This window comes from Castanea sativa, chromosome 7, assembly GCF_040712315.1.
Source record: "Castanea sativa cultivar Marrone di Chiusa Pesio chromosome 7, ASM4071231v1".
Classification (NCBI taxonomy): Eukaryota; Viridiplantae; Streptophyta; class Magnoliopsida; order Fagales; family Fagaceae; genus Castanea; species Castanea sativa.
In genome coordinates this window covers 31,813,491-31,957,669 of record NC_134019.1, presented here as the reverse complement: position 1 = coordinate 31,957,669, position 144,179 = coordinate 31,813,491, and the positions used below count along the sequence as shown (strand labels likewise).

At 36.7% G+C, this 144,179-nt stretch overlaps 8 protein-coding genes, 1 long non-coding RNA gene and 2 pseudogenes across 10 annotated transcripts in view; 10 read left to right on the top strand and 1 right to left on the bottom strand.

The window, feature by feature from the left end:
- Positions 1-5,412: 5,412 nt before the first annotated feature.
- On the bottom strand, positions 5,413-11,421 carry LOC142642060 (uncharacterized). Its single transcript, XM_075816413.1, has 6 exons — positions 10,927-11,421; positions 10,005-10,240; positions 9,667-9,925; positions 6,337-6,516; positions 6,069-6,224; positions 5,413-5,860 (listed from the first exon to the last, which is right to left on the bottom strand). Exons 1-6 carry the CDS (start codon positions 10,954-10,956, stop codon positions 5,687-5,689), a joined length of 1,035 nt encoding a protein of 344 aa, XP_075672528.1. The 5' UTR covers positions 10,957-11,421; the 3' UTR covers positions 5,413-5,686.
- An 18,526-nt stretch (positions 11,422-29,947) lies between these two features.
- LOC142642236 (2-hydroxyisoflavanone dehydratase-like) lies at positions 29,948-31,103 on the top strand. The gene has a single exon (XM_075816573.1). It carries the CDS (start codon positions 30,086-30,088, stop codon positions 31,001-31,003), a length of 918 nt encoding a protein of 305 aa, XP_075672688.1. The 5' UTR covers positions 29,948-30,085; the 3' UTR covers positions 31,004-31,103.
- Positions 31,104-34,913: 3,810 nt separating this feature from the next.
- Positions 34,914-36,181, top strand: LOC142642245 (2-hydroxyisoflavanone dehydratase-like). The gene has a single exon (XM_075816580.1). The coding sequence runs from the start codon at positions 35,104-35,106 to the stop codon at positions 36,022-36,024; it is 921 nt and encodes a 306-aa protein (XP_075672695.1). The 5' UTR covers positions 34,914-35,103; the 3' UTR covers positions 36,025-36,181.
- An 18,637-nt stretch (positions 36,182-54,818) lies between these two features.
- Positions 54,819-56,098, top strand: LOC142642098 (putative carboxylesterase 4, mitochondrial). The gene has a single exon (XM_075816450.1). The coding sequence runs from the start codon at positions 55,020-55,022 to the stop codon at positions 55,953-55,955; it is 936 nt and encodes a 311-aa protein (XP_075672565.1). The 5' UTR covers positions 54,819-55,019; the 3' UTR covers positions 55,956-56,098.
- Positions 56,099-60,692: 4,594 nt separating this feature from the next.
- On the top strand, positions 60,693-61,846 carry LOC142642521 (2-hydroxyisoflavanone dehydratase-like). Its single transcript, XM_075816896.1, has one exon. The coding sequence runs from the start codon at positions 60,802-60,804 to the stop codon at positions 61,753-61,755; it is 954 nt and encodes a 317-aa protein (XP_075673011.1). The 5' UTR covers positions 60,693-60,801; the 3' UTR covers positions 61,756-61,846.
- A 17,841-nt stretch (positions 61,847-79,687) lies between these two features.
- LOC142644764 (uncharacterized) lies at positions 79,688-82,095 on the top strand. Of its 2 annotated transcripts, XR_012845990.1 has the most exons (5): positions 79,688-80,136; positions 80,317-80,398; positions 80,518-80,678; positions 80,825-80,935; positions 81,799-82,095. It is a non-coding gene; the product is annotated as an uncharacterized LOC142644764 (long non-coding RNA). The 2 variants fall into 2 exon arrangements; XR_012845991.1 differs by lacking the exon at positions 80,825-80,935 and having other exon boundaries at positions 79,698-80,136.
- Positions 82,096-101,717: 19,622 nt separating this feature from the next.
- On the top strand, positions 101,718-102,125 carry LOC142644325 (uncharacterized). Its single transcript, XM_075818963.1, has one exon. The coding sequence runs from the start codon at positions 101,718-101,720 to the stop codon at positions 102,123-102,125; it is 408 nt and encodes a 135-aa protein (XP_075675078.1).
- A 5,915-nt stretch (positions 102,126-108,040) lies between these two features.
- Positions 108,041-109,192, top strand: LOC142642097 (putative carboxylesterase 3; annotated as a pseudogene).
- A 14,748-nt stretch (positions 109,193-123,940) lies between these two features.
- Positions 123,941-124,959, top strand: LOC142642741 (putative carboxylesterase 5). The gene has a single exon (XM_075817157.1). It carries the CDS (start codon positions 124,004-124,006, stop codon positions 124,916-124,918), a length of 915 nt encoding a protein of 304 aa, XP_075673272.1. The 5' UTR covers positions 123,941-124,003; the 3' UTR covers positions 124,919-124,959.
- Positions 124,960-128,644: 3,685 nt separating this feature from the next.
- LOC142644324 (2-hydroxyisoflavanone dehydratase-like) lies at positions 128,645-138,464 on the top strand (annotated as a pseudogene).
- Positions 138,465-143,741: 5,277 nt separating this feature from the next.
- LOC142605368 (putative carboxylesterase 4, mitochondrial) overlaps positions 143,742-144,179 on the top strand; it is a 1,311-nt gene continuing 873 nt past the window's right edge. Inside the window, exon 1 of the mRNA XM_075776834.1 lies at positions 143,742-144,179. This exon is cut by the window's right edge and continues 873 nt beyond it. Within this exon, the coding sequence (XP_075632949.1) occupies positions 143,897-144,179 (283 nt within the window). The 5' untranslated portion in view covers positions 143,742-143,896.

The window sequence follows — 144,179 nt, the reverse complement described above, 5'->3', positions numbered from 1 at the left end:
TAATTTATTAAGAAAGTAATTATAATTAAAAAAAAAGTCTTGAATTTAACCAAAGAGAGAGAAATATTAGAAAGTGAATTTATCTCTTATTTTTCTAATGTCAAAATAGTGATTTAATTTTTTTTTTCTTTTAAGAAAATCATTACGAATAGGTTGAGAAGAATTGAGAGTGCTTTTTTTTTTTTTGTGAGAGATAATTAATTTCATTAATAGAGTGAGAATCAAAATCACAAGTAACAATATTCCACGAGCATTCTCCAAAAAAATACAATCATGTAAGTTTTCATTTTCCTAATTCACTATTCGGTTATAATTCATATAAGGTACAGAAAAGTTTAACAAAATATAAAATTTATATTTTCTTCTTTCATTCTTTTTTTCTAAATATAAAATTTGATAATTAAAGTGTTATTAGTCTTTTTTTTCTTTTAAATATGAAATTCAATAATTACCGTAGTTAGTAATGGGTAATTATGGCATTGTTAATTTTTTTTTATTGTGGAGAAATAATTTAATGGAGGGATTAAATATAAAGAATAATTTAATTTCAATTCATCTCTAACCACAAGATTTTTTTTTTTTTAAATAAAGTTTCTACCTATAGCGTCTGCTCCCGATGATAACTCTTTATCATTAAACCAAAATACCAATCAGTTTTTGGTGTAGGCGGAGATTGAACCCCATATCTCTTATACAACCATCAAAGACTTTACCAATTGAGCTAACTAGAACCCACTAACAAAAAGAGGTTAAGTAGATGAGTTTCAAACTTTAATTTTGATTAATAGTTGACTTAGTTTTAGTTTTATCATTTCTCCCACCTTTAGATTGTAAATTAATTAGTTACCCTTACAATGTATGGGAAAGTAACATAATATGATTTTTAAAAAATATAAATTATAATAATTATGATAGTTATTACTTATTAGAATTTTTTTTTTTTTTGGGTAAACAGGATAATATTAATAACTAAAGAAAACCAACAACTGAGCACTTGCTCATACATAGTTCCATCAGCATCTAAGCTGAGCAAAAGGGAAACATCACTAGGGGGGGAATGGAAAATTACAAAATCATGGGGGAGAATATGTGTATTTATTATGTGTATTAGAATATATGTATTTATTATGATTGTATTTATATGTGTATTTATTATGATTGTATTTAAATGTGTACTCTCTCATCTTACATAACTGTGGGCCCACTAATTAAATTTATAGTGGGATCCACAATCTATGTAATAGGAAGGAGTACACATTTATAGTACTCTTAAAGTATTCAATAATTTTCCTTGTATATATTATACTATCGAAAGAAAATATGATACATCAAGATTTTAGTGAAGAGTTTATATATATATATATATATATATTGAGAATCAATGATGAGTTTAAATATAGAATATGATTTAAATTTAATTAAAAATATATATTAAAATAATGACATATAAGATTATGAAACTTCAAATGCTTATATGGTACAATATTATGAAGTCATTCAAAATTTAAACATCTTATGTTATTAAATTGCGAGGTTTCAAAAGCTTATACAACAAAATATTATGAAGTCAATTAAATGTTTATTGTCTTTGAATTTATATAGATCATAAATAAGAGTCTTATTTAAGTATTTTAGAAAACCAAACTGAAGTGTAGTCAGAGCTCAAATCAAAACTTAAGGATCAAAAGGATCAATTCAAGGCATCTGAATTTAAATTAGAGAGATCTTCCGGCTTGCATCGGAATCATGAGAGTGGACATATTTAGTGACTTATTATTCTTCTTTTGGTAGAAGTTCCAATTGTCCAAAATCCAAACTTCCTCAAACATGATCACATATTGATTACGGTTTGACCAAAATATTAAAAAAGTGAGTAAGCCATCTATCAGAATCCAAAGCCATCGTTTTCTTTTTGTTTGTGCTTAATTAAGCAAAAGTTATCGTGTGCCGACAAGAGGGAGGAGGTTCTAAATTATAATTGCTTTTTTTTTTTTTTCAGTTCGCTAATTTTTCTTTTGAATTTTTTTGAATATTCTAAATTCAATATTCTTTTTTTTTCTTTTATAAAGTATAGAAATATCTTTCTATTCCTCAAAAAAAAAAAACTTTTTTAACTTTTTTAAATAAATAAAAAATTTATAGAAATATCACTTTTCCAAGATGAATAAAAAAAATAAATAAAGACACAATTAAAAAAAATAGTAAATTAAAGGCACTTATTAAGTTATAATGTTTTTCTCAAAGTGTAATAAAAAATTTATAAATGTTTTCTGAACATCCAGTTATAACTTCCACTATACTTTGTCTGAGGACTTTAAGAATTTTAAATTGATCATGCAACAAAACTCGATTTGCAACCATCAAGTTTGGGTTTAGACTCAAAATTGACTATTGTACAGTGAAAGTAGATATGAATAGGTGTCATTTGATTGGGTCTCCTTACAAACCCACGAAAGGGCAGGCCACAGGCACAGCAGACACCGCCTACCAGCTAGCTCATTTGACCCAGTTGAGAACATGTCCCAATTGTCTTTTAATTTTCAATTAAAGCTCGAGATTATGTAATCGATACTCAATTTTCACGTGGGTTAGTTGTAGTGACTATTCCTAGGCGATTACTCGTATATGATATGGTATACCTCGTTGACAAAGAGACCAAAAATACAAACCGATCATTGTCGAAGGTGTTGCTCACAGCTCTCATTTAGCTTCTCTCTTAGACCGACATGAGTTCTATGGATTAAGAAGGTGAGTCAGAATCATGGACTATTCGTTGGAAATATCACTTATGGCCTGTTTGGAAGTTTAGAGAGGGAGGAGAGTAGATGAGAGGAGAGTAGTGGGGAGGAGAGTAGAGTGAAATGATTACCCTCCATCTTGTTTGGATGTTTTTAAAATTAGTAAGGGGGGAGGGAGTAATTAGCCCTTCCCCTTATTTGGATGTTTTTAAAATTGGGATGGAAAGGAGAGGAAATGATTAAATAGACAAATTTACCCATATTTGAAAATAAATTGCAACATTGGTCTATGATTAATTGGTTTGTAATTTTGTTAATTTAAAAAGGGTAAATTGGAGAATTCATTTGGTCAATAATTTATCTACTCTACTCTCCCTCCAAATCTCTCCAATTTGGGGGAATTAAAAATGAGGGGTTAAAGGTAGTTGAAACCCCCCCCAAACCCCTCCAAATCCCTCCCCCTCCCTCCTTAAAAAACTTCCAAACAAGGGATTTAAATTACTCTCCCTCCCTCTACTCTACTCTCCCTCTTTTTTTAAACATCCAAACAGGCCATTAAATTTAATATTAAAAAAATTGAATCTTAATATTGAAAAAAAAAAATGCAAATTAACGAAGTTTTACTATTTTCTTTAATTTTATGAGTTTTTATATTTTGAAATTATTAAATGATATAGTAGTTTATTATCAGTTGTCATTATTTATTTTCAATGTGGGTAGATGTAACTATTGTATTTTATTAAGTTTGTATAATTTTTTTTTTTAATGCGATTGTCATTATCTATTTGTTATTATTTATATAAAAATATTTTAAACTAAATGACAAAACTTAAATATTGACTCAGGCAACCATGCTCATTTATACATAAATAAACACTACTTAACCAATCAAATCTTTGAACATCACTAACTTTACTATTTTATTTTTCTTGAATGACTATCTTTATAACGATAAGTTATTACATCACAATAATAATACTCATGCATGTAATAACCTTATGTATTTCCTAATTGTTAAGTTATATAAAACTATATTATATTGATACTATACACACACATCACAATTCACACAAATAATATTATAACCAAAAAAATAATAATAATAATGATAATAATGTACACAATCAATACCAAACACACACCCACACACATAATATAAATTTATAAGAAAGAGAGACACCCACAACTCACAAACACTCAATTTTTACTCTTAGAGTCAGAGATACAAGAGAAATTCATATAGAGATGAGAGATGGGATTGGATTCATGAGAGAGAGGGAAAGTGATATGGACAAAATTACCCTTAATTAGTCTTTTGTTTTTGTTTTTTGTTTTTTGTTTTTGTTTTTTTGTATTGTGTGTCTATTGTTGATAGGACAAAATTACTTTGTTTAAATTTTTAAAGGGTTGAGTTGTTTGTTTTGGAAAAAATTGGTTTTTTTTTAAAATTTTTGTTATTATGCTTATATATTTTGTTTGAAATTTGAAGTCTATAAATTTTTTTATGGCGTTTTGAAAGGAGAAAAATGCTAGAGTTACAATTTTAATTTTATTTTATAAATTGTTGATTCGATGAGTGGTTATTAGTAAGTGAAAAAGTGATGTAAGTATTGGGCTTAGATGCAAACCCATAAGAATTTGTTATCTCAATAGTTTGTAAAAACATTATAAAATAGTTTGTAGTTAAGCATTACTCTTAAAATAATCAAATATATTATTCAAGGGTCCAAAGTGTAATTTTATTGAACGAAGTTGCTAAAATCAGTAACTATATATAATTATATGCTAGTATTTAAAAAAAAAAAAAAAATTAAGGACAATGTTCGTGAATATATTAGCCCATGTCAAGGGTTCAAATCATAGAGTATATGCTATAAGTTGAAATATTATTTTATTTATTAAAAAAACATATAATATGATGTTATCTGACATTTTTTTTATTTAAGATAGAGATATGTTGAATATAGAAAGGATGATAATATATACATAATTAGATATAAAATAAAAATGAATCTTAAAACAAATATTGTTCATGAGAGTTAAGATTGAGTGGGGCTGCCACGCACATTTGTTCTTTCCTGAACTGGAAGCGTGTGATTGTTATCATTCCATCTTCATAGGAAAAGAAGAAGAAAGAGGTCCTGATTCATGAACATGGTCCAGTCAACTTATGCCCATTTGGAAATGGACCCCCCAATTGTCGTGTTTTACTAGTCAATGTCCCCTCTCTTCTGGACCTTTGAAAACTTCATTACGCGGATTCTGAATCTTTAATTTCCTCTCTCTAAGTATTGGTTGGATGGCATTATTTACAAACCTTAATACGTCCAAATTTGTTTAAAAAATCATGTAATTAACTTATGTCATAGACAACCTTTCATGTACGTAACTACCTTCTGATGTGTAATCAGTTTATAACCAAATATTGCAGCAAACCTTTGGCTTGGTAGATCTTATGAAATGACACTATATTGCTTTTCCATCAAAGATGGTCCATGTGATTTTTTATTTTTTTTAATAAACTCCAGCAGATAACATATAGGACTTGCTGTCAGCAAGGGAGAAAAAAACAATTATGAGCTGCAACCAAATTACATTAGCTTTCTTCAATAACTTCTTAAACGAAACACACACACACACACACATTATAGAAGTGTATATGGAGACAAGTTACTCAGTGAAACTGCATTTTTCTTTCTTGATCAGCTGAAATACAACAAATTTCATCCAAAAAGGGAGGATAGAAAAGAATCAATAGAATATTAGCAGGAAGGGTAAAAATCAAAGAAGCCAAAGGCACAACACAAGTGCCACAGCCAAAATTTCAACAGGACAATTTCCTGTTGGCTCCTGTGGCAAAAATCTAAAGAAAAAAGAAAAGAGAGAGAGAAGTCAGTGAGTGAGTGAAGAAAGAGAGAATGGAGCATGTTATATACATAATTCTTGCTTTACTTCCGATAATCCGCTTGGAGGAAACTTTCATAATGAGTTCCCTTGATCACCTTTTCAAGATCATCCCAATTCTCAACCTGTTGAGATAGAGAACCTTTGTGTATCTTCACCTGCCGGCTCTTTAATTCCCTATGTGGAACCTTCAAGAAATCTTGAACGTCTATTAACTTCTGCAAACATGTAAAAATATCAAACTTTAGAGGGTTTCTTCTACTCTTTTTTTCTTTTTCTTTTTTGGTGGGGGAAGAGAGGGGGGGATGGGGGTGTTGAGTTCAAACGTTAAACCTGATTTTAGAGTCATACATAGATTTTCATAATGCATACTCAGTCAGAAACAGTACAGGAAAAGCAGCTCTGTGTTCAATCAGTTGGACTTACAGTGCGATTTTTTACTACATCTTCATAGTATAGGATGATGTGCCGAGTGCTATTGAAGTACTCCAAAGCTTTAGCAGTAGTCTCTTCTACTTGCTTCAGATTGGGTATCAGCAATGTTGCATTGATTGTGGGCTTGTACTTTGCAAGTATGTCTGCCTGAAACCATTTCTCTCTTATAAGTAGAAGATTTTACATACGGACATACAATTAAACTTCTATTTTTAGTAAAAGGAAAAAATTGATGTTGAAAGCCTTGAGAGAGAGAGACCTCATGAGGGGAATGCACATGAGACTTGTGGGTCCCATTTAATAGCTTAGCATCTCGATCATACAAATTTGCCAGAACTGAAATCATCCTACGCAGAAGATTTCTTCGGAAGAGAAATATAACTGAAACCCCCCGAGTGTTGAAGTACTCTACTATTTCTGTATGATGCTGCATGAGACCCTGAAACAATATAGTAATATACATTAACTCTACACTAAACAGAATAGAATAACATTGCACAGTCTTGTGAACTTATGCTAAGAGATGCCTACCCAGGCCAAATGTTAGTCAGCAGAATGAAACTCAGCCAGGACAGCACACAAAAACACACATACATACATTTCAAAAGAAAAACAATTACATTGGAACCTTACTCCGAAGCAATAGTTCTGAAAAAATACTGAGACTAACTGATTTCTTAGATTCTCTTTCACTAACACCAGTGAGAAGCTACTTTATTGGGGTATAACTAAGATCTTGAATGTAGGCACAAAATTGAGCTTTTTTATATATATATATTTTTAAAAATTATACTATAGCAAATGCCTTACACAACCAAATTTATTACATTATTGGAAAAAAAGAATTACCTTCTGGGACAAAGGATAGTAGAATGCTAGTAAGTTACTATGTTAACCAAATTGAGTCTAACTTCCAAGTTATAACAGGTGCTTTAATTCCACATGTTGGATAAGGAATAATGGGTAGTGCTGTCCTATCCTCCCAATCCCCTTTCTCTTGTGTTAAGGATATTTCAGCTTTTACTCTGTTAGCTAGTCACTATATGCCTGAAAGATCCACTTCTGAATTCTGACTAAAAAAAAAAAAAGCTTCATCAAGAGAAATAATACATTAAAGCACTTGCAATCCCACTTCTAGCTCTATTCATTGCTGACAATTGTTTCTTCGCAGAATAGTAACACAATAAGATTAGAAGAATCTAAGTCTGCATCATTATTGACCAATTTAAATCCTTAATCCTTTATTGCAGATGCTCCAGTTGTTTGAATCTACTGTAGTGTTCCTTAGTAAAAGTGGACCTCATGAGCTCTAAACCCACAAGACTGAAACCCAGCCAGGCAAAGATATATTAAAACATTAGCTCTATTTTCCTTCTTTACTACACTATTCAGAAGCAACACCACTTGTCCCGCTTCATTTAGGCTCCATCTTTTCCAAAAATGAACTATATTTCAATCATTGAGCAATGATTTGATTGCTCCAAAAAGAACCTCAAAGAGGGGGGGGAAACTATTTATAGCCAGAATACAAAATATTCTAACAAGAAATATTAGAATATTTCTTGTTACAAGTGGACCCTCTTCAAGAGCATGCTTCTAAAGTATTCAGCTCAAAATCTAACAGCTCAAAATTAGAATATTCCACACAATGACTCAAAAAAAAGGAGAAACTCCAGCTCAAAATCTTGCATCACAGCTGAAATGCACTTAGGGATCAAGGTGTGTGTGTTGGGGGGGGGGGGTTGAATGGCCAGAAGAAGAATATTTCTATCAAGATAACATGAAAATCAGTTAATTTAACACATCAGAAGGGTCTCTTTTTTAAATAACAGTCAAGGCAGGCCAATCCTCTTCAAGAATATCCTTACAGAGTTTTCAACATATGATTAATGGGATAACTATAGAAGGCAGCTCAACTGGTCAAGACCTCACACACAGGTGAAAATGCATCTTAAGGACAGAGATATTATGAAGAGGTAGGGCGATCCTCTTCCTGCAGAAAGATCAACTAAGCAAAGGAGCAGGCAGCTAGTGAAAAAAATTTTGTTTAAGGAACAATGACTCAAGGTTTGAAGGAACAGGACGTTCATAGGTTAAAGTGGGTTTTACTTGGACTTTAGAGATTTGAGTTGCTAGTCACCCTTATGAAATTTGAAGACAATTTTTTTAAATTTTTTTTTAATGAATGAACTTATTGTCTCTCTCTCTCTCTCTCTCTCTCTCTCTGTAGGTAACTAGTTTATTATAAAAAAAAAATGTTACCCAATACACTAGCTGTATACAGCGGACACACTAGGACAAGGAAGAAAAAAAAAATAGGCAAGAAAAGAGAAATAAAATCTAGGAAACATTAAAGGAGGCCAAATAATAAAGGAACCCCTCAACCAAAATTTGCAACAAAGTCCACTCATACAAGGACTTCAGGAATACATATTTCAGCTTAACCATGCTAAGCTCTTTACCCTCAAAGCACCAAGTGTTACATTTGCGTGAAAAAATTATTCTCTTTCTTTTATAACTTAGGTGGAGATCATATCACTTTCCATGACCACAATTAACTTTAGTGCAAACCAATTGTGAAAATTTACAATAAAACTATCTTCTCTAAATGACTAATGACATTACAATGCATACAGAAACCTTCATAGCTGTTACAATATATTAAAGCACAATAGGGGATGAACAGTGGCGGCTCTAGGAATTTTATCTAGAGCGTTCATTAAGATATATAAGTTGAAACAAAATTTAATTAAAATAAAACTTGACCATATCAAGCTACCAATAAAAAAAACACACAAATGCATAAAGTTTTACAATTTCTTTCTACGAGTTTTCATATTTTGAATCATTACATACAATCTGTATTTCCTAAAAATTAAATTACATAAAGTTATATCATGCTTGTACTATATATGCACATATTCGCACACATCACAATTCACACAAAAAAATTTATTAAAAAAATGTTCATAATCAGTATTAAATACATTAACACATATAATATAAATTTATAATAAAATAGACACTCGCAACTCACAAGCATTCACTCTTTATTCTTAGAGCTGAAGATACCAAGATAGTCAGATAATTAACTGAGATGAGATGAGAATCATGAGTGAGAAATCTATATGATTTGTGTTGTTTGGTTTTAGAATGAGCTGATTTGTATTGTTTTAGTTTTGGACTGGATTGACCTGTGTTATTGTTTAGTTTTGGGTTGAACTTATCTGTGATTAGGGTGTGCAAAATTTAAGCAAGGTGTTCAAAAATATTTTTTAAAGTAAAATAAGCTAATAAAAAAAATATTTTTTTATATATAATATTTTTATTTTCAAGTCAGGGGGTTCATTTGATCCCCCTGAACAACACTTAACTCCCCCCTGGGGATGGACCTATATTGTTGTGCTAATGAGCTAAAAGTTAAGCTAAGCCAATAACTTCCTACATCATGAGGGAGAAGAAAATTAGCATCTAATAATGCGTCTGCTAGGAAGAGATGTATGCATGCTATGGCTATCACCCAAAACATTAGTGCACTTCTAAATTGCAGAAAATATACATAAATAAGTATTCATGAGATGACACTCACCTGATTAAGCATCCACTTTAAGCCAACCGCAGCTGTGCATTCGTTCTTTGAAGCGCTACTGAGCCAATCTAGATTATAGATTTTATCTAAAGTCTCAACGATTGTTGAAATATTACTCCTCCTAACTTTAACAGAGAAAATCTCCCCATTAGAGCTTACATTTGTATGATTGTTTAACAATGTCTCAAACCATCCACTTCCGGATCTCTGCATTGACAAAATGGCGAAATATCTCACAGGATTACATGCACATTCAGCCCTAAATATGCACACACAAAAAATTCTATCAGTGAATTGCAATTAAAACCTTAATTCAATTTAAAGAAATAAATAATTACCTGCTATAAGTTTTAGGTTTAGGGTAGTGCACATAAGGAATCTCCCATGGTTCAATATTAGGTTCTGGACACACCTTTTGGATCACTGGGATATTCAGAAATCCAGCCTTGCTGTGTGTGCTAATTTGCTTTACACAAATTGAGCATATATACACACCACATACCATTGCAAAGACCAAGACAATCATCCTCAACACCAATGGAGATTTTTTTGGTGCCTTTGTGATAAATACATCCTGTAATGTATGAACTAATTAATGTTAAAAAGCACATACTCACACACACGCGCACACACAATATTATGAGAATCTACTAAATTGGCTCCAAAAAAAGCCTGAAATTCATAACCCCACCTGATTGAGCTACCCAGATGTTCAAAATAGGTTCATAACAAGAATACATGATATGGGTCTAAATGAATAATGCCTAGGATTGATAATTCAACATGATTGAGCTAGAAGAAGACCCATTGAGTCCGTACAAAGAAGAAAATTAATGCCATACTAAAAGCACAATTCGTTAAAGCAGACAAAAATTTATACAATAATATGACCCCATTTCCACTTTTTTTTTTTTTTAATATCAATCTGAATATACTTTCAAAAAGGAAATCTGGGTTTGCTTCAGCTGCAACATATTGGGGAAAAAAAAACCCAAAAACATAGGAAAGAAAGCAAAATAAAAATGCACTATTCAACACATGGATCAGAAAATTCATTAAAAAAATTATCAGGAAAAAAAAAAGAATCTTATACCAAGAATCCTCTAATCACAAGTTAACTAAAAACCAAACCCACTTGCAATTTGCCACAAAAAAAAAAAATATATATATATATATATAAAGAGAGAGAGAAAGAGAGAGAGAGAGAGAGAGAGAAAGAGACAAAAAGAATGTTAAAAAGAAGAAAGAAATTTCACAGACCTTGGTGAAGGAACAGAGATCGTCAGCCATTGTTTTTGAAGATCAAAAAGGAAGCGGAAGAAAAGGCATTTGGGGCACTTCTTTCTTTAGTTTCTTTCTTTCCCTTTTATTTTCTTGTTTTTCTTTTAGCTTTTTTTATCTCTCATAATTCTAAGCCATAAAAAAAGAAAAAGGAAGAAGAGAGAGAAAGAGGAAGAAAAGGCCGTTTTGATGGGTATGAGCTTTTTCTCGTGAAGAACAAAATGATTAGATGCTTCGACCGTTGCACACGCTCACCAGCTCTGTTCTGTTTTCTTTAACTTTGTGGTTTTGTTTTGCTTTGTGTTTTGTGTTTTGTGTTTTGTGTCTGTTTGTGTTTTTGTTTCCTAAATTTTTGGTTTTTTTTAGTTCAGGGATTTTCACAAACAGATTTTGCGCAACTATAAAGTTGTATTTGGTGTACGGCTACCACTCAAACTCAAAACCACATGCGGTGGAATTTGGAAACTAATGAATGACTGAATGAATGAATTGGATTTTGATCATATATTCACAACGATGCCGTTCTGAATTGGTTTAGCCCTGACTGGACTGCATGACTACCCACCCCACCCCCACAAAAATCGGCATGGGCGTTGACAAATTATTTTGAAAAAGTTTTTTTCTTTTTGTTAAGATTTATTGTTAAAATTATAGGCAATACTGATAAGTTTGTTATTACCAGGTAAAAAAAGTAATATCAGATCTCAGCGATTGATTCAGTTTTAAAAAACTGAATAACAATCTAATTTTTAAAGATAAAATGGGTTCCTATTGAAAGCTTCAATTAAGGGAGATCAATAAAAGGGCATCTTCTTTTGTTTTTTTTCGGGGGGTCAATAAAAGGGTTGTTAAGAAAAAATTTGATTAGTTAACAAACTTAACAAATTAAACGTTAATGTGTTATGACTGTTGTTGTCTGCTGGACTTGTGCTTTTTACTTTTTCTTATCTTTGCTTCACAAACAATTATCCATTATTTGATTCGTTAAAAGTCAATTTTTGAATGCTGTGTATAATTTTTTTTTTTTTTTTTGGAAGGAGGGAGGGAGCGAGAAAGCGATGATTTCGTCCAGAATATAATATTATATTAAAATAAAATAAAAGATTGTGATTTTTTTGGGTAGAAAAAGAAGGGGGATAGCGGAATTGCATCCTTGATATGGGCATAAATATATATATAAATAGTCAAGCCCAATTATGTATCCTAAAGTTTCTTTGTTTACTTAAAAGCATTCGCATCAAAAATATGAAAAATACTAAATCTTAATTTTAGCTCTCGTTCTATTAAAATATCTTCCACATCAAGCATATTATTTTTAAAATTTTTACATCTTTGCTATCGCGGGGTGTCATCTTTGTCATCAAAGATGACACTCCATGGTAGCAAGTTGCTAGTTTTTTTTTTTTTTTCTCACTCTCACTCTCTCTTGTGTCGTGCTTCTCTCTCTTTTATTGGATAAAAAAATGAATTATAAATAATATTTTAATGAAGTGATAAAAAAATTAAAATTTTTGATGTTGAGTGTATTATAAAGTAGAGTATTAAAATAGATAAAATAGTGTTTTGAGATTTAAATGCTATATTTTTTGACATATTTGATGAGAATACCCAAGAGTGTTTTTATTTTCAAATAATAATAAAATTAAATAATAATAAAAAGCACAACTTGCTTTTGGGGCTCATTACTTTATTTAAAATTTTGAATGGTATATCCGGATATTTCGCTTGGTTCTGGGGCCTAGGCCAAGGCCCAACTTTTCGACCTTACCGTAAATCCTTTTGTCGTTTTGGGAATACTAGTTGCAATTATTACTCTCTTTTTTTTTATTGTAAATTTTATTATGAAACAGCTGCCAAGTCGACTTGAATTAGAGCATAAAACTAAAAATGAGGTGAAACATTTTTCATTAACACAAGCGAGTTTGTAGCATGTATTGCATGCCTAGCAAGATTATGAACTGCAAAATTGTCTTCATGGCTTATATGAAAAAAACCAATCTACAAAAACTTAACAGGTGCCCAAAAGAACTGTTCAAAAAAAAAAAAAGGTGTACAAAAGAAGCCAGTGAGGGAGCTTGATCTCTAATAAGTGAGTATACAACAAAGCTTGAGTCATCTCCAAGAATGGCTGAATTGAAAGTATATTTAGTAACATATAGGATAAATAATTTAGGAAAATGTTAAAATTATAAACTTTTTATAAAATATTTTACAAATTGTTAAAGTGGTGAAAGTTATATAATATGTAAGTGTTTTCACTCCGTTTAAGATATTAAAAAATATTTAAACAACCCATAAAAGGCAGAAATGAAATTAAAAAAAAATTAGATACACATAGAATATTACAAATTAAAATGAAATTCTTACTACCCATTTTGCACATGTTATGAGTAAGCTCCTAAGCCATTTTTTGGGGCAAATTTTAATTCATGGTAAACTCTTACTACCCAAATTTCCAGTTAACTTAACAGGTAAAGTTTCTGATGGTTGAATAAAAAATTTGGGGTTCAATTTCCCTCATAGGTTGAAACTCTCTAAAAAAATAAACTTTCAAGTTTTCAACTCATTCCTTTTCTCCATCATTGATCATATTTTCCAACATCCAATGCTTTGTTCGTTAATTTGTTCAATATATCCTAATTCTAAATTAATTTGATTTATACAAATGCACAACATTTACAAATTAATTGTACAATACATATTTTCAAAATATTTTTATTTTTATGTGATAAGTGAGATTGTTTATATATTTAAAATGTAGGTAAATCTAACATACGTTATGGTACATACTATATACATATATTTTACGATGTATGTCAATTGGTGGGTATTTCTCCCATAAATAAAATTTTCCTGAATAAAATTAAACGTTGTATATACCAAATTTTGATAATAGTTTTTGTGGATCAAGTGCAAAAGAATGCATTTTCTCTACTCATCTGAACTCTAAACAATGGTTCCAAATACTGTAATTATTAAATTAAAATTGTTCCAATTGCATTAGTTTGTTATAGAATTTCATAGGATATATAAAAATATTTTATTTTATTATTAAAACTAGAGTGTAACTATGTGCATATACACAGTTACATTTAAAAACAATCACAATTATATTTATATATATATATATGATTTGAAATTTAATTGAATCTAAACTCTTCAGTTTTTGCACCCAATAATTCACTTGCCATAAAAATTAAAAAATTAGATGGGGCACATGGAGCAAAATTGAAATTCAATTTAGACTCTTTAATTTTTCCACTTAATAATTCACTTGAAACAAAAATTAAAAAATTAGATGAGACACATGGCGCAAAATTAGACATGATTTAGAATCTAATTGAATCTAGACTCTTTGGTTTTTGCACCTAATAATTCACTAACCACAAAAATTAAAAAAATTAGATGGGGCACATAGCATAAAATTGAATTTCAATTAAAATTCAATTTATAATCTAATTAAATTTAGACTCTTTGATTTTTGCACCTAATAATTTACTTGACATATAAATTTAAAATTAGATAAGACACGTAGCACAAAATTAGACTTCAATTTAGAATTTAATTGTATTTTCTTTTCTCTCAGCTTCACTTATTATTAATTTATTATAAATATAGATTTTCACATTATGTCACATTTACATTTCACATTTCAAAAAAAAAATTATTAATATGTCACAATATTTGAAATGTAACATAATTTGATTAAAAGACTAAAAAATCTCAGCTAGTAATGGTTGTGTTTTTATTTGTATTTTTGTGAGAAGAAGCTAGTTGTTGGATGTTAAGAGACAAATTAAGACTAGATTCTCCACCAAAAAAAAAAGAAAGAAAGAGAGATTTAAAACTACGAATTTTTTCATCTCAAACTACTTTTCAAATTAATGAAATCAAATCCACTTGTTTTAGACAATTTATTAGAAACTGCTCTTCATTTCTATGATTGCGTTTCATATGTCATTGCTGGTTTAAATTCCATTGCAGTCCAACTTCAGATTAATCATCAATTACATCGTACAGAACTTGTTGACAAATCACATCGATCGAGAGACGAAGATGTTGAAGAAATTCTGATAATAATTCACATGTTTCAGTATGTTGCGTACGATGCAACCGGAGAAAACAAAGCAAGGTGGTAGCATTAGTGAGCACAAAACAAATTTTTTGTAATTATTTTCCTGCTCCACACTATGCTCCATCAATAACTTGATACATATTCACCTAATTAATTAAATACTATCATTAATGACTTATTAGTACTACCATTATTAATTAATTATAATATTTAATTAATTAGGTGAATAAATACTATTATTAATGACTTATTAGTACTGCCATTATTAATTAATTGTCGTATTTAATTAATTAGGTAAATATGTGACAGTTTTTGTTGGTAAAGCATAAAGTGGAACAGAAAAAAGTGAGACGTCAGATTTGAACTCCAAAAAAGTTATAAAAAAAAAAACACTAAAGTACATGACTCGTCCAAATTTTATGTCCCACTTTTCTTTCTCTATTCTATAGAATCTATACTCCACCAAAAAAAACTTGCCACATGTTCACCTAATTAATTAAATGCTACCATTAATAACTTATTAATACTACCATCTCAAAAAAAACTTATTAATACTGCTATTATTAATTAATGGTAGTATTTAATTAATTAGATGAACATGTATCAAGTTTTTTATTGGTGAAACATAAAGTAGAGTAAGAAAAGTATGACAGAAAATAAGTATTAAAAAAAACACTAAAGTACCTGTTCAATGGTGATTACAAAGTGATCAATGCAGTCCTAGTTTACAATTTTGTTTTTTGGATAAGAAGTAATAAGTAGCACAAGAAAGATATGCATTGTTATGAGTAATACTTAGGTATTCGTAAAATACGGAGAATGAGACTATCTCTTTTCACGTTTATAGTGGAGTCCACGTATTAAATATATGATAAGATTTACAATAAATGTGAGAAAAAATTGCACCATTTATTCATATATCGAGAATACCTAAGAATTTTCGCACCATTACTTGTAAGGTTATGACAAGTTTGAAAACATCACTGCCCTGTACTTCACAAAAATCAAGATTACCATGCATGCCTTCTTTTCCAACCAACGCAATAATGCGACCCCAAATGCTCAAATTTGATAAGAACATTATACCAAACACGACCATGGTACCTCAGGAGTACTTCTCATAAATATTGAAAGAAACTATAGCTAGCATCTCCATCAGAGCCTTAATTAACGACCAATTTATCACACGTGGTAGTCATGAACATGTAAAAGTAAAACACATGCATGGTCCTTATTACTCTTTCCTTTAATTTCAAAAACATCCACCCACCCACGTTGTCTTAATCAATAAGTCATGACTCATATATATATGACTCAAAGTAAGCAATCCTTACCTTGCATCTCTTGTACCACCCGACTTTTCAAATTCGGATCCATTGCCAGATTTATTCTTGGGCCATTTTCAATGCCACTTCTATACGGGCACATAAACTTATACATTACACTAGCTAATAATATCATGTTTGTGCATGACTACAATTAAGAATAACTACACAATATAAACACGTTTCTAACTAATAAGTAAAAGACAATATATATTTATAGCTTATAGTATTGCATTTCCATAGAAGTAGAAGTACAGCAAAAATTTAATTTAATCTTTTTTAAATTTATATGTTTAAATCACTGTTTTAGAAATCAGATCGAATCTTACCCACTAGCTCAACTGGTTCAATCAAGAACCAGGCCCTAAATCGGTCTGGTAATAATACGAAAACTAGCAAAAACCAAGTCAATAATCGGTTCCTTTTTCAGTTCTTTGATCGTTCTAGCTTTTAAAATCATGATTTAGGTGCATGCATTCACATATAAAAGCACTTGATACAAAATTATAGTGATATTCGAATGGCGTTTGGTACAAAATTGAAGTGCATTTAAAAGTTAAATTCACTTGGCATCAAATTAGAGCAATTAAGACACTTACTACAAAATTGAAGTACAACTTGAATATGTTTTAAATCTTGATTGAGCTTCCACTTTAATATATAATATATAAATTAAATTCTTGCCTATGAAGTAGTGGTTTATTAAAATTAAGGTAAATAACAAAATACTACCTCTATTTAAGGCAATTATCAATGAAACCCAAAATTTTCAAATGTTAGGCTTTATCTCTCTATATTTTTTACTAAATTGCAATGCTAAGTTGTCTATTCAAATTGACAGAAAACGCAACAAAATTATTATATATATATATATAAACCAATTAACTCAATCATAAAGAGGGTGAAAAAGTAGAACTATTCGTATATAATATATTAAAGTGGAAGCTCAATCAAGAATCTAAATCAAATTTTAATTGAACTGTCATCCAAATTGCCTTATAATTTGATACCAAGTGTTTTAATATTTTAATTTACATGCAAATTCCTGCATATATTCTTCAAAAATATAAAGACTCGACTTAAATTTATTCTGGTGACAAAGAGCCGAGCTTTGATGCTGGGTTGGGTTGAAATGCAACCCCATTCATGGTATCAAGGCCCAACATTGCATATTCATCGACACATTCATTGCTGACCTCTTTAAGCTTGTTATTTTCGAAGAGGGGATGATACCCACGTGCGACTCGTGCGAGTGTATGACTTCACTAGTGCTTGAACAGTTGAACTCCATTGCAAAATTTCAAGGTTGGAAGTAATAAATGTCCTGGCGAGTGAGAACGAGGGAATGCTATGCCTTGGCCCAACCCTTAAAACATGTAGCTGTTCATTTTTCCCCCCTGGCCCAACCCATAAACTGGAGTAGGCCTAGCTTCAGAATGCAACCTTTCAAAAAGTCTATTAATTAATACTAGTTATTTTCATGAAATTTTGCATATTTATTTTAGCAATTGTAGAAATTTGTGCAATAGTAATGGTTTAATCCAATTTATGCAAAGCGTATGATGTGACTTAGTGTTACCTAAAACCTCATTTTCTTTCCTTTATGTGTGTGTTTGTATCTAAAAAAACAGAAAAATAAAGATATGCATAATACAATATTTTATACATAGTATTTCTATTTTTTTTAAAATTTATTACAAATGTTCAAATTTTTTATTTAAAAATTATATTGCAAAGTGTAGATTAATTTATATATTATTAATGGCATATACTATTTTTAAGTATCTCGTGCATTTATGCAAAGTTTTTTATTTTGCTAAACTTGTTATGCAAAAAAAAAAAAAAAAAAAAAAAAATCCTAAACTAAACTAGTCATGTAAGTGCACAATTGCACCTGGACCCAAAGACAATTACGGGCTCAGGCCCAATGAGCCTTAAACAATGAAATTTGTAGAGTGTGGGTTTGAAACCTAAGTTTGAAGTACTGAGAATTTGATAACAGACTAAAAGTTACAAACACTTGTAAACAAAAGATAATTGTAAATAGGCCTCCTCGGACGTAAGCCGAGGACTACTTCTGTATTATTTCTATTTCTTACTTAAAAGTTACAATTCTTAGTTTCTTTCTTTATTGCGGATCCCCCCCTTTCTCTTTGGCCTTCACCCCCCTTAAATACTTTATTTCCTGATGCTTCTTTAGATAGTGACTAGAAGTTTCAGCCCTACTGTTCAGGGGTCACTTCTCCATTAATGCGGCCAGGGAGGTAGGTGCAGAGTCTTTAATGCGGAGGTGGCAGCCTTTGCTCTTGATATTTTCTTTAACACTGGTGCATCTAGAAGGTTCAGGGTCTCCCCCTTTAACCATTAGTCTTTCTAGAGTTGTGCTTTGATCTTCATAATGAAGCTTTAAGTTCTCTTGATCCGTTCGAGGAAGCTCGCTCTGGGATCCTCGATCTCCTGGAGCACGGGCCAACTCGTAGAGTTTAATTCTGGAGTAGGTCGGCCCTCCATGCTATAATCCAAAGGCCCATATGCCCACTTGGGTCCATTTACTCCCCACAATAGCCCCTCAAAACTCTATTTTTCATCACCCGAGTAGAAAAAATAGGGTTTTGATTCAACGAGGACCTACCCCACACGTTTTGTAAATAATTGCATGTGTGGAAACCGTTTCGTGTTCCAGAGGATGCCACTTGGCGGTTTTATTTTCAAAAACGCGCGCATTTATTACCGTAAGTTACACCTTGTCCCCCACGTTCAACGGTGAGATGAGCATCCAACGGCCCTTATTACTCCATGAAAATTTGGGCGGGACAAATGCAATTTCGAGGCCGCTTCCCGCACGTCGTGACGCTTCGGGAACCTGCGCCCTCATTTATTTCCTCAGAGGATAATCCCATCAAAACATTAGTAATCACCTTTTGTCTGTAGAAATCCGTGGAAATTCGTACAACTTGAAATTTGTAAGTTCTTATTCCTTTTTTTTCTTAACCCTTTCTCCTCGGACCCTGTCCTCGGCTCCCCTTATAACCATTCTCCCTCTTAGAACTTAACTTTTCGTTCCTTTCCGATGGGAAAGTTTAAGTGTCTAGTTGATACCGCCGTTGGGATGGAAGGTTTTAGAGCCAAGTATCATGTTCCCAGCGACGTAGGTCTAAAATACTGCCCGGCGGAAGCCGTGGCCGGTTCTAGGAAAACCGAAGAGGTCATCATCCCCATGGTCGCCTTCGTAGAAGGTGGGATGACCCTCCCAATGAAACCCGTAACTAGGGAGTACCTCCGCAACCACCGGTTGTGCCCCGATCAGTGCGCCCCTAACGTTTTTAGGGTCTTAGGAAGCGTTGATGCTTTAAACGAGCAAATGGGTCTGAACTTCACGTGGCATGATGTCGTCTTTATGTACGAATGCCACAAACTCACTAGAGTAGGTTATTACATCAAATCCCGCTCCAGCGTAGTTAGGTTGATCTCCTGTTTGCCCAAGTCCAATAAAGGCATGAAGGATGACTACCTCATCGTCTCTGGCAACTGGCACGACGGCCCCCACTGCCCAGTTGAGTAGGGAGATCCAGGTGCGACACCTTTAGGATTTAACTTCCCCCTCCATAACTCCCCAAATCATCTAGGCATATGTATTCACATTTACTTGAGCGTCTAACTTTAATTTATTATATGTTCTACGAATCTGACCATGTTTGTTTATTTGGATGTTTTTCTTTGCAGATAAGCAAAACGTGCGCCCACACTTAAGCCACTGCAACGTTGCAGATTTGAATAGAGTGCTACGCTCCGAGGTGTTCGTCAGCAGAGACTTACAACTTAGGGCGGCCCACTTGATTCTAGGGTACGATCCCATCTCCTCGGACTTCCAGGAGATCGAGAACGCAATAATCGAAGGTGACCGTAGGCGTAGGAGAATTAACGTAGCCAGACCCCACTTTTTGGCCGACCACAACATCCCTGATGCCCCAAACACAATGTTGTACACATAGCCCATAGCGGCAGTTCCCCTCGCTGTGCACCCTCAGGCAATTGCTGTCCCAGAGGAGCGATTGTCTTCTTCGAACACATTGGACGAGGAGATAGAACAATTTCAGTTCGAGGACTCCCCACAACCTCGCGGAAACCCGTTCGTTGTTCTTTCCGACGAGGAAGAAGAAGCAGCCGAAGCCTCTAGGATAGAAGGTCTAGTGATAGCGCGTCCAGACGACAGCTCCATTGAAGAAGAGATGGACGAACTAAAGGACCTTATGACCTCAAGAGGCGCACGAGTGGCGAAGAAGGGGACGAGGAGGTCCTAGGTTCCCCCGGCTTTACCACCACCTCCTCCTCCTCTAGCCGACCCCAAGCCTCCAGCCGAAGATCCCAAGAAGAAAAGGAAAGCGGAGGCCGAGGGGGCTGGAGGTGAAAAGCAAAAGAAGATGAAACAGCCCGCGCCGGCCCAGCAACAGAAATTGGACAAGGGCAAAGGGCGCGCCCGTTCAGTTGAAAGCGGGGAGATTAGAGACATGGCCGAGGTGCGCCGAGCACCAGCTACCTGGTCTCCTGACTAGAGACTGGACGGCGCGCCCATTCCCTGTCACTCTAGCATTAGGGCAGTCCAACAAGGCCACACCCATCATTTGGCCGAGGTGTTGGAGCGTCCTCTTCTGCTGCCCAAGGACATGGAAACCTTGGAGAAGATGGGCCAGCCGCAGTTGTTCCTCTCATTAAAAAGGGGTTTAGCTCTGGTAAGTTCCACCTCGCACTCGTACTTTATATTTATTTGCAAACATTTTACCGTATTTAACCTCCTAGCGTTTTTGCAGTCCATCCAAGAAGTTTTCGCGGCCGAGAAGTTAGTGGAGGATTCTCGGAAGCGCGCTGGGATGGAGCAAGAGCTAAGGCAAGAGGCAGAAAGGTCCCTAGGCCAGGCCCTAGCAGAGAACGGGAAGATCACGTCACAGCTGGCCGACTTGAAAAGAGAAAGAGATGGTGACAAGGCCAGCTTGAAGACAATGGAGGGCCAAGTTGAGGGGTAGCGTAAGCTTCTCCGCCAAAAGGATGACGAGCTTGCCCAAGTCCAACAGGCACGTTCTGACTTGGAAAAGGAGCTTACGCGGGCGAAGGAGGAGGCTCGCGCCCACAAGCACGCACTAGAGGCCGCGAAGAAGGCCAACCCATCAGGAGTGGGTAACTGACGCAAGAACTCGACAGAGGCTTTTGCGGCCTTGTGCCGAGAGTACTGTCAGGAGTGTCGGGAGAGGCCATGAATGCAGCAGGGTTCCTCAAGCTTCCGAGCTGAGGGAAGCCCGAGAACATTTGGCTTCCCCTAGACATACAGAAATTGAAGACCCTCATGTCGCCGCCTCTCTTCCTCCTCTAGTGCAAGAACTTGTTCCGATCCTACAGAACTCGAAAGGTTCCTATAAGAGAAGGACAAGTGTGATGGCGCCGAGAAGGAGCAAGTTCAAGACATGGAGCCCCTCGTCCTCTTCAGGACAAAGGGAAGCAAGTTTTGTCCACCTTTGAACTGGAGTTGAAGAGTACCGAGGCTGGCAGCAGCTCCCTCCAAGACCCCCCTGCACAAGCTTAAGGCCTAGGATAGAACCTTTTGTACTCCTCCCTCCTTTTTTGTACATATAATTAATGAAGAACGTTTTTATTCAACTTTCGTTCATGTTGTCTTTGTTTTACCTTATTCTTTTTTTGCTTGCCATGAAAGTTTTCAATAACAAATAGTTAAAGGGAAAACAGAATAAATAAATCTAACTCCACCATGCAAACAACTATGACTTCAAAACAACCACATAACTTAATTTAGATATTAAATAATGTCACAATTAGACAACTCACATGATGATTAAACCTTTGTAATCTGACGTATTGCTTTCAGTAGGATGTAAGGTCCGAAGACCATTCCTTACAAAAATTTGTTTAATACTTAAAAATGTGGAACTTGAGATCCAAATTAATGAATGGTGAGACACTGATTTCCATAAAATGTGTGATAAGAATAAGAACAACGACAAGATATTAAGAACAGTGACAAGGTTTGTGGTCCGAGGACTATATTTAACCAAGTTTCTGTTTGATTCTTAAGAACAGTAACTTCAAATGTTAATTTCCCCAAAGTAGAAGGTCCGAGGACCCGACATAACTAAGGTTCTGTTTAACAAATGATAAGATATCAATTTTCACAAGGTTTGTGGTCCGAGGACTACACTTAACCAAGTTTCTGTTTGATTCTTAAGAACAGTGACTTCAAATGTTAATTTCCCCAAAGTAGGAGGTCTGAGGACCCGGCATAACTAAGGTTCTGTTTAACAAATGATAAGATATCAATTTTCACAAGGTTTGTGGTCCGAGGACTACACTTAACCAAGTTTCTGTTTGATTCTTAAGAACAGTAACTTCAAATGTTAATTTCCCCAAAGTAGGAGGTCCGAGGACCCGACATAACTAAGGTTCTGTTTAACAAATGATAAGAAATCAATTTCCACAAGGTTTGTGGTCCGAGGACTACACTTAACCAAGTTTCTGTTTGATTCTTAAGAACAGTAATTTCAAATGTTAATTTCCCCAAAGTAGGAGGTCCGAGGACCCGGCATAACTAAGGTTCTGTTTAACAAATTATAAGATATCAATTTCCACAAGGTTTGTGGTCCGGGGACTACACTTAACCAAGTTTCTGTTTGATTCTTAAGAACAGTAACTTCAAATGTTAATTTCCCTAAAGTAGGAGGTCCGAGGACCCGGCATAACTAAGGTTCTGTTTAACAAATGATAAGACAGCAATTTTCACAAGGTTTATGGTCCGAGGACTACACTTAACCAAGTTTTTGTTTGACTCTTAAGAACAGTAATTTCAAATGTTAATTTTTCCAAAGTAGGAGGTCCGAGGACCCGGCATAACTAAGGTTCTGTTTAACAAATGATAAGATATCAATTTCCACAAGGTTTGTGGTCCGAGGACTACACTTAACCAAATTTCTGTTTGACTCTTAAGAATAGTAACTTCAAACCCCAGAGGTACTTATAACTTCGAAATGTTAACTAACAAAAGCACATTTTATTAATAATAATACCTTCTAAGGTTATTTACATTCCATGGGCGTGGTACAATTCTTTCATCTAGGTCAGCTAGCCGATATGACCCTATGCCAGCTACTGAAACAATGTGATAGGGGCCTTCCCAGTTTGGTCCTAACTTACCCCAAGCTGGGTTCTTCGAAGTGCCCACAACTTTTCTTAGTACAAGATCACTAGGTGCGAGCGGCCTTAGCTTTACGTGGGCATCATATCCCCGTTTTAGCTTCTGTTGATAATAATTCATTTGGACCATAGCTGCCTCGCGTCGTTCCTCTAGTAAATCAAGACCTTTCTCTAGGAGTCCATCGTTATTCTCCGGGCTAAAAGAACTCGTCTTCAGGGTGGGAAAACCTGATTCCAGAGGTATAACCGCCTCGGCTCCATAAGTCATAGAGAATGATGTTTCTCCCGTGGACCTGCGCGGCGTAGTCCGATACGTCCACAGAACATTGGGGAGTTCTTCTACCCATCTGCCTTTCGCATCGTCCAACCTTTTCTTGAGCCCACTAACTATGACCTTGTTAAATGCCTCGGCCTGCCCATTTCCCGAGGATAAGCTTGGGTCGAGTATCTATTTATGATGCCTATGTCACCACGTAATTTCCTAAAAGCCTTATCGTCGAATTGACGCCATTGTCTCGAGATAAGTATATGTGAATACCGAATCTAGTGACGATGTTTTTCCGACGAATTTCTTGGAATCAACGTCCCTGATATTTGCTAAGGGCTCGGCCTCAACCCATTTAGTGAAATAGTCTGTCCACGAGAAGCCATCTTTCATTCTTGCGCCTCGAAACGGCCCCACTATGTCCAATCCCCACTGTGCAAAAGGCCAAGGACTGGAGAGAGGGTTTAGAGCCCCTCCAAGTTGATGAATATTAGGGGCAAACCTCTGGCATTGATCACATTTTCGAGCATAATCCTGAGCCTCCCTCTGCATATTGGGCCACCAATAACCCTGAGTCAGGGCTCTATGGGCTAAGGACCTTCCCCAGTGTGGCTTCCACAAATCCCTTCATGCAATTCTTCCAAAAGCGTTTCTGTCGATTCCGGGTGTACACACAACAAGTACAGTCCCGAGAAGGATCGTTTGTAAAGTTTCTGGTCCTCGGACAACCAGAAACGTGGCGCCTTTCGACGTATCTTATCTGCTTCAGATTTGTCCTCAGGAAGGATGTCGTTCTTAAGAAAAGATACGACCGGGTCCATCCAACTAGGTCCAAGCTTTATCAGATGGATGCAAGCCGCATTGACAGCTGTAAGAGTTGGCTCTAGCAAATCTTCCACAAGGATAATCCTGGGCAAACCCTGAGCCGAGGACGTTGCTAACGTAGCCAAAGAATCGGCATGGGTGTTTCCACTCCTAGCAATGTGAGCTAAGACGAAAGAGTCAAATTCAGCTTGCTGACGCTTGACTTGGGCCAAATATTCCTGCATTCTTGGATCCCTAGCCTCCATGGTCCCCATGACCTGGCCAACCACTAACTGAGATTCCGAGAACGCATGGACTTCATTTCCACCCATCTTATGTAACATGTTCATGCCTACCAAAACTACTTCGTACTCGGCTTCATTATTAGTAGCCGAGAATGACAGCCTTAGAGATTTTTCGAAGATAATTCCCTCAAGGGATATCAAGACAAGTCCGACACCAGACCCTCTCTGATTAGCTGCCCCATCCACATACATTTTCCAAGTCGAAGGCACTGTGGCTGTGATCACACCAACTGATTTTCCATCCATGTGTGCTTCTTTTAGAGTTTCTTCTAGCAATAGTTCAGTAAACTCTGCCACCAAGTCAGCGAGGACTTGGCCCTTCACCGAGGTGCGGGGCTTGTATTTAACGTCAAAGGCTCCCAGGATGGTTCCCCACTTTGCCACCCTGCCAGAATAATCGGCGCTGCGTAACACCGCCTTGAGAGGCAATTGGGTCAGGACCACCACTGTGTGGGACTGGAAATAATGAGGGAGCTTCCGCGTGGCATGAACTATGGCCAGAAGTGCTTTCTCCAAGAGTAGGTAGCGTACCTCGGCCTCATTCAAAGACTTACTAACATAGTAGACCGGTCTTTGCACCCCGTTTTCATTCCTTATGAGGACCAGGCTGACCGCATGGGCGGCCACTGCCAGATAAGCAAACGGAACCTCGTCCGCCTCGGGGCGAGATAGAATGGGTGGCCGAGAAAGATATTGCTTAAACTGTTGGAAAGCTAACACGCAATCCTCGGTCCATTGAAACCCTTTCCACTTGTTCAACAATTGGAAGAAATGACGACACCGGTCAGCTGACCGAGATATGAACCTGTTCAATGCGGCAATCATCCCCGTCAATTTCTGGATTTCTTTTGGGTTCCGAGGCGGTTGCAAATCCTGGATAGCCTTAACCTGCGCTGGGTTTACCTCTATGCCTCTATGAGTAATCATATATCCCAAGAACTTTCCAGACCTCACTCCAAAAGAGCACTTTGAGGCGTTAAGGCGCAGCTTATACTTTCTTAGCATCTGGAAGGTATCGGCCAGATCTTTCACATGTGAAGGTATTGTTTTATTCTTCACCACCATATCGTCCACATATACTTCAATAGTCTTCCCCAGTTGCTGTTCGAACATCCTGGTCATCATTCTTTGGTAAGTAGCCCCAGCATTTTTCAACCCAAATGGCATGACCTTATAGTGGTAGTTCCTCGTTGGAGTAATGAAAGCAGTCTTCTCTTGATCCTCCAACGCCAAGGGAATCTGATGGTAACCCTGGAAGGCATCTAAAAAACTCATCCGAGGATGTCCGATAGTGGCATCCACCAGTTGATCAATATGCGGCATTGGGAACGAATCCTTGGGGCAGGCCTTGTTCAAATCTGTGAAGTCCACACATACTCTCCATGTTCCATTCTTCTTTTTAACCACAACCGTATGCGCCAACCATTCGAGGTAGAAAACTTCTTTAATAGCCCCAGCCCTCTTGAGTTTGAGCACCTCTTCCTTCACAGCCTCGGAATGTTCTTTGGAAGAACGCCGAGGTGGCTGCCTTCTCGGAACAATAGCAGGGTTGACGTTTAAACGATGACAAATGAAGCTTGGATCCACGCCTGGAGCCTCATAAGGGTCCCACGCAAAAACATCAATATTGTCCTTTATAAATTCCAACAACTCTATCTTCTCCTGGTGTGGCAAACGTATGCCAACTTGGAAGAACCTCTCTGGGTCATCTGCTATCAAAAACTTCTCTAACTCCTCACAAACAGCCTCTTCTCCTGTTACCGCTCCAGGTGCATCCGGAGCTGTTAATTGCTATGACTCTTGGATGGGCAAAGCTGATGACTCGGCTTCTGTTTGATGAAGCACTGCGGCCGATATGCATTGCCTGGCCACCGATTGGCTGCCGAGGATTTCCTCAACATATTCCCTAGAGGGGAACTTAAACTTAACATGCAAGGTAGAGGAGACGGCCCCTAGAGCGTGCAGCCATGGCCTGGCGAGGATGGCTGTATATGGGGAGTAGGCGTCGACCACAATGAAATCCACCTCAACCGTTTCTGAGCCGGATTGAACGGGCAAACGGATCTGCCCCTTCGGCACAACGGCTCTCCCTTCGAAGCTTATGAGTGGTGAATCATAAGGAGTGAGATCCTCCAGCTTCAACCTTAGCCCCTTAAATAAATCAGGGTACATGACCGCCGCCCGATCTATCATCACCCTCCTCACATCATAATTCCCTATCCTAAGAGTAATTACAAGAGCATCGTTATGGGGTTGGATAGTCCCCACCTTATCCTCCTTGGAAAATCCCAAGACGGGAAAATTCAGCTTCACCCTCTTCGGCTTGCAGCCTGACTCCTCGGCCTGAAGATGTGAAACTGCCATCACCCTGGTGGGACCCGAGCCGGTCCTGCCAGGCGCAGCAAAAATAACATTGATTGTTCCTAACGCCGGCCGAGATGAACCGTTTCTCTGATTGTTTGAGCCTGATTGACTGCCTTGTCCACCAGGTTGACACAAGTGCTGCTTTAGTTTTCCTTTACTAACCAGCTGCTCCAAGTGGTTCCAAAGGGTCCGACAGTTCTCGGTAGTATGGCCCACATCCTGATGGTATTGACAAAAGAGGTTATGATTCCTCTTCGCAGGGTCTCCTGCCATTTTACCAGGCCATCTGAAGAAAGGCTCCTTACGAACTTTCTCCAGCAACTGATGTACTGGTTCTCGGAACACAGTGTTCACGGCCTGAGGCGCTGCCGAGCCGAACTGCACGTAATCTCTCCTCGGCTTGTTGTTGTGATACCTGTCCGACTTGAAATCCCTTCTCTCCTGCGGGATAACCTTCTCCTTACCCTTTCCTTGCTGCTGGTCTTCCTCCACTCTCTTGTACTCGTCAATACGGTCCATGAGGCGACGTACGCTGCGGACGGGCTTTTTGGTCAAAGACTTTCTCAAGTCGTGATCAGTAGGAAGACCTACCTTAAAGGTATTGAGTGCCACCTCGTCAAAGTCACCATCTATTTCATTAAGCATTTCCCAGTACCGGTTGAAATACGCTTTCAACGTCTCCCCTTCCCTCATGGTCATGGATAGCAGCGAGTCCAATGGCCGAGGTACTCTGCTACACGTAATGAACCGCGAAGCGAATGCTTTAGTGAGCTCCCCAAACGAACCTATAGACCCCGATTTAAGGCCGTTGAACCACCTCATAGCAACAGGTCCCAAGCTAGAGAGGAAAACTTTACACATCAGAGCCTCGTTATGAGAGTGCACCGCCATCCTCTGGTTAAAGTGACTCACGTGCTCCATCGGATCAGTCTGGCCATTGTAGATAGTGAAGGTAGGCTGGGTGAATCTCCTGGGAAGCTTCCCTTTCTCAATCCTCCGTGAAAATGGAGATTTGGAGAGTTGGTGCAATGCCCGACTCATAGCATCGTTCCCTAAGCCTCTAGAAGGAAGCTTCTTGCGTCTGCGAGCTAGCTGGTCGTCCTCCTCACAAGAGGACGTTGCGCTGGGGGGTGAGCATGACCTTGAGCTATAACTACCTCCTCGGGCTTCCTCTGAAGAAGGATCAGATGAGGATGGTGAAGGCTTACGTCTGGCGCGGCGCAGCTTTCTTTTCAAACGACCAATCTCCTTCTGCATGGCTTTAGCACCATCCTCGTGGGTGGTGCTACCCCCGCCCTGAGTATGGCTAGCCCTGGGGTATTTTGTATGGACACTTTCCTCACGATCCCTTTGACGCTCAAGACACTCGAAATGATCCTCCGGTTGTGATCCCTGTGATTCTGCATGGTGAGAACCTAGGCCTGCCATCGTATCCCAGCTCTTTTTATGACTAGATCCCCACAGACGACGCCAATTGTAAGTGCACAATTGCACCTGGACCCAAAGACAATTACGGCTCAGGCCCAATGAGCCTTAAACAATGAAATTTGTAGAGTGTGGGTTTGAAACCTAAGTTTGAAGTATGATGTTCAAGATAGCAAGTGAAAAGTTACAAACACTTGTAAACAAAGATAATTGTAAATGTTCGACGTAGAGCGAGGACTACTTTTGTATTATTTCTATTTCTTACTTAAAAGTTACAATTAGTTCTTTCTTTATTTGCGGATCCCCCTTTCTCTTTCGGCCTTCACCCCCCTTAAATACTTCCTTTCCTGATGCTTTTTGGATAGGATTAAAGTTTCAGCCCTGCTCAGTGTTATTTCCCCCATTAATGCGTGTGAGGTAGGTGCAGAGTCTTTAATGCGGAGGCGGCCTTTGCTCTTGATATTTTCTTTAACACTGGCGCATCTAGAAGGTTTAAGGTCTCCCCTTTAACCATTAGTCTTTCCAGAGTTGTCTTTGATCTTCACACGAAGCTTTAAGTTCTCTTGGATCTGCCCAGGAGAAGCTCGCCCCTCACTGTATCCTCGAATCCCTCCTTGCCACCCTGCCAATTTGGGGTTACTTAAGGTCGGCCCTCCATGCCATAATCCAAGCGCCATACGCCCATCTCCTTGCCCTTTTACTCCCCACAAGTCATATATTGAGTGGCACATTCTCCAAACTCTAATAACTTATTTGGTAATATTGTTTAAACAACAGTTTTCGTTATTTAAACAATACAACACAGTTTTTGTTATTTAAACAATACAATACGTCTTTTTACAACACTTTTTCATTTATATATATTCACAATATTTAAACATCATTATTAGAATAACATTACCAAACAGGATCTTACTGTAACATCTTTCCAGGAAAAAAAAAAACTTAATGTAACATCTCATATTACAAGACGAAAAGAAGAAAATAAATATCCAACGGAATAAGAAAAATGAACAAAAATTTTCTTAGGAGCTCAGTTTCGATGGTTTTCCATAGTTTTCAGAAGTTTTATTTAATCTTAAAACAAATAGATGCAGCTGAGGATATTACCCTAAAAAGGGGATATTACCCTAAATTAAAATGTACTCATTCTTTTCTTTTTTTGAAAGGAAATGTACTCATTCTTATCCTACAAGTCAACAACAGTTCTTATATTCACAATTCATCTACACCCACATGAAGATTCAAGATCTACCGCATCTCATCTCACCTGCCTTTCCACCCGTGACTTCTAGCTCCACACACTCTTTATTTATTTCAAAGCCTTATCCTTCCCCCATAAAAATAAATCAGAACCCAACTCTCTCACTCTCTCATTGCAATGGCTTCAAGCACCAACAGCAATGAGATAATCCATGATTTCCCACCATTCTTCAAAGCATTCAAAGATGGCCACATAGAAAGGTACATGACCCATGACCATTTCCCAGCTGGGCTCGACCCAAACACCGGTATCCAATCCAAAGACGTGGTCATCTCGCCCGAAACCGGTTTATCAGCCCGAATCTACATCCCCAAAATCAACGGCCCAGATCAAAAGTTACCACTTCTCGTCCACTACCATGGTGGAGGCTTCTGTGCTGGATCACCGTACGAAACTGTTCTTCACAAATTCATCATATCTTTGATTTCCCAAGCCAAAGTTGTTGTTATCACCGTTGATTATAGGCTAGCGCCAGAGCACCCACTACCGATTGCATATGATGATTCGTGGGCCGCGTTGCAGTGGATTGCTACTCACTCTAATAACCAAGGACCCGAACCGTGGTTAAACGAGTATGTGGATCTCGGGCGGGTTTTCTTGGCGGGTGAGAGTGCTGGAGCTAATATAACACACTACGTGGCAGTCCGAGCTGGCGCTACTGGATTGGCTGGGTTGAAGATTGTTGGGTTAATTATAATTCACCCTTTCTTTGGGGGCAAAGAGCGTGATGAGATGTACAAGTTTTTGTGTCCCACAAGTTCCGGGTGTGATGATGACCCGAAATTGAACCCGGCGGTGGATCCGGATTTGTCTAGCTTGGGGTGTACTAAGGTTCTTGTGTGCGTGGCAGAGAAGGATTGGTTGAAAGATAGAGGGGTGACTTACTGTGAGACTTTGGGCAAGAGTGGGTGGGGTGGTAGCGTGGAATTGTTGGAGAGTAAAGGAGAGGACCACTGCTTTCATTTGTTCAATGCTGATGGTGAAAACTTTAGGCCCCTGATGAAAAAAATTGTTGACTTTATTTTAAGGGACTAAAGTGTTTATGTTATGATAAATTGCGGTCGTAGTTCCTCTTTGTTTTTTTATTTATTATTAATTTGATAATTACAAATGAAGAGGAAAAACTTAAATCTTATACGTTTTCATGGAAAACACAAAGATGTGTTTATTAAATTACAAGGCTTGGTAACATAGGTAATTATAAAAGTAGAAAAAACACAGATGTTTTAATGTTGAAAGCTCGCTAGTTTAATAACTAGAGCTATTTAAAACCCCCAAAACAAGTTACGTCTTGATAAATTTTAAGCTTAACACAATAAAAGCAAAATATACTTAATTAGTGAAAAATCAACCGAAAATTTTAAGCTTAACACAATAAAAGTAGAATATAGTTAATTAGTGAAAAATCATCCGAAAACACACAATGTTGTTTGTACTCCCCACTGAATGTGAGTTTGGTAATAAGATTTTGTGCAATATATTTCCCCAAATGATCGAAGTTTAATTAATCAAGTATATGTTCCTAAGGACTGTTTGCCTTTTTTTTTTTTCTTTTTTTTTTTTCATGTTCTAATAATAAGTAATGAATTTTAGCTTAGTTCTATGTGATATTTTAGATCATCAATTAAGTACGCTTTCATGTAAGGATGGCCATGGATTGGGTAGACCCAAAACCAATCATATAATTTTACTCATGGATATCCAATTTCCTTATCCAATTAGTATCCATACTCAATTGTTATTTGGATCTCTTACCCATGGATACTCACGGAAAAGGGAGGGACGGTGAAGGAGAGCTCTGCAGGGAGAGAGATGGTGAAGTTGCAGAAGGATGAAGGCTGAAAGTCTGAAATGTTTGATTTAGGGTTTTTTTTAAGTACTAGTTGAATTCAGGTAATATCCAAACTCGACCCGAGAATTTTAGGTAATATACAATCCCAACCCGATTATCATTTACCCATGATGAACTGGGGTCTAGGTATTACCTAGAACTTTCAGATCAAGTATCTATTACCTAATGGGCTTGGTCATTCCTACTTTGATGTTTTGCAATACTATATTCACGCACTATTAACAACACCATGACTTCCCATCGATCCCACCCGTTACCTATTGCATATGGGTCAAAATTTTCAACCATATGATTAGCATTCAACAACCTTAAATTCCAAGGCTCTATTAATGCAACACCGGTATAAAGTAATTATTTTGTGATTATTCTCTCTCTAAATATATTGGTCCTCAAACCATGGACATTTTAGTTTCCATTTGGATATCTTGTAGTTTTCGACAACTTATGAGCATAGTGTTTATAAAAAATAAATTCCAACAAATGTGTGATATGAAAAATTCACCTTACTTATGGATATAATTATGGAGTAGTAAAGCTAAAATTTGATGTTGTCACTAATAAACTTACAACATTGATTGTAGTGGCTTGAGATGAAGATGTGAGGTCTTAAATACATGAGCTAAGCAGTATATGCTTTTGTGATCCATTGCATAAATAAATAAAAAAAATCAAAATCAAAAAACAAACAAACAGGGTTTGTGGGCATCAAAACCAAATAGCCTAAGGATACCGAATGGATCCATGGGGTGTAGTTTAATTGATTGACACAACTTATTTATAAAAGAGAAACAAAGGAAAAACACTCCACAATGGGAAACTCAAGCAGTTGATTTCACAAACACCATATATTACAGATGAAGCTTATGTATTATAAGAGAAAAAAATCCTATATCCTATGGTGTAACACTACATCGGTTGGGTATCTCTCTCTCTCTTCTTCTCTTTCTAATATTTGTTTTCCAACCTCCTTCTATTTGCCTATCTCCCCCCTTATATAGGTACATCTTTTGTTCTTATCCCTATAGTTGTCCTATCACCAATCGAGTTTTCAGGGATATTTTCCTCTCTTTTATCGGTTTTCTCGCTTCCCTTATCCTGAAATTTTAACTTTTAGGGTTGTTTGTACTATTCAAATTGTCTTATATGCATTCAATGCAGCAGAGGTTAGGTGGAAGTCCCCTCATTAATGTAAAGGTGAAGATCTTCATCCCTTTTACATATTCTAGAAGATTCCCCGAGATTCATGATACCAGCTAGAAGTAAAATGTGGATTATTCGTGCACATCTCCTCGGGTAAGACTTGGCTCCACTTAGCTTGCTACTTGCCTCACATGAGCGATTTGCAAGGATTCCTATCTCCTCCCGGATGCTTGGGATAGCCTTATTCCCTTCCACATGATCTTATAAGCTATTGGGCCCTTTTGTGAGCATATGTGTTTGGCCCATTTCACTCTACGAGGCCCAACAAGTATTTGGGCTTTAGTCCTAGATGAGGACTCTTCCATTCCTCACATATAAGGTTGTTGAATTTTTAAAGCTACCAATATGACTTTCGAATTCATATCTTTTGTAGCTTGTTTGAAAATGTTGGTATGGACCATGTTTGATGTGAGATCTTTGAATTTCATTACTTTTCTATCTTATAATTCTATTGTAACAAAATTTAGTCCCAAAAAACTAAACATACATGTCTCCACAAGTTACAATAATTTATTTGTATAACAAAATCACAACAAAACTAATGCTTATAATTCATTTCACAACAACTAATGGAAGTGGCAATTTTTTACCGACAAACGACCAGGATCATTCAAGTCAAACAAATAACACAAATTTCAATTTTGTTTTGTTTCTTACTAGCTCCTAGGCTCACTCTTCCCCCCTCTCTCACGCACAAAGTAAAAGAAAATGAAACAACTATGGCCACACACACGCACAAAGAAAAAGATAAAGATAAAGCAACTAGGTCCACACACACAAAGAAAAAGAAAAAGAAGCAACTAGGCCCGCTAGTCCGTTACCCACTTCGTAACACATTTACCGACTTATTAGGTTAAGAGTGGGCATTTGCCTCATACATTACAAAATGGAAGAATAAATCAATATTACTCGGTATTTAAATTCCAAAATCATCAACATCAGTCAAGTTAAAAATATATAAATTTGTAAAGTTGCTATACTATTTATATTTCATTATTTATAGTTTTTTTTCTCAAACTTTTTGCACTTATCAAATTCTCCCCTAATCTCTTGAGGAAGATAAAAAAAAAAAAATTATTTAAATAAAATAGCATGCGGAATAAATAATTTGATATTTGATATTTGTATTTTTGAAAAAACGGACGTAAAAAAGAGAGAGTAGGTTCGTGTATTAAAATAGCCACTAAACTTTTGCAATGCTTCAATACTCTTTTAATACTTGTAGGCCCATTATTTATATATTGTAGGATTTTTTTTTTGGGATCATTAGGATATTCTTTTAATACTTGCCCACGTGGTAAATGTGTAGACCATTATTTTTAGAGAAGTGTTATGTCCATAATATTTTTATAATATTTTCACAACAAATCACAGGTGGTTAGTTGTTATTAGTTCAAATTTAAATTCAGCACTGAGATTACTTTTTTAACGCAACATTAACAACTGGTAACAATCTGCCACTTGTGATTTATTGTAAAAATATTATAAACATATCATTTCTCTTATTTTTATATTCTTTAATGCTTTAATTTTTTCAATGCTTTAATATTGTTATGAAAAATTATTAGGTATTTTGAAGAATTATAAATGTATAGTCCTCCTTTCATATGCATGGTCTACCATAAATTTAATTAGTGAATTTCATTATTAACGTGAGAAAAGAGAATATTTATGACAATAATTTCCCTATTCTTTTACTACATATAAAGGAAATGTTGCCTTGATTTACTCGTTGTTGTCCAACGTTCATACCTAACCTTCTAGCATATTCTGAGTTGTGCTAGGGCCACAGCATTGGCGACAACTCGTCCACGTTGCGAATTGTGGCCAATGCTGAGGCCATGTGTGTGGCCATAGCATAATTCGCATATTCTACACTTGTACTGTAGTGCATGACACATCATGATGATGTACATTTGCCTTAAAAGTTCACCTGCATTTCAACAATCGACTTCTTCTTGCTCCATATATAAGATTCTTCCCGACACTCTTTATTTCAGAACCTGACCATTATCATCCTTTTAAGGAAATTCAGAACCCATTTGCCAGTCTCTTTCATTGTCTCTCTTCGATCTTAATTGCAATGGCTTCAAGCACCAATGAGCTAACCCATGATTTCCCACCATTCTTCAAAGTATTCAAAGATGGCCACGTAGAGAGGTACCCTTTTCCCATTCCCAATCACCATGTCCCCGCTGGGCTTGACCCAAATACTGGGATCCAATCCAAAGACGTGGTCATCTCGCCCGAAACCGGATTATCAGCCCGAATCTTCATCCCCAAAATCGACGGCCCTGATCAAAAGTTACCACTACTCATCCACTACCATGGTGGTGGCTTCTGCGCTGGATCACCGTTTGATACATCTGCTCAAAAATATATCACATCATTGATTTCCCAAGCCAATATGATTGTTGTTGCCGTTGATTATAGGCTAGCCCCAGAGCACCCACTACCGATTGCATATGATGATTCATTGGCCGCGTTGCAGTGGATTGCTACTCACTATAATAACCAAGGACCCGAACCGTGGCTAAACGAGTACGCGGATTTCGGGCGGGTTTTCTTGGCGGGTGAGAGTGCTGGAGCTAATATATCCCACTACGTGGCAGTACGAGCTGGCGCCACAGGATTGGCTGGGTTGAAGATTGTTGGGGTACTTATAGTGCACCCTTTCTTTGGGGGCAAAGAGTGTGATGAGATGTACAAGTTTCTGTGTCCTACAAGTTCCGGGTGTGATGATGACCCGAAATTGAACCCGGCAGTGGATCCGGATTTGTCTAGGTTGGGGTGTGATAAGGTTCTTGTGTGCGTGGCAGAGAAGGATTGGTTGAAAGATAGAGGGGTGGCATACTATGAGACTTTGGGTAAGAGTGGGTGGGGTGGTAGTGTGGAATTCTTTGAGACTAAAGGAGAGGACCATTGCTTTCATATGATGAATTCTGACAATGATAACTCTAAGGTCTTGTTGAAGAAGTTTGTTGATTTTATTATAGGGGACTAGCCCAGAGTGTTTATTCATTATTTGATCCCAAAAAGAAAAGTGTGTTTATGTTGTGAATTATAATAAATCGGCTGTGGTAGTTGTACCCATGTTTTGATGTGATTACCATGTAATGAATGATATAATTGATGAATGCGAGTTTGCCAGTTTGGTAGTATGCTTTGTGAACAATTTGGCTTTTGTTCTTAACACGAAATTGTTAGTATCATTTTCCAGGTTTATGTGCTGAGTTTGTGTCATATCGACTCATAACTATTCAACTATATAGGTCAACTTTAACTTGACATGTTTATTAAATAGGTCAGAATTTTTCAACCCTAACAAAACTCATTTATTAAACGGGTTAGTTGTTTCACCTGTTTATCAAATTTTATCAAAATGAAAAGAAGAAAAAAAACTAATTTTAGTATTAACCAAATTGATATGAACTATAAAAAACCAAACAAATAAATATTTTTAATATAAAATTAAAAAATAACGAGTAACTATGTCACAAATAATCATTCAAAATTAAAAAATTTCTCAATATTATAAATAATCAATCATAATATATCAAAGAAAATAAATCACAACAACTAATAAGTTTATATACCTAGAGTTTGAAAGGTATATTGGTAAAATGTCATTTAATTAAACGGGTTAAACAAGTTAAACAGGTTTTATGTGATGGATACTAACTTAACTTGTTTATTTAACAGGTTAGTCGTGTTAACCCGAATATAACACGAACTCATTAAGTCTCAACCCAAAACTACTAATTTTGTGTCGTATCATGTTCGGTTTGCGAGTTATGTCCAATTTTGCCACCCTACTTTTACCCCGGTGCCCCCTCTCCCCCCACACACACATATATACACACACATACACACTACTATTGCGTGTTTAGATAATCAATTAAATGCCAAAATGCAAGGAGATTTGTAATAAAGATATTCACAATTCAATAATCAATTGAGTGTTAAGAGTTTATAGTTCAATTGGTATTTTTTAATATTTTCAATAAAAAATAAAAATTTTAAGATTCAAATATCACTCTTTTATTATAACTATTAAATTTATATCAACTATTTCTCTTGGTTAAAAAAAATCATAAATTTAAAAAATAAAGTAAATTAAAAAAATTACAATCAAATTTTCAATGATTATCATAATATTTTTTTTATTTAAATTTGATAGTTATAAGGGTAAAGTGGGATTCGAATCCTGAATGTGTCTATTAAAATACCAATTAAGGTATAAGAATCATCATATATCATAGTATAAAAAAATAGATTTTTTTTTTTTTTTGCTTAAAAAAATGTAAGTAAAAAGGTGTTTCATTTCACTCTTCTTGGCTAAGAGCATCCACAATAGTGGTGCTAAATAGTTATATTGCTATTTTTAGCACTGCCAGTACTTAAAAAAATGTTGCAATAGTGGTGCCATAGCTAAAAATTTTTAGCTTTTTGCTACAGTGCACAACCATAAATGGCTGTGCAATGTAGCAAGTAGGGATGGCAATGGGGCGTGGCGGGGCCGAATGATGGAATCTTCGCCCCCGCCCAGTATAGATTTTTCTTACCCCATCCCCACCCCGCCCCGCCCCACATGACGGGGAAAATTTCTTACCCCATCCCTGCCCCTTAAGGCTCCGCGAAACCCGTCCTACACCGTAAAACTTTATTTCTTGTTAATTTTCCCTATAATTATTACCATTTTTTAAAAATAAAATGACATGTTTCAATATTAAAAATATACTTAAAATTATAAATAAATTTATCCTATCAAATCAAACTAATTTTTAGCAAAAACTAAATAATATTATCTAAATGTTTAACAAGACAATGTCACAACAAAAATCTCATAGTATGACACAAAAATCTCATATTATTTTAATGATGAAAAGTAAGTTGAGAAAGACATATGAATCATGAATGAAAAGACAAAAAAAAAGAGTTAAAATTGGTACCTTATTTCCAACTTTGCTTGAGAGAAAAGAGAGGTAGAACCACGATAGATAGAATAAAATAAGCTGATGATATTTTTGTTTAAATAGTAGGATTTAGAGTATGAAAAAATTACAACTTAATCCTTATTAACGCGGGGTGGGTCTAAAAAGTGTAAACCCATCCCCGTCCCGCCCTGTGGTGCGGGTCTAAAATCTCACCCCATCCCCGCCCCATCACCTTTGCGAGGCGGGAAAAACCCGCACGGGGCAAAGTGGAGAGGGGTGGGTCAAGCAGGGCGGGGAAAAATTGTCATCCCTAGTAACAAGAAGCTTATATATATATATTATTAAACTTCTCTCTCTTCTCTCATTAAAAAATCTCTCTCTCTCTCTCTCCGGCTTCTCTTCTTTCTTCTTTTTTTCCTTCTCATTTTTTTTTCTCTCTCTAGCGCCTCCCTCATCTCCTTTTTGCTTCGCTGGCCAGCTCGCTGACCAAAGTGGTGCTTGGGTCAATCGGCCTTCAGTTCTGGTAGTCATGGGTCGAGCACAATCTTCTATGCTTCCACGGTATAGGACCCTTTCCACACTTCCACGGGGTAGGAACTTCTCCATACTACCATAGCATAGATATCTATTATGGTGCTTGATACCCAACAACGGATCAGCATAATCTTCCATGCTTCCACGGTATAGGACCCTTTCCACATTTCCACGGTGTAGGAACTTCTCCATGCTTCCACAGCATAGGAATCGTTATGATGCTTAATACCCAACAATGGATTAGCACAATCTTCCATGCTTCCACGGTATAAGAACCTTTCCACACTTCCACGGTATGGGAACTTCTCCACGCTTCCACGGCATAGGAATCATTTATCAGGTGTGCTATTCAAATATCCTCTATATTCGCCTAATCCTATTTTGAGGCTAACTAATGGCAGTGTTGTACGTCTCACCATCCCACAATCATGAAGTTCCTAAAGAATGCTAAGTTCCAAATCACCAGGTAAGTCCCCTTACTTTTGCCTAGCATTTTATTTTATGCATCCATAGCATCCAGCATTTGCATGTTTTTCTACCTAGCCCAAAAAAAAAAAAAAAAAAATCTAGCATGCTTTCCTAGTTGCATTGCTACTAACATATTTGCAGAAAAAGAATGAAGTTTTTGCCCAATATCAAGAAACAGATGCAAAAGAAAATTTTCAAAGCAGAAGCAGCAGCTCGACCAGTCAGGTATAATCCGGTCTCGATTTGTGAGTAGTCTCCACATGCAATTTGGGGGCGACAAAATTCGAAATCACGTTCTTTATCCAACACCTCTCATTGCACTCGAGATGTCAGATAAAGAAGGGGGCAGCTGTTGATACTGTATTTTGTCCGCTTTCGATTTGCATGTCGGACCCCGAAAAATCCAAAAATATTATTTTCTCTCCATAGGGACGTGAGAACAGCCAGAATGACGTGGTGCAACCCGCTAGACAAACTTCCCAAGAGCACTTGAAATTATGCTTTCTCTGCTTTCTTTGGTCCTCAAACCTTTTCCTTACATTTTGACACTTGACTTTTTGTTCAGTTTTCAAAGTATCCTACCATCCAATTATATTAGCAACCCCTTATTTTAGGGTGTGCAGCCAACCCACCAACCTCTCAAAACAGATTCAACCCAACCCAACTCGCCGGGTTAGGTCAATTTTTAGGAGTTGGTGGGTTGGGATGGGTTAATAAATTTTTTTTAATAGCAGGTCGGGTTGGTTTCGAGTCATAACAATCACAAACTCGCATAACCTGACCCGACCCACCTATATATTGAAAATTTAAATTATATATTTAAATATACGTTATATAATTAATATTTTTATTTAATTTTTTCCCCTATTTGGCTTGTCCTATTACCTCACAGATCTAATAATTTTATTTCTCTCTTTGTTGTCTTCCACTCCCACTCTTATTTGTTTATATCTGAGTTGGGATACTAGTTTATGTATATTTTGTTTATCAAATTTTTTTTTATACAAGATAGAATTTCTACTCTAGTCTAATCTAAGTGTATATATGTGTGAAGCTCCCTCCTAGAGACTTGAACCCCAGCCCTTACCCTCTACACCCTACAAGCATTTATACTTGTGGAGTGACTAACGCACCATATGGAATAGCCATAAGGATATATTTTGTTTATAACTGAGTTGAAATACTAGTTCATGCATATTTTGTTTATCAAATGTGGTGGCAAGTGAGATATATTTTTTCTACTCAATTTAATAATAATAATAAAAAATAAAAAATTGTCAAATCCATGAGTTCAACCCGATCCATGTGGGTTGGGTTGGGTTGGGTTGGATTTTTATAATCCATTACGATGGATTGGGTCAAAAAATTCCCTCAACCCAACTAATGCACATCCCTACCCCTATTAAGTGCTTAATCTTGACACATCACCCATAAAAGTATAGTTTTTAAAGCTTGTGATTTTAAAGGCATCTTCCCCTTAAGCTTATAGGGCACCCATATAAATCCTTGTATGACGTCGTTTTTTGTAGTTTTTATTAAACAACTTATGCTATGTTTGGATATTGAGAGAAGGAGGGGAGTAGACTAGAGGGAGGGAGAGTAATTAAATTACTTTGTTTGGATGTTTTTTAAAGAAGGAGGGGGAGATATTTGGAGGGTTTTGGAGGGGTTTGAACTACTTCTAACCCCTCATTTTTAATTTCTCCAAATTGGAGAGATTTGGAGGGAGAGTGGAGTATAAAAATACTTGACCAAATGAATTACAAAATTTGCCCTTTCTATATTAACAAAATTACAAATGAAAAGAAAAATTATTTCCTTCCCTCTTACTTAATTTTAAAAACATCCAAATAAGGTGGAGAATAACTATTCTCTTCTACTCTGTTCTCTACTACTCTCTTTTCCTTTACTCTCTTTCTCTCAAAACTTCCAAACATAGCATTAGTTTATTTTCCTCCCTAAGCATACAACGTCGTTTTAGATGAGTCTCTCTCAAAATGAGTCACGGGTGACATGGGACTACTACCAGAAATGGACCACATGACATTCTTGAAAAAGAAACCAAACAGTATAGGTCAAACTGAAACTTTTGAAAAGTTAAGAGGCTAAAGTGAAATCTAACTCTAAATATTACGTACTTTCGTTAAAAGAAAATTTCCCCTTTAAAAGCTGGGATGTGAAACTATAAAATTCTCTTTAATAGCCCCTCTAGTTAGGTACTTTTTTTGTCCAAGCTAAAAATAAATGATCTACCATGAATGAAGACTTAATATTTGAATGAGATAGGTTAAGAATCCAAAGTAAATTGGAGAATATATTTTAAAAAGTTGGTAAAGAAAAAAAAAATGTATCTTCTCTACAAATTTCAGTGAAAAATTAGAAATGGAGATGCTAATATCTTGAAAAATGTTCGTACATACATAGAGCTCAAAGTTGGTAGCAACAAATTTTTATTTTATGGAACGATTATATGTGCAGCCCCCTTCATGTGTATTGGGTTTTACAAGTGTGTACACTACACATGTAATCATTAGTCATTACACATCTTTTTCTCTCAACCAAAAAAAACAACGCATTTGTTAGTGTCGGTCCAATCTTTAGTTTCACAATTTCGAAAGATTGAAGCTTTCTTCGTTTCGGTTAAAATTAAGGGTTATCAAGCTTCTATTATTGGAGGTGCAATATACTTTGTGAAGGAACTAGAGCAGCTACTTCATTCCCTTGAAGCACAAAAGAGAACGAGAAATAAACAAAGAAAGCAGTGAAAGCTTCACTGTGGTCCCATCCAATGGCTTCTTTATGTTTTCACAAAGTAGAATTGGTTTTGATGAAGGGAATTGTGAGGAAGAGGTGAAGCTAGAGGACAAATCTGAGGTGGCGTGTTTTTATTGGTTGGCGTAAAACTAGTGTTTTACGCCAGCTCGGAGAAAATATTAAAATAATATTAATTTTTAAACAATATAATTAATAGTTAAGTTTTACAAACTATATTTTTTACTAGCATCTCGAGTTTAAAAGACTTGATTTTGGGGCTATAAATCAAATCTTTAATGCTCGATTTTTATGGTCTAATTCTGTTTGATGTGGCATTTTTTTCACGTGGCGACTACTTGAAAATCGAGTCTCTATGACTCGATTTACAACCAAAAAAAATTTCCTCTGCCTCCATCTATTCCTAGAGCAAAACCCACCAAAAAAAAAAAAAAAAAAACGCACACGCTCAGCCCACCTGGGTCGCGCGGCTTGGGCGCGTGCCTGGGCGCGCGACCCAGGCCACGCGACCTGGGCGCGCGGTGGCCTGGGTCACGCGCCCAGGCAGCGCGCCCAGGCCACGCAACCCAGGTGGGCTGAGTGTGTGCGTTTTTTTTTTTTTTTTTTTTTGTGTGTGGTGGGTTTTGCTCTGGGAATGGATGGAGGCAGAAGAAATTTTTTTTGGTTGTAAATCGAGTCTTAGAGACTCGATTTTCAAGTAGTCGCCACGTTGAAAAAATGCCACATCAGACAGAATCCGACCATAAAAATCGAGCATTAAAGACTCGATTTATAGCCCCAAAATCGAGTCTTTTAGACTCGAGATGCTAGTAAAAAATATAGTTTGTAAAACTTAACTACTAATTATATTGTTTAAAAATTAATATTATTTTAATATTTTTTCCCGCCAGCTCCGGACGCAATTTAAACTCTTTAATGATAATAGAAAAAGGAAAGAGTAATATCATCCTCTAAAAAAAAGAAAAGAAAAAAGGAAAGAGTAATATGAGGCTACATTGCAAGACTTTTCAAGGAGCAATAAGTGTTAGTTTCTAGAAAGTCTGCTCAAAGTCTTTTTACTGTTTGCCGTCCATTCATTGCCGTTAATGTCTATGCTCAAAAACACAGCCATTTAATTTGTCAGTTGTATAATTTAATGTCTATGCTCTTTATACATCCGTGACCTATTGGACTCCTCCCCGCAGTTATGAAGAAACGTAGTCTTGTAGTGACGTGCACTTGGGTCCAAAACCCTGTACTAATCAAAACAAACTAAATTAGTTGGAGTTTTGATTTTTGACCATGAGACCTTGCATCTGAAGACCTGGCTCCAAGATGAAGACTTTGTGTTCTTAGTCTTACCTTGCATTAGGGTCGTATATAATATGGGTCCGAATCTTCAACCATTGAATTCCAAGACCCATGCTACACACTAGACAAACTTCCCAAGAGCACTGGAAATTATTCTTTCTCTGCTTTCTTTGGTTCTCAAACCTAGGAACCATGGACGGAGCCATGTTTGGACTTGGGGGGCAATGCCCCCTTTTTAAAAAAAAAAATATTATTATTATATATATTAGGTACTAATTTTAACAATTTTGTTTTAGAAAATTACACTTTTGCTCTCTTAAAAATATCATTGATTCTTTTAAGAGTATTGTTATAGTCACAATTTTTTTTTATAACATTTTTACAGACGGTTAAGGTAACAAATTCTTATTGGTTCGCATTTGAGCTGACCACTTACATTATTAACAATTTGTAAAAAGGTTTGTAGTTCAAACATTTTCCACATTTTAAAGACCATTAAAAAATATTTATATGTCTAAAATCTAAAAAAGAAATATACAAGCCCAAAAAAATTAGTACAACAACAAAAATTATCAATAGTAAAACTTAAAAAAATAAAAAAATTAAGCCTAGTCAACTAATTTTACTTAAAACAAAAAATCTAACCCTTTAAAAAATTTTAAACAACTAGCAGCTAAACGACTAAGTAATAACAAAGTCGAAAGCCGAAGTCATTGCATACAACTAACAACAAAACCGCCCCCCCTAACTCTAAGTTCTGGCTCCGTCCCTGCTAGGAACTTACATTAACTTTGCTTTCCCCACACACCGACAGTCTTAGATAGTAGGTACACCACGGTAGCAGTACATAAAATTATTTAAAGCATTCATTTTTCCAAACGTCTGTATTTGCCCGTTTGGATGGCGTGTTTTCACGTTTGCGTTTTCAAGCCGCTGTGTTTTTTTTCTCTTTTTTTTTATTATTTATTTTTCAAGCCACAGTGGTTGACTTTTTCCCGTAAACTTCATTTTTCAACAATTTTTTCATTAAAAATAAGTTTCACGGTACTATTTACACATTTAAAAATTATTCTGCTACAGTATTTTCAATTTTTAACATTAAGTTCTATCCAAATGGAGCAAAGAAGAGATGTTGATTTTCAGCTAACTATTGACATGTGGACCCATTTGGTATGGCATTTTAAGCAACAGATTTTAATTTTTAAACAATATTATACGTATTTTCACACTTTTTCACCCATATGTATTTTCAAAAAATACAAACAATTTTACTAGAATAACGTTACTAAACAGACCTTATTGCTTTCGAGTCCGACACTTTTTCAAAACTTTTTTAAAAAAAAATTAATAAATTAAAGTGATAGGCCAAAAATGTATTAACCGCTTTGGTTAATTAATTAATTAATTATCCAAGTTAATTAATTAAGTCAATTAACATGCAATAGTATGGTAGTACAAACAAATCACCAAGTAAGATAAATGCAGCAGAAAATAAATTTGACACAGATGATTTGTTTACAAATGGGGAAAACCACTAAGGCAAAACCCTACCGGGTGAATCTAAGGTCGCCACTCCCGATAATCCACTATTATCAAAACAAGCCGTGACAAGTAAAAGGAATCCCAATACCTAATACCAACCTACAATTGAATTTTTACCCCAATATCCAATTGGACTTGTATAATAGCGGCAATCTCTACTTTCAATGCACAAATCACAATATGTGACTAACTAATGATACACAGATCTCAGTACGTGATTAACACACCAATCTTGAATAAGATGTTAGCTGCAAAATTCTTCAGTTTATCAACATGAAGACCCTTGGCGTAAAGACATAGTAGCTTCTATAGAGAGAATGATGAACTAGGGCAATTTTTGTCTCCGGTCACAATATGCATGTAGTGATACAACAACACCTTTTGCAACACTAAGACGGCCTTTTAAATAATCCTTATATATGTCTAGAGTTGTGAGAAAAGAAACCCTACACAAATACACTTGGATATGCTGTAATCAAATCTGAAAAGTTTGATTTCATAATTGTCGACAGATACAGCTTGTGTTGAGCTGTTGTCGAGCTTCAACAATAATCCTCGATAGATATGCTTCTGTCGTGGTTTAATGAATAACACTTCTTTAGTTGTTTCTTGAACAGACTTGCATGACTTTAACACTTGACTTGAACAATATGTTTCTTGAAGTCTTAAACCATCCTAGATCTACCCAATTTCAAATAAAGTGCGTTTTATCAAAGGATTAGCCAATAACATCAATAATGTCCCTAACAATCTCCCCATTTAGTAATCCGTGATAAAACCACTACAAACAAATGAATCATGAAAGAAATCTTAAATCACTAAACTCATAATCACTTGTTGAAATACAAACTAAGACTAATCCTAACATAAGTTCTTAAAAAACTTTGCAAGAAGAGAATTCATGGCAAGATAGACTTTCACAACCTGTCTTTCTGAAACACTTAAACAAAACTCATCAATGCATCATATGTGAAACAGAAATAAAAATTGCATGCATAAAGAAACATGTGTATAAAGAGAGAAAAAAAACAATACATAGAGAGATAGGTGAAGAACAACATACATCATATATATATATATATATATATATATATATATATATATATATATATATATATATATATATATCAAAAGATAAGTACAATGTATGTCAATAAATGGTCATAAGACCAATATACATGAGGTAAAAGCAAAGAAATAAAAGAAAATACATAAGAACCTCACTACATCCATTGAAAAAAATATAGACACTTCCCCTAACAAAAATGTCCTATACTACCTCTCTCCCTAAGTACAAGACTACTTTCATTCAAAACTACTTCTCCCCCTTTTTGTCACGAATGACAAAGGACAAGTCATTGAAAGGGTGTCATCTTGACATCACTGGAAGAGCTAGCATCCTCATCACCATCACCATCACCATCAGCACCATTATCACTATCCTCATTAGCTGAAGCCTCTAGAAAAGGAGAAGGAGAGGGAATGAAACCACCAAGCTGAGCCTGTCGTCACGCTAAATCTTTTTCTACACTTCGGCTTTGGGGTTTAAGGGCGTGGATGTAGCTTTTTAGCCATTATTCACATTCACACCCCTATCTTCCTAAATCTTTTTCTAGCAATTATCTTGCTCTTTTTGCTTTAATAATATGATTTATTACTTTATCTAGCATATTTCTTGCTTTACCATGCTTTTATCATGTTTTTTTAGCTTATATGTTTATTCATGTGCTAGTTGCCTTTTCTACATGTTTTATACTTTATGCCATGCTTTAGATGTTAGATCTATCTTTTCCTTGTGTTGTTGTTTAGATCTACATGCTCACATGCTTGATATGATGTCTTTGGCTATGCATTGTCTAGATCTACATGATTGTATGCATGTTCTATGCTCCTATGCCTATGTCTATGCCTTCACATGCTCGTATGCTTGGATTTGTGTTCTTCCATACTTTTATGCTTACATCCACATGCTTAGATGTATATTCACATGTATACATGCGCTTTTCCATGCTTATATGTGTAGTTTGGTATGTTTATATGCTTAATCGATGTTCTTTTCATGCTTTATGCCATCATCTATGTGCTTGCGTGCTTCATGCCATATTTATGTGCTTAGGCCTAGACCTTGTTTATCATGTCATGTACTATTATAGCCCTTTTGTTCCTTTTATCACATTTTCTTGTGTTTCGGCCTAATGGTTAGAACACGATCTAAACCCCATGGTCTTTGTCATTGTCCATACACCAAGGCCCATATTAAAGGGTTTGGATCATCCTATTTGCGTGTCTATGCTTGCTTGCTTCTATGCTTGCTTGCTTCTATGCTTGCTTGCTTCTATGCTTTATGCTTGTGCGAGCCTCTCTTGTTCTAGGCTTTTCCATGATTGACGCTCTCCGTGGGCTTGATCTTGTTTGGTTACATCCAACGCCCACGAGGCCTTGTTCGAATGTAACCATTTGGGAGGCATCTCCAGATGTCGGGTTGCTCCATCCATACCCTTCCCTTTTCCGCTCTACGCAATGCTATGCTTACCATGATTGTTTGTGTCACTCGTTGGCTTTTTGTGCATCTTTACATGCTTACTCACATGTCCATGCATGAGTCTTGCTTGCTAGTGTGTCGTCCATGCTTCAACACAATGAAGTTATGGACATTCAATCCAAACCTACATTTGTCCCTCACGGACACCACCTTTTGTTTGCTTTCCAATGACTACTAGCATATTTTTAGACTTACAAAATGAATAAATTCCAAAGTTTAAGAATCATGATAATGGTTGAAATAATAAATAATATGTGTTTGATATAAGGGTTAACCCTTAGTGAAGCCAAACACTAAGGGTTAAAATGAAACTTTTGAAAAGTTAAAAGGCTAAAATGAAATCAACCTTGAACATTATGGGCCAAAAGTGTATTTTAGTTAAAAAGATTTCCCCTCTAAAATTTGGGATGTGAAACTATAAAATCTTTCTTTAACATCACCTCTAGTTGGGTACTTTTTTTGTCCAAGCAAAAAATAAATGATCTTCTATGAACGAAGACTTAATATTTGAATGAGAGGGATTAAGTATTGAAAATATATTGGAGAATATATTTTAAAAAGTAAGCAAAGAAAATAAAAATGCATTTTCTCTCCAAATTTTAGTGAAAATTAGAGATGGAGATGCTTTAATATCTTGAAAAATGTTTGTACATACAAAAAGTTCAAGGTTGGTAGCAACAAATTTTATTTTATGTAAAAATTATATGTGCAATCCCCTTCGTGTGTATTGGATTTCAAATGTGTGGGACACCACACATGTAATCGTTACACATCTTTTTTCTCTCAACAAACAAAACGCATTCATTAGTGTCGGTATAATGATATGAGTAAAGGGTTTGTTGTGATATATTAATATTAATAGGAAAAGAAAGAGTAATATGAGAATGCATAACAAGACTTTATGACAGCCCAAATTACTTTCCAGATTTTATTGCTCTGTGAGTAGTTGGATGATTGGCCATGAGAAGAACTCAGTTGCTGAGTTTGGATCATCTTATATGCACTTTTTACTGAATATTTGCTCTTGTTTGTGTATGCCCAAATTTGGATGTCTTGCACCGCTCTATTGCTCAATGGGATGGATTTAATAACCTCAACTTCATGTGGGAGGAATGATCAATCATGGATACTTGCCATGATCTTGTAGTTGGATCAATTAGGTTATCCACTGTGACCATTGTTGACATTGTGGGGGTTGAAAGCCATCGGTCTTGCCAAATTCGAATTTTATTTCCGGTTCCTACCCACCATCTTAATCCACTATCCAAGACAGATTTAGCTGCCACTATACTTTTCCATGCAAAACTCCTTGAATTTGATGATGGAGAATCTAAGAAAGATGTTTTGGGAAAGTATTTTGATTTGTAGACTCGATAGAACAAGGAGTGTGTATTTTTCAATAGCCTCCATCCTTGTTTGGCTAACATGGCTAAGTTGAAAGAGTGGAGATCCCCTATCCCAATTCCTCCCATCGACTTGGGCATACACAGTCTAGACCAACTCAACCAATATACTTTCCTTTCTTGTATCTTTCATTTGAAGAGCTTGTAGAGATGTACTACCTACTAAAGCTAATCTAACTAGAAGAAAATTTTTGTTTGATGCTGGGTGTGAATGTTATGAGGATGGGGTGGAGACAACAGACCATATCCTGCTAAGTTGTACATATTCTAATAAGGTCTAGAAGTCCACATGCTTGAGTGAGATCATGACTCATTACACAAATCTTTCATTTGTGGATGTGGTTGATCAAATAATGCAAAGAAAAAATGACCCAGAGACTGAAATATTTTTCACAACTAGCTAGATGATTTGGAATAAGCGGAATTAGGCTTGCTACGATACTCCACGTCCTGATCCCCATTCTCTAGCATGTTTGCTGCAGGCCATGCTTTAGAATATTTTGAAGCTAATTATGGAAGCTTGTCTTGAGTATTTGTAAGATTGTCTTATTTTTCTTAGGCATTCCTTGATGTAAATTTGTATATAATTGCTACATTTTTTGTTAGGTGAGGAGAAAGCTCTGTAGCTAGTACTATCTTAACATGGTTGATCTATGATGCTGCCTTGCTTTTGTATAGACTTATTACATTCTTGAATAAAATTCTGTCGCTTATTCTTTAAAAAAAAAAAACAAGACTTTATGAGGAACAATAAGTGTAGTTTCTAGAAAGTGCTTAAGGAGCAAAGTCTGCTGCTCAAAGTCTTTTTCCATTTGTTGCCCATTCATTGCCATTAATTTATTAGTAGACATCACGACTGTCTCCTGATAGGATTAAGAAAAACTTTTCATCAATCTTGCTCTTTTTTTTCTAATTTTTTTTAAAGAATACTAAGTATTTTTACAAAATACACAGAGGGAGTGAAAAAGGTCTTAAAGAGATTGACAGTGATGTATATTTAAAAGGACCTAACTCTTGAATACGTAGCACAGACTTTCAATCTTGCTTTTTGAATGGCTTAATAGTGAGGAAGTAATGGTTTGTAAATGAATTTTTTTACCCCAAATATTGGAATACATTTTGAAAGAATTTCAACTTATGGTTTCCGCTCCTGATGATAAATCATTGTCATCAGACCAAGACACCAATTGACTTTTAGTGTAGGCGGGAATTAAACCCTAGATCTTTTATTTTTGAAACTTTACAAGTTAAGCTAACTGGAATCCATGACTTAAAATGTGATTTTCTTTTATCATACTTATTATTCATGTGATAAAAGCGAGTATCACCTCACTAGACTTCCTAAGTACTGGATAATTACTCATTTAATAGTCCACATCTTCCATCTTTCATCCCTTTTTCTGATTAATGTTAAATAGTAAAGTTGAATTAATTTGGTACATTTGTTCTAAATGGTAAATCTTTATTTACTATTATTGTCAGACATTACTTGTTAACAACATTATCATTTCACTATTGTTTTAATGATTATTTACCAATTATTATTAATGACTAACCAGCTACAATCCCCCATTTTTATCAATGTCAAATAGAGCAGTTGAATCAATTTTGGTAAATGAAAAAACATTATTATGTTACTATTTTCTCAATATTATCCTTTTTGTTATGTTCTGTCTAGGACAATCAAAAAATTCCATTTCGATTAGTAATTTACAACAAGTTACCTTTCTATTACATTTCATCCTAATTTCCAGTTCGTTCTATCAATTTTAGTCAATTCCACTAAATTTCAACCAATATGGTGATTTCAACTGATTGGCAAACAAATCATTATTTTGTTTACTAAACTTTTTTGTTGTTGCACTATGTGATAATTTTATTATTACTATAATTAATAATGTGTTTTTTCATTCACTTTACTCACATATAACATGTTTTTTTTATTAAGATTTTTTTTTTCATTTACTTATAATCTCATATATGATATGTTATGTAATGAAAATATTACAAAGATTATGGTATATATATTTTGAAATATATATATATGTGTGGGATACAGAATTTTAATATGGTAATAGTGTCACGTGTTATACCTAATGCCGAGGAGGTCGGTGCAGTTTCAAGAAGGCCATATCTACGGACAACAAGACCAGGGAGGTGAGCCATGGCCATGTCGATGGCACATCACCAAAGGAGGTCTCACTGTAGAGGAAGAACTTCAGAGATGGGGATTAACTTTGACATGACTGGGGGGATGGTAGCTGCCACCACATTTAATGCACCCCACCTAGGAATGGCAACGGGTCGAGTTCGAACCGGGTTTCTTTATACTCGAACCTGACTCGTGGGTCTGTATCCATTATCCGGACCCGACCAATTTAATAAACATTTTTTTTTCTTCAGATCCAAACCCGTCCCATCGAGCCCCACAGGTCCCGCAGGCCCCACCCACTTTAGGGCCCAATCCTAAGTCCTAAGAGCATCCACAGCAGTGGAGCTAAAAAATTAGCTTTTTAGCTTCACCAAAGGTTACTTTATCTATTTTACCTATACATATCTACACATATGCTGCAGCAGTAGATCTATTTTAGCTTTCAACACAATAAAATAATATAAACATTACAATAAAATAATATATCTCATACAATAAAATAATATATCCCACAACTCAAAAAACATTCATACAACCAACCACAACCACCTTTACCATCAGCCACAATCACAACCACCACCACCACCAATCCACAGCAGCAAAAAAAAAAAAAAAAAAAAAACCAACCGAAATCTCCAATCTTTTTCCTCAACCCAGACCAAACAAAATCACCAATTATAAACAAAATAAAAATTATCAATCATAGAGCTGGGCTTCGGTGAGGAGGACAGTGTCGGCGTGGGTCTGATCGGCGGAAGAGAAGTGGATTGAGGCGGAGGTCTGATCGGCGGATCGGTGGTGAATCGGCATTGGGTGAGCATTGAGATGGTGGACTGGACAGAGGCGTGGGTTTGATCAGCGGATTGGTCTGATCAACGGAAGTGAAACAGAGAGGTGGGTCTGAGTTGATCGGTGTGGGTCTGAGGCCGAGAGGGTTGATCGGCGTGGGTCGGCGTGGGTCTCAGTTGATCGGCGGTGGGTCTTACCAGGTGGAACGGTGACGTTGAAGACGGCAAGGGCCGGCGGCGGCGAGCTTGAGAGAGTTGAGAGCTTGGACGGCATGGGCTGAGGTTGATCGGCGGTGAGCTTGAGAGAGTTGAGACGGCGTCGGCGTGGGTCTCAGCTGATCGGCGTGGGTCTCATCTGATCGACGTGGGTCTCAGCTGACGTTGAAGACGGCGTCGGCGACGGTGAGCTTCAGAGAGTGACTGTGAAGAGAAAGAGAAGGAGAGAGTGAAATGGAGAGACTTCCGGAGTGACTGAAGAGAGAAGACGGCGTCGGCGTCGGCGGCGGTGAGCTTCAGAGAGGGACTGTGAAGAGAAAGAGAAGGAGAGAGTGAAATGGAGAGACTTCCGGAGTGACTGAAGAGAGAAGAGGGGGTAGCGTGAAATGAAAAAGGGAAAGGAGCAGATCTATTATTTTTTAATCCTGCGCGAATAAAATTTTTTATTTATTTATAACTTTCAGCTACAGTGCTCATGTATTGATACATGAGCACTGTAGCGCAAAGCTAAAATTTTTTAGCTTTGCCTCCACTGCTGCAGGTGGGTTTTTGTGGTTTGAGTGGAGCTAAAATAGCAATATAGCTATTTAGCTCCACTGCTGTGGATGCTCTAAGGGCCTAAACCGTGGCTCAATTTTTTTTAAAAAAAATTCAATAATTAATTTAATAAATCTCAGATTTCTACACTAATTTAATTTACAATAATTATTTTAGATTTCAAATTTCACATAAATCTACAATAATTTACTTTTAGATTTCTCATCTTCCCTTTCAAAATCACAAACCCAAATACAGAAATCGCAAACTCAAATACAGAAATTACAAGAAATAATACATAAAAATCACAAACTCATACATAAATCCTATAAACATAACCCAAATACATTTTTAAAAAAAATCCTTCCTTACAACAAGATTTGCCACAAGTTCAAATATATACAAAATAAATCCCCCAACTCCAAATCCAGGACCATTACATCAGGTTCAAAAATCTATAGAATAAATCCCACAAATGAATATACATAATAATACCCCTTTCAGGCACCAAGTTACAAACCTAAAAAAAAAAAAAGGAGAGATCTTGGCTGTGGCAGATCTTGGCTAAGCTACACTTGGAGAAGACATATCGGAGCTCTGAGAAGACAAAGAAAGAGGAAAAAAAAAAAAAAACTTGTGACGATCTTGAGACTAGCGGTGATAGAACTTGAGACTAGCGGTGACAGAGCTTGAGACTAACGGTGACTAAGCTTGAGGCCGGCAGTGAGATAGTGTGATGGTAGCGGTGACAGAGGTCAGAGCTTGAGGTTGAGTTCATGAGTGAGAGTGAGTGAGAGAGGGAGAAGAGGGTGAGTCTGTGAGTGAGAGAGGGAGAAGAAAGTGAGGTTGTGAGGGAAATGGATAGGGAGTGGGGCGGCTGAGTGTGGAATATGAGAGGAAGTAGGGTTTTTTTAGTTTATATATATATAAGGGGTTTTTGGTAATTTTATACTTAAACGGGTTGGGTTCGGGTCGGGTATGACAAAAAACCGGACCGGAACCGGCTTCGGGTTTTTTTAAAAGACCCATACCCGACCCTATTATTTATCGGGCAGGGTAAAATTCGACCCATTAGGGTCGAGTCGGGTCGGACCGGGTACTCGTGGGTCGAGCTTTTATTGCCATCCCTAACCCCACCAAACCCACTGACCGCATTTATGTGGAGAAGACCCCTGAACAGTGCTGTCTTGGTTGCTGTAACTCACAATAGATCTGGGAAAGGCGTCTGATGGGACAAGCACTGGAATAGCATCCTGTACGATCAACAAGTGGAAGGCCAAGATCAAATAAAAGAGGCTATATAATGTAAGAGATCTTCCAGGGAAGAGGATCATCTGAAAATGGTGGAAAAGGACACTATAGCAACCAAGAAATGAAGTTGTAACCAAGTCCGAAGAAATATATTCAAGAACTACTTTCCTTGGACTTTGCCAAGGAGGAATTTTCTTTGCACACAGCTTGATTTTCTTTGCTTTCTTACGATCCTTAATCCACTGTGCGCGTTGTTCAATCCATTGAAGCCTAGTTTTTAAGCCCACTCTCTACAAATTTATTGTGTTGGGCTCTTTAGGCCTTAATCCAGTCACTTCTTGGGCTTAAGACACAAAACTCACCCTTACTATATGTATATATAAAAGTTTAGAGGTAATCTCGAAATAGTATTCTAGAATAAATCAATTCTAAAAATATTTCATTCAAATGGATAAACCGAAATGGTTGCTAGAGTGGATTTAAAAAACTTTAGTTTTTGTTATTTATCTATTATCATTAATGACTAAACAACCACTAATTGACCTACAATGCACCGTAAAGTTTAATGTACCATATTTACTTATCCTTCAATTTCAACGCACTAATGAATTAAGAAATCAATTTAAAAGATTAAGAATTTTATAGTTTAATGGAATTGCATGCTTGATTTTAGGTGGAGAATCAATTTGAAAGGAATTTTTCTTGCGAATCACTTGGCACCCATCAAATCCATAGGAAATTTTAGAACTAAACCACTCATTTGAAAATAAATCATTCTACCAAGTCTACTCTAAGCTTGTGCACACCAGTGGTTGTTCTTTCTTACAAAAACAAATTTTGTTTTCCTCGTAAAACAAAGAAACGGTGACCATTAGTTGTTGTGTCGTGGGGCAGTTTTTTTTTTTTTTTTTTTATTTTAAGAAACAAACACACATAGGGAAGAGATAAAAAAATTTTAACACAAAAATACACCATAATTTCACTTAAAAGTCATAATAACTTTTAAAATGAACACAAAACCCCCCTAAATAATTCATAATTACAAAAACATAGTTTACCGAATAATAAAGCTACGACAAAAGTTGCAAGTTTGTCTGATGTCTCCAATACTAAAAAGAAGTCATACAAAATCCTCCTAAAACTAAAAGAAATGTCAAATATATATCATAGACGCGCACCTGTCTCATTAGTCATTCTCCATCCCTATCCCTATCCCTATACCTATCCCTACCCCTACTACTTATAATTACTCTAATATATGCTATGTTACATCATTACCCCTTTTCATACTACACTTCTCCTTCATATCCTCATGGTTGTTGGCTGATTTTATATCTCCAACCTCTTAACCCATCAATTTCTCATTTAGAGATGACCCACCTTACTCACTGCTCATCCCCATCATCATTATTATTATTTTATTATATATTATACTAATTTTGGTACGGTACAAATCACAGCACGATTATATTAAGGTTTAGAATTCCAGACAGACCCTATTATTCCAAACCTATCTCTCATTCTCTTTCTCTCAAAAACTCAGTCACCACATCTTTTTTTTCTTACAATGGATTCAAGCACCAACATCGAAACAACCCATGAATTCCCACCTTTCTTCAAAATCTACAAAGGTGGTCGCGTTGAAAGGTACATGACCCCAGAACGTGCTGCCACCGGTGGTCACCTCCGCGCACCCACAGGGCTAGACTCCGAAACCGGTGTTCAATCCAAAGACGTCGTCGTTTCACCGGACTCAGGCGTATCAGCCAGACTCTTCGTCCCCAAAATCAACGGCCCAGATCAGAAGTTTCCTCTAGTTGTTCACTACCACGGTGGAGGCTTCTGCCTTGGATCACCTTTCATGAAAGTCTTTCACAACTTTCTTGTTTCCTTAGCCTCAGAAGCCAATGTGGTCATAATTTCCGTTGACTATAGGCTAGCCCCAGAGCATGCTCTACCAATCGCACATGAAGATTCCTGGGCCGCGATGCAGTGGATTTCAGCCCACTCAAATGGGCAAGGACCTGAACCGTGGTTGAACCAGTACGCGGATTTCGGGCGGGTTTTTGTGGCGGGTGAGAGCGCTGGAGCTAATATTGTTCATTACGTGGCAGTCCAAGCTGGCGCTACGGGATTGGCTGGTCCTAATATCGTTGGGTCAATCATACTGCACCCGTATTTTGGTGGCAAAGAGAATGATAAAATGATTGATTACATGTACCCAACAAGTGCCGGGTTCAAGGATCCGATACTGTACCCGGAAGTGGATCCGAATTTGTCGAAGATGGCTGGTAAGAAAGTGCTGGTTTGTGTGGCAGAGAAGGATGGGCTGAAAGAAAGAGGTGTGGGTTATTGTGAAACATTGAAAAAGAGTGGTTGGAATGGTACTGTGGGATTTTTTGAGAGTGCAGAAGAGGGGCATGGGTTTTTTCTGTTGAATCCCAGCAGTGACAAGGTGGGGCCACTGATGAAAGTCATGGTTGATTTCATAAATCAGAACTAAGTTAATGTTGTTGGTTTGTCCTTTTATGGAGACTTTGAAATTGAATCGTAAGTTGGTGAGCTAAGAGTGTCTTTGATTGTTTGTTATATGAAAATAAACGCGTTTGTTGAGTACTTTGAAATGAATTCCAGTGCATTTATATTGCTGCTAGCGTTTTTTTTTTTTGGGTGAAATTCCAGAATTGCTATTGTAAAAACACATGTAGGAGTATATTTAGTAATTTTCCTGGGGTGAAAAAATGAAATAAATAAATTATGTTATACCAAGGATTTTGTGATGTGTCATTAATAGACTTATTCTCGCGTTCTTTTCACAATAATTTTAGTTTCATACATAAAACCAGTTTTATTTTTTTTTTGAGAATCCATATATAAAACCAGTTGGTACAAACATTTGGGATTTTTATCTGCAATTTTTACAAGTCAAGGTATTCAAAATTTTTATTAAGATAACCACAATAAGTTAGTTTAACATATAATATTTTTTTGACCGGTGTACAATTTTTTTTTTTGAAGTTAGGGGACCCTTTGCTTGCATGCAGAGCCGCCGTTGTTGGGATTATTTTTGTCCATCCCTATTTTGGGGATAATGAGCCTATTTTTCCAATGAGTACTGGGCCTAATGATACCATAGGATATACCCAGCTGGCGATTCAGAATTGTCAATACTAGGGTGTACTGAAAACTCAAACAACAGTACTGAAAATGATGGATTGAAACTTAAAAATAAGGGTTAGGGAGCTAGGGTAGGTTTGGTTGGCAGGATTTTCAGAGAAGATAGGAAAGTAGGAGAATAGAAAAAATTTTAGTTTCGTTCATTTGTGTTTGGTTGGGAGGTGAAAAAGTGGATGAACGGAAATTTTTTTTATTTTGTTGAAAATAAAGTTTGTATAAATTGACCGTCGTGTCCCTGTTAAATAAAATAAAATGTAACACATTATATATATTTTTAATTATGTATAGATACTAATTAAAGTATAAAAAAGAGCATAACAAAATGTTTTCAAAAAAAAAAAAAAAGAGAGAACAAGAAAAATCAACCAAAATTAATGATAAAATAAACATACGAGCACAAAAGAGAAAAATAAAAGAAAGTACACATCCAGAAAAAATAAAAGAAAATAAAAAGAAGAAAAGAAAGGAAGCATTCAGACTTCAGACAAAAGAAAAGAAGAAAATAATAATAAAAAATGAAATCCATCACGTCAGTAACAAAGAAAAAAAAAAAAAAGCATAAATGTACTTTTAGTCCTTATATTTTGATCTGATTTTTATTTTGGTCCATACATTTTATTTTTATCACTTTTAGTCCCTAAATCAATTAACGCGTAACATTTAAGTTTTTACCGTCACCTAACTAACAGAAAATGCTGACGTGGCAAACTGAGTTTACTGTTGGACTAACATGACTAATAAAATAATATTTAAAAATGCCTCGTCAGCATAAAATAATAATTAAAAAAAACACGTTAGCATCCACTAATCTTTTGATTTTTTTAAATTAATTTATCAATTTAAAAAAATGATAAATGATAAATGAAAAAAAAAATTAGAACCCAAAATTAGTCGTAAACGCATCTAATTTTTTTAAAAAATTAATCAATCAAATTCAACAAATTAAAAAAGAAAACAATAGAATTAAAATTCAATACATAAATTTAGATCTGGGTTGATCTTCAACAAGAACACAAACCCAGATTTAGATATAAGAATCGCACATCCAAATCTGAACCAAACCTCATGAACCAGCCTCACCACCGTTCTCGTCTTGAAATTCGGCACTGCGAAAACCTTACAAGTCTCTGCCCAATACCCACCTCAATGGCGATCACTCATCGCCTTTACCATCATCGGCGATCGTTGCTCTCAGTCTTTGCGTAATACCAACCTCATCGGCGATCGCGATCGGCAATCGCTCATTGCTCTCATCTCCGCCTAACACCAATCACATCCGCGATCGTTCGTTGCTCTTAGTCTCCACCAAATCTACCAATTTTGTGACTGGTATTTCAACTCTCTCTCTCTCTCTCTTTGTTTTGGATTGTGATAGTGCTTTTGAAATATGTGTTTGTGAATTGTTGTTCGTTGAGTGCGGCCAAATTAAAGACTAGAATTGTTTAGTATTGGGCGGGGACTGAGAGCAACAAGTGATTTTTTTAATATTTTGTTTTCTTTTCATTTTTCATTTTTTTAAATTGATAAATTAATTTTTAAAAAATAAAAAATTAGTGGATGCTGATGTGTCTTTTTTAATTATTATTTTATGCTGACGTGGCATTTTTAAATATTATTTTATTGGTAATGTCAGCCCAACAGTAAACTCTGTTTGCCATGTCAGCATTTTCTGTTAGTTGGGTGACGGTAAGGACTTAAATGTCACGCGTTAATTGGTTTAGGGACTAGAAGTGGTAAAAATAAAATGTAGGGATCAAAATAGAAATTGGGTCAAAATATAGAGACTAAAAGTGCATTTACGCAAAAAAAAAAAAAAAAATCAAGGAAACAAAAAACAAAAGAAGTCAACACGTCAATAACAAAGGAAGAAAAAATGAAAGAAAGAAAATTTAAAGCCAACATATTTGAAGGTAAATTTTAATGGTATTTTTAGAAGCTCATTTCATGAGTTTCTTTCTCTTAGTTTTCTTTCTATTTTGGAGAGAAAACTTTTTGATGAGCTAAGAGAAAAAACATTTGGGTTCCATTATTTATTTTCCATCCCTTCAGTCTCCACCCAACCAAACACACCCTAAAAAAGTTTTTATTTTTATTTTCTTTCCAAAGTTTTCCATCCTCCTTATTTCACCTCCAAACAAACTCATCCTTAGAGTTACTATGAGGTTTTGAAGAAACATGGGTGGGATGGGATTGTAAGATTGTGGAGACAAATTCATTAAGGAGAATTAGACCCACCTACTATCTTGTGTGTATCTGTTTTTTTTTTTTTTTGGGTTGAGTAGCATTTTAAACTTAGTCCTAATTACAAAAATGACTGTTGCCTAATTGAGTTTCACTGGTAATTTAATAATGGCATCCAAAATGCCAATAAAAAAAATTCAATTACTCTGAAGTAGGAATGTTGGATCAAAGAAATAGATAGATCTTAGGGTTGATAAAAATAAAGAATAATTATATATTTTTTGGTTAAAATATTAGCAGATTATGGGAGTAGCATGATGATTTAAGTTAATGTCGTGTTAGCATATCATACTTCCATAGTAACTTTTTAGGTAGTACTTGGTAATAATTTAGTAACTATGTCTTGTTTGCTCATCTATTAATCTCATATAGCCAATGGCCTTGTAGCTGAATTGGCACATTCTCATGTACAAAGTGCTTAGGAGTCTAGGGGGAAAGGGTTCAAGCTGTGGGGTTAGCAGCATGTTGTAATTATTTCTAAAAAAAAATATTAATCTCATATATTACATGTTATGTATTTTTTTGATGAATTATTTTATGTTATGTAATGATGTTATTAGGAATGTATATTTATTAATTTTGATTTAATAATTTAATATGGTAAATCGGTATGTTACGAAGATTTAGGTACATATATTTTGCAATGTATATGCATATCTATGTATAAAATAACTTTAACAGTATTATAGAATAAACCAATATTGTTCTATGGATAAATCGAAATGGTCACTAGAACAAAATTGACGACTTTAATTTTTGTTTTTATCAATTATCATTAATGACTATATAACCATCATTTGCCTACCATGGCATGTAAGATTGTAATTAAATATTTGTGCTTGACATATAAATAATGAACCATATTTACTACCACCGCACACCCATGGTGTGTTGGTCACTCTACAAGTATAAATGCTTATGGGGTGTGATGGTAAGGGCCGGGGTTCAAGTCTCCTGGAAGGAGCTTCACACACATATACACTTAGATTAGACTAGAGTAGAAATTCTATCTTGTATAAAAAATAAACCATATTTACTTATCATTCTTATTTCAACCCACATATGAATTAGAGAAATTAATTTAATAGAATAAGAGTTTTATAATTTAATTACATTGAATGTTTTATTTCAGGAGGAGAATCAATCTAGTACGTAGTACCCTACAAGTCAACTCTAAGCTTTTTTCAAAAAAAAAAAAAATCAACTCTAAGCTCGTGAACACTGGTGGTTGTTCTTTCTTACAAAAACAGAATTTTGTTTTGGTCATCACCATTTTTTTTTTTAAGAAACAAAGTCACCATTGGCGGGCGTCGGGCAGATCATCCTAAAATAATAAAATATGCATGTAAACGTGCACAGTGCACCTATCTCATTAATCATTTCCTTCAACTTATAATTGACATTTTAATAATATTACACTATCACCCTTTTCATGCTACTCTTCTCCTTAATATTCTCATGGTTGTTTGGTGATTTTAAATCTGCTCCCTTTTATTTTATTTTACTGATAAAAAAATCTGCACCCTCAATTTGGAGATTATAAAACTGACCAACCACCTCACTGCCTATCCACAATTATTATTTTTATAAGTCTTATGCTAATTTTGATACGTTACAAATCACATCACAATGATACGAAAAAGTCTATGATTACTAAGTTTTTCACTGTTTTTTGCCGCAACGAAAACGATAATGTGGCAGAGTATAAATAATAAAGAAAAGATAATAAGTTTATGTATAAATAATAGTTAATTACTACTAGTTTACCATGTCAAGATAATGATAAAAAAATTTGTGATAATATCCGGCCTTAAACTACTCCAACTATATCAATGTATTAAGTGTGACCCAAGAACTGCAATTTGCAAACTCATCTATCATTCTCTTTCTTTCTCTCCCAAACTCACCCACCACAATTTTTTTTCCTAACAATGGATTCAGGTAACAATGAAACAACCCACGAATTCCCACCATACATCAAAGTCTACAAAGATGGTCGCATTGAAAGGTTCTTGGCCCCAGACCCCGGAGGTGACCATCTTGCACCCGCAGGCCTAGACTCCAAAACCGGGGTCCAAACCAAAGACGTCGCCGTTTTTCCCGAATCAGGTGTATCAGCTAGAGTCTTCATCCCCAAAATCGACGGCCCAGATCAAAAGTTTCCTCTAGTTGTTCACTACCACGGTGGGGGCTTCTGCCTTGGATCACCTTTCATGAAAACCTTTCACAACTTTCTTGTTTCTTTAGCCTCAGAAGCCAATGTGGTCGTTATTTCCGTTGACTATAGGCTAGCCCCAGATCATGCTCTACCAGTTGCGCATGAAGACTCTTGGGCTGCGATGCAGTGGATTTCAGCCCACTCAAATGGGCAAGGACCCGAACCTTGGTTGAACCAGTATGCGGATTTCGGGCGGGTTTTTGTGGCGGGTGAGAGTGCTGGGGCTAATATAGCCCATTACGTTGCAGTCCAAGCTGGCGCTACAGGATTGGCTGGTCCTAATGTTATTGGGTCAATCATATTGCACCCATATTTTGGTGGAAAAGAGCCTGATGAAATGATTAATTATATATACCCGACTAGTGCCGGGTTCAATAATCCGATACTGTACCCGGAAGCGGATCCGAATTTGTCGAAGATGGCAGGTAAGAAAGTGCTGGTTTGTGTGGCGGAGAAAGATCGGCTAAAAGATCGAGGATTGGGTTATGGAGAAACATTGAGAAAGAGTGGTTGGAATGGTAGTGTGGGATTTTTTGAGAGTGAAGGAGAGGGACATGGGTTTTTTCTGTTGAATCCAAGTAGCGACAAGGTGGGGCCACTGATCAAAGCCATGGTTGATTTCATAAATCAGAACTCAGGTAATGTTGTTGGTTTGTCAATTTTATGAAGACTTATAGTTGTAACTGGACTCTGGTGGTGCGCTATGAATGTCTTTGATATTTAGCAATATGAAATAAATGTGGTAGCTTTTTGTTTGATTGTTTTGTTTGATTTATTATTATTATTATTTTTTTTGTGCGGGTGTAATTTCAGAAATTAATTGTGTAAAAAACAATTGGAGTGAGGGATGTACCGTCAATGCACCGATTTATCGAGAGTTACTAAATTGAACTCAACCTGGCAGGTGGATTGTTAAAAATTTATTTTTATAGTGAGTTGGGATGGTCAGCAAATTCACAAATCTGCTTAATCTTATTCCGACGAAAGTTTTGAAACTCGAACTGGATAGTACGATTCAAGCCAGATAATGGTGAGCCGTTCACTAAAGACTGCTAAGTAGAAAAATCGATAAATTGTATGAATCAAGATCGAACCGTCCGGGTTTGAGAACCGTGAACAGTTCTCACGGTACAGATCAGTGTTAAAAAAAAAAAAAAAAACTGCACTTAGCTTGGCTTAGAGTTACAGTAACTTATGGTCATTGTTGAAACTTCAACCACTTCTTCTCTCTCTCTCTCTCTGTCGTTGTTTTTGCTGTTTCTTCTTCTTCTCTCTCTGCTTTCTGTTGTTTCTTACTTTCTTCGAATTTTTCTTCTCTCCAGTTTGCTCAATGTTCTACTGTTAGCCAGTTAATATTTTCTTCAGTTTTGATTTACTGAGAAGTGAGAACCAATTAACTTTTACCAAAAAAAAAAAAAAAAAAAAAGAACCAATTAACGTTTTCTTTGACTTTGATTTTGTACTGCTTGATTTCAAATGAGTGGTGGTCACCAATGCTCCCAGGTTCCAGCTGCCTTCCACTCTTCTAGTTTTTGTATTTATTTATTTTTAAAAATTCATATGAAATGTGGAATTGTGGAAGTTTTATTGGGCTCACAATAAAGTTGAGTGGGCGGACAAACCAATGCCGCCACTGTTGAACTTCAATTTTTTTTTTTCCCGGGAAAATACTTGACCATTTATTGTCTTCCTTAACCTTTTTATTGGGTCCCAAAAAAACAGTTTATTAAAACAGTTTATTAAAAAACAGTATCTTAAGGGTTTATTTGGTGTATGTTTGCCCTAGCTTAAAAAATCAATTTATTTTATTATTTAGTCTATTTTTACTATTATTTATGAGCCTTATTGTACTTTTTGATACTGTGTGGGCAATTTTTGTACTCTAGGGAAACTTATTGTGTACTCCCTGAAAACTTGTTATTGTCCCACATCGCAAAGATCCTCCCCCACTTGCTGCCTTATAAGCCTGATGGTACACTACTCCTTCAGCTTCAGGCTTATAAGGCAGCAAGTGGGGGAGAATCTTTGCGATGTGGGTCAACAATAAGTTTCCAGGAAGTACGCAATAAGTTTACCTGGAGTACAAAAATTGCACACACAAGTACAAAAAGTACGGTAGAGCTCATAAATAGTTGCAAAAATAAGCTGAATAGTAAAATAAGTTGATTTTTTTAAATTTGGAGCCAAACGCACACTAGGGTTTGTTTCAGATCCATTTATTTTGCTGAAACTGAAAACTTTTTGCTGAAAGTACTTTAGATAAAAGTAAAAGTTAGCTGAAATAGTATAGTGGAACTCATAAATAGTATCAAAAAGTGTAGTAAAACTCATAAATAGTACAATACCTTATGTTTCCCTCTTAATATTAGGCCACCTATGAAATTTTTAAAAAAAAGCAAACGACGTTAAAAGTACTTTCTTTTTTTCTTCTCTAACCCGTGACAGACCTAATAGCTTACACTTCAGATCTCTCAAACTTCTCAACCTCAATCTCAGAAGCATTGATGGCTTTAGATCTCTCGGAAAAATCTCATAAGAATCCAATGGCTTTAGATGGGATTTGGGGCTTTATACTAGGAAACGACCTTTTTGGATTGCTCATTCTCTTTAAGTGCCTCTATTGATCTTTATTGTTTCTTCAAAAGACATATCAATGCTCTGCGCCTCTACCTATAGATGAATAACCTCTCTTAGAAAACTCCAAATATTTTTTTTGAGAGATAATTACAATATGCTGTTAACCCTGCAACTCGAACCCTTTTTCCTTAGACTCCTAAGCACTTTGTGTATGGGGAAGTGCCAATTCAGTTACAAGGCCTTTGGCAGAAAGCTCCAAATCTTAACAGAGTGTGGGTTTAGGATTAATTTTTATATTTTAATAGATATGGATTCAAGAGGATTAAAGCTAAACATAACCATAAGAACAACAAAAATCTTCTGTGCAAATAGCTTCCATAAATCCTAGCGTATGAGGGCTTGAATCATATTACAGTTTCTTGAAAGCAATAGCAGTTGATGATTGATAATAGCAAGAGCTAGCCTTGTTTCTGATCGTCCCCAACAACGATTTCTAGCCCCTTTGTCCTTCTTTTGCTTGATTTTGATGGGAGGTCTAAGGGATTTGAACCCATCAAGTGTTTATGAGACTGTGGATGAGAAGTTTGAGAGATCTAAATTGTGAAGCCATTGGGTTTTCTCATGGGTCAGGCAAAAAGGAATAAGAAGAAGAAAGGTGTGTACCTAGGAATTAATATTTCTTATTTGTCTTATTAAAGTTATGATTTCAAAAATATATTTGAAGATAGGGCTTTATATTTATTTGGACTATTTTAGCCAATTTTTTTTATATTTTCTATTAATTATATATATATATATTTGTATTTTGAATAATTATTAAATTAATTATGACATAATTATGGTTCAACCTAAGTTCGATCTCAATTCAATCTCAAAAAACTTAAACCTCTCTCTTTTATGGTTCTTTGAATAGTTTGGGTCTGAAAACCAGGAACTCGACCCACTTATATTTAAAATATATTTTATATGGTTTTGTTGCTTACTCTCATTTACCCTGTCCCTTAATATAAACCCTTAACCTGTTTCTCATTTCATTTCAATTGCAAATTATTTGTGTTGGATTGGTACTATACGTAGGTTTGTAAGGTTATAAATTTGTGGTTATTTGTGTTGGAATGGTGCTATGCTCAGGTTTGATTAGCGCAACAAATCAACACAAATAAGATTATAAATCCTATAATATAAAAAAATATTATAAATCTTCTGTTAATTTTATTGATTATTTTATAAATATGTTGTTCTAATGTTCAGTTTGTTTATTAAAAAAAAGAGTCCAATTTGTGGGTCCAACTTAATCCAACCTAATTCATGTGGGTTGGGTTAAGTCATTTTAACTCGATCATGGTGGGTTGAATTGAAAAAACTCATCAATCTGATCCATGCCCACCCCTACACGTAGTAGAATATCTAACAATTTTCTTGCCGTGAAAAATGTAGACCAAGAAAAAAAAAGGTTGGGAGGAAAAACCACTAGGAAGAGTGAGTAATTTCAACAAATTATCCTAAAAATATATATAAAAAGGGATATCTTTCTTTCTTTTTTTTTTTTTTTTTTGGTGAGTATGTATGCTATGTGTGCGTGAAATAAACAATGTGAAAAAAAATCCCTCTAAGTGATACAAGAAATGGAAAACCAATTTTAGGTCTAGCAAGTTGGGCAATGAAGCTTAAACTAATTTTAACCCGGGTAAATTTTGGACATAGTTCATTTGATACAATATATTAGAATTTTCAAATAAATTCAAACACATAACGGTATTGAATTACTAATGCTTAAAGATTATAATATTATTTGTACTTTAGTTTTTATTACAATCATGTGTTTGGAAATATAATAAATAACTACACAAGAGGAATTGTACTTAAATTTTGCTATTTGGAAGCTTAAAAAGTTTTTTTTTTTTAAAACTAAAAAAAGTGTTTTGCATTGTTAATAACTATTCCCATTTCTCAAAGTCCAATTCTAGCTCTTACTAGGAAAGTCACCAAAGAAGAGACTAGACCTCATATGAAATAACTTATATTGGTGATTTAAACTTTAAATCACCAACATAAGTTATTTAATTTTAAACCAAATGATCGGATGTCCTCCAAGGGATGATTTTAACTAAATAGCAGTACCTATGAAATAAGTGTGATTTAAAATTTTAAACACAGCAAAATATGCTGGCTCTATTTATAAGTTAATTTGTAATAATAATTAAAAAAAGAAGAAGAAGAAGCTAAACTCACTGTATTGAGCTTCAATGCAAATAAATCTCTTGGTCCTCACGGTCATGGGCTTATTGGCCTTCTTTTCAAGCCCTACTGGGCCATTGTGCATTAATATGTTGTAAGTTTTGGATCTTTCTTTGTAGCTTTTAAGCTAGTGGAGGAAGACAATGCAACAAATTTTAACTCTAATTAATGACTGGAGTTCCAATTCCAAATATAAATGAATAAATGGTGAGTTCTAGACTTTCAGTCTATTTCTTGTTGTAATATTGTGCACAAATGCCTGATCAAGCTTCTTACTAATAAAGCCAACTACGCATTCCTGATGTTATGAGATCTAATCAAACTACCTCTATTCATGGGAGGAATATAGGTGAAACTAGTTTCTTAACTTAAGAGATGGTAAAAAATTGCCATAGGAATTCTAGTTAGCCAAGCTGGTTTATGTTGGAACATTTTAATATTATTTAACTCTAGCCCATCAACATTATATCTAGCAATTAATCTTATAACACTCACTAATGCCGTGCCTATGGAAGACAAGTGTCGCATCTCAGTCCAAATAGTGTTGTGTATTTTTGGGTGCTTTTTCGGGTGGAGTTTTGGGTTTGAACATTTTGTGGATAAATTGTTCTAGCCATACGACATTAGTTGAGTTGTTATATCTTAGGGAAAACAAGTACTACGCCCTAGTCCAAATAGTGTTGTGTATTTTTAATCTCAAATAAATAATATTCAGAAGTATTATTTAGTTTCTCTTTGTATTATTTTCTTTATTATTGTGTTTGCACCAATAGTTTACAATAAAGGATACAAAGACGATGTTTCTGAGAGTTTTGTGTTGAACTCTTTGGAAGCAATTAGCATCCCAAATAAATTAGTTTATGGATTAGGTTGAGGGGTCCAACACTACACAATCTACACCTAAGTTTTTCATTGCTTTAAATAGAGGGCTCGTTCGATATTTTTATAGAAAAGAGAATTCAATTTTTGTTAGTGTACGGTTGTGATTCCCTGGGCACATAGGGACAGTAGTTCTATATGATGCTGCCGTAAAAATTCACTTATATTGGCGATTAGGAAACACATTGATATATCACAATGCTTAAGTAGTTGTAGGTACAAATAAAATCCTTACTATAAGTGGTTCTTTAGCGATGATTTTAAATCGTAGCTATTCTCATGTGGAAGATCTTTTTGCAATCTATAGTACTCATAATTGTTGTTACAGATGATTGTCAAAATAAATTTTGTTATACCAAGAATTCTGTTCTGTGTCGTTAATAGACCTATTTTCATGTCTTTTCAAGATAATTTTAGTTACGCATATAAAATTAGGTACAAACATTTTGAATTTTTAAGTATGATTTTTACATTTTTAAGGTTCGTGGTTTTTTTTTTTTTTTTTTGAGAAACACACACACATATATATAGGGGAAGGTAGATGAGATAAGAGAATACACTCACACGCTAACACCAAAACTGTATGTAGGTTCGTGGTTTTAACCACAGCTAAAAATCACATTTGTTGTATCCTAGGCAATATATATATATATATATATATATATATATATATATATATATATATATATATATATATATATATATATATATATATATATAAATAAAGGGGATTCTCATTTTTCAACTGAATTTTTATATTCTTCTCATTAAAAAAAAAAAAAAAAACTGATCTTTTATATGGTTCAAAAATATCCTCATTAATGAAGGGTAGATTTATTTAAAAATATTGTTATAAATGTCAAATAACAAATTTCACTTTGAATTCAAAAAAAGAATTCCTAAAATTTAGGATTTTTGTGCCTTCACATTCAAAAAAGAAATTACAGTTATGGCTTATCTCTAAAGTTTATTATTTTTATTTGTTTGAAAAAAAATTATTAATTATAATAAATGCAAATTATTAATTTTTACACCAAAAAAGAAGAAGAAGAGATTTCGAGTATGTGCGTGAGCTTGTGCTCAGAGGTTAGTGTGTGTGTGTGTATATATATAATTAGAGGGGATTCAATAATAATTTTTTTTTTGATAAAAGGCGGAGTATTATTTAATATATATATATATATATATATATATATATATATATATATATATATATGACGACCCTGTTTTCTTTGATTGTTATCCTAATCTTGCTCTTGCCTTAGATGATCCTAATATTATTAAAGCTTTGACATTGAACATATTGATATTTAGTTATGATATGGATGAAAGCAGGAAGCCTTATACTCTTATTTACCGCATTTATTACCGATTGCTTGATTCTCAGTTAACTCCTCGTGCTAGAGGAAGAGATCTTGCTGGTAAAACCATGTTAATCCAATGTTCCACCTTTAATGCTAAGATCCAAGTCCCCAAAATGATTCAATGGCAAGATATAACTCTTCCTAAAGAATGGACTTTGGAACGAGAATCTCCACCTATTAAACCTGTTTTTGATGAACTTGATCTTACTAATATTCAACAATATGCTGATGGTATTGTAAAAATTTGTTTTAGTGAAAATAAACCTTTGAGGATCAATGAAGGAAGACATTCATTTGCTGGATCTGAAAGTTTTGTTAAAAGAGATCATGATATTGATGAATTTTTGAAAAAGAATTTTGAAAAACCTGATTTAAGGCTAAAAGTAGTTGCGAGCAACAATTCCCAAGTTAGCACTGCTTTTTATTCAACTAAAGCTGAATCTCCCTCTAATATTGGCAGAAATGCTAATGAAGATGAAGATGATGCAAAATCTGATGCTCCATCTGGATCTGATTTTCCATCTATTGAAACCCCTATTTACCCAAGTCAACTAAGAGTGATAAATCTTGTAAAAAAAGATTTTGAAATTGATATTGATGATGCAAAGAAAATCAGTAGGCTAGATGTTTCGGACTTGAAAAGACTACTAGTAGCCTTGGTAGTCTGAAAAAGAAAGAAAAACAATCAAAGGTGACTAGGGTTGCCGGCCAAGAACCCTCCGATGGCAAAGTTAGTTTTCTCTCTATAATTTCGGAGTTCCAACTTTTTGGGAAATGTAAAAAACGTACCTTTATTTTGTCTGAATGAATATTTATATAGTGTCCTAAGAATAGTTATCAAACTTGTAACCCCTCCTGGATTTGAGGAGGTGTGAGGGTTCAAAGATAACTTCCACAACTGCTTGGGAGTTACATATTTATCACCTAACTGTTATTGGAAGTTACGCGTGTAATAAGGAGTTGTACTACACGCTTAGGAATTTTCCTAAGTGTCTAGGGTTCGTCCAGGGGTCCTCGTCCTGAGGACTTCCAGCCGAGCGTACCTCGCATCTTAGGGAGGTCCTTCCTTTATGGACGACCCCTTCCATGGACGAGGCTCATGATGACCCTGGACGACATGGTGGGGTTCTTGTGAAACTTGACCACGCGAAACCTCATCAAAACATCTTCTTGCATGGACGAGCTTCATGGACGAGGTTCTTACAGCCTTCGATTGCTTGATCTTGCGTTGGACGACCTCCATGGACGATTATTGGAGTTTATCCCCCATAAGATATGGTTGCTTTGTATAATGAATTTATTTCTGCCAAAAACAGAAGTAAAAGAAAATATTACCAAAGTACTTTTGCTCAGTCTGAAAAAGACAGAGTTAAGAGGAAATGGAAGGAAACAAATGAATTTGATAGGAAAACATATTTTGTTTTTTGATTACCTTGAAAACTATTATGTTTCAAAAAATGAGTTTCATACTAACCATTTGAACGTAATAAGAAAATCAAGTTTTGTTAAGGAAGACAAAACTGTTGTTCGGTCTAGTCATCCTCCTCTTGAAACTGTTTTGATAACTCACCAAAATGTTGAGGTGAAAGCCTCCCCTTTTAAAATTGCTGATGATAAAACTCCTATTGTTACCATTATTGAACAAAACAATTTTACTAATGAATCTTTGTATGTTATTGGTCAACAACTTGATTGAATTGAAGAAAAAATTGTTGAAAAAACTACTGTTTCAAAACCTGAGAAACCTTTGATTGATCTACACAGTCAAAGAGAAAGAATTACTTTCAAAACTTCTCAGAGTAAAACTCTTGAAAAAGCTGAAGTTCAGAGTACAACTCTTGAAAAGGTTAAAAAAATGCTTGTTGATTTGAAAGTTAAAACTGAGCAAACTTCTACTTCTAGAAGCACTGCTTGTGCTATTTCAAGAAATGAGAAAGAAATGATTTCTGAAGAAAACACAGATTCTAACTCATTACCTTCTGTTTCTTACAAAAATGTTTTTGATGATGGTTTACCAGAAGTTAAAAGATTTGTTGGAAAACCCAATCCTATGTCTTTTACAAAAAACTAGTATTCAAAACCTACTCCTCCTGATATGCAGTTTGAAGAAAGATCCTTTCAAACCCAATTTTCTGTTTTTGTTGAAAAGCTTTATGAATGGAATATTGATGGTTTGTCAAAACAAGAAATTCTTAACAAAATAGCTCATATGTCTATGGTTGCTATTGCATACTTGAATAATCATAATGATCTTGATTACCCTGATATTGTTGATTTGTTTGCTACTGGTTTTTTTGGAACTCTTCGAGGTTGGTGGGACTCACATCTCACAAAAGAATCCAGAGAGTCTATTAAACATGCTGTTAAGAGAGATAATGACGATATTCCCATTTTTGATGAAAATATTAATTGAGGTATTCCTGATGGTGTCAATACCTTGGCTTATACTATTCTTAAACATTTTGTTGGTACTCCATCTAATATTTCATCTCGAATTTCTGATTATTTGAATAATTTGAGATGTCCTACCATGTCTGATTACAGATGGTACCAAGATGTGTTTATTTTCAGAATAATGCTCCGGAAAGATTCCACGAAGCCTTATTGGAAAGAGAGGTTTATTGACGGTCTGCCTCCTATCTTTGCTCATAAGGTAAAACAAGAATTAATTGGTAAAAATGATTTTATTGACTATGATAATTTGACTTATGGTGATATTTTCAGTACTATTAAAAAACTTGGAATCAACATGTGTAATGATGAAAAATTGTTAAAACAACAATTAAAAGAAAAGGAGCTAAATATGAAATGGGTAATTTCTGTGAATAATATGGTTTACCTCTTATTTCCCCTTCCAGGCAAAAAGGAAAAAGTAAACATGAGAAAGTTTACAAAAATTACAGCCATAAAAAACATAAAAGATACAGAACCAATTTTGTTAAACCCAATGATTTTTATGCTAAAAAGAAATCCGCTTTTAAAAAGCATGATAAACAAAGATCAGGTAAAGGTAAATGCTTTAACTGTGGCAAATTTGGCTATTTCAGTAAAGACTGTAACCGAAAGACTGGAAAATTGAAAAGTAAATTGAATTTGTTAAACATTAATGATAATGATCAAAATGAACTATTTCAAATCCTTGAATCTACTGCTTTGACTGATTCATTTGAAGAGGATTTCTCCTCCTCATCTGGTTCTGATTATCACTCTTGCAGTGATACTTCTAATTCTCCCAATTTTAAACTTGGATGTAGAAGCTCATGTTGTAATGTTATAAAATTTGTTAACATGTTAACCAAAAGTGAAGAACAAGATAATTTGTTGTTAACGATAATTAGTAAAATTGATAACCCTGAATTACAAAAAGAATATCTTGACAAGTTTAAGCAAAACTTAACAAAAGATGAAAAGGTTAAAAAACTTAAATCTAAAATAAGTTTTGAAGAAACTTTGGAAAGATTTAATAAAAATAAAACCAAAGAAGTAACTATTAATGATCTTCAACATGAAATTGCTACTGTTAAACAAGAAATAATCCAATTAAAAAATGATATGAAAATAGTTAAACATGATAATGTTAATCTTAAGGAGGAATTGTTAATTCTCAAAATTGATAAAAATATGGATAAACATCAGTCTGATAATGACGAGCAAGAAGATGGAGATGATCCATTCAACAAGCTCCTCCTTCTGGTAATGTTTCTGACAATGTTTTGATCAATTTAATTGATAATCAACTTTCTCTTGTTAAACATATTATGCCTCCAAAATGGTTTACTAAAGTCAAGATTGTTGTTTCACATGATTATGCTTTCAACACTATTGTTATGATTGACTCTGGTGCTGATGTTAACTGTATTCAAGAAGGGTTGATCCCTTCCAAATATTTTGAAAAATCAACTGAAAAATTAGTTTCTGCTAATGGTACTCAAAGGAAAATCAAATATGAATTGAGAAAAGCTCATGTTTGCCATGATCATGTTTGTTTTAAGATTCCCTTTGTGCTGGTTAAAAACATGACTGATAAAGTGATACTTGGACTTCCCTTCATTGCTACCTCGTATCCTTACTTTGTTGAAGATGATGGAATTACTACTGTTCCTTTTGGACAGAAAGTAAAATTCAAATTCTGTTCGAAGTTTGAAATTAGTAATGATGATGCTTTTAATCTGATTCATGCTAAAGTCAAACATCTCAAATTCCTTAAGCATGAAGTTAGATATAAAAAAAAAAAATTGTTAAACAACTTTTTGATAAATTATTAAAATCCAAAATTGATAATTTTCAGAAAATATTGATGAATGATGTTTACTCTGATATTCCTAATGCTTTTTGGTATAGGAAGAAACACATTGTTGATCTGCCCTATGTTAAAGATTTCAATGAAAAGAAAATTCCTACCAAAGCTCGCCCTATTTAGGTGAATGCTGAAATTGTTGAATTTTGCAAAAATGAAATCAATGATCTAATTAAGAAAAAGCTGATTAGGAGTAGCAAATCTCCTTGGTCTTGTGCTGCTTTTTATGTCTAGAAGAATGCTGAACTTGAGGGAGGAACTTCTCGCCTCGTGATTAATTACAAATCTTTGAATAAGGTCTTAGAGTGGATTATATATCCCATCCCCAATAAGAATGATTTAGTTCATAGATTGAGTGATGCGATAATCTTTTCTAAGTTTGATATGAAATCTGGGTTTTGGCAAGTCCAGATTAGTGAAAAGGACAGATACAAAACTGCTTTCACCACCCTTTTGGTCATTATGAGTAGAATGTTATGCCTTTTGGCCTAAAAAATGCTCCTAGTGAATTCCAGAATATTATGAATGACATCTTCAATCCCTTCAGTCATTTCACCATTGTTTATATTGATAATGTCCTAATTTTCTCCAATTCTATTGATGAACACTGGAAACATTTGTACTCGTTTCTAGAAACTATCAAAAGAAATGGTCTTGTTGTCTCTACCAAGAAAATTAAACTGTTCCAAACTAAGGTCAGATTCCTTGGTTATGATATTGCTGAAGGACAAATTTGTCCTATTGATAGAGTTATCCAATTTGCTGATAGATTTTCTGATGAAATTATTGACAAAACTCAACTCCAAAGATTTCTTGGTTCTTTAAACTATGTTGCTGATTTTTACAAAGATCTGAGGAAACAATGTAAACCACTTTTTGATCGGTTACAAAGTAATCCTCCTCCTTAGACTGATGTTCATACTTCCCTTGTTAAACAGATCAAGTCTCATGTTAAACAGATCAACTCAATATCCAACTGTTAATGCTTTCAAAATTGTTGAAACTGATGCCTCTGACATTGGTTATGGAGGTATTCTGAAACAACGAGTTCACCAGACTCACATGAACAAATTGTTCGCTTCTATTTTGGAGTTCGGAAAACTGCACAATTAAATTATAGTACTATAAAGAAAGAAATTTTATCTATAGTTCTATGCATTTCAAAATTCCAAAGTGATTTGTTGAACCAAAAGTTTTTATTAAGAATTGATTGCAAAAGTGCTAAATATGTTATTGAAAAAGATGTTAAGAATATTGCTTCCAAACATATTTTTGCCAGATGGCAAGCTATTTTAAGTGTTTTTGATTTTACTATTAAATATATTAAAGGTTCACAAAATACCATTCCTGATTTCCTTACCCGTGAATTTCTGCAGTCCCATAATGGCAAGTAGGAGATCCAAGGACAAACACCCTGCTGAAACACCCAAACATATTGTGAAAAAAGAGCTAGTCTCTCTTGCTGAAATTGTTAACCATTTCATCCCCTTAGGAATGATTCCTAAGCCTAATTATTCATCTCTTTTAGCCTCTGACTATGATCCTTATGCCTTGGCCTTTGTTAAACAACCTGTTAAAACTGTTTACTAGAAAAATCCTAATGCTTCCCAATATATTAAAAAACAATATTTCCAAAACTTGTTTTTTATTGAACCAAACCGATCTGCATCCAAGAATCCCCTACAGATTGCAAAGAGCTATTTCCCTCCAAGGTTCCATTGGATTCCAGAGCATAGTGATAAAAAGTTAGAATATTATTCTGACATTTTACGCTTTGAGAAACCCATCATTATCAAAACCATTTTTAATCAAATTGATAAATCCAAAATTATTTACCACAGTGTTTATTTGAAGGATATCATTTCTGAAGATAAATGGGGTCCCTCCCCTGTCTCGATAAGGAGACTACCAAACTCCCCTGTTCTGTATTCATATTATGATTATATTACTGCCTGGTCTAGGTTCATGCTCCACCAGAATGACACAATGACTCATTCATGGTTTATTTACTTCGACAAAGAATTTGATGAAACTGCAAAGTTGCCTCTTTGGTTTATCTGTTGGTGGAACCAATTTGGCCCTGTCAATGATATTTTCCCTGATGATTTGTTGGGTTCTTTCAAGATCTTTCACAATACCCTCAAAACAGATGATTATGATGCCAAGTTTCCTAATCTTCTGCATTTTGTTAAACATTTCAGAATCCCTTGGATTTTAAAATGACAATATGAAAAACAAGGTGATGTTCAACGAAGCAGATAGTATTTGTAAATCTAAGTGCTTGCATGGCTTCACAGCTTGCGACAGTGAAAGTGATTGAGTTAAATTACACAAGGTTTGGAAAACCATATGGTGAGATTTGAAGATTTAGAGGTGGTGTTTACAATTTGGTTTTGACGGAACTGAGAGAGAGAGAGAGAGAGAGGTGAAAAGTTTTTTTTTTCTTTTCTTTTTAGAGTTCGACTGTTTAGAATTTTATCGGGATTCTTTAGGTGACTTGTACTTTATTAGTTTATTTTTTGCAGCAATTTAAGACAAAATCTCATACAGGTTTTTCACTATTTGCAAGCAAAGCCCCAAAGCAAGAAAATTTGCAAGCCATCACCCACTTTCAAGCAACATCCCACCACCATCTGTAAAGGTATTTTCTTTTGTACAAAAACTTTTGCATTAATTATGATCTAGGTTTGGTTATTAAAATTTATAATTGGTTTGAGAGAGTTAGAAAGGCTTTGTATTTTATTGTAGAGAAGTAAATCATGAGTGGGAGTTGAAATTGGGTGTTTGTGAGTTTTGAACTATATTCTCTTTCACAGGTTGGAGGCATGTGTTATCTCCTCCCTCATGAAGAGAACCAAGTTTAAAGCTAGAATAAGAGTTTAAATTTCATGTTTTTGAGGAATTTGGGGGATACCCAGATTTATTTTTATTTTTTTATGGATGACCAAGTTTGTGATTTTTTAGGCACTTTTCTAGGTTTTGCATGTTGGATTATATTCTCATAATTTTTGATGATGCAAAGAAGATCAGTAGGCTGGGTGCTTCGGACTTGAAAGGACTACTTGCTCTCTCTGCGGCCTGAAGAAAAAAAGAAAAGCGAATCAAAGGTGATCGGGGCTGCCGGCCAAAAACCCTCCGATGGCAAAGTTAGTTTTTCTCTCTATATTTTTGGAGTTCCAACTTTTTTGGAGTAAAATCCACATACCTTTGCCTTGTCTGAATCAGTTTTTATATAGTGCCTTCATAGACGGTTATCAAAATTGGAACCTCCCCTGGATTCAAGGAGGCGCAAGGGTCAAATGTAACTCCCATAACCGTTTAGGAGTTATTGCTTCTATTTCACAACGGATACCTGACAGTTATGCGTGGGATAAGGAATTATCACATTATATTCGGAGATTTTCCTAAGTATGATACTCTCGTCCTGGAATTCCTTAGTTGAGTATACTTTGGCACTTGCGCAGAGGCTGTCTCGTCTGACAGACAAACTCCTTCAAGACGAGGTTGTTCGCGCTCTGGACGAGCGCCTATTCCTTGGTGGTGCTTATCTCGTCCAGAGCTCTCCTTGGTTGGACGAGGTAGTTGCAGGTAGGTTCCAGAGGGTGTTTACAATTCCAGTCGGGTTATGGACGACCTTTATGGACGACTTGGAGATAGGCAAAATCAGTACCCTATCAATTTTAATTAAGCATCTGTTTGGGTATTGAGGAATAAAAAACAATGAAGAAAAAGTGATTAGAAGCACAATCAGTTGTGAAGGGTTTTTTACTTTTTTTAGATATGTTGGTGAATTGTGGGTTATGCTTTGTTAATTTGCAAATTGAGGATTACTTCATAGATTTTGGTAGATATTTTTTCTAGGGAGAGATTTAACAAAGCAATGAATTATAGCTTTGCTATTATTTTGTCTTTTCTTTTCTAATAAACGCTTTCTTTATGTTCTTTCTACTGAGATCTATGGTTTTCTATATGACTTTCATTGCTTTTCTTTTCTACAAATTATTCAATCCAACAGATTTTGGGAACACACTGGACACCACCATTCATATGGAAAGAACACTTTAATAACTTCTTTATTCATAGCTGGTATTTGTAATTCTTTGTTTGACCATTTTACCATATAATAATATTTGGAATTGTTTTGGTTCCACTATTACTATTTTGGGATAATATATAAACTTTGATTTTTTTTTTTTATGCATGAATATTGATATAGGGAAAAAAAAAATACAAGAGGAGATTATTGGCTCAATGAATGAGGAAGAACAGGGCAAAGGAGAGCTAAGGCATTGCAAAGCTAGTTTATGGATAAGCAACTTACTTTGATTGGTAATTTGGTGCTTCCTTTGTTTATTGCATAATCTTTATTTTTCATGAAGTTTCATTGATATTTTAAACTATATTTGTTTCTTTTTTATCTGTCTATGGTGTTTGTAACCTATTTCAATGATTGGACCAATACCATTGTTTCATGATGACATTGTTGACGTTGTTAGTATGTTGTTTTAGTTTATATTTTTGAGTGTTAAGAATAACAACTTGAATTTTGAGATGAAGATTGTGTGCTTTTTTTATTCATATATTTACTCTATTTTTTCCATTAAAATTTCGATTGACATGGTAGTAGATTCAAAACATGTGTAATTTCTTCATCACCATTTTTTCCTGTAAAGTTTGATTTTTCTTTCATTACCACCATTATCAAATCATCAACAGCTTTAGCACCTTGCCAAAATGTGTCGTTTCAAGGTAACCCCCAAGTGGGCCAAATTGCATCTTATTATTTTAAGCTCACTATCACATTCTTCAATTTGAATGGTTTTCTTGGAACGCTTTGTGTCAATTCTGGGATTTATTCAGGTAGGTCGTCTTCTTCTCTATTTCTAATCTACCTATGAATTTCTATCTTTATATTCTTTTGTGCAATTTCTATGTATATTCAACCAATGAATTTCTATCTTTATATTCTTTTGTGTAATTTTTGCAGTGAATTAGTACTAAAGATTCATAATGATATCACTTCGCTAACCGATTGTTGATTACCTTATTGTCTCAAAAGCTTAAGCTATTAGGAAATAGTGAATTTAATCACTTAACCAAAATTCTAACACTCTTATAAGAGAGAAATGTTAATGGGAATGTGCAATGGGAATTGGAATTGTGCATGTTGATCTATAGAACAAAAGGGGTTTGATGGATGGCTTAGTATCATATTTCTATGTTCTCGTCTTTTGCAGGAAGGTTGAATAATATTAGACATAGCTTGATTTTGGATATAATATATGTTTACTTTTAAACTTGAATTGGTAGCTAGATAACACAAACGAAGCTTCAATCAAATTGGATTTTTTGGCATTGTAGACATTACAATATTGATGATTTCCTAAACATTAATGGTAACTCTTACTATCTATCTATCTATTATCATTTGGCATTAAGGAGAGGCCTCATGACCATGTACCCAAAATCTTTGACTGCATATCTTTTAGGCCAAGGGTGTGAGACCACTTCACAAACAACTTCATGCATGATGATTTAAGGATTGTAATTGAGAGTGCTGCATTGTTAAATATTTTATTGTTTTTATCCCTCTATATTGCCCACATTCCAAACAAAAAGATCACCAATGTTTAAGTTAGAGGCGATGCTTGCTATTGATAATGAGTTTGAATTCTTCTAGAGGCCTTCATTTTTGTTTTTCAATTAAATCAATCTTCCTCTCTCTAACTTTCTTTATGGTTCTTGGTTGGATATAGCACAAAGAAATTTTGATTTAGTCAAACTACACAAATTTAAATCGTGGACAACATTGAATATTTTCCTTTTTAAAGAGTAATATCTTATGAAAATTTTTTTGGAGGAAAGGGACAAGGCCATGGTTTGTAAAGTTATCGTGTTTAGTTTTGAGATTGAACACTTTGTTGTTAAAATTTTTTTTTCAGATGACTTTGTGGTTTATATTATATTTATTTGTACTCAATTTGGTATTAGGCTATGATATTTCTTATTTTGTATTTTCTTATTATTTTGTAGAATGATGAATCCCTGATTAATTGCATCATCCTCTTTATGAGTTCTCAAAAAATTCACAAAAAACTGATATTGAGCTTGAGTTTGTTCTTTCTTCCTTATGGGTGGTCTAAGAGTTTTTTTGGATAATTTATTTTGTTCAAATACAGTGTGTATTTTGTAAGTTTCATTCAAGCCATAAATGGAAAATGGTTGTAATTTAGCATTGTTGTTTCTTTTTTAGGAATTTTTTTCCTGAAACTCATCCAGTAGCTATTCCCGTGCATTGCACGGGTTAGCAACTAGTCTACATATATAATAATAGGTAAAATTGAGAGAATATCTAATTAGATTTTAATTAGAATTCAATTAGAGTCTAATTTTGTGCCACGGGTCCCATCTAATCTAAGTTTTTAAATTTTTGTGCCAAGTGAGTTAATTCAGTGTAAAAATTGTATTTCAATTAGAGCTTAATTTTACGCCACGGGTCCCATCTAATTTAAGTTTTTAAATTTTTGTACCAAATGAGTTAATTTAGTGTAAAAAATGAGGAGTCCAATATAAGTAAACCTTAAAAAAATATAATTTTTGACTGATTTTATATTTATGAGTCTTTTTTTTATAGAACTAAAAACAATTTAAGTTTATAAGTCATCTATATATACATATATATATAAAAGTAAAGCTAAAAGAAAATCCAATTTGATTTTAAATTGAAATTCAATTAGAGTCTAATGTTGAGTCATGTGTCCCATCTGATCAAAATTTTAAAATTTTTGAACCAAGTTAGTTAGTTCAGTGTAAAAATTGGATTTCAATTAGAGTTTAATTTTACAGCATATGTTCCATCTAATCGAAGTTTTTTTTTTAATTTTTGTGTCAAATGAGTTAATTTAGAGTAGAAAACGATGAGTCCAATATATATAAATCATAAAAAACATAATCATATATCTAACATTATATATAAAATTAGAGAAAGAAAGAGTTTGAATGATTTTATATTTATGAGCCTTTTTTTAAAAGATTCAAACAAATATGTAGCCAAATATTTTCAAAACTCCAGTGTGAATGTTTAGTTATTTATTTGTAGTTTTGGTTGTATTTTGATTAGAGCAATGGTTATTAGTTTTTTTTTTTTTGAAAGGGGAATATTCATTCAATTAAATGGATAAAATATCATGATACAAAGCATCTGTGGCTGGTGGGGGAGAGTCCTCCATCCAGTACAAATCCTTATCTAATGTATGTCTAGCACATTGAGCCAAATCATGGGCTACCCTATTCCCACCCCTCCTAATACAGCAAACACTAGACCAATGCAATCCCTTTATCAAATGTTGAATGTCATCCACAACATTGCCGAATAGAGAAGTATTTTCCACAGAAGAGATGGCATGAATAACATTGTTGTTGTCACCCTCAATAATCAACCTAGAAAAACCAGCATCCACAGCAAATTCTATAGCTCTCCAGCAAGCAACTCTGCTTTTTCACTTGTGTGCACATCCAGTCCACTAGTAGTCATAGCAGCCATAACCTCTCCCTTTTCATTTCGAACAATTGCTCCAAAACCAATTCTGACTAAGTCCGAAAATAGTGCTACATCAAAGTTGAGTTTGTACGCCTCTGGTGGTGGTGGTTGCCATACCTCTCCACTTGGTTGCTCCCTTGACTGAACGCAATGGTTATTAGTTCATCTCTCACACACAATTGTGCAGTAGTATTTTCCATTTCTATTATATAGTGTTTTTTTCACATTTTAATTTAAAACCAACCTTTCACAATTTGCATTATTCATACGCTACGCATAACCTATCCCCTCTCTCATCCATTTTTCTTCCCATTGTCACTCTCTCATATGTAGACCCAACACAATAATCCCCTGCAAGGGCATGACTATGTCTGCCATCTCCGACCCGACCTCAGTATTAGACCATTCTCTATTGGTAATTTTTAATTAATCTATGACTAATTTCTTTTCCTATTGTCCATAATTATGTTTGCTGTCAATTTTGGGATTTTGATTCCTAACCCTTTTTCCTTTCTATTCTTTTCTTGGTTGAAGTCAAGGAAGCACTCTAGAAGTTCAAATACTACCACCTAAGTTGTTATTAGGGTATGGGTTTTGTAAAGTGTGGAGATACAGAACAGAGGATTGTCTCCACCAGCTTACAGCCACTGTTAGACAGTGGAATATTCTTTTCTGCAATAAGAGTTCATAACCAAGTAAGTATGCTATTCATAAATTACCATTGTTTCTTTCCTTTCTTTTTTATATATATATATATATATATATATATTAAAGTTTAGGAAGTTTCTTTTTACCTATGTGCTTGAGATTTTCTTTCTTAATCTTCTTCTATTCTGTTTAGAATTGGTTTTTGTGGAATTGCATAATCCGGTGTATTCAGTATTCTTTTCCATTGCCAACATTAATGTTGAAGCAGTTTAAGAAATCAAAAGGCAAAGAAAAATCTATGGAGGTATTCCCTAGAATTTTGATATTTTTCTTCTGGGTTTTAATTTCGTATTCTTTGAGGATTTTCAGTTTAGTTGGATATAAAGTTTTGTATTTTTATATTCTTCTTATGGTTTTTAATTTCGTGTATTTCAGAGGATTTTATATTGATGTGTCCATTTTGACCTTTAGAGGGATCATAGAATAATTAGTCAAAGAAGGAAAAGAATTGAGTGTAGACAGTATAGAAAGAGAGTGCCTTCCAGTTTTCTTTTCTTCTATTTATTTTCATGTCTCTTTCTTGGGGGAAAAAAAGTGTTAGGAAATTTTGGGAATTACACATTCAATTTGGTGACACTACATTAGTTATTTAGATTTTAAAAGATAGAAAAATGCTAAAGCTACTACCAATTTTCCACAAAAGCTTACAACTGACATGGCAATGAATGTGTTTGGCATTACATCAATAACAGAATAAATTCCTAAATTGCTTAGTTGTTTGTTTAAAAGTTAGCACATCAGTTTGTAAGGACTATATAATAAAATTTGCAATAGTTGTAAGATCACTCTAAGGGATACATTATTAGTGGGTAGCAGGAGTGAACCCACATTCCTTAGTTCAAATCTTCCCTTCATCCTCTTTCTCAAAAAAAAAAAAAAAAAAAATTTCTAATCCAATATTAATAGCTTTTTCTTCTGTAAAATCTTCTAAGGTTAATGAGCCATAGTCTTTCCTCTCTTAGGGCATTCATTTATAAGTAAGCAATTATAATCACAAGTAGATTGTTTGCTTCCCACCAAGAGAGTTTTCTGAAATAAGTGAAAATGCTACCACATGCTGGTATAAATTATTTTTTTGTAGTCTGACTCTTTTATATCCTTTTGTAGGGGACTTCATATGAAGTTGATTGCTCCCATGGTAAGCAACTTTGGGAACTATGTAAAGAGAAGTATGAACCACTATGGCTTAAAGGGGGAAACCACTGTGATTTGGAGCTCAGATTGAGCACAAGATTCTTTCTTCAATATCTGTGCTTAATTTTGGTAGAATCTTACTTTAGCCACTTATAGTAAAGAATTAAGAAATCATTTTTGTAACTAAACATGCATTTGAATAGAAACTAAAAGTGTTCATATATAATTTCTCAGCAAAAGCTCAAAATTAGCATTTTCTTTGTCCATTAACATACAGCTAATAATTTAGTTTATAAACAATATGTTTTGTGTAGTTTTTTGGTTAGTATGTATGTCATGTGTTAAAAAAATGCATATATGTTTAGACTTCAATAGGATTTTTTTTTTTAGTTAGTGTGGTTTAGTAGGAGTTGTGAAATTGAATTAACCATCTATTGAATGGATAGAGTATGGAGAAAATGTCTCTTAAATTAATGAGGTTGAGAAAATTTGTGTCCTAAGGTAGCTTAAACAAAACATAGTTTCTTATCAAACTTTGTGGTCTATATGCATTTATGATTATTTTTTTTTAAGTTTTTCATCAAGCTTTTAAGATGCATTTACTTTGTGTAGTACATAATTGTTGGGGTTGAACGAAATCTACAAAGGTCTATATTCATTTCTCACGAAAGGGACATGATAGGCAAAAAATAAGGAGGGGAAAAAAAATTGGCCGATTGGAAGGTAGCAGGAACAAATCTCACATCATTCAAATTCTTCGTTTCTCTTTGTCTCTCACTCTCTGTCTCAAAAGGGGGATATTTATTCATCTATCTTAAAAGAACAACTGAGATATGAAATGAGCACATAACTACACAATGTAGACACACATTAGACTTCAAAAAAAAATAAAGTTAGCTGATGTTGAATTAGCATCTTCAAGTGCACTTGGTTGGATTGTTTTAGATTTAGATATTTGAGTTAGATTTGGTTTTAATTATGGTATTGGGTTTAAAATAAATTTTGTATTGGGTATTTGTATTAGATTTGGTTTTGTTTTAAATAATTGGGTTAAATTAGTTTTTGATATCTGCCTATGGTGTTTGTAATTAGATTTGCAAATCAAGATATGTGTTGGGTGTTTATTATGTGGTAAAAGTGTATTTAAATATTATTAAAAAAAATTATTTCTAATAATGTAAATAAATAGGTTCCCACACATGGTGCGGGTTAAAAGCTAGTATATAATAATAGGTAAAATTTAGAGAAAATCCAATTAGATTCTATAATTGAAGTCCAATTTTGCGCCATGTGTCCTAAATTATTTGTTTTTAGAGAGAGTTTTATTTTTTAATTTTGGAATCGAATGTGGGACCATATCATAAATATCCATTCAAGTGAGTTGTTGTGTACAAAAACAAAATAGTCTAGAATTAATGAACATAAAAATATTTTAAAAATGAACAATTTACATTTTCTACCTAATAACATTCTTACAGGACTTTTTAAAGAGTTAAAAGAAAATATAAGAATGGCTATTAATAATATTTAAATTATATATGTAAGATTATTATACTATGTATTTTAATGCGTATCTTTTAAATATATCTATGCATATGCATGGAGTTACAAGCTAGTTATATATAATGTCAAACAACAGCAGGCATTACATCCTTTACCAGACACATTCTAGTAGTCCCTATATGTTCCATATCCCATACAAAAGCCGCATATACAAAAGCGGGATAGGTATCATAGGTTTCCAAAAGGCACTGTTGCTGATTTCCCCTCTTTGCTAGAACATCCGCGTAGCCATTAGCTTCATGGAATATGTGATACACCTGGACAGTCTAGTTGTGCTCCATAAGGTTCTTGCAATCACATAATAGTGGTTAATAGCTGGTGAGAAACCCAAGTTCCATGCCAGAAGGAGGCCCTAGTGAACTGCACCCAGCTCAGCGATATTATTGGAATTAATACCCATATGTAGTGAAAAACCTGAAATCCAATCTCGTGAGCTATTGTGCAACAATCTGTCTGCACCAGCTAATCCAGGATTACCTAAAGAGCTGCCATCTGTGTTTAGTTTTATAAAAGGTTCTGGCAGAGCATTCCATTTAATAATCCTAGGGATTCTAATTTGAATATTCCTTGCCGGACTTACTAAAAAGAAAAATTCAGTAGTGTACTGAACCACTTTGTGTATAATCCGATTTTGAGAGCAAGATTGATCCAATAATACTTGAATTGTATACAGTGATGAGAGATGCTCTAACCCAATGTGTGTATAATATATAAGCAATCTTATATAAACAATATTATATATTAGTAAGAGTACTTCTAGGGTGTAGAGAGGCCTTGCCCACTGAGACTTAAAAAAATGGAGTATGTAATTGATCTTAATAACAAAAATTAATATTTTTTGTTAGATGATTATTGGACATGTAGTAAGATAATAAACATAACTTTTGTTTGATTGTAAAAGTCAGAGGCTTTATCATGGTTCATGTCTTTCTTACAAAAACAGAGTTTTATTTTGGTCACCATTTTAGTTGGCGGGAACAGATGATCCTAAAATATGCATGTAAAACGAGTACCTATCTCATTAGTCATTTCCTCCTACTTATAATTGACATTTCTAATATTATTATTATTAGTATTATGCTAATTTTGATTCGTTACAAATCAAATCACATTATCTGAAAAAGTCATTCAGAAAAAAAAAAAGATTATATGAAAAAGTCTAGGAGAACATAAATTTTTAAAAGTTTTTGCCACAACTGTAACGTGACAGAGTGTGATTGATGAATAAAAAATAGTAAGTCCATGTGTAAATGATACTTAATCACTCTCAATCTCTCACGTTAGAATTGTAGCAAAAAAATTATGGAATATTTTGTGATCCTAAAACTATATCATTGCATTAAATTTCAGACCCAATAATTGCAATTTGCAAACTCATCTCTCGTTCTCTTTCTATTAACTCACCCATCACATTTTTGTTACAATGGATTCAAATAACAATGTGTTGGAGAATTTTAATATTAATTAATTAAAATATATTTATATGACAAAGTAAATGTAAAGATGTGGGAGTTAATATGAAAGATATGGAATTAATGGAATGTTTAATCCCACATTGAAAAGGAGTGAGATACTATTTTATTCTTTTTAATTGCGGTGATTAATGAGCTAATATGCATTGATTCAGATATGGGGCTAGATACGTGCGCTAGAGGGAGGTGAAGGGAGGAGGTGTTAGGAATGGAAATGAATTAGCTTATAAAAAAGTGCTCAGTAAGGTGTAGCACTTGCACAACAAGAACAAGATGTTTGGCTAACATAAATGAGTATTTTTTCTCGCTCTTTTAATGATGCAGATTGGTTAAGGGAGAATAAAATATTTAAATATTTTATGTTGTTTTTTCTTTCCTAGTGAAATTATAATTTATTTACTTTTACAAATTCAATTAAAATCCTTTTCCTAGTTGAACCAGTATTTTAATTATTTTTTCTTTTTCTAGTTAAATTGTTTTTCCTTTCTCAAGTAGAAGTAGGTTTATTATTTCTTTTCCTAAAAGAAGTAGGAGAAATTCTATTCCTATAAATACTCTTTATAGAGAGGTTGATTATTGTTATGCATTTACGAATAAAAGTTTGTTAGAGATGTTTTCTCTATTATTTTGTCCACTAACTTAGTTTCCTTGTAGAACTTAGGTTTCGTTGAAGAGTTGTAGTAATTGTGTGTTACAAATTCTGCTTCTACATGCCTATGCTACATCAGTTGGTATCAGAGCAAGGCTAGGTTCATACCATAGCATAAAGAGCAGCATGTGGGGGGAAGAATTGTTGCCATAAATGACATGTATGCACACGAGGAGGTTGCATACGATGCACAATTAGAGGCATTCTTTTAACGAACAGATGAGTGGTTTGATGCGCTTTCAAAGCAGCTCACCGCCTTAGCTATTGGAAGTCGACCTCAAAATTGCTATCCAAATCCATGTTATGTGAAGGAGGAGGAGGATCTTGATATTGAGGAGGAGGACTGTGATATCGAGAAGGATGATGAATATATTGAAAGAGTTTGTGTAGTAAATTGAGATTCTCTACCAATTTATGATGACTATCTTGAAGATTATAGTCAAGGAGACAAGATTGAGCTCAACGAAAATAATGTCATATACATACAAGGTGAGCTCATGACTCACATCATCGATGAGGCATTCATCATTAAAGCACAAGAGGTTATAGATTTTTTATTTATTGCAATCATACGTGTGTACAATTGGTTTGTTCATCAATAGATGAATTCTTTATTGATGAACGAATTTTCAATTTACTAAAGTTTGAACTTGAACACATTAAACACTCTGATTTCATTGGGGTTGATGAGCTTCTAAAAAAAAAAAAAAAATTTCCCGATAGTATATTTAATATTAATTTGGAAGGATTAATGGAAAACTTTATTGATCCATTCTAGGAGGATTTTATTGAACAAGAATTGATAGAAGTCAACAAGAGGCGTGGACGAGTGATTTTCAGTAATTTTTGTGGAGAAGGCAATATGAAGTTTATGGATGTGTGCATGGATTCCTTTTTAGTACTTGCTTCGTGTATCCCACCATGGCAAAAGAGGTCAAGAATAAAAATTCATACATCAAGATTTATTTTGAGTAAGAAAAGATTGATAAGTAGTATATTAATTTGTCTTGTCTTGCACAGAAGGATAGGATGGAGAGGATTATTTGGGGTTCCAATTAATCTTGGAAGATTGCCACAAAACTCGAGGATGAGTTTTCCCCAACCACGAGGGAATGATGCAAATTGGTTAAGGGAGAATAATTTTTTTTTTAATGTTTTTTTTTCTTTCCTAGTGGAATTATGATTTATTTGTTTATACAAGTTCAATTAAAATTCATTTTCTATTTGAACTAGGATTTTAATTGTTTTTTCTTTTCCTAGATGATAAAGGTATTTTTGGCATGACACAACAAAGAAGCTGACGCCCCTTAGGATTCGACGGGTTCGTATTGGCAAACGCGGCAAGGGCGACGGATCCACATAGTAGACTACCCTACGACGTCTGGCAAACATCTCCATGAAGCTAATGGGAGGTCTTGGACAAGGCTAGTGACTGACGGGGTGAGAAGGCCGACGGGTCCAACATGGCTTGGTGTGATCCTCAAGAATGATTGTACATGGAAATAGCTTGTGTCTCACGATGAACCCCAATCAAATGAAACCGCAAAATACGTGTATTAAATTAGGATCTTCCCTACAAGGAAAGACCTTCTCCACCCAAAAACAAATTTCAGCTCTACACTACTATAAAAACCCCCAAAACCTTTACAAACCTAGGTATGCATAATTTACTTCAACTTTGGCACTCTAGAGTTGTGAAAGTTCTCTAACATAACCTTCGGAGGGTATTTGTATTAAAAAAGGATCTTCCCTACAAGGAAAGACCCTCTCCACCAAAAAACAAATTTAAGCTCTACACTACTATAAAAAACCCCCAAAACCCTTACAAACCTAGGTATGCATAATTTACCTCAACTTTGGCACTCTAGAGTTGTGAAAGTTCTCTAACTTAACATTCGGAAGGTATTTGGCCGATATCACATTGGTACTCTGTAAGGTCTTCTTCTTCTCAGTTTCGCAGGTTTTTCTTAGAGCACGTGAGGACTGTGCAACTTACTGATGATTCTTTGGCATCATCAATTGGCGTCGTCTGTGGGAAACGCGTAGCAACAACTTCGTTGTAGTAGAAGCTATACTACCACTTCCCAAACAAAGAGTTGTATGGTACTCACTTGCTCGATGGCTACCACCAACAACCAAGGAGACAAACCACACACTACCACCTTTGAAAGATAGGTACAGACTCTTACCGTAGTTATGGAATGCCTCACCAAGCAAAACCACGACTTGGAGGAACAACTCTGCCAAAGGAAAGTAGAACCCAACAATCATAGGGACGAATAAGAGGGTACCAATGTTGAAAGGAGGAACTAAGAAGGACCCAAAGGCAATAATGCCCCAAGCAGACAAGAGCAGCAAGATACTAGCCGACCATCCATAGCAGATACATCTCCACCATACATGGTCGTCGAGATGCAAATGATGAAGGAATGGATGGATTTCATGATGAACGCCTTCAAAGGACGGGTATCAAGCGACCTTGATGAGTTGGTCCATTGAACGGACTCATCTTTTACTGCACTCGTCACTTCGTTCCCCCTTCAGCTGAAGTTCCGCATGCCACAGGTAGAAGCCTACGATGGGTCTAAGGATCCCTTAGATCACTTGGAGTCATTCAAAACCCTCATGCATTTGCAAGGCATGGTGGATAAGATCATGTGCCGAGCTTTCCCAACCACATTGAAGGGCCTCGCAAGGGTATGATTTAGTAGGTTGATGTCAAATTCCATTAGCACCTTCAAGGAGCTGAGTGCGCGATTTGCCTCGTAATTCATTGGGGGGGGGGGGCATAGGTACAACAAGTCTACAGTATGACTGATGAGCATCAAGCAACATGAGGATGAGACGTTGAGGTCTTACATAACCCGTTTCAACAAAGAAGCCCTCTCAATTGACGAGGCTGATGATAAGATACTTGTTATTGTGTTCATCAATGGATTACGGAAAGGGAAGTTTTTGTTCTCCTTATACAAAAAAAACCTGAAGACTACGCCATATGTGCTTTATTGAGCCATTAAGTATATGAACACAGAAGACGCATTGCTAGCTCAAGTGGAGAAACCCAAGAAGAGGGAAAGGCAAGAAGATGCACGATAAGACAGGGGACGAAAGACGACCAGAACCGGAGACCGAAGGGAGGATAGGCATTCCAAACCCCCCACTGGAAGGTTCGCAAACTTCACCCTTTTGACTGCCCTGATCGACCAGGTCTTGATGTAGATCAAGGACAATACAACCTTAACGTGGCCTGGCAAGTTGAAGGGAGATCCTAGTAAGAGGTACAGGGACAAGTACTGCTGTTTTCATGGGGATCACGGCCATGACACGGTCGAATGCTATGACTTGAAGCAGTAGATTGAAGCTCTCAACAGACAACGAAAACAACAGCGATTTGTCAGCAAGGAAAGGACGGACCCACCACAGGAGCAGGCCGCTAGAAGGGACAATAAGCGCCCCAGGCCACCCTTAGGAGACATAAGAATGATTGTGGGGGGCACCACAACTTCTAGTTCATCCAGAAAGGCACGTAAGACTTACCTAAGAATGGTTTAGAATGTCCAGCTAACGGAATTCGTCCTAAAGATGGCATGGGTTGACAACCCCATAATTGGATTCTCGAAAGACAACGCTCGACGTCTCTACCACCCACACGATGATGCACTTGTCATTAGCATGCGGGTAGGGGACTACAACACACACCGGGTCCTAATTAATAATGGGAGCTCTGCAAATATCTTCTACTACTCGGCGTTCCAACAGATGAGGATCTAGAGAGAGTGGCTCGTACCAACCAATGCGCTGCTAGTCAGGTTCGGAGGAATGATAGTATACCCCCTCGGTGCAGTTACACTGGCTATGATGGTCGGTGATTACCCACAACAAATTACCAAGGATGTTACATTCCTTGTCTTCGACTGCTCGTTTGCTTACAATGCCATACTAGGTCGGCCTACCCTTAACTCGTGGAAGGCCGTGACTTCAACCTATCACCTAATGATCAAATTCCCCACTGAGTACGGAGTAGGAAAGGTGCGTGGGGACCAAGTGGCAACACGCAAGTGCTACAAAGCGATGTTGGAGATGGACGACCATTTACAGACCATGAACATAGAAGAACAGCGGATGATTGCAGAGCTCGTTGAGGGATTGTAGGAGATACTTCTCAATAACTCTAGGCCTAAGCGAACAACTAGGATCGGCACCCTTGCCAGTCCATCAAGCGCTCACAACATTACTAAGAGAAAACCAGGATGTCTTTTCTTGGAGCCATGAAGACATGCCTGGGATTGACCCTTCAATCATAATGCATAGGTTGAATGAATCACCTTTTTTCCCCCTTGTCCGTCAAGAGAAGTGGGTATTTGCCCAAGAGCGAGACAGGGCTATAGCGAAGGAGGTCCGCAAATTGCAAGATGCAGAATTCATTAAGGAAGTGTACTATCCCAACTGGTTGGCCAATGTAGTGATGTTCAAGAAAGCCAATGAAAAATGGAGGATGTGTGTAGACTTCACGGACTTAAATAAGGCGTGCCTTAAAGATAGCTGTCCCCTCCCATGGGTTGATGTCCTAGTAGATTCAATAGCAAGACACCAGCTATTGAGCTTTATGGATGCGTTTTCTGGTTACAACCAGATCAAATTGGACGAAGTTGATCAGGAGAAAATTTCATCGTCACCAGCCAAGGCCTCTTTTGCTACAAAGTGATGCCGTTTGGCCTCTAGAATGCGAGTGCAACATACCAAAGGCTTATGAACAAAATGTTTACACATCAGATTGGAAGAAATGTCCAAGTGTACGTGGACGACATGCTAGTAAAAAGCCGAAGGGAAAACGACCATTTGGACGACCTTAAGGAGACCTTTGATACCTTCCGCTCCTACAACATGAAGCTCAATCCGAGCAAATGCACATTTGGGGTGATGGCCAAAAAATTCCTAGGGTTTATGGTGTCTTAGAGAGGCATTGAAGTCAACCCAAATAAGATTTAGGCCATAATGGAGATGACACCACCAAGGAACATAAAAGAAGTATAAAGCCTTAACGGCAAGGTAGTTGCGCTAAACAGATTCGTATCGAGGGCAACGGACAAGTGCCTACCTTTCTTTCGCACGCTGAAGAAGTCCTTCGAGTGGAGGGTTGAATGTCAACAATCTTTTGATGATCTAAAAGCATACCTCTTTTCCCTACCACTTCTAAGTCCTTTCAAACAAAGGGAAGAGCTATTTCTCTATCTGGTCGTCTCCCCGGCTACCGTCAGTACAACCTTGGTCCGAGAAGAAGACAGAGTACAGAACCCCGTATACTACAATAGCCGAGCACTCCAAGACGCAGAGGAGAGGTAACCACCGATGGAGCAGCTCGCCTTCACTTTGGTTACTACAGCCCGCAAACTCAAGCCATACATACTTCCTGGCCCACACTGTGGTCGTTCTGATGGACAAGCCTCTATGGCGAGAAATGAGTAATCTTGTAGCTGTTGGATGGATGGCACTATGGGAAATCGAATTGAGTGAATTCGACATACAATACCGCCTGCTTACTACCATAAAAGGACAGGTGGTCGTTGACTTCATTGCGGAGTTCACTAACATGGAGGGCCAGGAGGTAGTAGAACATTCTTAATGCAGCGTCCACAAGAACGGATCATCTTACAGGCAGGCTGACGGAGCGAGTATAGTGCTACATTCCCTAGAAGAGGACGAGATCGACTGTATGGTTCGTCTCAACTTCCCTACAACTAACAATGAAACAAAGTACGAGGCTCTAGTGACAGGACTAGATCTCGCCAAAATGGTAGGAGCCACAAGTGTGGTTGTGTATTGTGACTCTTAGGTGGTCACAAGTCAGGTGAACGATGACTACGAATGTAAAAAGGAAAGGATGAAGGGATACTTGAAGCAGGTAAGGAAACGACTAGGCAACCTTCAGGCCAAGTTTATCCAAATCCCAAGGGAAGAGAACGAGCATGCCGACCATCTTGCCAAAGCCACATCGTTAGCACACATGCTCGTCAACAGTAAGGTACTTTCTTTTGTTCAGCTTTCACCTTTGATAGATGGCAGCGAAGTGCAGGCAATAGACTCGAGAAACAACTGGACCACACCGATAGTCTCTTATTTGAAAGATGGCGCACTACCTGACAGTAAGGAAGCTACAAGAAAACTGAAGGTTCAAGCGGCACAATTGGTTTTGATAAAGAACGTCTTGTACAAAAGAGGCTTCTCCCACTTGTACCTAAGATGCTTAAGCCCCGGGGAAGCAGATTATGTCATGAAAGAAGTCCATGAAAGGATTTGCGGGAACCATTCAGGGTTACGATCATTGGTGTACAAGCTGATTCAGGCAAGATACTATTGGCCTACCATGCAGAAGGATGCCCAAACCTATGTCAAAGCCTGCGACAAGTGTCAAAGGTTCAGCAACATCATTAGACAGCCAACAGAAGAGCTCACTCCAATGATGGCTCCGTGGCCTTTTGTTCAATGAGGGTTGGACATCATGGGCCCATTCCCAATAGCAATAAGACAATTGAAGTTTTTAGTGGTCGGCATAGATTACTTTACCAAATGGGTGGAAGCTGAAGCCCTGGCCACTATCACAGAGAAGAACATAAAAAGCATCATCTGGAGAAACATCATCTGTAGGTATGGGATCCCTAGGGTCTTGGTCTTAGATAACGAAAAGCAGTTAGACAATGACTCCTTTAGGAATTTTCGCTCATAACTAGGGATCAAAAATCACTTCTCCTCCTACGCCCACCCTCAGCTAACAGACAAGTTGAGGTCACGAACCAATTTTTGCTCAAAATCATCAAGACTTGGCTCGAGGGGGCAAAGGGTATATGGCCAGAAGAGCTGCCAAGAGTACTATAGGCGTACAAGACGATGACCAGAACTCCTACAGGAGAGACGCCGTTTTTCCTAGCATACGGGAGTGATGCCATTATCCCAGCTGAGGTCGGACTCACAAGCTATAGGGTGGAGAACCATGATGAAAGCAAGAATGACGAAGCCATGAGCTTACAACTTGACCTAGTAGATGAGGTTAGGGCAATAGCTGAATAAAGGCTAGCACAATACCAGGACCTCATGGCCAAGTACTATAACTACGTCTATTATCAAGTCCATAAGTGGACACGTTCATCCCATGGGATGCCTTTAAATTTACAAGTCCATAAGCAGACGGGTTCATCCCAAGGGATGCCATTGAATTCACAAGTCTGTAAGCGAATGGGTTCATCCCAAGGGATGTCATTAAGGATGGATTCTTCCCAAGGGATGTCATTAAATTATCAAGTCCATAAGTGGACGGGTTCATCCCAAGGGATGTCATTAAATTATCAAGTCCATAAGTGGACAGGTTCATCCCAAGGGTTGTTATTAAATTTTTAAGCCCATAAGTGGACGGGTTAATTACTGAGTCCTCAAAGGGGATGGGTATACCCAAGTGGACGGGTTCATCCTCAAAATTTCACCAAGTCCTCAAGGGGACAGACAAACCCAAGTGGACGGGTCCACCTCGAAAATTCACCAAGTCCTCAAGGGGACGGGTGCACCTCAACATGTCCCAAGGTGGATAGACAAACACATATCTCAAGATAAAAGACCAATACATGGCAAAAAAGTTATACTTAAAATAACTACTAAAAACGACGGATGCAATAACAAAATATTAAAGAAAGGAAAAGTGTTTACAACAAAACCTAAAAACAAGGGGGCACTTGCTATTGTTTGGAAATTAGACGGGGTACATAAAAAGTTAAAAACTTAAAGAAACTAAGCTAGAGGGGCATCTTAAGTAGATGGGTTCTGGGCATCCTTAGGAAATGAGTCTTCAACAGACGGGACCAAGGGAGCGACGACGCCATCAGGAACAGGTTGAGCAATGATCACACCTTCATCTTTATGAACTTGCTTCTTCACATGAGTGGAATCATCTGACTCCTCATCGATGGTGTCACCACCCGTGGGAGTCGGGGGCATTGGGTCGTTTATGGAGATCCTGGACAAGTCAAGGTTTGGGTAGACGAACCAAACTTGCTTCAAGAAATCGTCAAACCCATCGTCGTAGTAGATAGCACATGCATTAATAAAAGATTGAAAAGCCTTGAACTCTGCCACGGCGTCGGCCTTGGCCTTTTCCATCTACTCATGAAGGGTTGTTAGCTCCATCTCCAAACCTACCTTAGCTTTTTGCGCTTCCTCTTGAAGACGGGACTCCTCCTTCATCTTCCTCTTGACATCCGTCAGCTCCTCGTTGAGGGTACGGACAACCTCCTTGTACTGAGCTCACTCCTTAATCTCAATCTCCTGGCATTTCCTGAACTGATAGATCACCCCCTCCTGGGCGACGCACCTGTCTTGAAGCACGTTCATGCTTACCAACACCTGAAACCAAAACAATTTTCAACAAAAAAATAAACAAAAGAGTTATAAAAAGTCTTAGGAAAGAAGCATACCCTAGACAGATCAAAGAGACCTGACGCCCCTAAGTCCTCGGATGTCTACTTAGCACAAGGATCCAGATCCGTCTCCTTGATGATTGATTCAACCATCTTGACAACATGATCCTTGTGCGTAAACAGATGACAAACGGCTCCCTAGGCGACGGGACCTTTCACTGTCATCAACCCTTTGCCGGTTCCATGACTTGGTTTAGGGGGGCGACGGTTGCTTTGGCTACTTATCAACAACAAGAGTGCTCAGTCCTTTCTTGTTTGGATGATCGTCCTTCCCTTTGCTCTTCCACTTGGACGTCCCCTTGACGACGACCTTGGAAGCCGAAGTCGAGGCCCCAATTTTTGTTGCTATTTACGTGCTGCAACTAACTGCCTCACCAAGGCCCTCTGCCTCCTAGCTTTCATTTTTGCAAAGGACAAAGGACGGACGTTAGAAAGGTAGACGTTTGTACAAGTAAGAAGATGGAAGAAAAAGGACACTTACGCTGACGGGAGTAAGCGTTCAATCTACGAGCTACAAGGGTTGGCTTAGGACCACCACAGTAGGCGTGGAGTGTGTCTAAAGGGACGAGGTCATTCCACTTCCGTTCACCAAAAAGGATCTCTAGCACGCGACGAATAAAAGTCTCCTGCTCGTTAGTTATTTATGGATGGACGCTAGCTGAAGCAGAGAAAGCAACAGACGACGTTAAACATACAACAAATGAATGTATAAAATAAAGAATGCTGATGGTACTAAACTTGAATCTTTCACAAAGCCCCAAGTATTGTCAAAACCATGGGGCATAGTGTCCCACTCCTCCTGATAGCACTCCCATGGGACTAGGAGATGTGATAAATCCCCTGGGACAAGGAGATGTGTTGGGGCCTATAGCAATAAAAGAACTCATCGAGAGTAAGCCGATGGTTCCCACCACTAAGATGACCCTAAAGTACTTCTGCTCCTATAAATATCCTTCAAGAGTTGGGAGCTATCTGACTGACGAATAACCCTAAATAATTAGCCAGCTGACGGTGCAGTTTTGTTAGTGGCATTCTCAATCCCACCACGAACATGGTTTCATACATGCCAACATTTGCGGTCTTCCCAGAATAGCAACGTTCAAACTACCTGGGCAGACGAATGGGGATATTCTCCTGGATTTGATAACGATCCCAAAGTTCGTTGAATATTTTGGTCGTCATCTTCGGGTAAAAATCATTGATGGTCCAAATCGCAGGAAGAACGAAGGGACGAGTTCCATCTTCCCCTTGACTTCCTGAGCCTCCCTCAGAGGATGTTCCCCCGTCATTCTCACCTCCGTCCTTGTCATCCTCTTCATAACCCTCCTCTTCGTCTTCCTTTTCCATTTCGTCCCTTTCTCCCTCATCATATTCATCCTCATCTCCCTCATTTTCTTCCTCGTTCCCATCACTCAAAGACTGGGTAGACGGCTCCCTTTCTGGGGACCTCGGGGAATCTTCCTCAGGACGACACCTTGATAGAAAGACTTCATTGTAGCCCACACCCTCACAGACTAACAATGACAGTTCACTCATCGCCTCCCTATTTTTGTCATTTATCCACCTACTAGCGACGAATGTATTATTTAAGAACCTATCTTGACGAGGTCTCAAAACAAAAGAAGGGACGGGATGCAAAGACATAAATCAAGATAGGGAGAAGAAAACTTACAATAATAAGTGGACGGGTTGAAAGCAACAACCCCTTCGGAGGTTGACGACAGTAAGACAACGGTGACGTAGGTGACAAGACGACTGCTTTCTCTCTCTCTCTCTCTCTTATTGTTCGTGAAGATGAAATAAGGAAAAATGAGAGGAGGTGATGAACTATTTATAGGACTAAGGAACGCAGAAAATGAAGTGACGCTTTTGTTCGGAAACGAGGCCAACCAGTTCATGCCATGTATTCTAGCATTTAATAAACGCTACTCGAGACCCATTAATGATACCCCTTTTTCCAAAAAATAAAATAAATAATAAAAAGCTACAGGTTGCACTCCATGACATGTTAACTAAAGCCGACGGAACCATGGAGTAGGGGGCAGCTGATAATGGTATTTTTGGCATGACACAACAAAGAAGCTGACGCCCCTTAGGATCTGATGAGTTTATATTGGCAGACGAGGCAAAGGCGATATTTCCATATAATAGATGGCCTTACGACCTCCGGTGAACATCTCCATGAAGCTGATGAGAGGTCTGGGACAAGGCTAGTGATCGACGGGGTGAGGAGGCCGACAGGTCCATTTTGGCTTGGCGTGATCCCCACGAATGACTATACATGGAAATAGCTTGTGTCCCATGATGAACCTCAATCAAAGGAAACCTTACAAGGAAAGGATATTGGAAAATACGTGTATTAAATAAGGACCTTCCCGACAAGGAAAGACTCTATCTGCGAAGAAACAAATGTCAGCTCTACACTACTATAAAAACCCCAAAGCTCTCATAATTTACCTCAATTCTGGCACTCTTGAGTTATGAAAGTTCTCTAACTTAACCTTCGAAGGGTATTTGGCTGGTACCACACTAGTATTCCCTGTAAGGTTTTCTTCTTCTCTGTTTCACAGGTTTTGCCTAGAGCATGTGAGGACTCTGCGACTCACTAGTTGAATTATTTTTCCTTTGTAAAGTGGAAGTAGGTTTATTATTTATTTTCCTAAAATAAGTAGGAGGAATTCTAGTCTTATAAATACTTTTTATAGAGAGGTTGATTATTGTAATACGTTTATTAATAAAAGTTTGTTAGAGATGTTTTCTGTATTATTTTGCTTACTAGCCTAGTTTTCTTATAGAACTTAGATTTCATGGAAGAGTTGTAGTAATTGTGTGTTATAGATTCATGGAAGAGTTGTAGTAATCGGAGGAAAATGGAGTATATAATTGATTATTAGAAATTATTGGGCTTGTAATAAGATAATAAACATAACTTTTGTTTGATTGTAAAAGTCAAAGGCTATGGTTCATGTCTTTTGATATGTAAATATAGTATTTGGTGGTTGCTCTTTCTTACAAAAACAGAGTTTTGTTTTGGTCACAATTTTAGTAGGCGTGCCCTAGGAACTTATCATCCTAAAATATACACGTAAAACGTAAGCGTATCTCATTTTATTAGTCATTTCCTTCTATTTAGAGTCCGTTTCAAAATTGCTTATTTTGTTAAAATTAAAAACTTTTTGTTGAAAGTACCCTAAATAAAGGTAAAAGTTAGCTGAAATAGTATAGTGGAACCCATGAATAGTACTGATGAACTAGAAATTTATGGTCACCATTATATACAGATCATCATTCAACCAGAGAAGACGTTACGCATTTATTACAATCATTGATGACAAAATGTAATTGATGGAGCAATGGTCACAGAATAAGCTATGACCTCCAGACAAAGATTTTGTAACGCACTAGCCGTTGAGCATAAATACCGCACATCATTTCCCATGAATGAGGTATACAACTATAAAAGAGAAGATAACAGAAGCTAAAGGTACACATAAATACTCTATGAAATTACTCCTTACTCATTTTCTCTCTAGAATTTATCTTCCTTACTGACTTAAGCATTAGAGGCGTTTTGGCTGACGCCACACTGGCGTATTACTCTTCCACCCAGTTCGTTTTGCAGGTTTCTCATCTACAGAGACGACCCTATTCACAACATCGTCCATCTGCGACGACAAGGAGCTCAATTATTGATTTTTTGCATCATTAGTTTGGTGTCGTCTGTAGGATTGCTAATCATTTAAGCCATCTTTCCCAGTGACAAAAGAGCTCCTTGAAGTACGAGATGGAAGCAAAGACTGCACCTCAGCTAGATGCTGTGCAACAACAACAAATCCAAGCCCTTTTGGCTAATGTGGGAGAGCTGACTCGCTAGAATGAAGAACTGCGAAAGACAATGGAGTCCCAAAACGTAAAATGTTAGCGAACATGTGAAAACCAAAATGATGAAGAATTAAACTCTCAAGCCAACTGGCGAGACAAAACTTCAGGAGAAGACTCCACCAGGGTGGAGAATGAGCATTGCAACATGAGGAAAGAGATGGACGAACTAAAAAATGCTATGAAAGACAAAGGCGGGGAGAATTTGGATGGGATGATTCGAAAGACGGACTCACCATTCACCAACGAAGTGCTGAATTGTCCTCTCCCACCAAAATTCCATCTTCCACAGTTGGAGTCGTATGAAGGTTCCAACAATCCCTTGGATCACACCGAATCATTCAAGACGCTGATGCTGTTACAGATGACTACAGATGAAGTGATGTGTAGGGCATTCCTAGCAACACTGAAAGGAGCAGCCAGAGTATGGTTCAACAAGATACCCCCAGGAACCATTGTAGACTTTGAACAACTCAGCAAGGGGTTTGTTCGTCATTTTATTGGGGGGAAAAGACACAAAAAACCAACTGGTCATCTTCTCAACATTCAGCTAGCAGAAGGAGAGTCACTAAGACGGTACGTCACTCGATTCAACAAGGAGCTACTGCAGGTAGACGAAACTGAAGACCAAGTTATTTTAACAACCTTCCAAGCAGGGTTGCTGTAAGGAGATTTCTTCTTCTCAATCACTAGAAGTCCACCAAAAACAATCGCAGAATTGCTCTTTAAATCTCAGAAGTACGTGGAGCAAGAGATGCGGTGCTCACAAAGGAGATGAAAGGAAAAAGGAAGAGAGACGAAGGAATAAGCAGCAGTCGCGATAAGAAGAAGGAGACACGAAGTGTTGGACAGGCCATGGGGAAAAAGAGGGAACTTCTTGACAGGAAACCCAAGTTCACCAACTTCACCCCTCTAATAATGCCAATTGAGCAAGTTTTTATATAGATAAGAGACGATCCTTCCCAACAATGGCCAAAGCCAATTAGCACTCCAGTAGAAAGAAGAGACAAGAGCAAGTACTGTAGATTCCACCAGGACCATGGGCATTGTATTGACGAGTGCAGGCATTTGAAAGACCAGGTGGAGACTTTAATCTGGCAAGGGAAGTTGCAGAAGTACGTCAGAAAGACGGAGCCACGCAGGTACCAACGAAAGGATGATTAGGACAGAACTCCAGAGATAAGGGATACCAAACCCCTTGCAGGAGAAATAAAGAAAATCTCAGGAGGAATAACAGCAGGCGGAACGTTGAAATCCCTGAAAAAGGCACAGGGAAGGGAGATAAACAGCTTCCATTCATGGCTCCCTCCAATGAAAATGCCAAAGAATGATGAACCTAATATTGTCTTCTTAGAGTGAGACGGTCACGGCATCAGGCAACCTTATGACGATCCACTATTTATCATGCTCAGATTTGAAGAGTTCAACATCCACCGAGTGCTCATTGACAATAGAAGCTTAGCAAATATTATCTACTTGCCCCCATTTCAGCAAATGAAGCTGGATAAGAAGAGGATCGGGCCTTTCACCTCGCCTTTGGTAAGCTTCACAGGGGATAGAATCGTCCCTAGAGGCATTGTTACTCTAACTGTAATTGCAGGAACTTATCTGGCATAGGTCACCAAGGAAATTGATTTCCTTATAGTTGATTGCCCTTCAACATACAACATCATCTTGGGAAAACTTGCACTCAATAAACTAAGAGCAGCAACGTCAACATATTACTTAAAGGTGAAGTTTCCAACAGCCCATGCTGTAGGAGAAATCAGAGGAGACCTAGTTCTGACAAAAGAGTGCTATCAAGCTGCCTTAGCATCTAACGAGAAACACACATGGGTGATCAATGAACCAAAACCCATTCCCGAACCGCCAAAAACACCACAAGACGTTGAGATCGTCCCTGGAGATTTGTCGAGGGTATTGAAGATTAGAACAACACTCCCAGCGGTAAAGAAAGAGAGAATGATCTCTTTCTTAAGGGCAAACCAAGATGTCTTCGCCTAGAGACACGAGGATATGCCTGGAATTGATAAGAAGATCATACAACATCGTTTCAACGTCAACCTAGAATGTAAACCTGTACAGCAGAAGTGAAGAGTATTTGCACCAGAATACAACAAAGCTATAACTGATGAAGTAGACAAACTACTAGAAGCTGATTTCATCAGGGAAGTCTTCTATCCAGATTGGCTAGCAAACATGGTTATGGTTAAAAAGAGCAATGGCAAGTAGAGAATGTGTGTCGACTTCACAGACCTGAATAAGGCCTGTCCAAAAAATAGCTTCCCTTTGCCAAGGATTGATCGGTTAGTAGACTCAGCTGCTGGACACAAGCTCTTGAGTTTCATGGACGCATTCTCTGGATACAACCAGATTCTTATGGATGAAGATGATCAAGAGAATACCTCGTTCGTCACTAGTCAAGGGTTTTACTACTACAAAGTCATGCCCTTTGGACTGAAGAACGTAGGAGCCACCTACCAAAGATTGGTGAACCGTATGTTCTCTCACTAGATTGGAAGGAATGTGGAGGTTTATGTGGATGATATGCTAGTAAAAAGTAAGGACAAAGCCAATCACATAGACGACCTAAAGGAGATCTTCAGCACACTACGTAAGTACAATATTAAGTTAAACCCTGCAAAGTGTGTTTTTGCTGTTGCTTCAAGAAAATTCTTGGGATTCATGGTGTCCCAACGAGGTATATAGACACAAATCCAGATAAACTAAAAGCAATAATCGAAGTCAAATCACCAACAATAGTGAAAAAGGTGTAGAGCTTGATAGGAAAGGTTGCAGCCCTAAATAGATTTGTCTCTAGGGCAACAGACAAGTGTATGCCATTCTTCAAGGTATTGAAGAAAGCCTTTCAGTGGACTGACAAATGCGAGGAAGCCCTTGCCAAGCTAAAGGAGTACTTGATGAAGCCACCTCTACTAAGCCCCTCGGTGATGGGAGAGAAGTTGCACCTCTACTTAGTCAGTTCGGCACTTATCAGAGAAGAAGGGAACGTCCAAAAACCAGTTTATTACACTAGCCAAGCATTCCAAGGAGCAGAGGCAAGTTACCCAAGGATGGAAAAGATAGCTTTCTATTAGGACATATGTGAATGAAGTTAAGAACATATGTCATTTAGAATTGGCTAATACTTTGACAATATGCACTTTACTTGTAATTGGGTAGATCCAGGATGTGCTTCTCAAGTTTGTGAGTAAGCCGAATACTGGGATCCACGCATTGATTGGTTAGTCATGTACTAGGAGCCGTGCATTGAAAATGAGAGATTGTCATTATAGAACAAGTCCAGTTGTGTATTGGAGTAAGGGTTCAACTGTAGGTTGGTATAAGGTACTGGGATTCCTTTACTTGTAACCTCTTGTTGTGATAATAGTGGATTTTCGGGAGTGGTGACCTTAAATTCACTTAGTATGGTTTTGCCTCAGTGATTTTTCCCATTCGTAAACAAATCACTGTGTCAACTTTATTTTCCGTTGCATATTAACTTAGTTGGTGATTTGTTTGTGCTACCACGCGTCTTGCATGTTAATTGAATTAATTGGCTAATTAATTAGTTAATTTATCACAAGGGGTCAATACATTCTTGGCCTATCACTTTCGCATTTTGGTCGCTTCTAGAAAGCTCCGTCCTTATTTCCAAGCACACCCCATTGTCGTCATGACAGACCAACCCATAAGAAAGATGATGAACAAGATAGACGCAACAGGATGACTTATTCAATGGGCAATTGAATTGGGCCAATTTGACATTGAATATCAGCCCCGAGTAGCAATCAAAACCCAGGTGCTAGCAGACTTCATTGCAAAATTCACTTACCCCTATAAGGAAGAAGAATATCCTATGGAAACATGGACGGTCCAAATAGATGGGTCTGCAACGAGGAAAGTAGGAGCAGCAGAGTAGTACTTATATCTCCAGAAAAAGAAATATTGAAGTATGCAGTTAGATTACAGTTCCCAGCAACGAATATCAAGGCAGAATATGAAGCATTGCTAATAAGGCTAAGCCTAAAAAAAGCTCTAGGAGCGAATAATCTTATCGTCCAAGTTGATTCTCAGCTAATAATTGGACAATTGAAGGGAGATTACGAAGCCGGAGAAGAAAGGATGCATAAGTACTTGAAGATTGTCCAACAACTCTCACAGCACTTTGACATCTTAGACTTTGTACAAATCCCAAGAACCAAAAACGTAGAAGTTGACTTCCTAGCAAGATTGGTCTTGTTAGACAACTACAATGCAACCTCTGAACTATGAATAGAGATAAGGGGCAGCCAAGCACAGAAGGTGGGCAAGTTCTGAAGATAAAAGAACAAGATGAGTGGATGACTCCTATCATTCGTTACTTGAAAGAAGGATTGCTCCCTGAAGATAAGATGGAAGCAAGGAAGATACAGATCAAAGCAGCTCGCTTTATCATTATTAATGACGTGCTTTACAAACGAGGATATTCACTCCCATATCTAAGATGCACTATTCTGAAGAAGCAGATTATGTGCTCAGCGAGATACATAAGGGAATCTGTGGAAATCACGCTAAGACAAGATCCTTAGCAGGAAAGGCATTCAGAGCAGGATATTATTGGCCAACCCTACAGAAAGATGCATACAACATCATTAGGGCATGCGACAAGTGTCAATGCTTTGCAAATGTCCAGACGAGACTAGGAGAGACGATGACACCCATATCCTCACCATGCCCCTTCACTCAATGGAGAATTGATATCATAGTTCCATTCCCTCTAGGGAAGAAGTTTTCAGGTTTCTGATCGTCGCAATTGACTATTTCACAAAATGGGTAGAAGCAGAGCTAGTGACGACGATAACAAAGGCTAAAGTCATAAGCTTTGTGTGGAAAAACATCATATGCAGGTTTGAAATCCCACACGTCATAATATCAGACAATGGAAAGCAGTTCGACAGCCCTAAGTTTCGAAAATTTTTCCAAGACTTAGGAGTCAAGAATCAATACTCTTCTCTAAGACACCCTTAGGCCAACGGCCAGACAGAAGTGACGAACAGAAGCTTGCTCAAAATTATCAAAACTAGGTTTGAGGGGGTAAAGGGGGCATGGCCTAAAGAACTATAAAATGTCCTTTGGGCATATAGGACGACCACAAGAGTCCTAATAGGAGAAACACCATTTAGACTGACGTTTGGCATTGAGGCCGTCATACTAGTGGAAGTAGGACTGACGAGCTTCTGAGTCAAAACATATGAAGACCAGAAGAATTAGCAGGAGGAAGTTATGGAGTGAATGACCAAACACAAGGAAGCAATGGCCAGATACTATAATAGGAAAGTTAAGGTAAGAAGGTTCAACACAAGAGACCTCGTTCTTAGAAAGTTATCACAGGCAACAAAGGACCTATCACAAGGAAAACTGGGACTAGCCTGGAAAGGTCCCTACAAAGTAATCTGTCATTCCAGAGAGAGCTCCTACTACCTGAAATCTTTAGATGGCCAGGAACTACCTTGACCATGGAACATAGAACACTTGAAGAAATACTACCCGTAAGGAACACTTTACATTTTCAAGTTGCCTAATCTTTATATCAGTATGTATGACAATCATTACTTTCGTCATTCATAAGATCAATAATACATGAAAGCATTATCCATGCGTATTATCAATGATTATCCATGACTTATCAAAACATGTACAATACATATTTATCAATTATTATTCATGATCTATCACTATTAAAACATATGCAACGCTTAGGAGTCGTCCTTGGGAGATGTCTCAAGGATCTCTGTCATTAAAATTTCAAGTTTAAAAGCTATTTGCGCATAGCCAACGACATCATAGCCACTGAAGTTGTTGATACACAACTATCAAAGTTGACTAAATCAGAGTTGTTCAAACACAACCAATATAATCGTCATTCAAGACAAAACAAAAAATGGTTAACCTAAAAGACGCTCCAATACCACAACTCTAAGTCATGAGTAGAGCGCAACATCGTTATTCAAACATGGCTTAATAAAAAGCTGTTCGAACATTGCTAAAAAAAATTAAGTTGTTCAAACAGAACTAAGACCCTCTTTCAAACATGACTCAATATGAAGCTGTTTAAACATAACTAAAAAATATTAAGTTGTTCAAATACAACTAAGATCGTCATTCAAACGTGACTCAATACAAAACTATTTAAACACAGCTAAAAAAATACTAAGTTGTTCAAACACAACTAACAGCGTCATTCACACATGACTCCATACAAAGCTGTTTAAACACAGCTAAAAAATACTAAGTTGTTCAAACACAACTAACATCTTCATTCACACATGACTTAATACAAAGTTGTTTAAACACAACTAAAAAATATTAAGTTGTTCAAACACAACAAACATCGTCATTCACACATGACTCAATACAAAGCTATTTAAACACAGCTAAAAAATACTAAGTTGTTCAAACACAACTAACATCGTCATTTACACATGACTCAATACAAAGCTGTTTAAACATAGCTAAAAAATACTAAGTTGTTCAAACATAACTAACATTGTCATTCACACATGACTCAATACAAAGCTGTTTAAACACAGCTAAAAAAATACTAAATTATTCAAACACAACTAAGGTTGTTAGTTAAATATGACTCAATAAAAGATCATTCCAACATAACTGAAGGTAAAAAGCTGTTCATATACAAGCTAAGTACGAAAAAGTTGCTCAAATGCAAGCTAAACATAAAGGTTGTCTTAACACAACTAACATCATCATAGAAAGTAACCCAAGCATAAAAGAGTTGTTTATCATTGTCAAAGGAATTGTTTAGTTGCCCAAAACAACGGGCCTAAAAGAATTGTTTAGTCGCCTAAAACAATGAGCCCAAAGGGAAATTGTTCTCGCCTTGCAAGGAAAAAAAAATTGAGAAGAAAAAATAAAAGATTACTGCTCATCAGGGACAGGGTTTGCAGGGGCTTCAATAGTGGCTTCCTTCATTCCTTCGGCCACATCTGTGGCTTCCTCCGTCACACTCTCCACTGTAGCTTCAGAGGGACGATCAAACTTGAGCTCTTTCTCGACGTCATCCACAGCCAAGCTAGAAAGGTTCAAGCCATGGTGGTGTTTTGCCATCCACTTCACGAGAAGATCAAAGCCCTCCATGTAGTACTTGCACAATTTGTCAGAGTGCTCGTCTAAGTCTTTAAAACCCTGTACCATCGTGGCCCTAACGTTCTACAGCTTTAGCTCTAGGTTACCAATTGGCTTGTCCTCCAGCTTGCAAAAGTCCTTCTCCACTTGTAGGCTCTTCTCCAAGGTTTCCACACACTCCTTGTCATTCTTAGCTTCAATGGTAAGAATAGCAACCCTGTTCTTAAGTGTTTCATTCTCAGCAGAGAGGCACTTGACCATAGGTTCAGACATGGCCATATTTTTCTCTAAATCTAGAAGCTTGCCAGAAATGAACAAGGTTTCTCCCAATGCCTACAAGGAAACTCACTTAGCAAAAGGCAAAGTAAAGGTAATGAAAGAGAAAATGCATCATCAACACATACTTGCACAAGCTTTTGAATGTGAGACGACATTACCTCACTTGACAACATCGCCATTAGAGGACTTAGACCATCCACGGAGAGTGCCTCATGAGCCTTCAGAGCAGCCACGTTAGCATTTTTCTAGAAGGTAGGAAGAAAAGATTTACCACCAACCTTCTTCTTCTTCCCAACCTCCTTTCTAGCAGAGGCAATTACCTCCAGAGACGAAGTGGCAGAGGCAAAATTAGCAGGCGAAGGGGCAGGAGGAGGGGTTACCGCAGGATCTTCCCTAGAAACTTCACTAGTCTTTGAATGTTTCTTGGACAATAGACCACTGACAATGCCACCCTTGGCCTTCTTCTCTTGAGCCACGACTAATTTTTGCTTACTGAACCTAGTCATCATTCCTGAAAGGAAGAAGAAAAAAAAAAAAAAAAAATATATATATATATATATATATATATAAAGGCTCAAGATTTCAAGAGAGAAATGGGAAGAAGCACTTACTCTTTTTCACAACTTCCGAATCTCTCCAAACCTTAGTAGACTATTCCGGACCCAAGAAATGAAGAAATAAAGATTAAGGAGAGACGATCTCATCAAAGTCATTTACAATCTCCAAATATTCCTTTACTTTTTCTTCACAACACTAATACCTCTTCTTTAAACAAGGACGATGAGAAACTGCAAACGAAAACACAAGTAAGTTACTTATCATTGTCACTTATATAAGAAAGGAAAAACAACAAAAAGATGAGAAAGAAGCACTAGACATGTGAACTTTCTAACTACGAGAAAACTTGGGGGCTTCGTCCAGGTCCTCACCAGGAACGAACTCTCAACCACTTCCAGAAACAAAAAAGAAATTTGGCTTCCAATTTCGGAGAGATGATGGATAGTCAAGTATTAACCTAGAAGCCCTATCCCACGACTTAAACTCATAATAGCTGGGGTCCTTTGACTTCCTCAGACGATAAAAGTGAAGGAATTCATCCCTCCTAATGACATCGCCATCATTGGCGGACATCCACACCACCATGCAAGAGATGATGATCCTCCAAGAATTGGGCACTAATTGTGTCGGAGCGAGATGCAAATAAGAAAAAAGTTCCCTAAAAAAGGTATGAACAGGGAAACGAAGGCCACTAGTAAAATTGGCCATCTGAGTGACAGGCTCTCTCCTCGTCATTCAGGATCCTAATCTTTACTGAATCAGGGAACTGAAAGCTATCCCTGATCCGCTGCTCGTCCTTTCCCGTAAGGGAACAAGAGATGTTCCAGGCTTTATAAGGGGTTGAAGGAGAAGTAACCTCTAAAATCACGCCGTCATCAGACGAAGATAACCTCGTCTCCAGGTCACTAGACCTAACCTCAGACATCTTTAACAACCTAGCTACCCCAATAGACTGGGAAACCAAAGGAAACAACAAAGGACAAAATTATATGGACAGTCTTCCCCCACGAAAAGACTGATCCACTCAAGAAACTTTCCCTCTATAGACTCGAGTAAACAACCTAAATGAGCAAAAAAGAAAGCTATCGAAGGACAATCTACCCTAAGAGCAAAATAATCTACCATGGAAGAACCAGAAAAGAAGAAGGAGCACGAAGAACTTACCAGGGAACGCAAGACAAAGAAAGGAAGTGTGAAGGAGAAACAAGCACTAGAACAAAAACTGAACAGGGAAAGATTGCAGAAGAAAGGAAATAGGAGGGAAAAGTGCGAAATAAGCAGCCAAAACTTGCACGGGAAAACCGAGACATGTTCACACGTCGAACACATCCTAGCCGTACACATGGCACCCAACCACCCAAACATCAAATCGTCATAAATGCGTAGCACACAAAGTACGAAGCATCAAACTAATTTGTTCTTATCTCGTCTAAAAGACGAGAAAACGAACAAGGGGGCAGCTGATGAATCATAAATTTATGGTCGTCATTATACACAGATTGTCATTCACAGAGAGAAGACGTTACGCTTTATTACGATCATTGATGACAAAACATAACTGACGGAGCAACGGTCACAGAATGAGCTGTGACCTCTAGACAAAGATTCTATAATGCACTAGTCGTTGAGCATAAATACCGCACATCATTGCCCATTAATGAGGCATACAACTATAAAATAGAAGATAACAGAAGCTAAAGATACACACAAATACTCTATGAAATCACTCTTTACTCATTTTTTCTTTAGAATCTGTCTCCCTTACTGACTTAAGCATCAGAGACAGTTTGGTTGACGCCACACCGGCGTATTACTCTTCCACCCAGTTCGTTTTGCAAGTTCTCATCTATAGAGACAACCTCATTCACAGCATCGTCCATCCACTACGACGAAGAGCTCAATTGCTGATTTTTTGTATCATCAAGTACCAAAAAGTGCCGTGAGACCTATAAATAGTAGCAAAAATAAGCTGAATAGTAAAATAAGTTGATAAAAATAATTTTTACCAAACGGACACTTATAATTAACACTTTTAAAAATATTACATAATTACCTTTTTCATGCAACTCTTCTTCTTTTTTCTTTTTTCTTTTTTTAAGACAAAAGGTGGAAATGCTACTATTCTCCTTAATATCCTCATGGTTGTTTGGTAATTTTACATTTGCAATTATTATTATATTATTAGATGATGCCGAATTTTATACGCTTTCAGACCCAATAAATTGCAATTTGCAAACCTATATCTCATCTCTCTCTCAAAAACTAACCCACCACCTTTTTCTTGCAATGGATTCAAGCAGCAATGAAACAACCCACGAATTCCCACTTTTCAAAGTCTACAAAGACGGTCGAATAGAAAGGTACTCAGACCGTTTTGCCAATGGAGGCCAGGACCTTGTATCCACAGGCCTAGACTCTAAAACTGGGGTCCAAACCAAAGACGTCGTCGTTTCACCCGAATCAGGCGTATCAGCTAGAGTCTTCATTCCCAAAATCAACGGTCCAGATCAGAAGTTTCCTCTAGTCGTTCACTACCACGGTGGGGCCTTCTGTATTGGATCACCTTTCATGAAAGCCTTTCATAACTTTCTTACTTAGCCTCAGAAGCTAATGTGGTCGTCATTTCCGTTGATTATAGGCTAGCCCCAGAGCATGCTCTACCAGGTGCACATGAAGATTCCTGGGCCGCGATGCAGTGGATTTCAGCCCACTCAAATGGGCAAGGACCCGAACCGTGGTTGAACCAGTACGCCGATTTCGGGCGGGTTTTTGTGGCGGGTGAGAGTGCTGGGGCTAATATAGCCCATTACGTTGCAGTCCAAGCTGGTGTTAAAGGATTGGCTGGTCCTAATGTTATTGGGTCAATTTTATTGCACCCGTATTTTGGGGGTGAAGAGCCTGATAAAATGATTGATTATTTGTACCCCACTAGTGCCGGGTTCAAGGATCCAATACTGTATCCGGAAGTGGATCTGAATTTGTCAAAGATGGCTGGTAAGAAAATGCTGGTTTGCGTGGCGGAGAAGGATTGGCTGAAAGATACAGGTGTGGGTTATTGTGAAACTTTGAGAAAGAGTGGTTGGAATGGTAGCGTAGGAGTTTTTGAGAGTGAAGGAGAGGGGCATGGGTTTTTTCTATGGAATCCCAGCAGTGACAAGGTGGGGCCACTGATGAAAGTCATGGTTGATTTCATAAATCAGAACTAAAGTTAATGTTGTTGGTTTGTCATTTTATGAAGACTTTCAGTTGTTGTATATAATTGGACTTTGGTGGTGAGCTATGAATGTCTTTTTTTTTTTTTTTTTTTTTTTTGAGAAACGAGCTATGAATGTCTTTGATATTATTATTTAGTGAAATAAAATAAATGTGTTGGATGAGTACTTTGATTTTGGCATCACCAATTAGTTATTTGAGTACCTTGAATTTATTATTTATTTTTATTTTATTTTTTTGCTGCTAAACTTGAGTACCTTGAATTTGGCAAAACGGTCTGGGTACATAGGTATAAATGAGGAATAATACATATAGCGGTTTTCTAAATTAAATTGTCGCATGATTCTCAAAAAAATAAAATAAATTGTCGCACAACATTCATCTTATATTGGCAATTAGAAAAAACATCAATGTATCATAATGCTTAAAATATGGTTTTGAAATTCGGACCGAACCATACGGTCCGACCAGCTTAACTGCAAACCTCTCTTCATTTCGGTTCTTTTAAGTTTTAACCTTAAGAATCTCTTTATGAAGAAAAAGCATGGAGCCGTGTGAACCGCAATCAAACCGCATGGTTCTTAAAACCGTGAACGGTTCTAACTGTCTTTTTTTCAACTAACACCAGTCACCAGCATACACTTTAGACTTTTTTCAGATCTGGAACCAAAGGATTGATAGGAAAAAAAATAAATAAATAGGGAAGAAGAAGATGACTAAGTAAAGTCTGCACCAAGTACTTGAAGCAGCAGGTTGCCCACAGAAGTTGCCCGTCACACCTTCATCTTTTGCTGCGGTTTCCAGTCACGCCAAATCTTCTATTGCTGTTTCTCCTTCTTCTTCTTTCTCCTTTTTTCCCTTTCTCTTTTCTTTTGTCCATCTCCACTCTCTCTTTAGTTTTTGTATTTTTTTTTTATTTGTGTTTCCAAAGCCCCTCGACGTGATTACATTGGAAAGGTAGACAAGTTTCAGCTATTCCTTTTTTTGGATGTGGCTTATGTCCAGTGGAAGTTTTTATTGGACACAAGCCCTTCCCCCTTTTTATCACCTTGCCCAATGTGATGTGACAAATATCTTAACTCCTTAGTACTTTCAATTAATATTTACAATTTTTTTTAAAGAAAAAAAATCTAATTCCACTATTTATCTTATAACTTTTTTTACTGTAATTGTAATGTGATAGAGAATGAGTAGTAAAAAAAGAATAATGAGTCTATATGTAAATGATAGGCATTCAAATTCACAATTGTGCCAAAAAAAAAAATACAAATATATGACTCTAAAATTACTTTCTTTTAAAAGCAATAGATATAATTGAGTATATAATTATTTAAATTTAAACTATTAAATAATTTAAAATTTTATTTTATTTAATATAATAAAAGTGTCCTTATAATTTGTATATTATTATTGCTATCACAAGTTTAACTAATCAACATATAAATAAATACTATATCTACCTTTGCTTAGTATTTGATATTTCTTATTTGTCTTGTGAAAGTTATGATATAAAAAAATACATTTGAAAGATATATTTTTGTAGGGGTATTGGGCCCAATAGTATATGAAGGATGGCCCAACGAAGTATTTTGGGCCGGAAACCCAAAATCCGAAGACATCAAAATGGTCGTGGACTATTTAAATATCCAAATACGTCCGAGGAGTAGATTTGTCCTCGGATTACAAAGCCGAGGACATAGGAAGAGAAGTTTAGTATCCTTGGGTTATATTATAAAGAGTCCTACAATTATGGGGATGCACAGTATACGTGGAGGGCGATAGAAAGAACGGTGGAATGTCTAAAAATAAAGCTGCTACCACCGCCCATACATTAAAAGCTCTGTAAATTGATACGCTGACTGTATAGATGGAAGGATGGGACCTGAACATCGAGCTTGGAACTTGGTCCCTAATCCCAGCGGGCTTTAGGGAAGAATGGATGGGACAAGTATCCAGAAATGAGGATTGCAACCAGGAAAGTGGAAGGTGATGAAGGGAAAGAAAAATATATAAATAGAAGGAAAGGCATACGAAGATAGAGAGGACTTTTTGAGTAGAAGAGATAGAGTCAATAGTAAATGATAATCAACACTTGTATCCAAACTTGAGAAATATTATTATAAACCATCCTCGGATATTATCCGAGGACGACTTCTCAGTCTTACTCTTTGCAAACGATTCTTTGTTTTGTTCCATTGGGCCCAAAGCCCGTTCTTTTTGTAATTGTCTAAACCATCCTTGAAATCTAAATTACAAACCCATCCTCTACAAATTCATTGTGAAGAAAGGCCTTTCAAGCCCATTTTTCTCCCAGTCGTTGTTTGGGAACTTGAATTGTGTCCTTACAATTGGCGCCGTCTGTGGGAATTTAGTTTTTTAAGGAAGTTTAGGACATCATGGTAGGGACAGAACCACCACGCAGTGCAGTCGGCTCAGGCGTGAGGATCACTCCTTACATCCCGATCATGGAGAGAACCGAGAAGGAAGTGTACATACTACACACACCATCGAAGTGCTAGTCATTCGCAAGGAGGAAGTAGAGTCCCTTATGAGAGAAATGCCGAGGGCCATGCGTAAAGAGATTGACGGCCTAAAAAGAGGCGCGTCACGAGAGGAGAAGGAGAACTCCTCCGGCCTCAACCCCTTTTCGGAAGGATCCGAGAATGACAATTACGAGCGGAGATCCAGGAACTCCCCCTGAGTGAATATGTCTCTTCCGAGGAAGACAATTCGCATGAGAGGGCGGGGCGGGGACTACCCCCAGGGGCTTGGGAAATGACGCAATGGGAAGAGCGTTGCACCAAATCTCCGGATCACCCTTCACGCGCGGTATGGAGGAAGGAAGGTTACCTCGGCGTTACACACAACCGGCTTTCACTCTTTATAATGGTCGGACGGATCCTGTGGAGCTCGTAAGCCATTTCAGCCAGAGAATGGCAGTGCATTCCAGGAATGAAACTTTGTTATGCAAGATTTTTCCTTCTAGCCTAGGGCCCGTAGCCCTGAGATGGTTTGACGGCTTAAGGGCGGGCTCCATTGATTCTTTTCAAGGAGCTTACTAGAGCATTCGGTTCTCGCTTTATCACGTGCGAGAGTTCCTCGTCCATTGGATTCTTTACTATCCATGGCCATGAGGGAAGGGGAAACCCTGAAAACGTATTCGGACCGATATTGGGAAATGTTCAACGAAATCGATGGAGACTTTGACGATGTGGCCATAAGGACCTTCAAGGTCGGCCTACCAACGGAGCATGACTTGAGGAAATCCTTGACGAAGAAGCCAGTAAGAAGCGTACGTCGACTGATGGATCGCATAGACGAGTACAAAAGGGTTGAGGAAGATCAAGGCGGCGGGGAAAAGGCAAGGGCGAAGGTGATCCCACAAGAAAGGAGGGATTTCGATGTCGGACCGATACAACAACAATAGGCCTACGCGGGATTTTTCCAGTGGCTGGCCACATACCCCCACAAGTGGTCAACACTGCCTTCGGAGCCGGTGCACAGCCTATTGGAGAAAGTAAGGCATGAGCCTTTTTTCAAATGGCCGAATAAAATGGCAGGGAGACCCTTCGAGACGCAATCAAAATCTCCACCCGCCATTATTATCACCAGGAGAGAGGTCATACCACCGAGGACCGTCGCACTTTGTGGAATCATCGGAACAATTGGTTAAAGAGGGAAAGCCGAGCAAGTTTACGCACCAACCCAACGGCGAGGAAACCAATCAGAGCGGCAAACCACGACGGTCCTTCATCCAGACCCCCTTTAGGTACTATCAATGTCATTTTTGCAGCACACCTGGTAGGGCTCGGCTCACTTCTTTCGGGGTAATGTCGGTGCTCGAACATTTTCCGAGGAGTCACGGGATCGGCGAAGAGGATTAAGGCAAGTATCCTGCCGAGTCCTAAGTTTCTCGAAGAGGACAAGATCGGGACCATCCAGCCTCGCTGATGATGCCTTAGTGGTAACCCTCGAATAGGGAACTATGATGTAAAGAGGGTAATGGTTGATCAAGGTAGTGGTGCGTATATCATGTACCCCGACCTATTTAGAGGCTTGAAGTTAAGGGTTGAAGATCTTATGCCATATGACTCACCCTTGATAAGCTTCGAAGGAAGAAGCGTCGTTCCAAGGGACAGATTAGGCCGTGCAATCGGTGTCCGGAGGTGGTAGACGTAGATTTCATTGTGGTCGATGCTTATTCTCCCTATACGGCTATTGTGGCGAGACCTTGGCTGCATGCGTTAGGGGCTGTTTCCTCAACCTTGCATGTCAAAATCAAATTTCATTCTGGAGACCAGGTGGTGGAGTTACTTGGGAGTCAGTCGTGGCTCGACAAATGTGTCACGCCGTGCAATTCTCGCGTCGACTGTGAACGTACTCCCCGTCCTCGGCTAACGGTGAAGCATAGCAATCAAAGTCTCTTCCCATAGCCGAGGTAGATGAGGCAGTATGTGAAGAATTGGAGAAAATTATCATAGGCAATGATCCTGAAAAGTTCTTCTAGGTTGGAGTTCAATTGCCGCAGGAAGAGAAGACAGAGCTGATTTTATTTTTGAAGAAAAATATGGATGTGTTTGCTTGGAACGCGTATGAGGCCCCTAGGGTTGATCCGAACTTCATATGTCATCATTTAAAGGTCAATCCAACTGTGGTTCCGAGGAGGCAACCACCTCGGAGGTCCTCAAAAGAACATTCCGAAGCCGTAAAAGAGGAAGTGCTCAAACTCAACGCGGCAGGGGCTATCAAAGAAGTGTTTTATCCTGAATGGTTAGCCCATACTGTGGTGGTGAAAAAGAAGAATGGGAAGTGGAGAGTTTGTGTAGATTTCACAGATTTAAACAAAGCTTGCCCGAAGGACTCATTCCCAATGCCTCGGATTGACCAGTTAGTTGACGCTACCGTTGGGTATCCTCGGATGAGTTTTCTCGATGCTTTCCAAGGTTACCACCGGATACCCTTAGCCGCCGAGGACCAGAGAAGATCGCATTCGTCACTCCTACAGGAAATTACCATTATAAGGTAATGCCTTTTGGATTGAAAAACGCAGGGGCTACCTACCAGAGGATGATGACGAGGATGTTTGAGGCACAGCTAGGAAATACTATTGAGGTATATGTGGACGATATGGTGGTAAAGAGTAAAGAAGTTTCTGCACATCTGGAAGATCTGAACAGCACTTTTCAGAAGCTAAGAGAGTATAAATTACGGCTCAATGCCTCTAAATGCTCTTTCGGTGTGGGGTCGGGCAAGTTTCTAGGATATATGGTGACTCACCGGGGAATCGAAGTGAATCCTGCTCAGGTTAAGGCAATAAACAGCTTACACCCACCTCGAAATCCTAAAGAAGTGCAAAGGCTAACAGGTATGATCTTGCTCTCAACCGATTTATATCTCGGTCCGCGGACAAATGCAGGCCTTTCTTTCAATTATTAAATAAATGGAAGGGTTTTGAATGGACCGAGGAGTGCGCGATAGCTTTCCAACGGCTAAAGAATATCTCTCGCGACCACCAGTTATGTCTCGACCGAGGTTGATGAGATTCGTTTGCATATATTGCGGTGGCTAACCACGCCGTTAGTTTGGTTCTTATCCGAGATGACAATAACATCCGAGACCGGTTTATTATGTAAGCAAATCTCTGCATGAGGCCGAGCTGAGTTATTTGCACTGGAGAAAGCTATCTTGGCGGTGGTACATGCTACACGAAGACTTCCCCATTACTTCCGGTCTAGATACGGTTGTTGTTCTTACACAACTCCCTCTTAAATCAATTCTGCGAAGTACGGATTATATGGGAAGAATTGCCAAATGGGGAACTCGTCTAGGAGCTTTCGATATCAGTATATGCCCCGCACCTCTATAAAGGGACAGTCATCGCGGACCTTGTGGCGGAATTTACGAGCCCTTCGTTAGAAGACTATCAAGAAGGCATGGGTACGAAATCGGTAGGCATGATTTCGTGTGAAGGGCCTCCATTATGGAAAGTCCATGTTGATGGAGCGACGGAAATCGAGGGAGATCGAGGTATCGGACTAGTTTTGATATCCCCAGAGGAATTACTTTTGAGAAATCTTTAAGATTGGGATTCTCGGCCACCAACAACGAAGCGAGTATGAAGCCGTCCTCGCGGGGATGAACATGGTTCATAAGATGGGAGGAAAGACGGTGCGTAGATGTTCTCGGATTCACTATTGGTGGTAGGCCAAGTAGAAGGGAAGCTAGAAGCAAGGGATTCCGAATGCGAGAGTACCTAACCTGTGTCGTATATGCAACCTAAATTTGAGTCTTTTTCACTATTGCATATATCCGGATAAAAGTGGCAATACCCATGCCGACTCATTAGCCACGCTCGCGACGTCCTCGGCACAAAGTCTACCACGAGTTATCCTCGTTGAAGATACGTTGAAACCCAGTCGGGACGGATGGTAACTCCACTCAAATTCTTCAAATTCGGACGGGCCAAGCTGGATGGATCAAATAGTAACATTTCTCAAAAATGACATCACACTGGAGAAAAGGCTGAAGCGATAAAGTTCGCAGGGAAAGCCACTCGTTTCGGTTATCCGAGGACCAAAAAATTGTACAAACGTTCCTTTTCGGGACCATATTTGCTATGCATACACCCCGAAGCAACGGAGCTACTTTTGGAAGAGTTACACGAAGGGATTTGCGGAAGTCACACAGGAGGAAGGTCTTTAGCTCACGGGGCCCTTACTCGGGGGCTATTGGTGGCCAAATATACGAGAGAGAAGCGCAAGATTATGCAAAGAAATGTGACCAATGTCAAAGGTTCGCTCCAAATATACATCAACCAGGTGGAGTCCCTGAATCCTATCTAGCCCATGGCCTTTTGCCCAATGGGGCTTGGACATTGTTGGACCCTTCCCCAAAGCAACGGGAAACGGACGAGTGGCTTCTCGTGGAACATACTTCACCAAATGGGTTGAAGCTGAGCCATTATCAAACATCGAGACACGGAAGCAAAAAGTTTGTATGGAAGAATATCGTTACCGGGTTCGGCATTCCTCATACTCATTTCAGATAACGGTTTACAATTTGATAGCAGAGCCTTTCGGAAATACTGCGTGATCTTGGTATTACGAATAGATATTCCACTCCGGCTTATCCGCAAGGAAATGGGCAAGCCTGTCAACAAAGTAATAGTGAGCGGACTCAAAAAGAGGTTGGGTGACGCCAAGGGGAGTGGGTGGAAGAACTGCCACATGTCTTGTGGACGTATAGAACTACACCACGAAGATCCACGAGAGAAACACCCTTCGCCATGACTTATGGAGCCGAGGCAAGAATCCCCTTAGAAATGGGTTCCCAACCCCGAAGAAAAGCTCCTTTATTCCGGATAGCAATGATGATCTTAAAGAGAAACTTAGACTTAGTTGAGGAACGACGAGAAAGCGCCATGGTTCAACTAGCTTATTATCAACATAAGCTCAGCAGGGGTATGATTCTCGTATGTGAAACTTCGACCTCTTGGACCAGGTGACTTAGTACTAAGGAAAGTTTTGGGCACGATGAAGAATCCTGCGTGGGGAAAATTAGGCCCAACTGGAAGGACCTTATCGTATTACTTCGTCGCGGGAATAGGGGCCTACAATCGAAGATTTGGACGAAAATGTTGTACAACGTCCCCTGGAATGTAAATAATCTACGAAGGTACTATTACTAAATAAAGGGCACTTCGGCCGTTCTTTGTTGTAAACTACATTATATTCGTTATCTTCATTCGTCTAAGTATCAAGCCGAAACTTGGTGTGCACGGATCCTCGGACCACATACCTCGTCTAAATTGATACTCTTTACTAAGTGTTAAACGAACCTAAGTTACGTCCGGTCCTCGGATCATCTACTTTGGGAAAATTAACATTTTTAAATTTATTCATCTAAGTATCAAGCTGAAACTTGGTATGCGGGATCCTCGGACCACATACCTCGTCTAAATTCGATACTCTTTACTAAGTGTTAAATGAGAACCTAAGTTACGTACTGGTCCTCGGATCATCTACTTTGGGAAAATTAACATTTTATCAAGTTGAAACTTGGTATGCACGGATCCTCGGACCACATACCTCGTCTAAATTGATACTCTTTACTAAGTGTTAAACGAACCTAAGTTACGTCCGGTCCTCGGATCATCTACTTTGGGAAAATTAACATTTTTTCAAGTTGAAACTTGGTATGCACGGATCCTCGGACCACATTCCTCGTCTAAATTGATACTCTTTACTAAGTGTTAAAAACGGAGACCTAAGTTACGTCGGTCTCTCGGATCATCTACTTTGGGAAAATTAACATTTTAAATTTATTCATCTAAGTATCAAGCTGAAACTTGGTATGCTGATCCTCGGACCACATACCTCGTTCGAATTGATACACTTTACTAAGTGTTAAACAACCTAAGTTACGTCCGGTCCTCGGATCATCTACTTTGGGAAAATTAACATTTTAAATTTATTCATCTAAGTATCAAGCCTAAAACTTGGTATGCACCGGATCCTCGGACCACATACCTCGTCGAATTGATACACTTTACTAAGTTGTTAAACGGCAAACCTAAGTTACGACTGGTCCTCGGATCATCTACTTTGGGAAAATTAACATTTCGAATTTATTTATCTAAGTACCAAGCTGAAGCTTGGTATGCCTCGATCCTCGGATCATTTACTTGGGAAAAATTAATACTTCTGTTCTTTTTTGACATAAACATCAGATATTTGCATAGACCATATGCCTTATCTCTACATAGTTCAAACTAGAGATCCAAAATGAAGAATCAAATACTCCAAATGCATCACTTAATGCAGTTCCCGGCATAATTAAAGCCCTCCTGGAGTATCAATTTCAATTCAAGTTGTTGTTAATAACTTTGGTAAAAGACAAAAAGATGATATTTATGGAATGATATGATCAACATAAAACAAAAAATATATATAAAAATCATCTAAAAACAACATTCATTCTTATATTAAATTCCAAATAGTACTTTTGCACCTATACTTAGGTATTACACTTGGAGACAAAATAAAAATAAAGAAAGGAAAGACAACAAGCAAGTCACTGTTTCAGCTTAATCTTCAGAGGGCCTTTCGGGTCTTGAGGAGATGGAAGCTTAGCCGAGGACTCAACGGCAATTCCTTTGCCTTTGGGATCATCTATCAAGGTTATTGGGTTAGCTTTATCACCCAACTCATCCTTTGAAGATTCCCGAAGATCACTTGAAGGCTGTACGTCTTCAAATGCCTTTTCTTGTGCAGGGTCAAGTTGTTCAGGGGCATCTTCAGGAAGAATTGAGTCTTCAGCCAGAACACCCCCTTATCCTCGGATGATCCAGGGGCAGCTTCTTGTGCAGAGTCAGGAATGGAAGAAGCGCGAATTGCAGGAGGATAGTAGACACTCTCTGCTTTCCAAAGAGTGGAAGAGGCATCAACCCCAGCTTGGGAAAGTGCCTCATTCCACACTTGGAGGCAGTAGTGCCTACATACCTCGGGAACCTGAGCCTTGAAGGTTTCAGTGACCTCCTTCACGCCTATATCATAACCGTCTTGTTCGGCTTGGTCCCTCGAGTTCTCGGCCTCTTCTTTGCTTTCTCAGCCTTTTCTTCTCCTCGATGGCTTCTTCTTTGCCCTTGATGGCTTCTTCCTTGGCCTTCTCGTGACTCTTTCGGATCTTTCTTAAGATCCTCTACGAGCCTTAGTGCTACTAAGAGGTTATCCTCGCCTTGGCGAAGCATTAGGCACCGATCCTCGGCCTGTTTAGTCGTCGTTTTTGCATCGGCCCTCTAAGCCCGCCTTAGCACTCTCAGCCTTAGCCAATTTTGCAGTGACCTCCTGCAGTTTCTTCTTATGAAGGTCCGAGATCTTTTGAGCAGTTTCACGCCTGGACTCCTCGGCCCTCAGAGACTTGTAGGAATTAATGGCAATCTCTTCTGCCTTGTGGGCAGATTGAACGGCCTACGAACAAAACATATAAAACTTAGACATATAGATATATATAGGAAATAAAAACAAAAGTCAAGGTTTTAGAGAAAACTCACCATTGCCAGGCTCTCTTCTTCAAAGTCATGAAGACGGTGTGGTCCTTTTCTTTCTCACTCAATCATATCCTCGGGGAGTAACAGATTACTGCTCCAAAGCATCGCGACGCATGCCGCCTGTCCCTTCATCGGAATTTCTAATGGACACATCCACGGTAATGACCTCGTCGTCCATAGAAAGGTCGGAAGCCATACGGGGCGCGTACGACCGCCCGTTGGTCGGTTCTTCCGACCTAGTCCGTATGGTGCGGGCTGCTTTGCACCCTTTTCCACCTCGGGCTCCTTGGAAACAGAACCCTTTCCTACCTCCACAATTTCCTTCCCTTTTGGCTGATCCCTTTTCTTTTGAGATCAGCTATGTTGGCACGTTGAGTTTGGGAGGATGGAGGAGGAGGAGGAAGCCTAGCTTCAGGCGTTTGTCAGCACCCTTTTCTTGAGTCTCGAGGGCGCACCTCTTTTGGAGGTTCTTGGACTCTGGGTCCTTGTCGGCGCCCTCAAGGACATCTTTCGGTGCCGGGCTTAATCTTCGTTGAATGCCCGTAACGTCAAGTTCTTCGAAGTAACCTTTGAGATTTGGGTAGAAGTGCCGAGGATGGAAGTTGAATCTTCGGGAGAGTAGAGTTGGTTGAAAACCTCAAACTCGTCCTCGGAATCTGGTACGTCAACTTCTTCTTCTTCTTCTTCCTTTACAAAAGGAGGTAGGAAGATGCGGCTTCACCGAAGGTTAAATTTGTGGAGAAAGGAACTGGGAATCCCAAGCAGGAACAAATGGTGGCGGTTGGATTGGTTGGGTGACCAAAGTACCTTGAGGAATGGTAGTCCCCCCGGTAGCAAAAAACCCTCCACGCAACGCTAATCCGAGGAAGACGAGGATCGCGGGCTTTAATCACGCACTTCGGCGCACGAAAAGCTTTTGATATTGGAGTGTAGCCAAGGATCGGGCGAGCCGCACGGAGTTGACCGTCGGTGTGCACGAAGATCTCGGCTTGTAGGATCCTATCCAATCGCCCGAAATCCACAAGGTTAGGATGACGATCCGCTGCGTGTGGATCTTAGAGTTATCCAAGTAAAAGTGGGTAAGAGTAAGTAAAAAGACGAAAAATAATAGTATGTAAAAGAAACTTCACCTGGAGTCCCCTTCCCTTGTCGGACGGGGAGGCCGTCGTGCCAATTTCCCCTGATATGATCTCGGGAAGTCATTTTTTAGGCCCTTATTTTGATTCGGGCGGACATTGAATTAGCCTCACTTGGGTGTCTAGACTTTAGGTAATATTCATCTTTTTTGCTTAGGTGATGGAGGTTATAAACCCAGTTCACGTCGTGGTGAGTGAGCCCTAGGTTCATCTTCTCATTTAAAGCATCTATGGAACCTAAGATCCTAAAGACATTTGGGGCACACTGGGTGGGAGCCAACCTAAAAGCCCTAAGATAATCCCTAGTCACAGTTCCCATGGGGATTTTTATTCCCCCTTCGATGAAAGCAATCATCGGGATTACAACTTCCCCCGTTTTTCTTTTTGTATAATACTCTTCCTCGTTACAGTACATAATGGATACATCCGAGGGAATTTTGTACTTAACCTTAAACTGTTCTATTTTTTCGTTTGAATCCACCAGGGACGCAAATCTACCCATTCTTTTTGAAAAAAAGGGGGGGTGTGGAGAAAAATAACTATGCCGAGGATGAAAGACAGTGAAAAAGAGAAGACGGGAAAGAAAAGAAACAAAAGAAACAAAAAGCTGATAAGGAGGGGCAGAGTATTGAAGAAACTTACTTTTAAAAAAAAGGAAGAAAGCACGGTCACCTCGGACAGGATACTTGATAGACAGAGAGAGAGTACGGGGAGATGAAAAGTATGGCAGGTACGTTATGAGGTTTCTGTAGTGTGAAGAATTTTGAAGAAAATTAGTATTTATATGTCAGAAGGTGTTTTAAAGCGGGCAAATTCCCGCCTCAACCCAGGAATGGCTCTCGACCGTTGGATATGTGTCATATTAATAAAACGTGGGGGACATAGAAGCGCCAACAATCAATTCGGGGGCGTTTCGCATACCGAAGCATTGGGAACACGCGATGGGTGATTCAGAAGTTATTTCTATCAACAATATTGCCAAAAATTCTGCAGGGTAAAAGGGTCTTTTTAAGTCGAGATTCTATTTTTCTCCCGAGGTGAAAAAATAAAGAAACTCGAGGGGCTATTGTAGGGGTATTGGGCCCAATAGTATATGAAGGATGGCCCAACGAAGTATTTTGGGCCGGAAACCCAAAATCCGAAGACATCAAAATGGTCGTGGACTATTTAAATATCCAAATACGTCCGAGGAGTAGATTTGTCCTCGGATTACAAAGCCGAGGACATAGGAAGAGAAGTTTAGTATCCTTGGGTTATATTATAAAGAGTCCTACAATTATGGGGATGCACAGTATACGTGGAGGGCGATAGAAAGAACGGTGGAATGTCTAAAAATAAAGCTGCTACCACCGCCCATACATTAAAAGCTCTGTAAATTGATACGCTGACTGTATAGATGGAAGGATGGGACCTGAACATCGAGCTTGGAACTTGGTCCCTAATCCCAGCGGGCTTTAGGGAAGAATGGATGGGACAAGTATCCAGAAATGAGGATTGCAACCAGGAAAGTGGAAGGTGATGAAGGGAAAGAAAAATATATAAATAGGAGGAAAGGCATACGAAGGTAGAGAGGACTTTTTGAGTAGAAGAGATAGAGTCAATAGTAAATGATAATCAACACTTGTATCCAAACTTGAGAAATATTATTATAAACCATCCTCGGATATTATCTGAGGACGACTTCTCAGTCTTACTCTTTGCAAACGATTCTTTGTTTTGTTCCATTGGGCCCAAAGCCCGTTCTTTTTGTAATTGTCTAAACCATCCTTGAAATCTAAATTACAAACCCATCCTCTACAAATTCATTGTGAAGAAAGGCCTTTCAAGCCCATTTTTCTCCCAGTCGTTGTTTGGGAACTTGAATTGTGTCCTTACAATTTTTATATTTAATTTAATGAATTTAGTTATTTCTTATATTTATATAAATTTAATATAATTATTTATATTTTAATAATTATTAAATTAATTATGACGTCATCTCGGTTCAACCTCAGTTTGACCTTAGTCTGACCTTAAAAACTTTGAACCTTTCTCTTTTACGGTTCATTAAACGATCCGGATCTAAAAACCATGGCTTAAATAGTTGTAGTTACGAATAAAATTCGTTACTATTGGTGGTTCTTTAGTGATGATTTATTGTTTGAAACGGAGCTTAGACCTTGAAGTTTTGAGTTTTGAATTTCAATCTTTAAGCACACTTAACATACTTTTAACTCTATTGTCTTCAATTGCGTATGCAAATATGAAATTGTATAAATTTTTTTGTTCATTTTTGTTGTATGCTAGACAATAAAGTAGAGGGGATCCAATGATACTAGGCTAGTATAGAGAGATGAGAGAGACTCCAACCCAACGTATGTATAATAAATTAGTTGTCTTAAATTAAATAAAAAGTATAATGTATTGGACAAAATTTAGTTACGAAATTGGTTGTAGCCTAACGATACAACCTTACTTATTAAAATAAATATTTTTATATATTTTAAAAATCTAACTGTTGAATTTACTTTCTTAATACATATGTCAAATTTTGTGTTAATTAAATATTATTTAGTATAGGATTTATAAGTCTATATTTTACATATAATTTTAAACTGCAAAACTTGTTATTTATTTTATTGAGTAAGCATAAAGGATATAAAAAAAAAGAAAAAAAATGTAATCTAATGTTGTAATTTTAAGTTATTACTAATTTTATGATTATACTTTATTCATATATATTACTAATAGTAATTCTGGGGTTCGGTAACGTGGTGACAATAGACTACAACCGATCGGGTGTCCACTCCCACCGCGTCCCACGGTCCCACCTAACTAATGAATGTATCTATTTGGCATTTTGATGACTTTGATATTGTGCTTTTTCTATTTCAATTATTCATTTATTTGACTCTAGGCGGTCCAATGGTATATGCATGCTTATTGAATACTGATAGCAGATGCATCGAGGATTGGATCACTCATTACAAATTAAACATTTCCATTTTTTTTCTTCTTCTTTTGCATAAAAAATTCTAATTTCATTTATCATTTATGAACAGGATTGTCACGCATTTATTAGTGTATATATATATTCCATGCAAATATATAGTCACTGTTTACGTTTTATTGTGGATATTAATTTGTACAAAAATCGTAAATATCACACAAATAATTCTGAATATATATATAGTCTATTTTTTTTTTTTGAGAAATGTAATTATGAATACGATGGATAGGAAATGTATATACTATTAATTGTCTAGCAAGAATGTATATATTATTTTCCAATTAGAAAGAAGAAAAAAAAATTTGTATCAAATGATAACATATTTATATCAAAACTCAATAAATGAGAAATAAGTGTATAAAAATAAGAGAGGTGCTACGTCCATAACATTTTTACAACAAATCATAGGTGGTTAGTTGTTATTGGTTCAAATTTGAACCTAACACTAAGATTACTTTTTTGCCCTAACAATAACAACCAGTAACATCCTGCCACTTAGAATTTGTTGTAAAAATATTGTGGACATATCATTTCTCTAAAAATAAACAACACTCACTAACACAGGGTGATTATAAAATACTTTTTTTTTATACTGAAAATGGTATAATTATAAAATACTTTCAAAATATCATAAATATATATATATTTTTTTCTCATATAATTATGAATCCCACTAATTAAATTAATCTATTATGCCAATTTATTGAATATTGATATCATATGAGGAAGAGAGAGTCATCTTTTGTCCTATAAACCAAGGAAGACCGTCATTTATAACATAATTTCCATCGAAACTCTCTCAAAAATGGATTCAACAAACACAAACGAAGTAGCCCATGACTTTCCTCCCTTCATCCGTGTCTACAAAGACGGTCGTGTCGAGAGGCTCCTCGGCACAGAAACCATTCCACCCACCACAGATCCCATAACTGGAGTCCAATCCAAAGACATCACAATCTCACAAGAAACTGGTGTATCTGCTCGAATCTACCTCCCCAAAATCACTACCAACTCGACCCAAAAGCTTCCTCTCCTTATTTACATCCATGGTGGTGCTTTTTGCATCGAATCCCCATTCTCTCCTCACTACCACAACCACCTTAACCTCCTTGTTTCTCAAGCAAACGTTGTGGCTGTGTCCATCCATTACAGAAGGGCCCCAGAACATCCTCTTCCGATTGCGTACGATGACACTTGGGAAGCCATGCAATGGGCTTTTTCACACAAAAATTCTGATGGGCCTGAAGCTTGGCTCAATGAACATGCAGATCTTGATCGAGTTTTCTTAGCTGGGGACAGTGCTGGTGCTACAATTGCTCACAACATGGTGAGGAGAGTTGGGGTTGATGGTCTTGAAGGGGTTAAGATTGTTGGGATTATCTTGGTCCACCCTTATTTTGGGAACAATGAGCCTAGCAAATTTTTAGACTTTATTTTTCCAACAAGTACTGGACCTGATGATCATAGAATATACCCAGCTGGGGATTCAGAATTGTCAAGATTGGGGTGCACTAAGGTCCTAGTTTTTGTTGCTGAAAAGGATGGGTTGAATGGTAGGGGCAAGACTTACCATGAGGTCCTGAAGAAAAGTGGGTGGAATGGGACTGTAGAGATTATGGAGACAGAAGGTGAAGACCATGTTTTTCATTTGTTTAATCCAAATTGTGACAAGGCTGATGACCTTGTCAAACGCATGGCTTCTTTTATCAAGGAGAATTAAACCCACTTGCTGTCTTGTATGTGTGTGTCTTTTTTTTTTTTTCTTTTTTTTTGGGGGGGTGGGGGGTGTTGAGCACTGTTTCTTGTAGTGTAATAACTATTCTCCTCTAATAAATAAAATTCTTGAAGTTTTTTCTTATAGTTACATAGATGAGTGGTGCTAATTGAATTTCACCGCTATTATATTTCAATAATGAGTTTTTTTTGGGGTTATAATATTAGCAGACTAGGAGATTTGCCTAATGATTTAAGTTAAGTGTGTTTGGAAAGTGATGAAATTAGAGTTTTTAGCTTCTTTTTGTTATTATTTATGGGTCTTATTGTATTTTTTAGTCATATTCATAGGTCCCACTGTACTCTTTAGATAACTTTTACTCTTTTTTTTTTTGTTATAGTATTTTCAGTAAAAAAATTTCAGTTTTAGTTAAATAAGTTATTCCCAAATGAACACTTAATGTTATTTTGGCATGCGTAGTGTCTATATATGTTCTTAGTGTTCATTTGAAATAGTTTTTTTAGTTGAAATTAAGAACTTTTATTGAAAGTGTTGAAAAAATATTAAAAAATAAGCTGAATAGTATAGTGAGACTCATAAATAATATCAAAAAGTGCAATGAAACTAAAAAATAGTATTAAAAAAATATAATGAAACAATTGAATAATAGAAAAATAAGCCCAGCAAGATAATCGGCTTATACAGCTCCTCAACAAGATAATTAGTCCTTGGCAGACAGCATTTATACCTCGACACTTAAATCCAAATTCATAGATATCTGCTTGATTCCCTAAAGAGGTTTTCTATGTAATGAAGCAGTAGGAGGGGTATGCTAGGTAGGTTGGGTTGTCATGAACTTAAACAATAAGTCTTTTCAATCCCAACTTATTATCTATCATAAATTATCACCTTCCTATAAAAAAAAAAAAAAATCACCTTAATATGTTCTAAAAAAAATATTATTTCAATCAATCACAATTTATTACCTAAAAATATTATGAAAAATTAATGTCCCAAATATTCAGGGACGGAACTATGGTTGGATTTAAAAAAAAAAATACTAGTATGTGTGTGTTTATGTATATAGCAATTTGGTTCAATAAAATTTTACTTAGCTCCCCTCTAACAATATCATTGATTTTTTAAAAGGTTATAAAAAAAATTATTGTTCTAAAATCTAAAATAAATTTAACAAGCCCAAAAAAATAGGCCAACAACAAAATTTATCAATAGCAAACTTAAGCCCAAATAACAACCCAAAAATACCCACGAGCAAAAAAAAAAAAAAAAAGAACTAAGCAGATTCTAACTAGGACTCTAGGAGCATGGTTTTATATACGATACGAATATAAAACTGGAAAAGATACTAATTACTGATTTTCTGGTCTGACCGTGGTCGGATCGATGGTCATACCAATGATGTCATAATTAATATAATTTAAGTATTTAAATAATTTTTATGTAAATTTTGATTTTTTCAGAACTTATATCATGAAAATATATAAAATATAAAAATATTTTTTTAACATATTTTTTTCCTAGTTAGTAATTATTTGACAAAGTATAATTTGCTAAGTTTGTAATTTTATTTTTATAAATAATAGTTTAATAGTTTAACTTTAACTATTTATTTATTAAAAAAAAAACTAAAACCTAAATGTCATGATGACAAAACAAGTCATTGACTTCCCAACCAACTTTCCCACTTCCCAACCACACACGTTTACATTGGTTTACTTTTGTGTTTCTTAACCCTAAAAGTTAGCACCACATGTTACTACTTACTACCATTATATCAGTCAGCACTTTTAAGCTTTAAGTCTTATTATATTCAAAGTTTCAACCTTTAAAAATTCAAAATCTTTTAAGACACAATGATTCTCTCACAAACTCTCTCTCTCTCTCTCTCTCTCTCTCTCTCTCTCTCTCTCTCTCTCTCTCTCTCTTTCTCAAGACAAGTTCTTCTTCAACATCTAATTTTAGTGGCCCAAAGCATAGATTTCTCATACATTTCATCAACATAAGTATCTCTTTCATTCTATTTTATTTTCACCAACAAATCTAAGATTTTCCTCAATATCATTTTGGTGTAGATTTAAGTTTGACAAGTTTGGTTCTAGTTTTTCCCCCCCTTTAGTTACAAGAATCAGTTTAACCACACCGGTTCCCAGTTTTTCCAATTGAACCTGCGGTTTCTCGTTTTTCTCGATTTTTCTTCAATTTTCAATTTTTGATGATACCCAAATCAGATTAAGGTTTAGTTCTTGGTTGAATCTGCTAGCTCGGTCTGATTTTTAAAGCCATGTCTAGGAGAACACCCACACTATTACACATAACATGCAAGACACCAAAATAAAAAAGAAAAAAATAAGAGAGAAAGAAACCTGGCTAAAGAGAAGGAGTGACAGATAGACTGAGTGAGATATGAGAGGGGCGCCTTCAATGTAGCACTAGCACTGTGGCTAGGTGTGTTCACTAAACCACAAAACCGCACCAAAACTGCCCACAAAATAGTATAATCAGACTGCATCACAAGTAATAGTGCATCGCATCGCATGGTGCAGTGTAGGTTTCTCTTTCTATATATTAATATATTTATTTTTTTAATATTAAAAATATTATTAATATTTTAATAACCCTAGTTTTTAACAAAAAAAAAATAGATTAATAATTCTAGCAAGTGTGGATTAGGAAAGCCAGCCTAAAATAAAGAAAAACTAACTTAATAGTTTAAAACTTAGCCAAAAAAAAAGAAGGAAAAACTCAGTTTTGGGTTGGGCAGGAAAAACCCAAAATTTGAAAAACATACCGGCTTCAAACCGTTCAAACCACATTTTATAGATCATACCGCACATGTGATTGCAAAAATGAGGTGCGATGCGGTTATGGTTTTGGCTAAACTCTAAACCGCACCACATTGTACCGCATTGCACATATGACCACAAAAATAAGGTGCGGTGCGGTTATAGTTTTGGTTAAATCACACCATAAAGTGTGATGTTAAAAATGGCCAAAAACTGCACCGCACCGTACCACGAACACCGTTAACTGTAGCAATATTTGAATCTCTAGAGTTAAAAATTGCTAAAATTTTGTTGGCCGATTTCATAATCTAAAGTTGCGATTTATAATTTGAACTAAAGCCAAATATCAAAGAAAAAAAAGGAAAGAGAGGCAGAGAACACTATAATATCTGAACTCAAAGAAGGAGAGAGAGAGAGAGAGAGAGAGAGAGTAAATAAATTAAAGAGGGAAGAAAACGTAAATAAATTTTAAAAAATTGTTCAAAATATTTGTTATTTGAATTATAGTATAATACATTACTACTAAGTTGTATCTGACAAATTAGTATATTCTAATCGGTATTTCGGAAATTTCTAACACGAAATTGTCATTGTATTTCTCATATTGACCATTTAGAGAACCACCAATCTTACCTAATTTGTATGGTGTCCGTGGCAATCTCTAAGTTTCATAGACTAACGGATATTGACTTAGGGTAGGGGTTGCTTAGTGCCATTAATAACAAATGGACTAGTTCTCCCATAAAATATATATAAAAAAGAAGAAGAAGAAGAAGAAGAAGAAGAAAAGGATTAGGTTCAAATAAGACATATTGACTAGCTCAAACTTCAGACACTATATTATATGTGCACCAGTTACTTCTTTCAGGATCCTCACCATTCTTTCTTTTTGTAATTTTATTAAACACATCCTACTAGCAATTCACAAATGGAACCATCAATCAACAGTGAGATAGCCCATGAATTCTTCCCATTTTTCAAAGTATACAAAGATGGTCGTGTAGAAAAATTAATGGTTGCTGAGCATGTGGCCCCTAGTGATGACCCACACATGGGTGTTCGACCCAAAGATGACCCACATATGGGTGATCACCCGAACCTGCAGTGTCAGCCCGTGTTTTCATGCCCCAGATATCCGACCCGAATAAGAAGCTCCCTATCCTAGCTTACATGTACGGTGGAGGTTTTTCTATTGGAACCGCTTTCCACCGGGGTTACTGAAAGAAAACAAGAAAGCTTGAAAAACCAACTATGGAAAACAGAGAGGAAGAGAAGCTTGAGAAAGATCAGTGAAATAAGAGAATTCTGTTCTTCAAGCCTTGAAAAATTTCATCTACAAAGTGACTTTATTTACAAAGCCTTATAATTGAGCACTAGGGATTATATCCCTAACAAATCTCTAACAAACTTTCCTAACAAACTTTATAAATATCTAATCTGTTACACTTTGAGACTGGAAAAATCTAGAAGGAAAGATTCCCTGCTACCAGGGAAGGGATGAAGACAGATCAGTGGAAGAGAGCTTCTTAGGTAGATGATCAATACAGTATTGTGTTGAGTCTTTAGAACAAAACCTCATCTTAAAGACAGGCTAAGCCAAACGATGCCGTTTTCCCTTTAACGAGAAATGTTGCCGTTTGGCTAGTTACCATTAGCTAGCCATTGGGCTTAATTTCAAAAGATCTCTTCTTCCTGTTTCAATTTCTGGACTTGATTCTAATCTTCCTCTCTCATCCTCCCTCAAAATCATGAGGGTAACAGGCAACATGATTTTGGAATGGACAAAATGAAATTGAACCCGTAGGAAGACTCTTGGTGAACAGCTAGCTGATCTGCAGTGACTATGTATTTGACTTGAAGATCCTTTCGAGGAACTCTATCACGCACAAAGTGGTAATCCACTTCAATGTGTTTCGTCCTGGCATGAAAAATAGGATTCGAGGCAATAGCAAGAGCAGACACATTGTCACACCAAAGCTTAGGGGAAGTAGACAAAAAGATGCCCAGATCCTTTAGAAGTTGACGAAGCGAACACAGTTCAATTGCTGTTGATGCCAGAGCTCTGTATTCGGATTCAGTGGAAGAATGTGAGACAGTGAGCTGTTTCTTGGCACTCCAAGTGATAGGACTGTAGCCTAGAAAGACCAAGAAACCAGTTGTGGAACGCTGTTCAAAGGGATCACCACCCCTATATGAGTCTGAGAAAGCAGAAGACTAAAGGGACTAGGTTGAAGAAAAATCCCATAATCAACAGTGCCATTAAGATAATGCAGGATTCTTTTAGCAGCAAGTGAATGTACATCAGTAGGATTTGACATGAATTGGCAAATCTGATGCACAACAAAGCTGAGATCTAGTCTAGTAAAAGTCAAATAATGCAAAGACCTAACAAGACTGCGATAAGGATGAGGATCATAAAGAAGAGTGCCTTCATTAGGAATAAGTCTGAGATGAGAAGTACAGGGTTTTTTAGCAGGCTTAGAGGAAGGCATATTGTGCTTAGTGGGTAAGTCATGAGTGTATTTGGCTTGATTGAGAAACAACCCTTTGGAATTCCTTGTTATATGAAGACCAAGGAAGTACTGCAAATTACCAAGATCCTTAAGCTCAAATTCCTAAATATGTTGCTTGATCAAGTTATTTAGAAAAATAGTGTTTTTGCTAGTGAGCACTATGTCAGCAACATAGACAAGAAGAAAAGCCAAAAGCTTGCCTTGTTTAAAGATGAACAAGGATGAATCAGCCAAGGAAGCCTGAAATCCCAAATGTAATAGTTGAGTTGAAAATCTCTCGAACCAAGCTCGAGGAAGTGAGCAAATTGCAACATAAAAGAAAGTTGCTCATAAGTAATAGGATCACTGCTGGTGTGTATTGCTAAATAGAAGTGAGCAAATTCCTTTGGTAGGCCTCGAAGTACAATGCAAAGCAATTCTTCATTGTCAACGGCAAGAAGCTTGTCTCTTGCAATCTTGATCTTCTGTAGAAAGCTATTCATCGTATCGCTTCCATTCTTGAGACTCTGAAGCTCAAGCTTCAAGTTCAAGATATTTACTTTTGAGGTTGAAGTCGACGTTTGTTCAAGAGTGTTCCAAATATCTCGAGAATTGGTAATACCAACAACAAGTGAGATTACTTGTGGAGTGAGAGTTGAATTAATCAAGGAAAGTAAAGCCTTATCCTTGATCTTCCATGCCAGAAAATCTGGATTCACAATGGATTGACCTTGAGCATCAAGAAGCTGATTAGGTTATGGCACAATGCCATAAATGTGCTCGATGAGTGAGTAAGCTTCAAGAATGGTTATGAGCTAATGTCTCCATGGAATATTGTTGGTGTAATCCAACTTGATTGACATAAGGTTGGACATATTAGAAAGCAATAGTAAAGGAGATTGAATTGATGACGTGTGAGTTGTTGAAGCTGTAGTGGAAGTTATGGACGCCATGGATAATGGCTCTGATACCATGAAAGAAAACAAGAAAGCTTGAAAAACCAATTATGGAAAAACAGAGAGGAAGAGAGGCTTGAGAGAGATCAATGAAATAAGAGAATTTTGTTATTCAAGCCTTGAAAAATTTCATTTTACACAGTACCTCTATTTATAAAGCCTTATAATTGAGCATGTGGGATTATGTCCCTAACAAATCTCTAACAACCTTTCCTAACTAACTTTATAAATGAAGGGGATAAAAATAGTAAATGGACGGAGATAATGAGGACGGGTCGACACCGTAACTGACTCGACTATGACGATTAACTGACTCGGCTATGACGGTTAAGTACTACTGAATATCCGTCTTGTATAAATTAATTATGGATTCCACGTGGCATATCGTTTGATATATTTTAGATGAGCTTTTGCTTTATCCCCACGCAAACGTGCATACTTGGACTTCTTGCGACACACGTTTGGGGAGACTCCTATATGGAAAGGAACTTGAGAAGGAAGTTATATCCTAAAAGAAAGGTAATTCCACTCAATATAAATACCCCAGAAACCCTAGGTACGAAGGTACGCACACTATTCTTAACTCTGGCACTCTAGGGTTAAAGAAACAAGATTCTAACTTGACCTTCGGAGGGTTTTTGGCTGGCACCACACCGGTGCTCTCTTTTAGGTCGTTTATTTTCTTTTTGCAGGTGTTGCTTTCGTTTGAGGAGCGCTTGCAACTCACTGGTGATATTTTCGGCATCATCAATAAATATCTAATTTGTGACACTTTGAGATGAGGTTTTGTTACCAGCACGGTTTTAAAAACCGAATCGGACATCAAACCGTTTTTTAAAAAAATTTTGGTTTTTGACCGGTTTTTCTCGATTTTTGACCGGTTGTTGACCGGTTTTTAGGCTTTTAGCCGGACCGGATTGTACCGATTTTCCATGTTGAACCGGTCAGACCGGCCTGTTCGGTCCGGTTTTTAAAACAGTGGTTACCAGTGAAGAGATGGAGACTTTGAGATGAGGTTTTGTTGCCAATGAAAGATTCCCTTGCTACCAGCAAAGAGATGGAGACAGAGTGGTGTCTTTAAGATGAGGTTTTGTTTTAAAAACTCAACATGACACCATATTGAACATCAACCTCAGAGAAGTGGAAAAGATGAAGACAAAATAGTGGAAGAGAGCTTCTGAGGTTGATGTTCAATATATGGTGTCGTGTTGAGTTTTTAAAACAAAAACTCATCTTAAAGACAGGCTAAGCCAAACAATGTCATTTTCCCTTTAATGAGAAACGCTAAACTAGTTACTGTTAGCTAGCCGTTGGGCTTAATTTCAAAAGATCTCCTCTTCCTGTTTCAGTTTCTAGACTTGATTTTAATCTTCCTCTTTCATTATCACAAATATGTTAGTGCTCTCATGGCAAAAGCTAATATCATAGCCAAATGGCATCATTTGGCTTAGTGTGTCTTTAAGATGAGGTTTTGTTTTAAAAACTCAACATGACATCGTATTGAACACCATCCTCAGAGTAGTGGAAGAGGTGAAGATAGAGCAGTGGAAGAGAGCTTCTGAGGTTGATGTTCAATATGGTGTCGTGTTGAGTTATTAAAACAAAACCTCATCTTAAAGACACGCTAAGCCAAACGATGCCGTTTTCCCTTTAATGAGAAATGTCATGGTTTGGCTAGTTACCGTTAGCTAGCTATTGGGCTTAATTTCAAAAGATATTTTCTTCCTGTTTCAGTTTTTGGACTTGATTTCAATCTTCCTCTTTCATTACTACAAATATGTTAGTGCTCTCATGGCAAAAGCCGATATCATAGTCGTCTTCGTGGACTACCGGCTAGCCCCTGAGCACCCAATTCTAGCATGCTACGACGACTAGGGGTGAACAGAAGGTCATCGCCACCGATCCAACCGACCGGTGCCGAGCATCCTGTACTGCCATTGCAACAAACTGACGGAGCCAATGCTGGCGATCAAAGCGCAAAGGGAGTTCCAATGCCGGTGCGGTGCAGTCATTGGAGCAAAAAATTTGAAATCGAGACAAGCCGAACTGAACTGACACTTGCATATAGTTTTAATGGTTTAGATACGACATTATTTTACTAGGTATTTATTTTAATTTTTTTTAAAGAAAATGTAGTAGTATTGGGTGTTATTAAAAAAAAAAAACAAAATGGTGCTGTTTTATGCTAGGTTTTTAGATTTCTACCTTAGTATAAATTCATTTTATTCTCTCATAACCCTTCGCTCTCTCTCTTGCTCTCACCTCTCGCCAGTCGCCAGTCACCTCTGAGCTCTTGTCCCTTGGCTCGGCTGGCCTCTACAACAGACGCTCACCGCGGCAAACTACCAGTAGGTGTAACCCCATCTTCTCTCTCACCTCTCAGCCTTTAAACTCTCTTTTCTCTCTCTCTCTCTCTCTCTCTCTCTCTCTCTCTCTCTCTTTGTTTCCAGAGTCCAAACTAATTTTATACTATTACTATGTACGAATTGATGATCATTTATTAGAACTTGTTTGTACTTTGGAGTGTTACATTGTTCCTTTAGTCCCACTTTAGTCTTTAAGTAATACTTGTATAGTTGCATTACATGAGCTAGCTAATTAGTGAAGCAGTGTGTCACAGTCTACAAAGTACTAACCTTTTTTTGTTCCTCGACATTTTGATTTTTGAGGGAGACAGAGATTTAGAGAGTTCTCGCTTTCAATCCTTCACCAAGAGGTAACTACTCACTATATTCAACATTTTGCTTTTAAATTTCTAATACTTAATAACAACGGCTTTAAGTTTATATACATACATACATACATACATACATATATATATATATATATATATATATAATTAGCTTTTATTTAATATTTATATTGAGAATAATATAATGAATTCCTTTAAGTTTATATATATATATATATATATCTATATATATATATATATATATCTATATATATAATTAGCTTTTATTTTATATTTATATTGAGAATAGTATAATGAATTCTATGTTATTTTATGTTCATATCTTTGTAGGTAAAAGAAAATTGTATAGAGATGTTAATATTCAGTTTTACTATGCTTTTGATTTTTTATTTTAAAATTATTTTATTTAATTATTGAATTTGGGATGATACATTGGTTGGCTGGTTGTGAAAAAATAAATTTGATATTGAGAAGAAACTCATTGATTGAATTCATAATGACTTATTAGTGACATGAATTGTTGAGTAATGACTAATGACTGTTAGTCTATTATTGTTACCTTGTTGTAACTAAACTGACTAATTATTGCTCTTATTGGATCTGGTTGTGATATTCATTGATTGAGAGTGAGCTATTTGATATTGTATTTACAAGAAAAATTATAATTTGGCATTGTTGTGAAACTTTGTTTTTTTATTGGTTGGAAATTTTTTTATTAGATGTATGTTGATGCTCCACCTAGATTTGGTTCCCTTAGGGACCCTAACCCACCTCCTCGTCGTAGTGCTAACCCTAACCCACCTGAACCTACAGCACCACTGCCACCTAAACAAGGTGGTACAAGCCCATCTATTGTATGGTAGCACTTTATTAAGTTGGCTGGTCTTGATCCCAAGAAGCCAAAGTCTGAATGCACGTATTGTAAAAATCAATATAATTGCCATGGTAAGACATATGGTACTTCGGACATGTTGCATCACATGGATGGGAGTAAGAAATGGCATTTTCCCCATGATGATAAGCAAAAGGCATTGTCTTTCCAAGCTAAGAGGGAAGGGGAAAGTGGTTCTAATGTGCTAGTGGTTGCAAACTATAATGAAGAGAGGATAAGGTTGGCGTTGGCAAGGACAATCATTATTGATGAATTACCTTTTAAATTTTTGGGGCATTAATGCTTTCAAGAATTTATGGAAATAGTTGAGTTTAGGCTTCCTATTCCCCATTGCACTACTATTGCAAGGGTTTGTATGAAGATTTATTCTAGTGAGGTGCTTTTTTTGAGAAGGGCTTTTTTGGGCAATGGGTTTGTATGACAACGGATACTTTGACTTCCATACAAAACTTGAACTTCATGGTTACCACCGCACACTTCATTGATAGGGATTGGACTTACCAAAAGAAAATCTTGTACTTTTGTCCTATAGCTAATCACAAAGGGGACACCGTAGGTAGGGCAATTGAGTCATGTTTGTAGAAGTGGAGTATAGATTGGTTGTTTACAATTACCATGGACAAAGCTAGTTCTAATGATGTGGCAATTGATTATGTGAAGAAGAAAACAAAAGAAAGAGATAGTACCACATTGGATGGTGAGTTCATGCATATGCGTTGTTGTGTGCATATGTTGAATTTGATTGTGCAAAGTGGCTTGAAGCTCATTCATAAATCAATTGCCAAGGTTCAATATGCGGTGGATATGTGAGAGCCTCTCTCGCAAGGTTTGAGAAGTTTCAAGAATGTGTTGAAAATGAGAAAATTAAAGCAAAATGTTTGTTGTCCCTTGATGTGACAACAAGGTGTAATTTGACTTATCTCATGTTAGATTGTGTTTTGAAATTCGTGAGAGCATTTGATAGGTTAGAAGAGGAGGATGGGCATTATAAACTTTATTTTTGTGATGCGGATGGAAATGAGAAAAAGTTCATTGGTTCTCCCGAACTATCTTGATTGGGAAAATGTTAAGCCCTTTGTGAAATTTCTTAGCATATTTTATGAGGCAACATTTAGATTTTCTAGGTCATTGTTTGTCACTTCTAATATATACTTCCATGAGCTAATTAGCATTGAAGATCAATTGTAGTAGTAATGTAGTGTTGATGGGGATCCTCTTTTGAGGAGTATGGCAGGAGAGATGAAAAAAAATGATAAGTATTAAGGAAGTATAGATAATATCAATTTGATACTTTTTTTGTAATTGTTGTTCTTGACCCAAGCTATAGATTGAAGTATGTCAAGTTTTGGTTCAAGAAATGGTATGGAAAGGACAAGGAGGGTGCGATGAGCTTTAGGGTTCGGGATGCATTAAAGAGGTTGTATATGGAGAGAGTGGGTCAAAATGGAGCCTCGAGTCCTAGTGGTAGTGGTAGTAGTGCTTCACTGTCTAGGGACTCCAGGCCAAGTGTTGGTAGTACTTCATTGTCTAATTGCATTAATAACTATAATACTAGGTTTTAGCAATACTTGGCAGATGAGGATAGTGTGGAATGCAAATTTGAGTTGGATAGGTATTTGTTGGAATCTTCTAAGGACACTGATGTGGAAGACTTTGACATTTTGATGTGGTGGAGAATGAATTCTTCTAGATATCGAGTCATTTCCTAAATTGCTCGTGATGTGTTGGTTGTTCCTGTCTCTATAGTTGCATACAAGTCTGCTTTTAGTACTCGGGGGGGGGGGGGGCGTGTTTTGGATTCGTTCTATAATTCAATATCTCCTAATATAGTTAAAGCCCTTATTTGTACCCACATTTGGTTGAAGGATGAAAGAAAAGAAAGATCAATAAAGCTTTAAGAGTGCATGGATAATGTGGAGGATATGGATGGTTTTGAGATTGACACCAGTAAAAGAAATATATATATATATATATATGTTCATTTTGTTTGCTGTATGCATTAATTGTTTATTTATCAGCTCAATACTTAAGAATCATTTTGTTTTGAATGGGATTGTAGAAATTGCATTAGTTTGCCCAATGCTTATGGAGGAGGATCCAAGCACCATTGTGTTGGATGGAGATGAGTGATGTGTTGCTCTTTGCTTGGAATTAGTTAGTAGTTAGTATTATGTAAGTATACTTGCTATTAACATTCGTTTGTGCTAATTATAAATATTTTATTGTTATTAACACATGTTTAATTAGTTTTGTTTAGTATTTTGTAGGAGTTCTAGAATGATGTATAGTGCACAAACTTACTAGAAAAAAAATGGACTTATTGGAATTAGCATTCTTTTGCCTATATGCTAGTTATATTTGTGCATGTTATTAGTAGTGGACTTTTTACTAATGGTAGTTATTTAGTTACTCATGTGTGGGATTATCATTGGGGATACAAGCAATTAGCACTTTTTTGCTTATATGCTAATTTAATTTGTATATCGTTATCTTGGAATTTGTGGACAACGACAAATGGTTTTTAATATGTTATTAAGTAGATACATTAACACTTATTATTATTGACACTGACACACACAGTGACATTATTGATATTATGTGCTACATGATAGTGTTTTGGGAGTTGAACTCTCATTGAGGGAATCTCAAAATATTTTTGCATGGTGAATGAAATGAAGAAATTTGGACAGATTTTTAATTTGTGAATAGGTTGGATAAGTTTATGATGAAATGATGAAATTTGGATAGATTGTTTATGTGTGAACATATTTGAACAGTTGAACAGATTTTTGAATAGATTAAACAAATTTTTTAACAGATTTTGTGTGAACAGTTTGAACAGATTTTTTTTTATGAAATTTATGTGTGAATTTTGAACAGCTTTTGTTGCTATTTTTTGAGCAAATTGAATAGATTTTATGTGTGAATAGGTTGAACAAATTTTTTTATGAAGTTTATGTGTGAAATTTGAACAAATTTTATGTGTAAATAGGTTGAATAGATTTTATGTGTGAAATTTGAACAGATATTTTTGTGAAGTATATGTGTGAAATTTGAAAAAATTTTATTTGTAATTTAAATAGATTATGTGTGAAATTTGAGCAAATTTATTAAGTTTATGAAATTTGGACAGTTTTTTTGTGTGTGTGTGTGTGTGTGTGTGTGAACAAGTTGATGTATTGAACAGGTATGTGTGAACTGTAAATAGATTGTCAAGTGAATATTTTGCTTGAAATCTTGAACGTATTGTGTATTGGGCTTGAAAACCCAATTTTTTTTTAATTAAAAAAACAAACGGACTTTTAAATGTTTCAAACCAACCAAACGATTAAATCAACCGCAAGAAACTACATCGCTATAGGTCTGAAAATTGACCATATGCGGTATGCATCGGTTTTAATTATGAGAATATCGATCCCAATAAATTTAGGAAAACACCGAGCCAACCGAACTACACACACCTCTAATGACAACTCATGAGAGGTGCTTAAGTGGCTGGCTTCCTATGCAAATGGTGATGGCCTGAATCCATGGTTGATAACCATGCGGATTTCGGGTAGGTCTTTTTAGCAGGTGATAGTGTCGGGGCAAATATTTCACATAATGTAGCGATTCAGATTGGGTTAACTAATTTACCTAGGGTTGAATTAAGTGGGGTGGCTTTGGTGCACCCATATTTTGGGGCTATGGAAGATGATAAAATGTGGTTCTACTGAGATTGAAATATGATATTGTCATAATTAATTCAATAATTATTTAAAATATAAATTAGTAAAATTTTAAAATTTGACTAAAATAATTGAAAGATATATAGAAATTTATTTTGCAAATGAATATATTTTCACCTGAAATTGTAGAAGTAACATTACTTTAAATACTAATTCAATACAAGAATTTGTTGTAAAAAAGTAACATTACGTTAGTTCCTAAAAGCATTCACATTAAGGGTGGTATAAATGCTAAAATGTTATTTTAGTAACTTAAACACTATACTGTGGGTTACAACAAAAATGCTATAGCTAAAAAAAATAACAACTTAGCTACAGTAAATTGCTGTCTTTGACAGCTTACTATAGCTATAACTTAAAAATAATAATAATAATAATAATATTTTATTGCTTTCTTTGTCTTCTTCCCTTTAAAATTTTTTTCTTTCTTTTTTGGCAAAAATGACACTCTGACTTTTACTGTTTTTCATTTCAGTCATCTAATTTTCATTTTTTTTTTGTCAATTTAAGGCTCTATTACTATTCTCTTACAGCTGCCGTCAGACCCACTAAAACCACATCGTTTTGGTTGTGTTTTTTTTTTTTTTTTTCAAATTCAGAATTAAAATAATAAAAATCAGAAAAAAAGAGAAAACATTAAGGGGAATGACATCATCATTCCCCTTCCCCTGAAATCAAAAGAAAACCCAAGTACCCAAAATCCCTAACCCGTGAAAGTTTGAGAAAGAGAGAGAGTGAGCCGAGTTGAGAGAGAGAGAGACTGAGTTCGCCATGTAAAATGCTTACTGGGAAATCTATTCCAGGTGGGATTTCGAAGAGAGGAAGAGTTGGATACCGAGGAGCTTTTAGGGGTTATAGGCAATGAGCGTGTATTGCCCAAAATTCCAAGTGGGATTTCTAAGGAGGCAAGGGATTTCTTGTGAGGAAACCCATGTTTAGGTTCACGGCTGAGATGCTTTTGGATCATCCCTTTCTTGCCAGCGTGGATGAACTTGAGTTACTCGCTGTCCCTAGTTCTTCTTGCATCGTTTCTTCAGTGTAGTAGAGCAGAGCACAAGGAGGAGCTACGGTAAGGCAAGGTAGAGCACACCCATCACCGATTCAGTCAAGGCAGAGCAACGAGGGTGGTGGTGGTTTACACAGCGAATTTTACGGTGGGGTGGTGGCGGTGAACTCAGTCTCTCTCTCTCAAACTTTCACGGGTTAGGGATTTTGGGTACTTGGGTTTTCTTTTGATTTCAGGGGAAGGGGAACGACGACATTTTTTTTTTTTTTTTCCTGATGTTTCTTATTTTAATTTTGAATTTTTTTTTATAAAAAAAACACAACCAAAATGGCGTCGTTTTAGTGGGTTTGACGGCAGCAGTAACAGGGCTTTAAATTGACAAAAATTTGAAAGTTAGAGGACTGAATTGACCAAAATGAAAGTTAGAGGACTGAAATGGAAAACAGTGAAAGTTAGAGGGTCAGTTTTACTTTTTTGCCTTCTTTTTTCTTTCTTCTTCCTCTCTATTCACACTTGCCGTTTCTCTCCTCTCTCTTTTTTCTTCGTATCCACTCTCTTTTTTTTCTCGATTTTTGATGGCTTCCCATCCGTTTCAGTGAGTTTTAGTGGTGGGTCACGGTGGTGGTAGTTTGTGGATCTGATTTGGAGACATGGTGGTGAGATCAATGAATGCGTTGGTTGGATCATTTGGTTACAATTTTGTTTTGGTGGCTGGTTGTTTTTAATGGTGGTTGTGGTTGTGGTTTTGCTTTGCTTTGTTTTTTATTTCTTCCTGCAGTGGGTTAGATTGGCCATCGGTGAGTGCTTGGTTGTGATTCAGTGGTGGATAGGAATGGTATTGGTGAGTGTGTGGCTAAGATTTGGTGAATGCCACGGTAGTGTCTGTGGCTTGTGGTGGTGATGGGCTGTGGTTTTGTTTTGTATTGTTTGTTTGTTTGTGTTTGTGTTTGTGTGTTTTTTTTTTCTTGCGGTAGGTTAAGGTTGCTACAATGGAGGTTGTGGTAGGTGGAGTGGTGGTGGTGGTGGAGGTGGTTGCTAAAGGTTTTTGTGTGGTGGGTTTTTATTATTTTAATGAGTAATTTATATTATTTTAAATGAAGTTGTAAAAAAAATATAATTTTTGATGTTGGATATATTTTAAAGTGAGGTGATATAATAGATAAAGTGCTTTTTGAGATCTTAAATGCTAAAATTTTTAGAGCATCTCCAACAAGCTCTCTAAACCCAAAATTTAGAGAGTAAACCCCCAAAATGGTGCTCCAACAGTCTCTCTAAATTATTGTTCATTAGCAAAAAATTGTTTGCTGATGAATAGTCACTCTCATGGTCTGATGACCTACTGTTCATGAGCAAAACAATTAACTGTAATAAAAAATTCAAACCACCAAATAAAATATTCAATTCTACTCAAGTTCACAATGGCTTAGTGCAAACATCTCAACCATTCCAGAATTTTCTCTCTCTCAAACATCTCTATCTAAACTCAATCACAATTAAAATACAAACTCAAATCACAATCTTAAAACTACAAATTAGAGGAAAAAAAAAAACAACGACAACAAAGCAAATCTAACTCATCTGAGCTGTCATGGTAAGGAGGACGAGCAGTGGTGGAGTGGACAAGGTGGCATGCGTGAACGCCGATTTAAGGCTGACTCTCTCTTGTCGGTGATCCCTGTGTATGTGAGAGAGAGAGAGAGAGAGAGAGAGAGAGAGAGAGAGATAGAGAGCTGTATGTCTGGAGGTAGAAACAAAGAATGAAAATGAAGATAAGAGATAAGAAGTATACGTGTGTGGAGGAGAAAAAAGGGAAAAAAGAAAAAGAAAAGAAAGAAACGTATGGATAAAAAAAAAGTATGGAGACAAGAGAAAAATAAAATAAAAAGTAAGTAATTAAACTAGCACAGTATTTTCAGAATAAATCTTAAGTGGTAGGTTATATTAACTAATATTGGTGAGAAAAAAATAAATTTTTTAGAAAGAGAAAAAAAAAGTAATTTTAATAGTATGTTCAAGTTAGAATTAAATCAACTTATCACAACTGATTTTTTGTGAAAGTGTTGTAAAAATATTATAAAGGTAGCTTTTAGGAATGAATGAAGGAAAATTGAAAGGAGAATAAAGAAATATTAAAGAATGAATGAAGAAATAATATTTAAATAGAATAGAGTAATGATAGAGAGTTTGTTGGAAAGTGTATTTGAAAAAGTAAGTAGGTAAAGATAAAATGTATGGTTCATTCTTCAAACAATACAAAAATTTAAAGGGCTTGCTGGAGATGCTCTTAAAAACATTGATGTGAATGCACTAACCCAATACAAATTTAAAGCTTTTTCTTTTTAAGACAAAGTTTAACTACAAAATTGGTTATAGCCTAAAACTACAACCTTACTTAATAAAATAAAAATTACTAAATATTTTGAAAATCTAACTATTGAATTGCATATCATTTACGCTCTTAATACACATGTTAAATTTTATGTCAATCAGATATTATTTATTATATGATCTATAAGCTTATATTTCATGCATAATTTTAAACTACAAACATTTAGAATTTAAACAATTTAGACAAAAATACAAAATTGACTCTCTAACTTTTACCGTTTTTCATTTCAGTTCTCTAACTTTCAGTTTTGTCAATTCAGTCCACTAACTTTCAATTTTTGTCAATTTAGGGCTTTGTTACGACTCAGTTAGTGGCTGCAGTTAAAACTCTTGAAACGATGCCGTTTTGCATTTTTTTTTTTATAAATTCAAAATTAAAAGAAAATAGAAAATTCAGAAAAAAAGGGGAATGACAAGGAGCCTGCAGTTCCAAGAGGAATAGAAAGAAGAGGAAGAACAAGGAAAAGGATTTTGTTCCTAGATTTGAACGGTTTTGCTGCCGCTGCAAGATGTGAAGACAAGAGAGGTTTATTAGCCTCTGTTTTTCTTTCTCTTTTTTTAGCCTCGGTGACTTTACACTAACGCCACTATTATTGTTATTCTCACTCCTCAACAGCGAGCAATTCACCTTCCTCTCGTCGATTCTCAATCCCTTCGGTCCAATCGGAGCCTTACTCGCCACTCTCCTCATTCTTAGATTCCACGGCCTCACTTCCACCGCCGACGACAACAGAGCCAATTTCTCTCCAATTTCCGCTTCGTCATCTTCCTCTTCGATTTCCTCCTTTTGTTCTTGTTCTTCTTCTTTCCTAAAAATCGCGTCTTTCATCTTATTTGTCGTGGTTTTTAGATCAAACAACAACTTCTCTCTCACCGCATTGATCCCTTCTTTTTTGATTCCCACTTTCCAATCCTTCTTCCTTTTTTTCTCCGATTCCTTTCACCGAGTCCCTATAGAAGAGCTCTCCGCTATCGTGTCCGGAGATCGCCGATCCATCATCGCCTCCGTCGGAACTTCACTGCCGCCATTTGGACCTGGCTTCATGCACCTCAAATACCTTTGGTTCCTCCACTTCAAACACGACAGAGTGAAACTGTGCAAAGCCTTTGATCTCTTCGGTCCCATCACCATGCTCGTACCCTTGTTCTCTTCCACTACAACCATCAATCGAAGAAAGACCACTTAAACTTCAAAACCAGCTCGCTTTTTTCAAATCCTTTCTCTCCAATGAAGTCGTTCCTTTTTTTTCTTTTCCAGATTTTTCTTATTTACTTTTAATTCTAAATTTATTAAAAAAAAATGCAAAATGGTGTCGTTTTAGGAATTCTAACGGCCAGCCACTAATTGAGTTGTAACAGAGTTCTGAATTGACAAAAATTGAAAGTTAGAGGACTGAATTGACAAAACTGAAAGTTAGTGGACTGAAATAAAAAACGTTGAAAGTTAAAGAGCCAGTTTTGCATTTTTGTCAACAATTTATTGATGATATAGCTATTGATATTTAATTTTCTAAAAAATTTGTAAGCATAGAAGGTATAAGAAAATATATAATCTAATGATGAATTTGTCAAAATTCTCGAAAATTGAAAAAACTGTCAATACTTTTTTAATTTTTAAAAAAATATGTCTAAAAATAATTAATTCTTGTGTGCCCTAAGCAAAATCCTTTAAAAAAATCTCTACAATCTTTCCCAATAAAAAAAAAAAAAAAAAAACTCTACAAAAAATCGCCATCCACTTCTTGTCTTCTTCCTTTCTTTTTCATCTTCAACTTTTTAACTTTCTTGAGTTTCCTTACTTTTTAATGATATTACATTATTACCCGTTTCATGCTACTCTTCTCCTTAATATCCACATGGTTGTTTGGTGATTTTATATCTCCTTAATATTATGCTAATTTTGATACGATTTCAGACCCAATAATTGCAATTTGCAAAACCCATATCTCATTCTCTCTCTCAAACACTCACCCACCACTGTTATCAAAACAAAACAAAAAAAGTCAACCACCACATATTTCTTGAAATGGATTCAAGCAACAATGAAACCACCCACGAATTCCCACCATACTTCAAAGTCTACAAAGATGGTCGCATAGAAAGGTACCCAGACCGGTTTGGCAAAGAAGGTCAGGGCCTTGTTGTACCCACAGGCCTAGACTCCAAAACCGGGGTCCAAACCAAAGACGTCGTCGTTTCACCCGAATCAGGCGTATCAGCCAGACTCTTCATCCCCAAAATCAACGGCCCAGATCAGAAGTTTCCTCTAGTCGTTCACTTCCACGGTGGGGGCTTCTGTACGGGATCAC

Bases quoted from the DNA above. Each gene is read 5' to 3' on its own strand.
- LOC142642060 (XM_075816413.1), bottom strand. From the start codon at position 10,956: ATGGCTGACGATCTCTGTTCCTTCACCAAG. The intron at 9,926-10,004 runs GTAATTATTTAT...GTGCATATTTAG, and splicing joins AAACCTAAAACTTATAGCAG to GGCTGAATGTGCATGTAATC. The intron at 6,517-9,666 runs GTGAGTGTCATC...ATATTGTTTCAG, and splicing joins TAAAGTGGATGCTTAATCAG to GGTCTCATGCAGCATCATAC.
- LOC142642236 (XM_075816573.1), top strand. From the start codon at position 30,086: ATGGCTTCAAGCACCAACAGCAATGAGATAATCCATGATTTCCCACCA.
- LOC142642245 (XM_075816580.1), top strand. From the start codon at position 35,104: ATGGCTTCAAGCACCAATGAGCTAACCCATGATTTCCCACCATTCTTC.
- LOC142642098 (XM_075816450.1), top strand. From the start codon at position 55,020: ATGGATTCAAGCACCAACATCGAAACAACCCATGAATTCCCACCTTTC.
- LOC142642521 (XM_075816896.1), top strand. From the start codon at position 60,802: ATGGATTCAGGTAACAATGAAACAACCCACGAATTCCCACCATACATC.
- LOC142644325 (XM_075818963.1), top strand. From the start codon at position 101,718: ATGGACGGTCCAAATAGATGGGTCTGCAACGAGGAAAGTAGGAGCAGC.
- LOC142642741 (XM_075817157.1), top strand. From the start codon at position 124,004: ATGGATTCAACAAACACAAACGAAGTAGCCCATGACTTTCCTCCCTTC.